Consider the following 127308-nt stretch of genomic DNA (forward strand, 5'->3'; position numbering starts at 1 on the left):
GCAGCTTATTCTCCAGCACATCCCGAGCATCTGTGCCCTCATCCATCAGATCCAACTTGGTGATGACCCCAATGGTGCGTTGACCTGGAGAGTGGCCATGGAGGACTGTCACACCCGCCGCAGTCCTCACTAGGAAGACTTCATGCATTCTCAAACCCTCCACACCATTCCTCTCCCCCTCTCTCCACTCCCCTACCCACTGATCCAAAGTGGCCAAAATGATTTTTTGCTGATGCAATTTCTCTTTTTTAATTATTTGTTTTATGTGTATGTGAGTTTTGTCTACATATATGTTTGTGTGCCATGTGTGTGCCTGGTGCCTGCAGAGGCCAGAAGAGGGTGTCATATCCTTTAGAACTGGAATCACAGATGGTTGTGAGCTGCCATGTGGGTGCTGGGAACTGAACTGAGGTCCTCTGGATGATCAGTCAGTGCTCTTAACCACTGAGCCATCTCTCCAGCCCTGTGTTGATGCCATTTCTTTGAGAGAGGATCTGACTATGAAACTCAAGCTGGCTTCAGACTTGATATATGCTGGGGCTGGAGAGATGGCTCAGTGGTTAAGAGCACTTGCTGATCTTCCAGAGGACTCTAGTTCAGTTCTCAGCACCCACAAGGCCGTTCACAACTGTCCATAACAGTTCCAAGGGATCTGAGGTCCTCTTCTGGCCTCTGTGGGCACTGCATGCAGGTGATGCACAGACATCATGCCAGCAAAACATTCATACTAATAAAATAATTTTAAATCTAATGTAGCCAGCAGTGGTGGCACAGCCTTCAAGCCCAGCACTCCATTCAGGTGGTAAAGGCGGGAGGATCTCTGTGAGTTCAATACCAGCCTGGTCTACAGAGCTAGTTCTAGGACAGGACAAACAACACTACACAAAGAAACCCTGCCTTGAAAAACAAACAAAACAATTTTTTTATCTATATAATCTCCCCTTACGCTGCCCTATAAGATCTCTATGCAGTGGCTTTTCGTCATCTTTCTAGCCATCCGCCATGGTGGATGGATGAAAGGCCCTAGCCAGAACTCACAGCCTTCATGCCCCCACCTCTAGAGAGATGGGAGCCTGATTGTTCACTGCCGCACTGAGTGCCAAATCATGATTTAGTTTTTATTTGTTTGTTTTTGTTTTTTTGAGACAGGTTTCTCTGTGTAGTCCTGGCTGTTCTACAACTCGTCTGTAGATCAGGCTGGCTTTGAACTCAGAGATCCACCTGTCTCTGCCTCCTGAGTGCTGGGATTAAAGGTGTGTGCTGCCACTGCCTGGATAAAATGATGTTTTAACTACACTATGTCCCCTAGACACTCCCCTTACGCTGCCCTATAAGATCTCTATGCAGTGGCTTTTCGTCATCTTTCTAGCCATCCGCCATGGTGGATGGATGAAAGGCCCGAACTAACATGGGGTTAGCTCATTAAACAACTGCAATAAAACCTCTTGCTATTTCCTTAAAACAAAACAAAACAAACAAAAAAAAAAAACCACTGCACCATGCTAGGTAAGAACCTTATATCCCCAACCTGGCAAAAAATGTTTCTATGGGGTGGAGCTTTTAAAATTCACTTGTGTTTATTTACTTATGTATATGTGTGGGTGTGCCACCACACACATGTGGAGGTCAGACGACAACATGCAGGGATCAGTTCTTCCCTTCCTCTACATGGGTTCCTGGGACAGAACTCAGGTGCAGCAAGCACCTTTCCCCCACGGAGCCACCTTGAAGGCCCTTTTCTTTTAGCTTTTTGAGACTGAATCTCATGTAACCCAGGCTGTCCTCAAACTAGTCCTGTAGCTAGTGCTAGCCTCTCTTCCTGGGCCTTCCACGAGCTAGGCCTGAGAGGAGCTCCACTCAGAACCACCCGTTAGTTCTGATCCCGACACTTTTCTACTTAGACCATTCTGAGATACTCTTAAACTAACCCTATATTACTGCCGAGAGTCAGCCGCCAGGTAGGAACCTACCCTGGGGGTCCACCTCCTTGGCGATCTTGAGGGCATCGGAGTTGGCCAGGTCCGAGTTGGCAGGAGACACAGCCAGGATAAGACAGTTCTCCTTGGTGACGAACTGCATAAGCATGTCGCGGATCTGGAACTCGATGTCAGGAGGTTGGTCCCCCACTGGGACCTTGGTCATTCCAGGCAGGTCCACCAGAGTCAGGTTCAGCACTGGACAGAGAGGCAAAAGGGACGGGCCCACGGTGGGGGCGTGGTCAGATGGGCGGAGTTAAATAACAGGGGTCCAGCTTGAAAAGTAACTATGGTGAGCGGGGTCCGAAGTGGAAGGGGTTAAGCAGGTAGGGCTTGGGGTAAGTGAACTTGGAGGAACCGTCCCCCACCTCCCAGCGCGCAACTGTGGGGCCCAGGGAATTGACCCAGGGGGCGTGGCTAGGCAAAGAAGCCAGAAGGAGGGGGGCAGGGCCAGGTTCCTCACCGTGGGGCGAGTAGACTCGCAGGTTGATGGGCACGGGTGAAATGCCCTTGTTGGTGCCGGTGACCCGGTCGGTCTCAGCCTCGATCTCCAGGCGTACCTCCTCGAAGTCGGTGAATTTCTTTCCCTTGCAGTGCAGAAACTCGGCATATTCTGCTCCAGAAACGGGCAGGGGAAGGAGAGGAGGAATCAGACCTGGGAAACCCACCTGGGTGGCATTGGTCTTCCTTAATCTACCCTTTACCTCCAAATACAGTGATCCTTGCTTCCATTTTACAGTGTTTTTTTTTTAAACAAAATATTTAATTTAATGTGCACTGGTGTTTCGTCTGCATGAGGGTGTTGAATCCCTTGGAACTGTAGTTACAGAGTGGGTGCTGGGAATTGAACCCGGGACCTCTGGAAGAGCAGCCACTGTTCTTAACCGCTGAGCCTAGTGCCTCCATTTTACAGTTTTATACCCACTGTCTAGATTGGGATCGGCCCAAGAAAGGGAGGATGATCTTGTCTAAAGTCATTCCACAAATACTTCAGTAGCTAGGGCTGGACTTCATCTTAGGGAGGGGCCACACCTGACTGCTGATGAGGGATACCCACCTGTGGTGGAATTAACCAGTTGCAGAACCAGGGGACGTCGGGTGACGATGCCAGATCCTCGGGGCAAGAAGTCTCTGCAATGAGTTGGGGATTAGAAGAGGGTCAAGATCTGTGGGCAGCTGCCTTCCCCCAGGGAGTACTTGTTCTGCTATTAGGAGACACAAATCCCCTCAAAGGGCTGGCCCCACAGTATCTTACTGACAGCATTGTCACTAAAAGGTGTGGGCTCCCCCAAGTCATTGCTTCAAGTAGACAAGAGGCTAGACCAGCAACTCCCCAGATGTCCCTCAAATATATACTATGTTGGATCCGAGCCAATAGGAAGTCCCTGCTCCCATCCCAGCCACTGTTAGTCTGCTCAGGGAAAAAATGAAGCACAGGGTAGCCCAAATGACTGGTGACCAGTCGGACTGATCTCAGCAAAACCAGAGCAGAGCCGCTCTCTTCCCTGCCCCTCTGGGGCAAACAGTGGCTCAGTTCCTCTTCCCCAGGCCCCATCTGGCTAGAGTTGAAGACAAGGCAGGTGCAGCCTGGAGGAGGCAAGGAACAGAACTTGGACTTCTTCGGTGCCTATTGCATGCCAGCTGCTTTGTGGGCAGAAGCTCATGAGCTCCAGAAAATGGCCCTGGGAGGAGGACGCAGTTACTGTTCCCACTTTATGGATGGAAAAACAGCCTCAGAGATGTTCCGGTATCATGATACAGGAGAGGAGAGCCTGGGCTCAACTCTGTGAAAGCTCTCCATCTCTGTGAAAGCCCCATGGACTCAGCCCCCTTTGAAGGACATCACACAGGGCCCCCAAAGTGTCATTTGTGTCCCGGGACCTGACAGTTTATACCCAACATCTGCTACCACTGGTGCTTACTTCAGCTGTCCTTCTGGCTAATTCTGTCTGTCAGCTAGTCTCGATTCCCCGACCCATGACTCTTCCACAGGCTGGCTGGAGGGTGGAGTTCTCTCCAGGAACCAGGCCACCAGAAGTAGCAGCTCTCAAGTCCCAGAACCCAGGAAATGGGAAGCAAATCAAAACCTGGGGGCCGTACTCATCCAGCCAGTCACTCCGTGGAAGAGATCCAGCCCAGTGCTGACCCAGGCTCAGGGGCAAAGGGTCAGGGAGAACAAGCAGGCCCCAGGGGCCTCAGGTTCAAGCCTCCCTCTTAGGGTCCTCTCCTGTACCATCTCTAGAAAAGGAGAGGCTGCTCAGGTCAGTGACCTGGGGGAGGAGGGGGAACTTGGCATACATTAATCCTTTTAGGCAGCAAGCAAATGTGCTTCCTTCTCACCATGCTACTCTGCAGGAGGACAGGGCTGGTGCTTCCTGTGTGCCCTTGTACACTGTGCCGAGCCCAGGGCTCAGGACTCACGAGGTGCTCAATGCATTCTAAGAGAATCCCCAAGTCATCAAACAAGATTCTCACAGAGATTCTCATTTTTATAGATGAAGCAGCTGTGGCTCAGAGAGGGGAAGTGACTCACTCAAGGTCACACAGCAGAACTGTGTTTTACATGAGTTGTGTTTTATTCATTTGGGTTTTGTTGTGGTTTGGGTTTTATTGTTGTTCCTTTGTTTTTCAGTGCTGGACTTCAAAACCAGGTCCTCATACAAGCTAGGAAAGTACTCCATTATTGAGCCATACACTCCAGTTCCATGTCTGGAATTCAAACCCAAGTGTATGTTGTACCCCAGAGGCTAGAAACGCCCCCATACCACTGTGCCACCCCCTAAGCCCAAGGAGACAGACTTAGCTCTTTATATAATTGACTTGACTCTGATCTGTACCAGGTTCTGTGTTGGGCCGTGGGGACGAGAGATGAGTCACCCAGCTCCCCACCCAAAGCGCTCACTGCGGTGGAGACAAGTAAACAGATCATACATCGTGGTAGGACAGAGCTGGACAGGCAGGCCAGGGAGGGAGAGGGTCCTGGGCCTAGGGAACTTCCTGCTTCATCCCCCCAGCCTTCACTCAGTGACTCCTTGCGGGGGGTACCCATCCATTTGGGGGTCCCCAGGACTGTGGAGGTAGCACACTTGTTTTTGCAGGCTTTGGTGGGTGTAGGGGCCTCCAGTCCACCCTCTTCCTCACCAGCTGCTTGCCAAGCAAAACCATGGCAACAGCAGTTGCTGTGGAAACTGCAGGAGGGGCTGGAAGGATGGGACTCCCCACTGAAAGTCCTCCCCATGCAGAGATGTGGACCTTCCCTGGAGTTATTCCTTGAGAGGCCTCCCTGTGAGCAGATGCGCCCACCCAGCCCTGTATGCCTGAGGGTGGAGGGCTCTGGAAAGCCACAGAGAGTGTGGGAATCTATGGCCTACCTGAGGAGGTTGATGGCAGCTTAGGGTCTGACCCAAGTCACTGCCACCTCAAGTCCAAGCTATCAGAGGGCCAGGCTCTCCACTCAGCCTTCGTCAGAATCCACGGGGCTGCTTACTAAAAGTGCTGATTCTGGACAATGGTGGCGCATGTCTTTAATACCAGCATGTGGGAAGCAGAGGCAGGCAGATCTCTGATTTTGAGGCTAGCCTGGTCTACACAGAGAAACCTTGTCTTTATATTTTTTTATATTGTATATAAATTGCTGGTTCCTCAATGTGTTGGGTTCAAATCTCCAAGGACAGGTCACTAATCAACAAGACCCTGTGTGAATGTCATGTTTTCTTTCACTATCTGAGTGGTTAAGAGACAGTGCCAGGTAGAGGCCCTGGGTTCAAATCCCACCCATGCCTTTACCTTGCTTGGTGCCCTTGGACTCACTCCTTCACTCAGAGTCTGTACATGCTCATCTGTGGCAGGATGGCATACACTGTTGTTAAAGGGTTTGTGGGGCCTCTCGGTAGAAAGACTGAATCCATGCCAAGAATGGAGACCACAGGGGTTACCAAGAAGGGTCCCTCATTTTTAGACTCCTCTAGGAGGACTCCCAAATCCCAGCGAGAATTCTGAAACATCGCAGAAACCTCTGCCTCACCTCCTCTGGCCACTGAATCCTGACAGTGACACCAAAGTCCAGAGAGGTCAAGGATGTGTGAGGGTGCACAGCAGTGCAGAGCGGCTGAATGAGACCTTGGACACACAGCAGACAGGACCAGTAGATCCTCACATGAAGGCACAGAACCTGACACATAGTAGGTGCTCCAGAGACACTAGAAGGAATGGCTCTTTCCTGCTACTGGACACATTGTCCCACTACCTGTGAAGGGTCAGCATCTTTGACCCAACCTCCCGTCAGAGCCACCATTGCATCTTCTGTTTAGCCTAGAGACGGCAGAGCAGGTGTCTATGGAATTGTGTGGGCTCTTGAGCACCAGAGGCCAGTGTTGAGCCCAGCATGGGAGGGCAGCTGGTGGCCTGCCAGCTCTCCCACTCATTTTGAGCAGATGGTGGTTTCACAGGGAGGCCTTGCCTTGCCATCTGCAGAGACACCTTCAAACCTGAAGCACAGAAGGGACGAAACAAACGCCTCTTAAGACCTCCAGCACCACCTACTTCCTAACTAAATTGACACTGTCATCCCCTCCCGGGAGAGTCTAGAAACACCACACCAATGTGCCAAAGTGACTCCCGACTCCTACTCCAGATCCTGAGGCTTGGGGCCAGATTGCCCTGATATCCATTCCCTGCTTGTGTGTAAATGATGACAAGAAATAGCACGTCTGGTTTGACAAGTGACCATTCTGTCTTCTTGGGCTCTGACAGCAGACAGGTATGGCACTTATGGAGCTCCCACTTTGGAGCTGTGGATGGGTGGACATCCCTCTCTTGTGTTGTTTTCAGACCAGTGCAATGGATGGCTCTGGGTTTACTGCAGTTAAGGGATGGACAAGCCACAGCTCTTATGGCACATGAATTATCTGGTGTGGAGAGGTGGAAGGTGCGTTTCCAGCTGGCCAGACGAATAAGGGTGGCTTGGGAGGGCAAGAGGGATTCAAGGACAAATGCAGCTCCTGAAAGTGGCAGGCAGGGCTGGTCATGCTCCGAGGTGGCCTCCGAAGCAACCACCTGGAGTGATGGACAGAGATTTTGCCAGCCAAGAAACACATAGGGGGTAGGTGAAGCTGCCACAGGCAACAAGTCCTTCTCTGTTCCCAGGGCCCCAGGAGACCCAGGAGGCCTGAAGCAGCCCACATGTTGCAGCGTGTAAATATCAAGCTGATGTTTGAACATTTCAGGGCAGTCTAGCCGTGGACTCCCTTCCAGTGTTAATGGTCCCCGAGCAGGGGCTGGGTGGGACCTGCCTGCATATCCATTGTCCAGGCTGAGCAGACAAGGGGCAGGCCCTCAGACACCCTGTAGAGAAAATTGAGGGTGGACAAGGAGCTCTTCCAGTCCCCACTTACAGCTCACTGGACAGCAGGGGACACCGAATCACAAAAAGAAGGCTGTTGTCCAAGGCAAGTTGGTGATGGGGTGGGACCCCACATGGCAATGTCCACTCTTCCTAGTCCCCCTTCCATTCCTGCCCTTTGTCTTTCCATCCATGCTTCCTCCCTTCCTCTCTTCCCTTTTCCTCCTCCCTTACTTAATCCTTTTCTCCCTTCTTCCATTCCTTCCTTCTTGTGTTGATTTTTAACATGAGGAAATTATGTTTTTGTTGTTGTTTTGGTTTTTCAAGACAGAGTTTCTCTTTGTGTAGCTCCGGCTATCCTGGAACTCACTTTGTTGACCAGGCTGGCCTCAACCTCAGAGATCCACTTGGCTCTGCCTCCCAAGTGCTAGGACTGAAGATATGTGCCACCACCCAGTGGAAGTTATGTTTTCAAAATGGAAATAGTTCCTTTTTCCATCTAATTAAAAAATTAAGATTTTGGGCTGGAGAGATAGCTCATCAGTTAAAAACACTGGCTGTTCTTCCAGAAGACCTGGGTTCAATTCCCAGCATCCACATGGCAGCTCATAACTATCTGTAGTTCCAGTTCCAGGAAATCTGACCTCCTCTGGGAGGCAGAGGCAGGTGGATCTCTGTGAATCTAAGGCTGGCCTAGCCTACAGCATGAGTTCTAGGACAGCCAGGGCTGTGCAAAGAGTCCCTGTCTTGTGTAACAGTTCTGGCTGTCCTGGAAATCTCTCTGTAGACCAGGCTGGCCTGGAACTCACAGAGATACGCCTGCCTCTGCTTTCCAAGTGCTGGGATTAAAGGCATGAGCCACCAACGCCCTGGTCCCGAAGAAGAAGAAGAAGAAGAAGAAGAAGAAGAAGAAGAAGAAGAAGAAGAAGAAGAAGAAGAAGAAGAAGAAGAAGAAGAAGAAGCAGCTTTTTTTCTCCATTTGAAAAATAAACTATTTTACAAAATAAAGTACAACAGTTGTCCCAGCCCCTGGGGGACAACCACTGGAACCATTTTGCTAGCACCGGTGGCTGCTGACTGCTGTCCAGACTCTGCTGGAGCCTTGAAAATCTGCGGCATTCTGAGATTTCTTTTTGGGGTGATGGGAATATTCTAAAATTAGTTTATGATGATGGTTGCAGAACTCTGTAAATACCTAAAAATCATTGAACTGTGCATTTAAAACGAGTTGGTTTTATTGTGCATAAATCTCACAGCAGCAAGGCTGTTTAAGGCTCTGTCATCTTGAGTGGCTGCTCCTATGGTTGGCTAAGGTGGCTGTGATCAGTTTCCACGTCTCACAGGGGAAGGAAAATTTGAGGCTCAGAGGGCAGAAGTCACATGACACTCATCTGGACTCCCACTTAGGCTCCTACAGGCCCTCGGGGACATCTCCCAAGACACCTGATACAGATGCCCCTGCGTTGATATTTCCTGACTCAGCAGCATGAGAAGAAAGCTCCATCTTCACCTCCAGGAGTGTGTCCCTGCTCAGAGCTTCAGTTTCCTCATCAGTGAAATGGGACTCCGTGCAGCAGCTCTAGGGTTCTTGAGATGATGCCCTGAGAGCCTGACTGTGGAAGACCTAACTGAGGGAGCCCACGGGGGCGCTCAAAACCTGGCTCTCCGTCTGGCTATGTGCTCTGCAGAGGTGCTGGAGGCTCAGGCAGGTGAGAACTACTCACCTATGATTTCCCTCCCCGTTCAAGCTATTGGTCTCCTCGGCTGCTAAGACCAGGTGCATGGGAGCCAGAGGAGAAAAGAATAGCAAGGCTCTAAATAGATGCTGTAACTGCTGTCTACCAGGCTCAGCCACCTCCTTTCTTCTGTACTTTGAGGGGAAACAGCCCCACCCCACACATGGAACAGGGCTAGCACAGGGAGCGAGGGCACCAGGGAAGGCATCTGGAAGGGGTTGGCTGAAGGGACTTGGAGGTTGGAACCAGTGAGGGACATGGGGACAGGAGAGCAGAGAAGGCAAACCATGTCAGAGAGACTCCAACCATTTCCTCCACAAACTGCCATGCAAGTCGGGACCAGTGTGGACTGGCTGAAGATAATCAGGCCACTACGGCTCAACTGGGGATCTGGGGCTTAGTTTTGAGGGGACAGGATCCAAAGAAGGATTCAGCTAGAGGCAATTAGGAGAGGGAGCTGTATAGAGTTCCCTGCTGGTAGACTAAGAACAGACTCAGGGCAGTAAGAGGTCACCACTCTGGTGCCTGGCTTTGCAGGGCTTGGGGACCAAACTCTGGATGTGTTGGCTGGAGAGGTTGGTTCTGGGGTCTCTGTCCAGGCTACTGGGCATCTACCACTCAGGGATCTGCCCTAAGCACCTTCCAAGTCTAACTGCCTCTCCTTGTTGCCTGTAGGAATTCCGAGTCTCTAGAATGATCTTCTATGAGGCTTCTATCTCAGAAGGTGTAAGAATCAGAGACACCCAGAGGGAGAAGGACAGAGATGGGGCTGTACAAATGGGTGGGGTGTGGAGTGTGGACAGGCACATGGGAATGTCTGGCCTAGAAGCAGGAGACCTGTTGGTTCCTCTCCTGTCTTTGATTGCTGTGTGACTTCAGGCAAGACCTCCACCTTCTCTGAGCCATTCTGAAAGCCTTAGATGATAGCTCCCTTTTCCTGCCACTGGCTATGGATCTCACAAAGACAATAAGTAAACAGTGCTGTCCTTTGGTGTGGTAAACAGGGGCCCCAGCCCTGGATATCATCACACCTATGGATAAAGGTCTCTGAGGTCCTGGGGAAATGGCCCTCATTTTAGGGGTTGCCAAGAGAGAGGTCCTTTCTGGAGCCATAGATAATATGACAGTTATGGAGTTTACAGTGACTGTGGGGGGGCACTTTGTGGTGCAAGGTGGGATGAGAAGGGACAGGGCAGTCTGACAGAGGGGCCACCTGCCCCCACGAAGGGTGGGTTTGCCAAGGGCAGAATGTACTGCCTTCAGCAGCCTGGCCCTGATTTATAATAGCAATCCTAGACACATGGCCCGTGGGCCCGTGGTTCTGTTCCCGCCCACGCCTGACAACACTGTGCCCACACCTGGCTTCCCACACCGGTGTTCTACCTGAATACTCACTATCTGATGAGCTAGGGTTCCCACCCTCTGACCCCCAACCAAGCCCTGGGAAACTCTACTCTCCTGGCGCCGAGATCAGATGCTGTCTGCCAGGGTCACCTTTCATCATTAACTCCTCTGACCACTGGGATGACAAGGGTGGGGCAAGGTGTCCCTTGGCTGAGACCAGCCACAGCTGTGAGCCCACAGGCAGTGAGTGCTCTGTGTGTCAAGGGTGTGCTCCGAGGAGACCATGTGGGGAGGGGGCCTTGGTGACTGTCCCACACCAAGAATGGCTCATTCTTGCTGCGGATTCTCAGGCTATTTAGTTTTACTCAGGTCAGCCTTAATGCCATTTTCTAAGGGCAAGGCCAGGACATGTCTGTTCTCTCTGCCCACCCCAGGCCAGGGACCCCAGGGACCCCTTGTCTCAGATGGCTGTTACATCCCCTCACTTTCTTCAACTTCAGTCTCCAACTCTGAGAAATGGGCCCTCTAGGAAAGTGGTGGGGGGAGAATACAATCTGAACACTGAGGGGTGGCCAGGCTCCTGTGGGAAAATGGAGCCCAATGCAGAGAAGGGCAATGGAGGCCCAGGCTGTGGAGTAGGGAGAATCACCTATGTCTCCTCCCTGCTGACTGTTGGGTTCAGGACAGGAGCTCATGTACCACCCATGCCCTACCAGGATGGGGAGACACAGCCCTGCTACACCTGTGTTCTTTCAACCCTCCATAAAGTCTCGCAGGGATCATGTTACTGTCCCCATTTTATAGACAGGAAAATAGTAGATAGCCGGGGATAGAGCAAGATGCCTGGGGCTGTTGTGGTTGCCACATTCCCACTGTTCTCCCTACCCCCTGGCTGGGGGCAAAAGGTAAGTGCTTACCTGCCATGCTACTCTGGAAGAATGCTGGGAGAGAAGGCATGGAGGTGGCATCACAGTCACAGGGCCACAGACACTCCTCCAGCACTACCCTGTATGATTCCAGCTCTCTCTCGGGTTTAAATCCCATGTCTACACTGACAGCTTCCAAATTTACATTTCTCTCGTGTCCTCTCCCCAGTTTCCCATTCCCCAACACCTCTGACTTAATACGCTCAAGACTGAATCCTCACTGCCTAGAACCTATCTACTACCACCCCACTGTCCCCTGAGGTTGGTGCTCCCGGACTCTCCTGATCATCAACCTTGACCCCAGAGTCACTCTTGATCCCCTCTCAGCGGCTCCCACTCCCTCTCCTGTCTGTGAATCAGTGGGACCTGCCCCAGACAGATCTGCTCCCACATTCTTCCATACCCCTGTAGGAGCCACCTTAGTCCTCCCTCCTGCCTCCTCCCTGGCACACATTTTTCAGAATCATATCAAGTCATCCCACCACTTACGAGCCTCCAGGGATGAGGAAAATAAACCCAACCTCCTGACAGTGGCCTAAGGCCTCACAGAAGCAGGACCTGCCTATGCCAGTCACATAGTTCCTGCCAGGGCAAATGCCAGCCATGGTGGTGCCTGTTTGTGTTTCAAGCTGATTCTTTCCTGCCCCAATCCCTTTGTGTTTACTGTTCCCTGGCCAGGAATCTTCCCCCAGCTTCTCCCACAGCTTGGCCCTGTTTGGTTCTCCTAGGTGAGCCCTTCCTCTAAGACCTTCTGAGCTCTCCGCGTGGAAATAAGCTCTGCTCCCTCCAGGACACTGTCCACATCCTTCAGTTGCCTCAGCTTCCCTTATGGAATACACAGCTTCATCCTCACCAAAGACTATCTAGTGTGACTACCATGGGCCCTCCAAGGACTGCTGGATGACTGAATGAACCGGCCTCAGTTTCTCCCATCTGGAAAGGGAAGTGAAAGAAGTAGCATGGACTCAAACAAATCCCGGCAGTGTCCTGGACAGCTGCTGGGTCACCTCCATTGCAGGCTGACACTGCCTGCAACTCCTAGGTGCCTGGGAGCCTGGCTGGCCTGGATTAGCTTGTTTCCTCCAGGGAGTTTCCACTTCCTCTCCATGGGGGTTGGTGCTCTGGAAGCCCCAGGAGAAAGAGCTCTTGTTTCCATGCTCACGGGTCTGGGGACCCAGAGCTAGGTAGAGAGGTCAGGAACCCAAGCAGGCACAGGTAGGGCTGGTTGGAACCCAACCCTACCCCTAGCCTCAATTTTGCCACTCATGTCCCAGTCCTGGCCTCTTTACTAGCTTTAGGGGTCAACACTGCTTCTCACTTGCTCCTCCAATCTGGATCAGTCCTCCTCTGCCCCACCCCCACCCCCACCGACTGCATCTGGACACTCCTTTACATCCTCCTCCTGGAGCCATGGCCAAGGGCAGTGGGTACAAAGGGCAGAGTCCAGGCCTCATTCTGCCACTTGGCAGGTAAACAGCTCTGTATCTGCCATGGTCTGGGCCATCGTGCTGTATTCCCAGAGGGCAGGAGCACCATGGATAGGTCCCCAGGTTACTAGACTCCAGTGTCTCAATGACTCTCTTCCATGGATTTAGTGAATGGCTTTCATACCCTTTTATGAGGTCAAGGTAAGTTTCCAGGGTCTCCATCCTACACCTAGGGAAACCAGGTATCTACACTCCAGTGAGTCCCCATGACCAATGTAGGGTTCAGATGGAGTTTGACAGGAATTACCTTTCTGGAATAAGTGACCTTGAGTAAAGAAAGCATCTAAGTTCGGCTGACCCTCTATAGGGTGGCTGTTTGCAAGGTGTCTGCTTCACTGGGGCTATGGCAGGAGCTCTGTGGAGTCCACACCCCCCCCCCCCCCGCCCGCCGCCGTCTGCAGCCCCTTACCAGAGCCCAGTCTGGCTCACAGCAGTTCAGAAAGCTCAGTGGGTGAGATGGGACTATGGTTTATATACAGTAAAGTGCTGGACATCCTTGCTTTCCACTGTCTCCAAGGGCTCACTTAACAGCCCTGGGAAGGGGCTCATCTGTATGGTTTCTCAATGGTGTCTGCAGCTCTGGGGTCACATGATCCAGAGACAGCTGCTTCCCTCTGCTGACAAGACTGACACAGCTACTTCCACTGTGCCGTGCCCAATACATGGCTCTACTCGGGTCCCCTCCCTGCCTTCAGGGTGGGCTTGCAGTGGGGCTTCTGGGGACCTGTGAGGGGTGGCATCAACCATCCAGACTGTTCATATCACACAGATGTTTGGTAAAGGCAAGTGACTTGCCCAAGGTTTGCCAACAGAACCTGGCTTAGACCCAGATGTCACCCCACAGAATTCCTGTTCCTCTGGAAGGAGGGGCCCCTGCTTCTCTCTCCCTCATGCCAATCATCTCCTTAGCCATGAAGGTCATTGCAAGAAAGCAACATTTTCTAGAAAGATGAGAGAGGGAGCCATGCAGGGGATGGGTGGAAGTCAATGCCCCTGCCCCTCCCTCTGTCCGGCAGCCCCTCCCCACCCTGTTCTGAACTCAGAATTGTCTACTCTAACAACTGGAAATGCCATCTCTGTCTTCCCTGGCTCAAAGGGAGCCTGGGGGGTCACGACCCCGCCTGTCCCCCTAAGTTCAAGACCCTTTGTCTCTAAGGCTGCCCTCCTCCCCTCTGCCACCTGGCTTTCCCAGCGCCTTGTGGGATCAGAGGCCAGAGGAGGATTAGGTTCTGCAATGGCTCACCACCCTCCACCTCCCCGCCATCCTGCATCCCGGACTTAGTCATCTCTGCCCTCTGCCGCCTTCTCTCTCCATCACAACCTTTCTACCAGGCCAGGGGAGGAGGACGCTGACAGGAGGCCCCCACCCAGGGGGCGGCGAAGCCAGGGGCCCTCTGTTCTCCTCCCTTCCCCTTCCCTTCTTCACCCCGCAGCCCGCGCCTCCCCCTCCGCGGCTCTGCGCACCGATGGCGGCGGGAGCCGCAGAGGTGTGTGTGTGTGCGCGCGCGCGCGCGTGTGTGTGTGTGTGTGTGTGTGAGCGCGCGCGAGTGTGTGTGTGTGTGTGTGTGCGCGCGCGCGTGTGCGCGTGTGCGGAGGGGGAGGCTGTGCCTGGTCCCTGATGCCCACGGGGCTGTGTCCTTTTCTAGGGACTGAAGGAGGGGGCTGTCCCTTGTCACGACCAGAAATTCCCACGGGGGCAGAGCGGGCTCCATGGATCCTAGGGTGGGAAGGGGACACTGCCCTCCGGGTGCTGTCCGCTCCCAGCTAGGCGCTGAGTAATGCGGGCCCCCAGGGTGCGGGTATTGGCGATCAAGGACAACCCTCTGCTGGGGGTCGCCCTGCGGAGTGAAGGGGTGAAGAAGGCGGCGTGAGTGGGGTACTCCACCGATGTCCGTGGTCTGACGGGGTCGCTGCGGACCCCAGGGATGGGGGGGCGGGGGCGCTCGATCCTCAGGAGCAGCGACCAGACCGTCGGAGCCCGGGGAGGGGACCCTGGGCGCCAGAGCGCGGGAGTCCGCGCCGCTCCTACCTGCCCACGAAATTCTCCAGCACCGAGCTCTTGCCGGCGCTCTGGCCGCCCACCACGGCTATCTGCGGCAGGTCGAGGTCCGCGTTCTGGCCGATGGCGGAGAAGGCGTCTTGTAGTCGGTTGACCAGAGGGATAAGGTCTTCCATGCCGCGGTTGCCCATGGCTGCGGCGGGCCCGGCGGGCTGCGATCCCGGCCGCCGCTCCTGCTCCGGCTCCTGGCCCCCGGCTTCGCGGCTGCAGCCGAATATCCCGACTGCGTGCGCCGCGGGTCCCCCGCCCCACGGGGATCCGAGCGGAGCGCTTCTCCATACTACCGCTAGATGGCGCACAAGGTCTCGCGGGCTGGTCACCATGCGCAGGCGCTGCGCGGAGCGACATGGGTGTTGTAGTTTTCTCCTTCTGCGGCTTTTGGGGCGATTTACCTGTGTCTCTGGGGTACGGATGCTACATCGAAGACATTATTTCTGGAGACGAGAGGGGTGCTAACTCTAGAAATAGGTTATTAAATGGTGGTCATGATTACTTCATTTCAGCATTCATTTCCAGTAGAGAAACTGAGGCCTAGATCTGGCACCCTGAAGGTTGTATGTAGTCAGCTGACCAAAATCAGCCCTAGTCCACTTAACCTTGGATGCTTTCTATTCTAGGTTCCGGCACTGATTAATAATCTCTAGCATATTTCTTTCTATCTTTGGGTATGATAAGCCAGGCCCCATCCGAAACTCGCAGATACAACACTAAGCAGAACACAGCTGGGGTCTCCACGCTCAGATTTTACAGGTGGTGGGACAGACAAGACCCAAAAGGCAGAGGCTGGAACGGGAAAAACAGAAATCATCTGTACTAGAAGAAATGGAAGAAATCAGCAGGGAGTATAAAGCCAGGTTAGCAGGGAGGAGTTAAAGGTATTCTGAGGAAGTGACCTTTGAAAAGGAACCTAGATGATAAGAAGGGGCCAGCCACGAGCAGATAAGGGAAAAGCACCTGGGTGGAAGAAAGCCCTTCCAGGGAGAGGTGAAAGTTCTTGTCTTAAACTCTAGTGATCTAAGAGGATGGTAGCCAGGCCCAGTGCATGGAGAGTGGTAAATACTGAGATTCAAACAAGGACTCTTCCAACTGTACTTGCTTGTCTCTTTCACACAGAGAGGCCATGAAGCACTGTGCCCAGCTACCCGTTTTGCACCAAGAGGGAACTAATTAGGATTCCCCACTAGGAAGCCAATAAAGGAATGGTCGGCCAGCAGGTCCCTTCCGTGTGCCGAGACTAGAGAAGTGTCCTGAAAATTGGAGACTATTAGTTTTTCACCCACTATATCATGGTTCCTGAGTCAGGCACCATGCTAGACCCCAAAGAAAAAGCAATGAGAAGGATGGTCCTTACCTACACGTGGCTTATAGTTGAGTGGGAAAAGGAGGGCTAGATGCCACTCAGCCAATAAACATGGCTGTCCAAGTTGATGAGCAGGGAGCGTGGCTGGGGCAGATTTTGTGCTGTTAATGTATACAGGGTGATCAGAGACTGTAATACAAGGTAAGACTGGAACAAAGACTAAAAGCAAGTGGACAATGAGCCAAGTGAGAAGGGATTTTCATTTAGGTGGAGAACCCCCTGGGCCTTACCTACAAATGTTATCTGGATTCTTCCACATTTCTGGATCTCAGTTATCTAATCAGGAGAGTGGGCAGATGACAGAACAGAATGCTGTATAGGGCCCAGCCCGGGGCCTGGTGCTCACTGGCGCTCTCCAACCATGCCAACCACACTAGAAGTCCAGGTAGCTGAAGCACAAGTCCCAGCATCCTCCAACCAGAGCAGCTGTCCTTAGCCAACCTGTTATGCTCCAAGGACCAAAGAAGGTAGGGATGCAAACCAAGATGATAGGCACCATCAATCTAGGCTGGTTGTACAGCCTAAACATGTCTGTCTGGACCATTGCAACTGGGATTTTGTTATTTTTTTCTTAGTCTTTCTTTTCTTTTTTCAGAGGAAATTGTGAATGTAGCCCTCCACTACTACAAAATTTGCAGCCAGTGTTTCGTGTTTGGGAAAATCATGGGGTCAGCATGAAATGGATGAGCCTCATCCTGCAAAAAACACTTTCATGATCATGGCATCTCTCCTGCCAGCTACGTATTATAATTCATTTTCTGAAACACAATAGTGAAACTTACCATAAAAAAACAGACATTCAGAAGTATTTGAAAGCCTTTGGCTATTTTTTCACCTATGGCTCAACACTATAGCTGAGGGTCTATTCTGCAGTGTATCATTTTGTTTGTTGTTGCTGTTTTGTTTTTTGTTTTTTCCAAGACAGAGCTTCTCTGTGTAGCCCTGGTTGTCCTGGAACTCACTCTGTAGACCAGGCTGACCTCAAACTCACAGAGATCCACCTGCCTCTGCCTCTCGAGGGCTGGAATTAAAGGCGTGCGCCACCACTGCCCAGCTTCGACAGGTCTTTTATCTTTACAAAATGGGATCATGCTAAATGCCCTGCAATAATTGGTCCCTGAGCCACTGGGACCTGGTGGGAAGTTGGTTAGTCCCAGGCCTCATCCAGGACATTTCTGTGTCACAGCTGGAGTGCAACAAGGATCAAGTCCTCTAGGAAATTTCTGTGTGAACTGAAATGGGAGTGTGGAGAGGGTGATGCTGTGGATGAAGGAAGATGCACACATGTGTGAATTCAGAAAGTACACACTCTCTGACATACACTCTGCCCTCATGCTTTCTGGGTAGCTTTTCAGAGGTGAAAGAGGGCTTCTGCAGAGAGGTCCCTAGGCTCAAAGAAGCTGGGCATTCTGAGGGACAATACACCCATCAAATCAGATCCCCCAAAACACCAAATATTTTGGCCCTCTGCTTTAAACACTGGGAAGAGAGGATGCTATGCTGAGCTCCTGAATTTTGACCACCACGGAGGCCAGTTTTTGTTTTTGTTTTTTGGTTTTGTTTTGGGTTTTTTGTTGTTGTTGTTTTGTTTTGTTTTGTTTTTTGAGACAGGGTTTCTCTGTGTAGCTTTGGAGCCTATCCTGGAACTTGCTCTGAAGACCAGGCTGGCCTCGAACTCACAGAGATCTGCCTGCCTCTGCCTCCCGAGTGCTGGGATTAAATGTATGTGCCACCAACGCCCAGCCCAGAGCCCAGTTATTAATAGAAACATTCCATAAGTGATTCCTCCCAGCAGTGACTATGCTTGGTGACTCCATTGGCACTGTCTCAGAACTTTTAGTAGCTTTCTGTGATAGATGAGAGAAATGAGGTGCAGAGACACTACTGAGAAACCTGTCTGAGGTCACAAGGCAAGGAAGTGATGGAGTCAAGCTGTCAATAGAGGTGGGTATGACTCACACGTGCGGGCGCGCGCACACACACACAGAGGTTAGAGGAGAAATTCAAATGGTGTCCTCATCTGCCATCCACCTTGTTTTTGAGAAAGGATTCCTCATTGGCCTGGGACTCATCAAGCAGGTAAGTGACTGACCAACCTGCCCAGGGTCCTCTCTTCTTTTGCACTGGAGTCACAAGCACACATTTCCATGACTGGCTTTTTACATGTTGTGGGATTCCAATTCTGGTCTTTATGCTTAGTAGGCAAGCACTTTACAGACTGCACTATCTCCCTAGCTAAATATATGTATTTTGAGTGCACAAAAGACCACACACTATCCTCTTGTAATTTGTGCACAGCAGATGCTAAAAAAATATCACTTAAGGGCCAGTGAGATGGCTGAGCACATGAAGGCACTTTCCACCCATCCTGCCTATCTGTGTTTGATACCAGGAACCACATGGTAGAGCAGGAGAGATGGCTCCCTCAAGTTGTCCTCTGACCTCCACACAAACTCATGGAAACACACACACACACACACACGTACACAAATAAATAAAAATGAAAGAAGCCACGATAGGTGATTGGAACAGTGGTCTTCAGATAAAAGCCCCTAGAGAAAGCCTCTGTATTTAGCCATTCAGTCTTCTCTGGGTCTGGCCTTTCGGATCATTATGTTTTCTTCAACACACAGGGATCAGTGTTTACTTGGTGGCAGAACTCATGCAAGACACAGGTCCATGAAGACGTTAGTAAGATGCAAGGCTCATCCTATTGCAGCAGGGATTCACAGGGGAGAACCAGATGTACCCAGCAGATCAGGAACATGGAGCAAGAGCACTGTGATAGTTTGAATATGTATGGCCCTCATAGGCTCACATATTTAGATACTTGCTCATTAGGAAGTGGCATTACATGGCAGGGATGAAAAGATGTGGCCATGTTAGAGTAGGTGTGGCCTTGTTGACTAGGTAGGCTTTGGGGTTTCAAATGCTCAAGTCAGGTCCAGTGTCTCTCTCTTTCTGCAATCTGCGGATCCATATGTAGAGCTCTTAGCTCCCTCTCCAGCACCTCTGCTTGTACACCCCTATGCTTCCCACCGTGACAACAATGGATGGCCCCGATTAAATATTTTCTTTTATAAGAGTTGCTGTGGTCATGGTGTCTCTTCACAGCAATAGAAACCCTAAGACAGGCACCCAGGGCAGGGGCACTGTAAGGGCACTGTAGGGGAAGCCCCTGAGTCAGGCTGGGGCTTGCACAGTACCCTATTCTTTAAGGCTGGGAGGCTGGGCACAAAGGCGTTCTCGGAGTTTGGAGGAGCTGCTGGGCTAGGTGTCTGCATTTGTCCCATCCCATCCCATGGAGAGTTACTCCCCAAGAGCCTGGGAGAGGGCCTGGCATCATTGCTGATTCTGCCCTGGGGAGGGATGAAGCCAATAGTCTGGTGTTCATGTCCATTCTCTACACACTGCTTGGTGGCCTGACGATGTGGAGCAATCAGCTCTGGGAAAATCAGCTTCTCTAACTGTAAAAGAGGATGGATAATAAAACCCCTGAACTGCAGAACCCTGAAGTGATGAAGCAAATTTGGGTAGAGAACCAATTTAACAGGATTAGTTAGCTTAGCTGTAAGCAGTACCTCTCCACACACTGCACCCTCTAGAGGGACCCTTGAGTCTTAGGAAGCTAGAAGAGGGTATGGCTGGGCTGGGCATTGGTGGCGCACGACTTTAATCCCAGCACTCAGGAGGCAGAGGCAGGCGGATCTCTGTGAGTTTGAGACCAGCCTATTCTACAAGAGCTAGTTCCAGGACGGCCTCCAAAGCCACAGAGAAACCCTGTCTCGAAAAAAACAAAAACAAAAAACAAAAACAAAAAAGGGGGAGGAAAATGAAAATCTCCTCGAGCGCACTATCCACTGTTATCCCCAGCCCCCACAAAGCTCAGCTCATAATGTATATGGAATCTGAGAATCTGCTGAGTTCACACTATGTGGTATTGTGAATGTTTAATATCTTTTGAAAATCTAATTTCTGATGGCTGTGTGCTTCCTATTTAAGAAGCAGACACTATGGCTTAGCTTTTCCCGCCGAAGCTGTTTTTCCAGCCTGCTATTATAAATAACGTTTCCAGGGACAAACCTGCTGGCTTTTAAAGTCCCTTTTCTGGTCGTTTTCCTAGCTATATTCCTACAAGGGGGTTAGTAGGTCAAAGGGCAAAGGGTGATCAAGAGCCTTGATAAACACTTGACAAGTGCGTGCATGAGAGATGCGCGTGCGCATTCAGCTCCAGCTGGCTTCTGGTCTTCGCTAGCACCAGCATTATTTTTAGTGTTTTCACTTTAGCAACTAGCTAAGCTCGCCCGCCGTGTGCCAGCGTCAGTGCTAAGCATTATGTAATGCCATCTTCACACACACACCTACAGGAGGGGACACTTATTTTGCAGATCAACAAACCAGCGGAGAGGCCTCCTCCAGTCCTTCAGGGTCGTTGAACCAGAAGGCAAAGGAGACCCTGACTCCTTCACTACCTGCACCTGGGTTCCCACCGGGCTGCAGCATTTGTTTGTTTGTCACAGAGTCCCACTAGCTGGCTCTGAATTCGCGATCATTCGGCCTCCGTCCCTCTTGCATGAAGATTATAGGCTGGAGCCAGTATGCCCGGCCAGGCCCGAGTGTGTTTTCTTTTACTTTAAAATAATAGTGTTATTTTGACCCAAGATCTTGCTGTGCAGCCCCGGCTAGTCTGGAACCAGCGATCCTCCAGCTTCTGCCTCCCATATGCTGGGTTTACAAGCGCTTTCTGACTTGCCCCTGTCACCGCTCCCTTCCCAAATACCCCTGTCCTTCAAGGATGAAGCCCACCCATCCAAACACGCATGCCCCAGCCGTGGCCATCCTCCTGCCAGGGTGAGCCACTTTAGCGCAGTTAGCCCCAACTACTGCTCAACAGGTAGGTCCAGGTGATGTGTGAACCCCCAGTCCAGAGCCTACTGATCAGCGCAGTCACCTGACTGCAGCAAAGGTGATTTGGTGTCTGAGGTACCTAGCGCCACCGTGCGGCCGGTCCTCGAAGTCTGAGCTGCGGCAGTGTGGGGGTGATCCTGGGAGGGGTAACAGACAAGGTAAAGGAGACTGTCAAAACTACTTGGGATGAGGGAGTCCTCGGTATCTAGACCCTTGTAGGGGCAGGGTGAGAGCCAGTAAAGAGGATTATAACTGGGCCAGAGCTGGTAGCAGAGGCAGGATGATCTCTGTGAGTTCTAAGCCCGTCTGGTCTACAAAGTGAGTTCCAGGCCAACCACGGCTATGTAATGAAACAGAAAAGAAAATCAGGGACTGGAGAGTTTGCTCAGTGGTTAAGAACATTTGTTGCAAGCCGGGCGTTGGTGGCGCACGCCTTTAATCCCAGCTCTCGGGAGGCAGAGGCAGGTGGATCTCTGTGAGTTCGAGGCCAGCCTGGTCTCCAGAGCGAGTGTCAGGATAGGCTCCAAAGCTCCACAGAGAAACCCTGTCTCGAAAAAACCAAAAAAAAAAAAAAAAAAAAAAAAAGAACATTTGTTGCACAGGGAAGGTGGTGGCGCACGCCTTTAATCCCAGCACTCGGGAGTCATCGCGGCCAGCCTGGTCTACAGAGCGCAGAGGATCTGGGTTCAATTCCTAGTACCCACAACACGGTTCACAAATGCTCTAGTTTCAGGATGCACATTATATATATATAATAAATCTTTGAAAAGACTATAAAAAAAAACTGAATTCACACACACACTCCGCTCCCGTCACGCCCGCATTCTAAATTAGCATTTTCGCTCGGCTCCCAGCCCCACACGGGCTCAGGATCGCCGGGCAGTGGCGGCCTCGGGAAGTCAGTTGGGAACTGACCCTCCTAGAAGTCCTCGCCATGCCCCTGCCGGATAAACAGTCGGCCCTGGGAGCTCGGAATCACCCTTCCCGATGCCGAGGCCTGGGGACCCGGAGCATGCGCTGCCCTGGCCTCCGAGCGCCTGGGAGCCACCGCGGCTCTCGCTACTGATGAGCGGCGGCAGTCCCCGCGGCGTGACCCGCGCGCCAAGTCGGGTTTCCCACGGCTGCGGAGGCCGTGGCGAGGCCTCCGGGCCTGCAGAGGGCGCTGTGCGCAGGAGTGGCCAGCTGCCGGGCCTTCCGAGTGTCCAAGACACAGCCGGGTTCCGAGGAGCCCGCGAGCCCGCGCTGCTAAGTCCGCGCGTGGCTTTCCCGTTTTCCGCCTTCGTGGAGCTGAGAGGTTAGGGGAGCCTGCGTGGCGCTCGCCCTGGCAGCCTCTGTGGAGGGTTGGGCCCCCGGGGAGGGAGGGTGGGTGGACTGCAGGGGTAGCGGCTGCTTACTTGCTTGGAGGCTTCAGGCTTTGCGGACAGGAGAGGCCACGGGATCGGATGCCCGGTGTGGGATGTTTCTGCGCGGGAAGGGGGTGGAGGAATGAGGGGCGGTGGAGGGACGTAGGGTTGTATTGTAGCGGAAGGAAGATTTTCCTGTCCAGGGTTCACGGATTTACGTGGAAAGCTGGGCGTGGGTGCTGATGTCATTGACACAACATAGGGAGAGGGCAGCGGAATCCAAAACCGGGAGGTGTGAGTGGGGAGGTGCTGGCGCCAGGAAGTGATGAGTGGGGAGAGAGGCGGGAGTGGGGGGTGTAGGAGGTTGGAAGGGTGGAACCACCAGAGTTGAAGAGATGGGAGTGAAGATAGAGGTCTAAAAGCAAGAGCACTTGTGTGTATTCTGTTCTTGGCAGCTGACCAGAGCTGGAAGCACCCCGGTACAAAAGTGGCATGCTCTTGGCAGGGAGTGTAGCCGAGCAGTCTAGCCTACAGTATGCATCTGTGGGCTAGAGTGGGTGCTTTGGGAGGGGTGTCCCAGGGAGCTGTACTGACCCAGAGTGGTGACCTGACCTTACCTTCCTTCCCTCAGCTACCATGTTCAACCAGCAACTCCAGCAGCAACAGTTGCAGCAGCTGCAGCAGCAGCAGCTCCAGCAGCAGCAGTTGCAGCAACAGCAGCAATTACTGCAGCTCCAACAGCTGCTGCAGCAGTCCCCACCACAGGCCCCCTTGCCCATGCCTGTCAGCCGGTGAGTTTCCCACTTAGGAGAATGGAGGCTAAAGTCTGACACTCTGACCTGTGTTTTACAGACCAGCTCCCAGTAGCTGTTTTCTCTCCCAGGGGCATCCTTGTTTGACTATTAAATGCCATCAGTTCCCATCTTGAAGGGGATCCTTCACCTGCCATAGAGAGGGAGAGAATGGAGGTGAGGGGTCTCCAAGTGGATGGCTTTCCCAACAACCGTCTGATCCCCCTGCTCCCATCACACAGGGGCCTCCCCCAGCAGTCATCCCCGCAACCGCTTCTGAATCTCCAGGCCGCCCATACGGCCTCTCTGCTCAATGGCTCCATGCTGCAAAGAGCTTTGCTACTGCAGCAGTTGCAAGGTATGGCAATTCCCAGCAGTCTGCAGTTTGCTCCACGTCCCACTCAAACTTCCCCACTCACACACAGACTCTGAGAGCATTCATATGGATGGGCCACCAGGGCTCTATGAGTTGAAAGTTCACAAGCTACTCTGCTGAGAACAGTTACCAAGCTACAGCACTGGCTTTTCTGGCTGTGCTCAGCATAGGCCACTGTCATGAAGATCACATGGTATTTGTCCCGAGTCACTCGTCACTCGGCATCCTGCCAGACCTGAGCCTGGGCCTCCATGAATCCCTGTCTTTGGCTTCCAGTGTGAAGCCTATGCCCTTGCCTCAGTTTCCCTGTGTCAGGAGGAATCTCAGCCCTTCTTCAAAGTCCTTCCTGACCACTGATAACCCTAAGGGGAAGTACACCCATAACCCCCCTCTACAAATGAAAACAATGGCAACCTGAGGCCCGGAAGAGGGATCCTGTGCCTGTCGTACAGCACAGGTAGAAGCTAGTTAGATGGCCCTCACTTGACAGCCCTACCAGGACAGCCCTCCAAGCTGACTTTCAGATGATGCTTGGATAATTGGAGAGAGAAAAATCCCATAGTGGGTCACCATGTATGCATATATATGCCACCTTTTCTTTTTCCATTTTAAAAGTCATGCTTGTCATAGTGGAAATAATGTGTTAAAATAGGAAAACAACAGCAACAACAACAAAAAAAACCCAAAGGGGATGGAAAGATAGCTCAGTGGTTGGGAGTTCTTGCTGTTCTTCCAGAGGACCCAAGTTAGGGTGCAGTACTCACACAAGGCAACTCACAATGCCTATAACTCCAGCTCCAGGGGATCTGTCACTTATCTGGCCCCGGAGGCCATCCTCCTATATATGACCTACACACACACATACACATGAATTAAAATTTAAAATAAATACTGAAATAGTCATTGAAAACAAACAAAAAAACCCAGTGGTAGGAAAACGTTCACTCATTTCTGGGAGAGTCACCAACCAGTATTTTGGTATACTTTTAGTTTTTTTTTTTTTTTTTCTCTAGGAAGGAGCTTGGGAAGTTGGATGTGATTACTATGATTAATACAAGAGAGGGTCTAAGTCATGTTTTATTTAATTTTTATTTTGCAGTGCTAGAATTTTTTTGGTTTGTTTGTGTGAGACAGGGTCTTACTCTGTAACCCTGGATGGCCTCGAACTCACTCTGTAGACCAGGCTGGCCTCAAATTTACAGAGATCCACCTGCCACTGCTGTGCTACTTCTGGGATTAAAAGTATATGCTGCTCTATTTGGCCTTGCTTTGAGACAAGATCTCACTCTGTAGCCCAGGCTATCCTGGAACTTAGTGTGGTAGTCAGGGTGGTCTTGAACTCACAGTAGTCTTCCTACCTTGTCCTGCAAGGGCTCAGATTATAAGTGTGAGCTGCCACACCCAGCCAGTATTCTGGTTCAATCAGGATATTTATGATAGTTTTAATTTTTCACTAGAGAGATATGCCCTTATGGAAACCTCAATTATATGTCCTTTCCCCTCCTTCCTCTTTTTCTCTTTCCTATCCTGAATACCATTGGGAGGAACATGACATTTGGGACTGTTTTCTCATATTAGATTCCCAACATAGAATAACTGAGTTGGGGGATGGATGTTTGATGGCTTTTGATAAGTATTGCCAAATTACTTTCCTAAGGACTGGACCAGTTTGCAGTGCCACCAGCCACGTATGACAGTGCCGGCCTCACCATGCCCACGGCAGCATTGGGTATTCTGTGCTTTTTTATATATTCCTATATAAATGTATCTGAACATGTAATTTACTGAGTTGGTTTGCAAAGGCTAAAGCTGTGTCTTGAATGTCTTAATTCACATTTCCACATGCTAGTGCAGCTAAAATATTTTTACACTTATCTATTAAACATTTGCTTTTCATTTTGTGACCTGTCCATGTCCTTTGTCCATTTCTGTTTGAGAGCACTCTGTCTTTCATCTTGTTGTTTATGGGAGCTGGGTGGCTCTCTGCAACCCTGTATATGTCTTTGTTGTACCTGTCTATCAGATGCACTAGTTCATAACTTTGAGTCCTGGGAAACCAGTCTACTCAAGGTCCCAGAGCTAGTGCTGTAGTCTGGGCTTGATCTCAGCTCTCAGCACAACTGACCTGTGCCTTTAAGCCTGTGTTGCCCTGCATTGCCCCTGAATCTCAGCATGGATGCCAGCTACGCTCAGGGCCTTCCCTGGATAAAAGGAGCTGAGACGGAGGGGATGTAGCAGGAAATAAGATGGCTGGTCCTAGGATAGAGGTCTCTATGGACACAGATATCACCGAAGGCCTCCTGAAGTGGAAATAGGAAAGACTTAAAGGGAGGTCTGAAGTTTTCTGGGAACTGGTGGAGTACAACAGCTTCCACAGAGGGGGCAGTATGTACAAAGGCCCAGAGGCAGGGAGATCGAAGGACTGCACAAGGACATGTCCCTAGAGCTCAATGTGAGGCATATAAGGAGGTGGCGGGGCCAGACCTTGCTCTAGAAGGAACTGGCTTCCTTACTGAATGGGGAACTGTAGGAAATTTTGGACAGGGGATGAAGTCAGTTAGCTCTAGAAAGATCCTGGGGAGGGTGAAGTGTCTTCAGGAGAGGGAAAGCCTGGTCTTGGATGTGGAGGGTATGGTTAGGAGGGGTGACAGAGCTAGCGGGTATCCCTCAGAAATCCTGGGCAAGCTACTGCTCTGCTTTGTGTCTGTGTTTTGTCATCTGTATAAACAGCCACATCTGCCCTGGTACTTGGCAGGCTAGAGGGCTGATGCAGTGACAGGAGAGTCTCACACGGGGCTTCCCTCTCATTGATAAAGAGAAGCTTATCGGGGACAAAGTACTGAACAACAGCTTGCTGGTTGTCCTATGGTCCTATGCTGGGTCCCTTGAAGGGCCTTACAGTATGTTTGAGGGCTAGTTGGGGCAGTTCACACACACACAGCTGGAACAGAACCCCCTCATGCCCCTGAGTCCTTTCTCTCTAGAGTCCTTTCTCTCTAGTGCCCACAGCAGGCCCCAACTTGGCTTTACCTTCCCTCTGCTTGGAAATTATCTCTAATATTCCCATGATGCTTTGAGGGACCATGGTGTGACCTCTCTTCTCACCTTTTCTTCCCCACAGGCAACCTCCGTGCTTACAACATGGCAGCCCCAAGTCTAGCAGCGCCCAGCCTTACACCCACCCAGATGGTCACTCCAAATCTACAACAGTTCTTTCCCCAGGCCACCCGCCAGTCCCTGCTGGGCCCTCCTCCTGTTGGGGTCCCAATGAACCCTTCTCAGCTCAGCCACTCAGGGAGGAACTCCCAGAAACAGGCAAGAACCCCCACTTCCACCACCCCCAATCTCAAGGTGAGTAGTGCTTTGGGTGGAGCAGCAGGGGTAGGAGTTAGTGAAGAAGTACCTCAGTGTCACCCTGGCTCTATGTGCCTGGGCTCACCTGGCCTTTGGGCAGGTCATGCTCCCTCTGTTTTGTGCCTCAGTGTCCTTGTCTGTAAAATTAAGGTGGAGGTATCTAGCATCTCCCAAACTTCAAATGCCTCTGTGCCCTTGATGGGACTTTAGCCATACCCAAATACCACTTTGTTATTATTTATGTACTGTTTCTCTCTTAAACAATTTTTTGGGTTTTTTGTTTTGTTTTGTTTTGTTTTTTCAAGAGAAGGTTTCTTTGTGTAGCCTTGTCTGTCCTGGAACTAGCTCTATAGACTAGGCTAGCCTCAAACCCAGAGATCTGCTTGCTTCTGCCTCCCAAGGGCTGGGATTAAAGGTGTGCGCCACCACTGCCTGGCTAAGCAACTTCTTTATTACTTCTTCATTATTATTTATTTTTACATCTGCCTAGGTGGGCATGTGGAGGTCAAAGGACAACTTGTGTGGGTCTGTTTTCTCCTTCCAGCATATGGTCCTACAGACAGAACTCAGGTTATTAATTTTGATGTCAAACGCCTTTACCTGCTGAGACATCTCACTGCTCCTTATTGCTATTTCTCTTTACATCAGCAATGGCTAGTAGAAATAAAATATGAATCATGGATATGAGTTAAAATTTTGATAACCACATTAAAAAGATGACATCCATACCCCAACATTGAGAGGTTGGAGGTGGAAGATTGCTGGGCATTCCAGACCATCCTGAGCTATGTAGACAGACCTTAAAATTTAAAAAGAAGTTAAAGGAACAGATAAAGTTAATTTTACTGCCAGGGGTAGTAATGTACATCTAAAAAATCCCTGCACTCTGGAGATGTGTAGAAGGTTCAGAAATCATCTCTAGCTACATTGTGAGTTCTAGGCCAGCTGTCCAGAACAGGCAAACAAAAATGAGTAAAATAAAGAAAAAATTTACTAACATTTTAATTAATCTAGTATTTTAAAAAGTTACCAGTTTGACCTGTATTGAAAGTAAATAAATAAATGAGCTGAGTGGTGGTGGTACTCACCTTTAATCCCACCACTCAGGAGAAAGAGGCAGGCGGATCTCTGTGAGTTCAAGGCCAGCCTGGTCTACAGATTGAGCTGCAGGACAGCCATGGATACACAGAGAAACCTGGTCTCAAAAAAACCCAAAAATAAATAAGTAAGGTCTCTTGATGATTGTTTGTTTGTTCTTTAAGAGACCAGATCTTACCTTCCAAACTTTAAATACCTCTATGCACCCTATGCTTCCCACCCGATCTCAGATGTCTTGGCTTAAGCGATCCTTTTGCCTCAGCCTCCCAAGTTCCTAAAACTGCCAGTATATTTCACCATGTCCCTTTTTGTTCTTAAACAAACAAACAAACAAACAAAAACCCCACAAAACCCACTAAATATTCAATATCTGTTGTGTCATTAAGCTTCCCACCTTAATTAAAACTCCGAGTTTCAAGTGTTTACCTGAACCTGGCACAGGAAGCTCTGAATGTTACTTTTAAGGTGTGAGGGTGTGGCTCAATGGTAACACACAGGCTTGGGGTGTTAAGAGGCTCTGGATTCTGCAAAAAATAAAGAAGAATTGTATCACTGTCTAAAAGTTTCAAAATTGTGTAATCCTCATACATAGAATAAAAGTAGGGTCCCTGGAGGGCATGGTATTCACACAGCTGCATCTAAAGGGGCCAGCAGCTGCCTGGTGGGTGCAATGGGTCCAGTGGTTCAGAAGACTCTGAGATTTACAGAGGAAAACATGGACATACTTTTGCTTGCACACATGTAGGAGCGCCAGTATGCATGCATACTGCTCTTTCCCTGCATGTCCTTGCAGCTCTTGGCACAAGGTCCACTCCCAGGTGTGTTCTTAGGGCACGAACAACACTCCTTACTTAATTGCTTTGGTCGTTCCACATCTGTAGGAAGGTATTTCCCTCCGGAGAAGGGCTCAGCCTCTACCTTGGGGTTAGGCCTGGCAGGCACACCAGGGTCTTGGCATACCTGTGCTACTGTTTTACATATAGGAAAACTACAACTGACAGACTGGGCAGTTGAGGTGGGCACAGATTCCAGGCTTCCTGGGCAATAGCTGGCAAGTTTCTATGTGGGTAGGTATATGTTTTCACCAGAGGCCTCAGCAGGAGGGAGGGAGGCTATGAGTGGCACCTAGGGGTTCTGTCTTATCTGTGGGTCTTGGGTGTAGGTTGAAGAGATACTAATGCAGCTACACAAAAGCAATTAATTAGGGAATAAGTGAGACCCTGTCTCAATAAACAACAATAACAAAAAACTGGGAAACTCCATTAAAAGGGTCTGGACCTAACCTGTATTTTGGAGCTTCCTGCAAGAAACTCTCAGGCTCCATTTGAAGGCTGGGGGCTTGGCCAGTGAGGATGCATGGAGATAGGCTCTGTGTAGGAGGAAGGCTGGTGGGGGCGTCTAGAAGGGGAAAAGAGAGACAGAGATCCAGGGTATGAAAGTGGGCAGGGGTGGACAGTTCCAGGTTTGGGATTAGGGGAATCCCAAGGCTATGAGGCCCTGGAAGGGTTTAGGCCAAAGGCTTGCTCTGGCTCCTTAGGGAACAGGGAGTGGGAAGTCTAGATGACCAGTGGATCCAAGAGATTTTGTGTGTCACAGCCCAGATTCATATGGCAGTCAGGCAGCTAGATGGGCACCTCAGACAATGACTCTTGAGGTGTTTCGGGTCATCTGTTCTTCAGCTCCTTGAGCAGGAGGGTGTTTGCAAGTGAGGTAGAGGTTACAAAATTCTAAAAAGAAGCAGGACTCTTCTTCCCAGACAGTTCCTCTGGGAGACAGGGAGGACCCCACAGAGGGGTCTGAAGAAGCACAGGAGCTCCAGATGGACACACCTGAAGGTGAGAGACGGATGCTGCTGTCCTGCAAAAGGGACACTGGGACAGGGGAGGTCTTGGTGGCAGGTGAGCCAGGGCTGGCCGTCTCCTGGAACTTGGTTCCCTCACTTGTCTCTACTGCAGACCAAGATTTGCTAGTCTGCCCAAATGGCATGGCGAATGAGACCCCAGTGCCTGAGCCTGAGACCTTTGAGGCGTCGGAACCACCAGCCAAGAGGTCAAAAAGGTGAGTGATACTGGCCACATACTGGGGCTCAGGCCTGGAGCTTACTCCTGTAAAGTTAGGCCTTGGCCTCTCACTTTGGGTGTGTGTGTGTGTGTGTGTGTGTGTGTGTGAGAGAGAGAGAGAGAGAGACAGAGAAAGACAGAGAGAGACAGAGAGAGACAGAGAGAGAGAGAGAGACCAGGGTCGGCAGCTACGAGGGAACAGGGCTTTGTAGAGTCCATGGGTGACCTGGTTTATAGAGTTAATTCAAAACATGTTACAAGGTGGAAAGTCAATGCCTCTGAGTTTATTTAGGTGAAAGAGGCCTGGATAGCTTTCAAACGTCCCTGATCCCCCATTGTAAGTAGAGCTGGGGTTAGGAACTGGGGTCATAGAGCTCTTGAAAGATGCAGCTTTGATCTTTTTTGATTTGCCTGTTTATTTTTTTGAGACAGCCTTAGCTGACCCAGAACTCCCTATGTAGACTAGGTTGCCCTCCAATTCTTAAGAAATCCCCTCTGTCTCTGCCTCCCTAGGGCTAGGATCAAAAGCGTGAACCACCACCACCATGCCTGTTGTTTTCATTATCTTTGGATCTTTCCTAGCTCAGAGGAGTCCACAGAGAAAGGGCCTACAGGGCAGCCACAAGCAAAAGTCCAGCCCCAGATCCAGATGACAGCACCAAAGCAAACACAGACCCCAGATCAGCTGCCTGAGCCACCAGAAGCCCAAGTCCTGCCACATTTCCAGCCACAAGTTCTGCAGATCCAGGCCCAGGTGCAGCCAAGGCTGCAGAAGCAGGCACAGACACAGACCTCTCCAGAGCACTTAGCATCACAGCAGAGTCAGGTACAGCCACAGGTGCATCCACAGCCGCAGAAGCAGGCCCAACCACAGACACAGCCACAGGTACCCGCCCAAGCACAGCCACAGGAGCAGCCTTCAGGACAGATGCAGGAACAGACATCAGAGAAGACCCAGGACCAGCCTCAGACCTGGCCACAGGGGTCAGCTCCCCCACCAGAGCAAGCGTCAGTTCTGGCCTGTGCCACAGAACCGCAACCGTCACCTGGTGCTGCAGAAGCTGGGGGAGGTGAGTGAGTGTGTGGGCTCCTGGCCAGATCCAGCCCTGCCCAACCCTTCTTTCTCCACCTGGCACTGTCTGGCCTTGACTGGGGACAGGGTTGGGCCCAGAGTTCAGATCTGGGACCATCCATCTTGGACTTCGGGGTCATAGCTGTGGATAGAGAAGCCAGCTCTCATAGATCTAGATCTTGGACCCCAATTTGTAGACACACTCTGGGAAAGGAACACGTCTCTTGTTTCAGAACCAGAGGAGGTCTTGCCAGAGCCAGCAGGTGCCCAAAGCAATGAAGACAAGAGCCAGGAGGCATCCACTGATGGCCTGGACGTGGGAGAGTGTGAAAAGAGAGCAAGAGAGATGCTTGGGGTACGTAGAAGCCTGCACGTGGTGGTGGCCTAAGGATTCCTGTGTCCCCTTTGTGAGGAGGACAGCAGCCTTGTGCCTGGCTGCATGGATGAGCCACATAGTAGTTCCTCTGCTCTTGTGTCCTTTTTTCTTAAGATCTGGATGTGCTTTTGGTGATAAGAATCTTTTCTGGTCTGGCCACTCCACGCTAGAGCTCCCAATCCCAAATGTGGTGATGTCATTTTAGTGCAAAGAGTATCTTAGCAAAAGCCTCGTTGTGGACCTCAGGTCCCAACTCTACCTTATAACTAAACTTTCAGCCAGTCTCTTTTCTTCCTTGGGTCTCAGTTTCACATCCATTATGTGAGGGGTGGCATGGAGTGGACTTTAGAATTAGGCAGAGCTGGGTTAGGAGTGGTGGTGCACATCTAAAACCAGCCCTTGGGAGGCGGAGGCAGAGGCAGGATGATCTGTGGGAGTTTCGGGCCAGCTTGGTTTACACAGTGACAGGCACTGACTCGCATGCACAAGCGTGCACGTGCACGCACACACACACACACACACACACACACACACACACACACAGGCTCGTATGCTCACTTTCACACGGGCGTGCACACATTCCATCTAGGTTCAAATCCTGGCTACCGTAGTTTCTGTGTGGTTTGGGCAGTCAGTTTCTTGTCAGGGCTAGCACACCATCGACACCCAGATGGTAGACTCTTGCCTCTGAATCTACTGTAGACATGGGGGGCCGGGGGCTCCCTGAAGGTCACCATCCTGCAGAGCAGCGACAGCCGGGCTTTCAACACCACACCCCTCACGTCTGGTCCTCGCCCTGGGGACTCCACCTCTGCTGCCGCTGCCCTCGCCAGCACACACTCCAAGCAGACCCTTCAGTTCTTCTGCTACATCTGCAAGGCCGGCTGCAGCAGCCAGCAGGTACTCAGGGCTGGGGAGCAGGGGCGGGCTTGCCTTCTCTACACTTCCCAGTGACTGTCCATCTGTTTAGACATATTTCCTAATCAGCTGACAGAGCAGGTTTTTAGGGCCAAGGAAAACTTGGTTCAAATCTGACTGACCATCGAGGTCTCCAGAAGTAAATTCAACTCTTGTGTCCTTCCCTCTTGTGTTCAGTGCATATAGCCAAGAACTTACCTCACTGCGTCTTAGGGCTCAGCACTTGACATTGAAGCTCTGGGCCCAGGTCTGGCCCAAGCAAGTGCATCATTAAAAACAATAGTCTTAGCTGGGCTGATTCTAGTCACTTGGGAAGCTGAGGCAGGAATGTAGGAGAAGCTGTAGCCACGCCTTCTTAGGGGCTGGCTACAAGAGTACCTGAGGGCTTGTGAGGGCGTGGTCAGAGTGAGTAGGGGGACTGCGTTTTCGGTTTCGGTTTCTCTTTTGCTTCTTGCTGTACAGACTACCACCGGCTGGCTGGTTCGCTCTGTAAGTAAGGCTTTTCCCTATTAAATACCCTTATATTTCTACCTGACTCCGTATTGGTAATTTCTTACTATACAGGAAGATCATGAGTTTAAGGGCAACTTGGTCAACTTGGCAAGAGAGCCTGTCTCAAAATAAAAAAAATAAAGTATAATTAGGATATAGTTCTGCCTTGCTTAACATGTGAGGAGAAAAAGAAATAAATGAATAGTAGTGTTGGCTGGGACTGTCAGGGCTCCCTGCAGCTGCTCCTACCTGCCTGGGAGGTTGAAATGGGACATGTAAGCACATGCTCGACCTGGGCAATATAGCTAGAACTCAATATCTATCTTTAAATTAACAAAACAAAACTTTTTAATGTTTATTTTTATTTATGTGTATGAGTATTGTGCCCATATGTCAATCTCTGCATCACATGAGTCCAGTGCCCTCAGAAGAGGACATCGGATCCCCTGCAACTTGAGTTACACATGGTTGTGAACTACCATGTGGTTTCTGGGGACCAAACCCAGGTCCTCAGGAAGAGCAGCCAGTACTCTTCACCTCTGAGCCATTTCTCCACCCCACCCCACCCCCCAGTTTTTTTTTAATGCTTTTACTTATTTCCAATAGCCATTGTTACTTGTGACAGTGGTCCTTATCTGAGCATGACCATTTAGAGCCATGTCTCTTATTATTGAAGCACTCCTGGAAATGGATGTGTATTCCCATCCCTGCCATGGCCCACACTGAGCTTTGTAAAACAAAGCCTGTTATGGTGGCACATGCTGGCAGGACCTTCGGGAGAAACAGTCAGGAGGATCAGAGATGCAGGGCAGCTGTGATGCTTGGAGTTGTCCTCCCTATGGCTGTGGCTCATGGCCACCTCTGGTTCCTTCATGCTGCAGGAGTTTCAGGACCACATGTCAGACGCTCAGCACCAACAGCGGCTTGGGGAAATGCAGCACTCGAGCCAGACCTGCCTGCTGTCCCTGCTGCCCATGCCTCGAGACATCCTGGAGAGAGAGACAGAGTAAGGAGAGGCTGGCAGAGGCTCATGTTGTAGGGCAGGAAGCCTCACAGGCCAGGCCCTTAGTATACTGTCTTTGAGGTCTGCCCAGGGATTAAGCATTGCTCTGCATGCCATTGATTCTGTAAGCTTGGGCCCCAGTTTCCCCTATCCATAAAGCGGCCTGATTAGGGGTGTAGTGACAGCATCCCAAGGGTCCTTCCAGGTAAGACTAGTGTGACCCCCCTGTGGTCAGGGGGGTTATGGCACAGAGCCCTGCTCCTTTGGTCTGTGTGCTGGCCCCAACCACAGAATCACAATGGCAAGGATCAGGTCATCTTGTGCCCTGGGGTTAGACCTTGAATCTTGAATGCTCCTTCCATTTTCCTTCCGTTGTCACAGGGGATGTGGTTGGTCTGAAATGTCCACCCTGGAGTCTGGAACTAGCACTTGGAGTGACAAGGCTGGGTGGGAAGCTATAGGAGCTGCCTGGCCCCAGTGGGGTGTCACAAGCCTGCAGGGCTGGGAAATGTTGTTGGAGAAAGTGAACCATATAGACTTGGGACCTGGAAGATAAGGGCTGTATCTCCTGGGACGGCTGCCTCTGTGGTTGCCAGAGTGCCCAGCTTTTCAGGAGAATCCAGGAACCTGGCTAACTTAGGAGTGTCAACAACAAAGCCAGCTGTGGTGACCCGCACCTGTGATCCCAGCACTTGGGAGGCTGAGGCAGTAGGATCAAGAGGTTTTTATTGTTGGTGGTGGTTTTTCAAGACAAGGTTTCTCTGTGTAGACCAGGCTCTCCTGGAACTCACAGAGATCCGCCTGCCTCTGCCTCCCAAGTGCTGGGATTAAAGGTGTGAGCCACCATGGCCAGCTAAGATCAAGAGTTTAAAGCCAGCTGCGTAGTGAGATCTCAGAGTTGACTTACTTAGAATTACAGTAAACGCTGTTGAAGACAAATGAAAGCCTTTCTCAGGCTGGACAGTGTCTGAGTCAATGGTTGGGGGGTTCCACTGAGGATGAGGAGACAGCAGAGACTCACAGTTGCTCAGCTTTTTGCCTGTTGGACAGAGAGCACATGTCTGTTAGCTCTCATTCAGAGGAGTCAGGAATCGCTGTTCTTTCCTTCATCTTTTTGATGCTGTGACTAGAAGCCTGGCCCCTCAAGAAGGCACCGTAGGCTGGCCCATACCCTCGCTTCCAAACTGCATTACATCTCGGGGGCACTCTAGGAGAGTATAGCATCATGCCCTGCTTGTTTTTATTGTCATCATTCAGAGAGCCTCCTCCAAAACGCTGGTGCAACACCTGCCAGGTGTACTACATGGGAGACCTGATCCAGCACCGCAGGACACAGGAACACAAGGTGCGAGAGCCACTCACATGCTGAAAAGGCACCCATGAGTGCCACAGCCAAGCCAGATGGGGGAGGTGGTCCAGGGTGGGAGTGCGAGGTAAAGTCTCTTTGTCTCCATGTGACTGTCATTCATTCGGCTTCTGGTGAGTCAGTCATGTTCCTCTTTGGGCTTTACTTTGCCCATCTGTTGAGTGTAGGTACTAGCTCACCCTGCTATTCAGCCACTAGCCTACTGGGATGTCTTTAGTGGCTATCATCCCTCCTATCCTGTGTTGCCGCCTACCATCCCACATACTGAAGAAAAGTGATTTTGTATGTCCCGTTGCGGGGGCGGAGCTGAGCTGGGCCCGCAGGTTTGACAGGTGAGGTCTCATTGGGCCACTATAGGTAGCTTGTATCTGGGGGGGAATGCTACAATGTACCTCATAGCCTGCCTTCCTTTCCCCAGATCGCCAAACAATCCCTGAGACCCTTCTGCACCATATGCAACCGTTATTTCAAGACCCCTCGAAAGTTTGTGGAGCATGTGAAGTCCCAGGGACACAAAGATAAGGCCAAGGAGGTAACTCCCCACCGCCACCCCTGCACCTGAGTATAGCATGAAGCTTCCCCCCCCCCCATCATAGAGCAGGTAGAGGACCTAGAACCCTCAGCAGTGTGGTACCTCAGCTGCCCATAGCTGACCTAGGCCCCTTGCCCGTGCCTTGGGCAGCTGAAGACACTTGAAAAGGAAACAACCAGCCCAGAGGAGGACCACTTCATCACAGTGGATGCTGTTGGTTGCTTTGAGAGTGATCAAGAAGAAGATGAAGAGGATGAGGAAGAGGAAGAGATTGAGGCTGAGGAGGAATTCTGCAAGCAGGTATGTGGGGTGGGCTGTTCGAGGCTGCTGGAGCCAGAGGGGCTTTCCTGCTCCTTGAGGGATGCAGACACTGCTGGCATTTATAGGCACTAAATGCATGACACAGTTATGGGCTGTGTCACATGGCCATGGAAATAGGCACAGGGGTGGCTATTAAGTGACAGGTGAAGTTTGCAAGGGCTTTAGGGCTGGCTGAGATACTGACTGTGTTGGGAAGGGAGGGCAGAGGGAACGGTGTTTAGCCAGACGCAGAAGGCATGCTATAGCAGACTGTCTGCAGTCCTGTGAGGCTTTGTATAAGATTTTCATGCTTTTTCTGGACAAAGTAAAAGAAATGCAGGTGGATTAGGGGTAGGGAGGGGAAGGCAGAGGACTAGGAACTATAGCCCAGTGGTAGAGTGCTTGCCTAGCATGTGCAAAACCCTAGATTCACTCTCCAGTAGAAGGGGGAGGGGGCAATAGAGGCTCCAGCACGAAGGAGGCTTAAGCAGGAAAATTGAGAGCTCTATCATGGACTATATACCAAGACCCTGACTGGGGGGAGGGGGGCAGGAAGGACAGTGGTGAAAAGCTATGCTGTTCTCCCAGGGGACCTGGGCTCAATTCCCCACACCCATGTCAGGTTGCTCATAAATGCCTTTGTCTCCAGTTCTGGAGATTTGACAAGTACTAGCCTTGGGTACACACACCCCCACACACTCAAATGCATTAAAAAAGCAGCCTAAGAAAGGAAGGGGTATTTTGGCTCGGAAGAAGGAGCTAACTGAAACCCACAACATAGTCAGGGCCCGCGTGTACCACAGCTTAGAGAAGGCCACCCTCAACGAGCTGTAAGCCAAGGGGATGGCTTATGCTCTGGAGACTTAAGGGCACACTGCAGGCCCCTGACATGTGTTTGGGTGGGGCCTGAGGCACCATATCTGAGCCTTCATTCCCTCTCCAGGTGAGATCAAGAGATACATCTTTAGAGGAATGGAAGGGCCCAGAGACTTACAGCCCCAACACGGCATATGGTAAGACCCCAAGCTAAGCCCTCCAATCTCAGTCACAGCTCTCCAGTCAGGCAGCCCAACCCTGGTGCTTTTCTCTTCTCCCACCTAGAGAAGGTGTGTCACCCAGCTGTTTAGGGGGACCTGAGTATGCAGCCCCTGCTGTCTGTCCCTCAGGTGTGGACTTCCTGGTGCCCGTGATGGGCTATGTCTGCCGTGTCTGTCACAAGTTCTATGACAGTAACTCAGGATTACGGCTCTCTCACTGCAAGTCCCTGGCCCACTTTGAGAACCTGCAGGTGAGTGTCCATCTGACTGTCCTGCCCAGGGACACAACCTCTGTTCAAACTGGCATACTCCCACAGCAGGGAGAGATCTAGGCTTGGCTCTTTGGTTATGTCCTTTGTGTGTGTGTGCGCGTGTGTGTGTTGGGGGTCTGGGTGGGGGTGACTCCAGAGCCTAGAGAGGCTAAGAGCTTCACATAGGGTCACACAACAGATGATTACTGTTTTGGCCCAAGTTGGGAAGCTGCCAGCCAGGAGTGCCTGTAGGCTGCACCTAACTTGAAAACTTTTGTATCCAGAAATACAAAGCAGCCAAGAACCCCAGCCCTGCCACCAGGCCCATGAGCCGCAGGTGTGCGATCAACGCCCGAAATGCTTTGACTGCGCTGTTCACCTCTAGCAGCGGCAGTGGCCGCCCACTCAGCCAGCCCAGTACCCAGGACACAGCGAAAATACCGAGCAAGGTGAAGCCTGGATTCCCCAGCCCCCCTCTTCCCCTTCGGCGCTCAACTCGCCTCAAAACCTGATAGAGGGCGCTGTGGCCACCTAGCCTGACTGGGTCCCAATCTGTTGATGCTTCCTAGGTGTCTCTGTGGAAAAGTTCACATGGTTGGTGTTTTTACCCAAAATTCAATAAAGTGTTGTCTGGCTTTGCAGTCCCCACCAGCACTGTGTCGGGGTGGGTATGGGGAGGGCACCTAGTCTCTCTGGACACAGTGTGGTGGAGGACCAGGGAAGCCAAAATCAGGCTCCCTGAGATGCAGGGTCTCTGGGATAGGACTACAAGGCACTGATCTTCTCTGAGCCTCAGTTTTCCTCTTAGTGTATCGTGGTTAGAAAGGCAACTTGAGAGAAAATCCTTATGGCTGGTGACCCTAGCAGATGGCCTTGTTCCTATTCCCAAGTTGCAGATAAACTGAGGCCTTAGCAGGGTCATGTGACTTGCCAAAAGTCAGACTGGCAAACAGAAAGGACTTCACCCTAGGTGTAAAATCTTGGTCCTTGTGTTGGTCTCTGTACAGCTGCACCTTACAAAAGCCAGTCAGACGTGGAGTTAGGATTGAGGGGGCGGTGGTCCTTGCTGCTGAGGGTTAGCTCTTGGTTTGCCAAGAGAGCACAGCCTCCTAATCTGGAGTCAGATGAGTAGGTGAAGGAGCCCAGCCTTAGCCCTGTTGTTCTCTCATTTAAAGAAATGACCCTTAGAGGTAAGACAGCCTGGCTTTTAGTGCCAGCTGGGAAGACTATAGCTAGAGTGGAAGCTGCCAAGGTTTGCCATCAGATCCTAGGGGTGTTTATCATGGTGAAAGGCCCTAGTGCCCAAAGAGACTGAATGTATCCAATAGTCACACAGTGTGTCTGTCTCAGCCAGGCGGGGAAGCAGCTGCTACATACCAGGTAGGGAGGAAGCTCTGGCCTTGCCTGTATCCCCTGGATCAGAAATGAACTGTGACTAAGAACCCCAGCCCTGTCACATAGCCCTCCAGTGGCTAATGGTGTCCTTTTCCTGGCACAAAGAGATGAGAGAGGGGCAATGGTGTGGGAGGCCTCTTTAATATGGACACTATATCCTGGGTGGAGGGGAAAGAGACTGGAGCTGGGCAGGCAGACAAGTGAATGAGTTGTAGGACCACGCCTGGCTCCAGAAGGGATGATGGGCAGTGGGGCCTGGTCCAGGCTGGTAGACCCACTGGGGGATCTGAAGGCCAGTACCTGAGATGGAGTCTAAGCCAGGTAGCATCTACCCAGGCCAGAACATGGCCTAGAGAGGCAAGGGTGGGGCCCGGTTGGGGGCTCCTGGCACCTAGGGGCTGGCATCACTGGGGGCCTCCCCAAGCTGTTGCTGGAATTCCAGTCGTGTCTGTCGGTTGGACTCCAGCAATTCCTGGAGGCGGGCATGGAGGTGGTCGTTCTTCTCCTCCAGGTGGTCCAGACAAGAATTGATCTGATCCAACATGGAGTTGATGGCAGCATACTCTGGGAGGAGGGAAAAGACAAAGGAAAGGTCCAGTGTCTCCTTAGGGCTGACAGACACAGTGCACCCAGTGTCCCAGCTCACCCTTGAGAGGAAAGGTCCAGTGTCTCCTTAGGGCTGACAGACAAGTGCACCCAATGTCCCAGCTCACAACTTTCTTATTCTCAGTGTCATCATGCAGGAAATTAACAGGTACTACAAGAGGCAAAGTGTCAAATCATCTTTAGCACATCTTTTTTGTAGGGTTAGTGTGGTGCTGGGGCAATCTGCCAGTGTCCTGGCTGGTGGCCCTATCATATGCCAAGCTTCCTCTGTGTTTCCTTCCACAGCTACCTAGAAGTCAGAACCCAGGTTCCAGAGCTGGGCAGTCAAAGGCTCTGTGCTAGGCATGTGACCTCCAGCCCTTTTGTGGCTCTCTCTGCCTTCCCAATAGTGCCCCGCAGCTTCTGGGCCCTGAAGCAGACCCAGCCCCTACTTCCCTCTTGATCCCCATCTCCCCTCCTACCTGCTCAGCCTATCTCGGGTCCTCTGAATACACTGGGTGCCCTGCTTGTCTTTCCCTCTGGGATGAATTCCACTTATTTCAAGTTTTGGTATGGATATCACCAAGGCCGTCCCACCCTGGATCAGGCCTTTGTCCTGGTCCTCTAGACACCACCTTCCACAGTTTTCCCATCAGGAGTCACTACTGTGACTATCTGGGTGCTGGCCTGTACTCAACCTCACACTCAACTAGAAAGATCTGGGAGAGGTGACGGGTCTTGTGTTCTCTGCTGTTTCCCCAGTGCCCTCGACAACACAGATAAGTACTTACTGAATGAATGAGTGAATGGATGAATGAATGAAGCTCTGACTTTCCAGTCCCTGCTCTTGCTCAACTGTCTACCATCTAGAATTCATCGACAACAGCCCTTCAAGGACCAGCTCAAAATACCTCCTCCTTGGAGTCTTCCCCCCTCTGAGAAGTCTTTCCTATTTTCCTCTACATCAGCTTCTGACATGCCTCTTGGCAATGCTATGTCCTTTAGGACCCAAGGTCTGGGTCTGTGCCCACTGCGGGACACAGTTCTGAGCCAGCCCATGACTCAGAAACACTTAGCTGCCAGCTTGGGACCAGTGGGGAAGTAGCTGGTGGATTTAAGAAAAAGGCCCAGGGAGGGTGTCTGGGATATGATTGCAAACGTGCCTGCCTTTGGGGGATGGTTCCCAGAGAAGGCATCCCTCAAGGAGGATAGAGCCTCTGAAGACTGCTGGGTCTTAAAGTCCATCCCTCATGGCACAGATTGAGAAACTGAAGCCTAAGAAAGAAGGAACCAGAACAGCTTCTCATAGCTACTTGGTGACAGGGCCAAAACTCAGACCTGAAGGTCAGAGACCCTTAGGTTTTAGTTCCAGATCTGCTGTACCCCAGCAACTCCTTATTGCAGTAGGGAACACCGAGGTAGGGTTCCAGTGCACCAAGAGCTCAGTTGGGGTCTGGCCACAGCAAGAATTTAATGCATAGCTGTTATGATCCATCCTTCCACGTCTTGCAGGCTAGCAGAGCGGTGAGGTGAGAAGCGGTGTCTCCAGACTAGGCTTCATCTATGTCAAGAGTACCTCCCAACCATTGCTCCTGTCCTGGGTCAGATAGCCTCCTCCCTCTGTCTACTCAGTGTTACACTGCCCCCTCACCAGGTCCCCTCATGATGTCCCCACCATGGCTGCCCACTGTAAGCCTAATGACCCAACCTGCCTCCAGTTGGAAGGCAGCCTTCATTAAGAGCAGAACCTGGGTGATGAAAATATTCTAAAACTGTTGTGATAATGGATATGCTGTGAATATATGAAAGTCTGCAGAACTGTACTGTTTAAATGGTAAACTCTATTGTGTGACATACAGCTCAATAAAGCTTTTATAACAGAACAAAAGCATACTCCATTCTTACTGCACAAGTCCTGCCCACTGGGTAAGGACCAGACTTGAAATGTGTGTGTGTGTGTGTGTGTGTGTGTGTGTGTGTGTGTGTGTGTGTGTGACTATCTATCCACTTTCAGAAGGAACTTGTATGCTGGAACAAATGGGAACAGTCATCCCATTTTCCCTTTAATCCAGACACATCTCCAAACAGTAGACACCAATGTACCCGATATTGCAGATGGGAAAACTGAGGCTCCAAAACGTGCAAAGGGAGTCTGTGGACTGACCCTTCCCCTGAAGTCCTTCCGCAGTGCTGTGCGCCCAACACAGTCCTTGGTAAGCGGGTCACACCAGCAAAGCCAGGTGGCTGGGTGCTGACTCAGCATATGGGGCGCCCACCAGGCCAACACCTGCAGGGCCAAGCAGAACCTGCTCCCCTTCAGCGAAGAAAGTGGCTGAAACAAATCCCAAACCGATAAAGCGTGTCTGAAGCCGCCTCAGTTTCCCCATATGTAACCTGGGCTGCTTAGCGACAGTTCCCCAGTATTGCGGCGTCCAGGGATGCGTTCACTAGTGCTCGCCATTGCCTCCGAGGTGGCTGTGGGGACAACTCCAGAACCACCCAGGGGAGGGGTGGGACGGCTCTTCAGTCCCTTACACAGCCTCCATCCCGGCCCCATTCCAGGACAGCACCCCGAGCAAAGCAGAGGTCACTTCAGCAGCACCCTCCCTCGCCCAGGTCACCTGCTTCCCCGAAGCTGTCATTCTCGCCTTCCGCGCCCGCATCCGCCGGCATGCCTAGGTCCCCGTTGGGGCCCGACATTGCGGGCTCGGGCGCCGCAGAGGCCACGGAAAGATGAAACTCAGCGACCGCCGCGCGGAAAGCGGGAGCTAGGCGGAAGGTGCAAGCAGCTGATGGAACGCCGTGCCGGAAGGGTGGAACGCAGCGGCGCACCGGGGCCGCCCAGAGCCCCGCCCAGAACCCCGCCCCGAATCCTCTCAAACCACGCCCTCAAGCAGGGCTCCGCTCCCGTCCGCTCTCGGGCTCCTCCTCTCGCTTCCGAACGGCGTCCCTCTCCGCTCCTGTCCCCCACCCGGCGATCAACGGAGCGAGCCAGGCAGTAAAGACCCTGGCCCGCTAGAGCTTGAGACTTCTATTTGATTCCGTCCTGCTGTTTCCGCTCCTCTGCGTGGTCAGAATCAGACAGGCGGTTTCAAAGGCTGCCTAGAGAACTCTGTTCTCAGCACCGCTCCTCCCCAGTCCCCGGGAATCCGCATTCTTCCCATCTCCCTGAGGTGCAGCCTAGATTACCCACGACCTCGTCCTATCTTGGCCAGTCTTGTTCCCATCACTTCTCTTAAGGCTCTCAAAGGCTACACTTAACGGGTGGAGATCAGACCAAATTCCAGCCTGGATAGTAGATATAGACCCAATGTGTTTGACCCGTGCCAACAAACAGGGAGGACATGCATTGGAGAGGAGTGTGAGGTCCTTCTCAAGGACTATGTCACTTTCCCAGTATGGAAAGGGTTTGCTGTATCCTGCTGTAGGTGCCCTCGGGGCCACGGAAAGTCTGTGCTAAGTGGCCCTGCTTGACACTGTCCATCAGAGAAGGCTTCATGATAAAGCCCTGCTTGGGGCATTCCCCACTCCACGCACTGGGTGGGAAAAGGCGGCCCATACAAAGTCACCAGCCAAAATCACTTGTAGATTGCACTCAGAAGTGTAATCCTGAGTCCAGCTCAGAGTCAGGGTGGTGTCTCAGGGAAGCTCACTTACCAGGACTCCTCTATCTGTAATAGCCAGGAGACCCCTTGGCACCAGCAGCTTGTTCCTGGTGTCACCTGGCTAGTCCTGAGTGCAGGCTATTCTCAGCATAGGGGCTTAATCTGGGAAAGGCAGGAAAGTGGATTCTTCCCCAGAACCCCAGAGGGAGCACAACCCCATGGACACCACAAAGCTAATTCAAACTAATTCAATCTGGAACTGGAAGAGAGTACATGCATACCGCTGTAACTGGCCATGTATTGCAACCTGTTCAATGCCAATGGGAAACTCATATCTGCATTAGCAGGAAGAGGAAACAAAGCCCTATTTGTGCCATAGAGTTTGATTTGAAGAGACCAACAGCAGCAAAGGTTATGGGAAACTGACTTCTTTAGTCCAACACAAGAAACTAGATCTAGGCTAGAGAGAGGGAACATACAGTGCACTTGCAGAGGACCCCAGTTCAATTCCCAGTATCCACATCAGCAGTTGACACCCACCTGTAGCACCATCTCCAAGGAAATCCAATGCCTCTGACCTCCTCAAGCACCTGCACTCATGTGCACATATCTATACACAGACAGACAGACAGACACACAGACACACAGACACACACATACCACACCACACACATTAAAAGAAAAAAATAAGAGAACTGGAGAGTTGGCTCAGAGTTTAAGAACACTGTTCTGAAGGACCTAGGTTCAATTCCCAGCATCTACATGGTAGCTCAATACTCTGTAACTTTAGCTCCTCCTTCTGGCCTCTAAGGGAACTGCATGTATGTGGTTCACATACACATAGGCAGGCAAAACATCCACTTAAATAAACTGGACATGGTGGTACACACTTTTAATCCCAGCTCTTCGAAGCAGAAGCAGGCAGAGCTCTATGAGTTCAAGGCCAGTCTTCTCTATATAAAGATCCAGACCAGCCAGGGATACATAGTAAGATTCTAACTCAAAGGAAAGAAACTAGATCTGGACTCAGACTGGAGCTCAGGAGTGAAGTGTGTGGGGTGTAGCTTCCTTTCATGGCTAGCCATTGAGGCTTTAACCAGGACATCTCATTCTGGAACCTTTCTGGGCTTGAACATAGCCTCTGTTCCTCCCTTCCTGAAGTCCAGCCTAGATTTCAACACCATCTGCTGAGCTGTCCCCCCCCACCCTTGCAGGGCTGAGGTTAGGGCTAGTCACCATCTAGACACACTCTTCCTCTCAGCCAAAGTGAAAGGGGCAGTATATATGTGTGATGGGAAAGAGGGGTTCATTTGGAACCTCATGCATTCTGGCAAGCGGGGAGAGAAATGGCCGCAGACTCCTGGCAATCACAAGATCCAGATGAGAGTGTGGTGACTGTACCTCATAACCCCTCCAGGCTCTTCCAACTTCCCAGTTCCAGAGGGGGTGCCCATTTGGGACCTGGCCAGGTGACCAAGTATAAGATACCCCTTGGAGGTGAGGCATGGAGAAGTTCATACTGCCCTCAAGGTGAGCCCTGGGCTTGACTAGGGGTACCAGCCAAAACAGCAGTAAGCACAGTATTGTTCTGATAGGAGGGACTTGGGATGGTGGAGGCTGGGGAGAGGCTGGAGTTCTGGAGCCTTCTTTCCCCTGAGCCTTCTCTCTACAGCTCTACCATCATGCTGGAATTATATTGGTGTGAACCCACCCTTTGCCCTTCCCCCTCATTATATGGGGTTAAGCAGCACAAACTCAGAGAACTGGGGACATGCATTTATTCAGCAGACAGGGCGGGGGGGCTGTCACTGGGATGGATGTCTGGGCAGTGCTGCCCAGATAAATGATTCATCTGGTGCTCATTGGTATTGTGGCTGGTGGAGTAACCATTTGGCTCTCTGGCAACAAGACAGATGGGTTTGGGGACAGACAGGAGGCACCTGAGAGACTGTAGAAGAATCAAGACACCACTGTAAAGGAAAGGAACAAAGACAAGCTGGAGACCCCAATCCACTGTGCTCTGGCCTCCCACCCAGTCCCTGCCCATTGCAGTCAGCCACACTCACCGCCTGTTCAGTTGTCAATGCATTGGTCTGTAGGTGAGAAAAGTCCGTCAGAACAGAGCACAGGGACATGTATGTCTGGCGAGGCACTACGCGCCTATGCTTCACCAGCTCCAGACTAGCCTGACTACAAAGGATCTGGGGCTTCTTCCAGGGTTGGGGCAGCAAAGGGACCCATGTGGAACAGACAGCACAAGAGAAAGGCCCTGTAGGGCAGGGGTGGGAGGGACGTAGTGGATCATTTAACCAGGCTTTCTGCCTGTTTACCTGCTGGGCCTTGGTAGCCTTTCATCTGGTGGCCTGGCTGGAGCCTCCTGCCCAGGCTACTTGAAAACAAAGTGTCTCCCAAGTCATGGGATGGGGAGAGGTGCCGGACAGCAAGGTTCAGGGTTTAGAGAGGAAATAGCCTTCAGCTGTAGGCAGAAGTGGCTTGGGGCAGCAAAGACTAAGGATGTTTGGACTGTCTTCTCAGAATGCCCTGGGTCAATGGCCAGAAGAAAAACTTAGGGCTGGGATCCCTGAGGGACCCATAGACCCCAGGGTGTTGTCACAGGGTCTTCCAGACCTCAAAGTGGATCCCTTTCTTTGGTGGGGTAGGTATCAGCCTGGACAGTCCCCACATCCCCACATCCCTATCCCTTCTCCCCAACTGGCCATTACCGGTGGTGACAGAGAAGATGATGTGGTCATCTGTAAGGCCCAGAGACTTGGCAAAATGGACAAAACGCTGCTTTAGTTCAGTGGGCAGTTCCTTGGCTCTTCCTGCAACCAAGATTGGCAGTGAGTGTCACTGCCATAAGTGTCACTGAACTAGCAAATGAGGTCTCACATTTGTTTTCTCTGGAGGTCTGTAGAAAGACCACTCCCTGGGCTGAGACTGTGGGATCCCAACCTTGAGTGTAAGCAGAAATTGAATCCCTAAGAGTTAGTCAAAAACTCACCATACAGGGTGATTTTGAAGTATTGCTTGTTTCCAGAAGTCTTCTTGAAAAATACCATGGCAAACTGCTCATAGTCAGTAGAGGCCACTTGTACATGGTAGCTCTGTATCTGAGGATAACCTGTGGACGTGAAGGACAAAGGATGGGTTCTGCCCTGGTGCAGGAAAAAGGGGTGCACTTTCCCCTAACTTTCAGAATGGTTCTTCCCATAATAAAATCTGGGTGGAGGGACAAGGGCCCCACTTCACTCAGGACTCACTGTGAATGTTTCCCAGGGTGAATCGGCCAGCCCTGGAGCTTGGAACAAAAGTTCTGATCCAGTAGACACAGCGCTGGTTCCTGTGGGAGAGATAAGCATGAGCAGGGATGTGACACAGGCCAGACTGCCCCTTGGATTGGGGCAGGCAGGGCTAGAATTCTAGTGTTCCCACCCCCATCCATTCAACTATAACAGCCAGGTCCCAAACCTGGCAGGATGCTCCACCCACCCACGTAGGTGCACCTGGACCTCCCCCCACCAGTCTGTCCTGCCTGACCCTGATGAGACCCTTTCCCCAGCACCACTGACAGTCCCTCCTCCCAGTGCCTTTCCTAGATGGCCTCCCCCTCGCACACAATCCAGGTCCCATGCAAAAAGCCCTACTCTCTCTCCCTGCTTGTTCTCTGCCACCTCCCTTGGCAGTTAAGGCAGTTATTTCTGAGCTGCTCCAAGCTAAGTACTACACTCCTAGCCCTTAGGCCAAATATGACTTTTCCTCAAGTCCCACTCAATCCCCTGTCCTCCGTAGCCAAGCTCACCAAACCTGCCTTTTATCTACCCTTTGCTCCGGCCCCAGCCTATCTAGCTGGCAGAGTCAGAATCACCCCACAGTGAGCCTGACTGTCCTCTCATGCCCTGGCCCCACCACTGTCATCTCCCAAACTGACTACCCAACGTCACCACCTTCCTTGTTCTTCCCACAGTGCCGGCACCCTCCCCCATTCTCCCTTGTTCCAGCCGAGCTGAGATTGTCCTTGCAGGAGCCCCAGACCAAGCCCTGGCATAGAGTAAGTGCCCCAGAGACTATCCCACTTCTAGTTGCCCATCAGTTCTTGCTCTGGTGGCCATGCCAATGATTCACCCTATCGTTTTGTTTGTTTTGTTTTTTGAGACAAGGTTTCTCCGTGGCTTTGGAGGCTGTCCTGGAACTCACTGTATAGACCAGGCTGGCCTTGAACTCACAGAGCTCCGCCTGCCTCTGTCTCCCGAGTACTGGGATTAAAGGCGTGAGCCACCACTGCCCGACTGATGCACCCCATTTTGAAGGCACAGCATCTGACATAGTGCCCACCAGCTCCTGCTGGGCGCACTTCTGCCTCCTTCTGAGGCATAGTGGCTCCTCTAAGGCCACCTCCCAGGAGGCCCTTAGTAGAGGCTATAGGCAGGGTTGAAGGCTGAATTCAATGTCCCTCCTCCCTCTCATTCTTTCTTTCTGGTGTGTGTCTGTGTCCATGTCCGTGTGTGTTTGTGTGTGTGTGTGTGTGTGTGTGTGTGTCCGTGTGTGTGTGTCCGTGTGTGTGTGTGTGTGGGGGGGTGACAGGACTTCACCTGAGCAGGATGGAGGTGACATTGTAGCTGTTGTCCTTTTGCAGCTCATAGATGGTGCTGTACATTGTAAAGTGGCCTTGTTCTTCTTTCTGGACCGCATTGCCTGCCAGGCCCACAACGTACCACCTCCCCTGAAACTGCAAGGGGCTGATGACAGATGGAACCAGGGATGGCCTCACTGGCTGCTTGTCCTACGCTGGACCTCTTGGTTCCTCCAGGCCCCGCAACTGGAGGGCACCAGGGCCCCAGGCTCAGTCAGTCTGCAGATACTGACAGGAGTTGGGCTCCTCTAAGGTTAGACAAGCCCCTAGGTGGAGTCAGCCCTGAGTTGGCAGGATGGTCCTAGGAAAGGAGCTGTTGGGCTCTGTTTCCTTTTCAATGCAGAGTGACTGAAGGAATTCCTACCTTACATGGACAATGGAGATTACAGGAGGTACAGTCCTGTGAAGCTCTGTCAGAGTGACAGAATGAGGTGTGGCTTCCACTGGGAGGCAGGGTGAGGGAAGCCTGAACCCTGGACTCCCAGAATTCCACTCACCCTACCCAGTGCTGCCTAAAGCCATTGGGTTCTCCTCCCATCTGCTCCCCGTTTCCCCTACTCCCTCCTGCAGCTGCCCTTCCAGTCCCTACCTGATCCTTCTGGAAGCCTAGCTGCAGGGGGACCCTGAACAGGGATGGAGCAGGGATCAACTTCTGAGTGGAGTCCTGGGCCTGGCTCTGCAGGACCCCAAGTAGGGTAAGGCCCAGATACAGGACACCCAGGGTCATGGTTGCAGCCATTAGTGGACTGGGTCTAGTAGGTAGGAGGAGGAAGAAGAGAATGAGGAGGACTCCCCAGGGAGACTCTTTATGAACAGCCACCTGGCTGCCAGCCCCGATACTGGGGGGTAGGGGGAGGTCCGTCTTTTACCAAGTCCAGGAAGTGAAGCAATTGCCAGCATGTCCTGTTGAAATTCTTGGCAAGATTTCTGTCCCTTCTCCCCCAGGTCAGGATTGTGCAAGGTTGAGTGCCAGGAAGGGTTGCAGGAGAGGGGGACAGGAGGGACATTGGCCGAGCTCTGGAGTCTGGCAGGCAAGAGGGCACTGTCTGTACCCCTTTGTCTAGTTGGCTCTGACTGAGTCAGCAACTCAGATCTGAACAGTTCCTGACCCCCATGACCCCCTAGGAGCCCTGGCTCGTCAGAAACTCAAGATGTTGTGTGTGGTGAAGGCCCCTCCCTGGGCCCACACCTGCTGATAACCAAAAATGTCCTATTCTACCAGACCCTGTGCAGTGTCCTTGTTTGGGGAGGGGTGGGGCATCTGACAGTGAACATTCTAGACAGGGAAGAATGGGACACCCTGTTCTGAGCCTGTTAAGCTCAGACTTCGTCTTGGCCCAGGGTGTGAGGTGTCTACAAGACTGGCCTGGGAGGGTCCATACCTTGAACCCCTTCACTTTCTCATGACCCCACTGTCATTTACAGGAGCTAACAGGGTGGCAGCTGAACTCTCCGGGGCTGTCCCTCTTCTGTGTCACTGCTTTCAAAGCCAAGGGCTGTCACTACAGTGCCAACTTACCTCAGAGGACAAGGGGATCACTTGAGTGAACCTGGTAAACTATGGCTCCACACTGTCCTATGTACTCGTTTCTTTGGATAAGAAGGCAAGATTGCCATCTAGAAGTCACTGAGAAGATCTCTCTGAGTAGGGGAACCAGGTGGCCCAGCATCCGGGGTCTCAGCCTCTCCCAAGCTGATTCGAGCCTATTCCTGAGGGAAGCCATTTCCTCACAGGGGGTCTGTCCAGCATCCATGGAAAGCAGTGATGGATCTCAGGTGCTACACTGTGTCCCTGCTGAGGTGGCTCACTTAAGAGCTGCATCTGAACATTTGACCTGAGGCTGAAGTCCCCTGGCCTTGCATAGGACTGAAAGGGCCCACTTGCTGCTCCTGTCCTCCCACCCCCACCGCCACCCCTGAGCTCAGGGGTGGTTAGCCCTGAGGGAAGGGATGACCTAAACAGATGAGTAGGATGAAGCCTCACCCCTACAGAATTCAAGAGAAACTACACCACTAGAATCTGTCCCCTCTGGTCCCTGGATGATGAAAGAGCAGGAAGTAAAGCTGAGCCAATCTGTGGGGTCTATGTGGCCACCAGATCCTGTTGCTCTCGAGGTGCCAGTGGCCTTACAGCCCCTTCAATCTCAGCCCTAGGGGACCCACACCTTCTACCTTCTGTGACCTTAAAAGGGTATCCATGAACTGGGGATGTAGCTCAGTGGTGATGAGTTTGCCTAACACGTGGGAGGTCCCAGGTTCTATCTCCAACAGCACAAAACAACTTTGCAATTTACTAAACATTTTAGTTTAAAAGGATCCTTTGTACCTTAAGAGGTGGGTCACACCTTTAAGCCCAACACTTGGGGGCAGAGGCAGGGGGATCTATGGGCCAGCCTGATCTACAAGGGAGTTTGAGGCAAGGCAAGGCTACCTTTCAAGAACTTTGTCTTTTTTTTTTTTTTTTGGTTTTTCCAGACAGGGTTTCCCTGTGGCTTTTGAGGCTGTCCTGGAACTAGCTCTTGTAGACCAGGCTGGTCTCGAACTCACAGAGATCCGCCTGCCTCTGCCTCCCGAGTGCTGGGATTAAAGGCATGCGCCACCAACACCCGGCTAAGATCTTTGTCTTAAAACAAACAAACAAAAAAAAAACCAACATGTAAATAAAAGGCACTCTTGAGTCTTTGTTGATGAATGGGGATCAGGAAGACTGATCTGGACAGAGAAAAGACAGACCCCAGAATCTCAAAGGAGCTAGGAGGGTAGAATATTCTAGACTCTGAAAATCAGGGGCTAAGTGACCAGTGGAACGCTATAGAGTATGAACTGTGGCAGAGCTCTGGGTATGCAAAACAAAAAGGTCAAAATTAAGAGTAGGAGGGAGATGGCCTAGCGCAGGACCCTGGACCAGTTTCAAAGGCTAGCTCTTTCAGGCGCAAGATGCACAACCACCTCCTGCCTAACTGTTGATTCCTGGTGTGTGTGTGCTCTTCCCCAAGGACTCTGCTAGGGATCCACAACCCCCTTTTCTCTGAAACAGGATCCCATATAGCACAGGCTATGTAGCCAAAGGTGACTTTGAACTTCTTACCCTCCTGCCTCCACCTGTCATCTAGTCTGTCATTTTTCTTTCTTTTCTCTCCCACCTCTACCCCTGGAATATTGGCATGTTCACTAACCACACCAGCTATTTATTTAGTTAATTTGATACCAGGTCTCAATGTGTAATTCAAGCTGACACTCAATTTAGTAGGTAGCCCAGACTAGCTTCAAACTTGTGCCCATCCCCCTGCCTTAGCTCACCAAGTGCACTGCGTGTGCACTTGGGTTTTTTGTAGTCATAAAGCCAGAGAACCCTAGCTGCTCCGAAACTCCACCTGGGTCTAATCTACTTGAGATGTTCCTAGATTATTGTATCTCAGGAATCCAGTCTGACACTGTGATCTGGTGTCCGGAAGCTAGTGAATCTGGCCATGGGAGGCTGGAACTAATGCAGCCCCATTCCCCAGCCCTTACCAAAGGCCTGCTTGAAGAGTACAGGACTACCACGTCAGCTTCTCAGAGCCAGAGCTGCCTGGGAGGAGACCTGAGGCAAGAGAGCCAGAGAGGGCCTAGGGACCCAGTTCAGTGGCAGAGCACTTGCCTAGTGAGCCCAGGCCCCTGGGCTCCATCCTCAGCTCTGCTAAATAATGTGTCACCCAGGCACAGCCCCAGGAAATCTTGATGTCCACAGATAGGTCCAGTGCCCTCTGCTCCCAGTCACTCACGTGGGAAGGAGTGTCCAGTGGGAGATGTATACTTCTCCAGGGCCTTGACTTGAGTCTCTGTCTCCAGAGTGTTTCAGATCAAAGTGCTCCTGTGACCTAGAGGGTCTCTTGGCCCCTGCCTCTTCCACATGACAGGATCCTGCTTTGGAAAAGCTCCGAAAGTCAGTCCTTCCCAACACTCCCCATGCACCCACTGGACCCCCCACACACATGGGGAGGGGTCTGACAGATAGGAAGGCGCAGGTCTTGTTGCTTGAGGTCTGTGCCCAGGGCCACCCCCGGCTCTGAAGTGTTTCTCTTAGCTTATTGTAACTATTCACAATATTGGGTTTCGTTATGGTGTCCATGCATATAGGGCATTTTGACCATATTCACCCAATCCTATTAACCCTCTCTTGACCCCTTCCTGCCCCTGCTGGTCTCCTCTTCCCACTGAGTCCTCCTCCTAACATTCATGTGTGGTTGTTGTTTTTTTGTGTGTGTGACCCGATGAATTTCCTTACAATTGCTTACAGGATCTTGGGGAATGGGTGAAGGGTCATTTACAGGGGCATAGTCAATTTGCCATCTCTGTTTTTCTCTCTTTTGTGTTTTGTTTTTTTGAGGCAAGGTGTTTTTGTGTAGCCCTGGCTGTCCTGGAACTCTCTCTGTAGACCAGGCTGGCCTCAAATCCCTCCCAAGTACTGGGATTAAAGGTGTGTGCTACCACCACCTGGCAAGAAAATATCTCTTAAGCTGGGTATAATAGTGCACACCTTTGAACCCAGTACTTAGGAGACAGAAGCAAGCTAATCTCATGGGTTTAAGGCCAGCCTGGTCTATATTGCAAGCTCCTATTTCAAAAAAAGAAAAAAAAAAAAGAAAAAGAACAGAAAGAAAAGAAAACCACTTACTGCCCTTAGATCCTTGGGGAGGAGTGGAGCATCGAGCCTGCCCCTCTGTACCTGTTTTTTTTTGTCCCACAGCATGAGTGCCTGTGCAGGTGACAGGGCCAACATGACCACAGGAGTAGGGAACTGGAGGCCACAGTTCTGGGTAGGGTCTGCAGCAGGCACCAGGCATCCAGGAGGCAGTTCATGGCTATTGGGCTCAACTGTGAAGGGTGATTCTGCCTGGCATGATGCTGGTACTAGACAAGACACCTGCCCTGCCGCCCCAAGTTGCACAAGAAAGGAGCATGTCCAGGGCAGCCATTCCTTGGCCACTTGTTCCAGTTCCCTGATTCCCAGGCCTTAGCTGGACAGAGGATGCTTATGTGGGAGGACAGGCTGTTCCTCCTAAAAGGCTGCTGCTTTCTTGTGCCCTGAGAGCCCAGGACAGTTAGGAAAGTGCACAGCCCAGGAGGCCGGCAGGAGAGTGGTGCTGGGATGGTTAAATTAGGTGTCTGAAAGCATGTCTCTAACTCCAGAGCTTTGGCAACCTTCCCGGGAGACCCCTGGATTCTCTGAGATGAACGACATCATTCTGTTTCACCTCGTCCTTCCCTGTTTTTTCAGTGGCTGAGCCCTGCCCTCAAAGATGAGGGGTAGGTGAGGATATGACAGGCAGCAAGGATAGGGCAGGCTCCACAGGGCCAGTGTGTCTGCTTTACTAGGGGATGGGACTGACCTGAGCCAATGGAGATGGCAATGGACAGGGAAGATGGCACTAAGAACAGAGAAGAGCCATGCTGAGCTTGCCCGCTGAGATCTTGTCCTTGGCACAGCTGCTGTCCTTCTTGTAGTTCTCAGGAAGCCATACCAGGGAGTGAGTTCCTGGGGCCAGGGCTTAGGCCAGAGTGACTACTATCCCCCATGGCTCTCAGGGTGTAACTTTTTTTTTTTTTTTTTTTTTTTTTTTTTTTTTTTTTTGTCAAGACAGGGTTTCTCAGTTAGCTATGGAGCCAATTCTGGAACTTGCTCTGTAGACCAGGGTGTAACTTTCTGTATTGGTGTGATAGACAGACAGAGGACACAGGACCCAGAGGTCTCTCAGGCCATGGGGTGGGTGGGACCTACAGCCCCAGGTGCCCTTAGAGCTGAGTCTTAGTCAGCCTGAGACAGCCCATGAGTCCTGTGTTTCTACCTCATCCCTAGGTCCCCCTCCAGACACCACTGGGTCTCTCTGTTCCATGCTACCTCCCCTGTACTGTGGGTTCTGTGGACTGAGTCTACTCCCTCCCCACTTCTTGTGGCCCCCCCATGTTGGCTCACCTCTTCCTCCATGGGTCTATTGCCAGCCACATTCAGCCTTCTCTCAAGAGTAAACTTTTCTAACAGTGCATTTCCTGCCAATGGCTTCCGAGATTGGGAAATCCCTAGAGTTTCCCAAATCATCAAATTACAACAGCTTACTTAGTTTGTTGTCTTAGAATCACATCTTCCAAAATCAGAAAAGCATTGTGTGTAGGGGCAGGGAGATGGTCTAGGGAATAAAGTTCTGGCTGAGTAATTGTGAAGATCCAAGTTTGAAACCCTAGAGATCACAGAAAAGCCAGGTGTGGTATCATATGCCTGCAGTCCCAGTGTTCCTGTGGCGAGATGGGAGTCAGAGAGAGGATAAACCACAGACACTCATGGAGCAGCTAGCCTGGCATACATAACTTCTCAAACAAGCTGGTAGGTGAGCACTGACCCCGGGGTGTCCCCCGACCTCCACAAGTGAGCATATGCTGACATTTTCACATACATACCTCTCAAATACACACACATTCATATACAAACAAAAATAAAATAAAACTAACAATCCACACTATAGCCAAGTATTAGTGGTTCACACCTTTAATCTCAGCATTTGGCAGGCTGAGGCAAGAATTGGAGGTCAACCTGGACTATACAGAAAATTCCAACACAGTGTGGGTTATAGTGTGAGGCTTTTTAAAAAAAAAAAAAAGAAAGAGAAGGCTGGCAAGGTGGGTCACTGCTTGCCACCACACCTGATATCCTGAGTTACCTTTACGGTAGAGAACTCCCAAAAGTTACACACACACTAATTAATTTTTAATTAGTTTAAAAGTTTTAAGATTTATTTATTATGTATATAGTTCTGTCGGCATATATGCCTGCAGGTCAGAAGAAGGCACCAGATCTCATTATAGATGGTTGTGAGATGGGAATTGAACTCAGGTCCTCTGGAAGAGCAGCCAGTGCTCTTAACCTCTGATCCATCTCTCTAGCCCCATAAATAAATATTTTTAAAATATTTTTAAATTTAGCCAGGCGTTGGTGGTGCATGCCTTTAATCCCAGCACTCGGGAGGCAGAGGCAGGCAGATCTCTTTGAGTTCGAGGCCAGTCGGGTCTACAGAGTGAGTGCCAGGATAGACTCCAAAGCTACACATAGAAACCCTGTCTCGGAAAAAAAAAATTAATACTCTGTGTGGACTCAAGGTGTTTCTCCTTCCATGGTTCCCAAGAATCAAGCATCTTCCAGCTTCATCTGCCTGGGCCCCCACCATCATCTTCTCTAAGTGTAGTCTTTTCTAATCTCCCTGGATCAGTTACATTCATTTCTATCACCACAATATCTGACAGTTTAAGGAAAGGAAGGCTCATTGTGTCCCTCATGGCAGGGAAGGTGTGATTGTAGAGCTCCAATCAGCCAGAGGCTGTTCACAGCAGTCCAAGGCAGAGAGCACAGTGGGAACCAGGGGCTCCTGCCTCAGACCTGAGACCTGCCCGAGACCTGCCTCAGACTTTTTCTGAGCAACTTTCTGACTCTAGTCACAGCTTCAAGGTCACAGTTCAGTCTCCTCTCGAGTGCACATCATGCCCCACCCTATACACAGTGTGCTGAGCACATTAGTCACCCAGAGGGCTTTGCCTGCTATTTGGGGCTCCGAGGGTCCTTCCTTTCCTCACTTGAGTTGCTGTCCCTCCCAGGAGCTAGGGCAGGTCTGGAGGAAGTCCTTCCCCACCTATCTCTGAACTTGTCTTGTGCTTTAGAGCTGCAGGCCAGAGTCAGACAATGACCCCTAGTTGGGTTGGAGTGTCCATCTCCTGGGCCAGTGGGCCTTGATGAGGACCCATTTGAAAAGCAGTCCATACTGAACAGCACACTGCACTTTGAGGATTGTTGAGTCCCACAGGGATATTTTTGGATATGTATATATCCAAAAATATCCATACACATATCAAAGGCTGGAGAGATGGCTGCACTTGCAAAGGACTGGGTTTGGCTCCCAGCACCCACACAGCAGCTGGCAACTAACTGTCTTGTATGTTAGTTCCAAGAGATCTGACGGGCTCTTCGGCCTCCTCAGGCATGTGGTACACATAAACACACTCAGGCACACACATACTTATGATGAAGAATAAAAATAAGGGCCAGAGAGGTGGCTCTGCAGTTAAGGACATGCTTACAGAGGATCCAGATTTGATTCCTAGCACCAGCATGGTGGCTACAACAATTGGTAACTTAGTTTCCCAGAATCAGGTTCCCTCTTCTGGCCTCTGCCCATACTGCATGTACATGGTACACAAACTTAAATGCCTGCAAAACTACCCATATAATATAAAAAATATAGTTCTTTAACCAAATGGGAGCATGCAGTGTCTCTAAAACCTGGCTTCTTTCTTTTATTTGTATTTGTATTTTTTGAGCCTTGGCTGCCCTGGAACTCACTATATAGACCAAGCTAAACCCAAATTTACAGATCTATTTGTCTCTGCCTCCTGAGCGATGAGATAGCATGGCTTATTCCAGTCAGCCTAATTCTTTTGCAAACCAGCTGTTAAGTAGGTTCTATGTAGGAGGAAGTCAGTTAAACCCTAGGGAGTCTTAGGGTGGCAGGCTCAGGAGGCATACAGAGTCGGGGTAGAGAGAATGTCATGAGTAACAGGACTTGTGGGCTCCTACTTGGCCACCAAGGCAGAAGCACAAGGTGAGAATGTGGCCAGGAAGAAGGGTGGCACCTTAGTGTGTGTGCTTTGAGGTGGATGAGAGGCTCTGGGCAATGTTACAGTGGTGGGAAAGGCAAATACAAACCCAGGCTTGGAATCAGGATGGGGCTGACCTGAAGCCACAACTTCATGCATTCTGGCTGCCTACCAAAATGGCATGGACAGAGTGCTAGATAAGTGACAAGAGATTTGTCTCTTACCACTCTGGAGGCTGGAAAGTTTGAACTTGGTCAAGCTACCAACAGGCTTGGTGTCTGTCCAGTCCCATACAATTGGCACCCTCCTGTTGTCCTTGTGTGTGGGAAGACAGAGAAGGGCAGAACAGTGTAGCTTGTTCCCTGTGGCCCTTTGGTAAAATTACTAATCCACCCCTGACAGCTGATTAATCACCCCTAAACGGCTTGATAGTTGACTACACTGGTCTTGAACTTCAGCTCATAAACTTTGGAGGGGTTCAAACATCCAAACCACATCTGGGATGGGTTTCACATGGCCATGGGGGAAGAGGCCGTGCTCATTTGCCGAGTCCTGATGAGGGATGAGGCACACTAGGGCCAGAAGTCGGGGAGAGAGAGAAAGGGGAGGGCTGGGCTCTTATCAGAGATATTTGGGGCCTAGAGGTGGACAGGGAAGAGGATCTAGGCTGAGCACCCCTTTTCCATATTATACCCTGAAATTTCATCAGTTTGGGGCTTCTAAGGCTCCATTTGGTTGAATGAGTGAGGCCACAGTTGGTTCCTCAGCCTAAGGTACTCTGGGGATGGAGCAGGGCTGTGCCTGGTGCTGGCTACAGCTTAAAGGTCTGTAGCTAGAATGAAGAGGCAGCGCAGAGGTAGTATGGCAAGATGAGAACTGGACAATATGCCATGAGAAGAAAAGAACTTTCCTAAATGTCTCCACGGAGAGTGCAGACCCAGTATGGGTTTTCTTGGCAAAGGCTGGCTCATGTCATGCTAAGATGGTACAGTTAGGGGCCTCTATTTATTTGTTTATGAGGAGGAGATAGTGTCTCACTACATAGCCTTGGCTGGCCTGGAGCTTGCTTTGTAGACCAGGCTGACCTCTTACACCTAGCTCAGCCTCCTGAGTGGTGGGATAGATAAGGCTCTCATTTAACATCAAGGATCTTCTCCCAGCACAAGTTACAGTGTGGTGGGTGGTGGAGTCTTCGGGAGATGCAGTCGTTAACTTTTCTATCACAGGTGGGCAAACTGGTTCCTCAAAGTAACGAAGAAGCCTATGGTTGTTGGTTGTCCAGCAGCTTCCCACGGGCAATTTGCTTTGTAAACATGTCACATGTTACACCAGGGCAGTAGCAGCAGTAGAGGTGTTGGTGGTAATGGTTGTTGAGGCAGTTTCTCCTCAGCAGTGGGCAGGTTTCAGTCCCTGCTCTTCAAGTAAACCCGCCAAACTCCCCTCCAGCTTTCCTAAATTGTCCTTCCGGGATTAAAGAAGTTGCTAAAATAAATGCAACATGGGCAGCTATCCTTGAAGGTGCTTCATCTTCCCCAACTGTAAAACAAAACGGGTAACCACAGTTAACTAGTGCAGTTTCCAGGGGTTTGTTCCGGGATGCTCTCCCGTTCTGGTCTCCGGGACAACTCCTGCCCCAGTCAGAGGCGGGTTTGAGCCAGGGTCCCGTGCTTTTTAAGTTCATTATTCTCTTCCTAGCTAGGTAGTCGCAGGAAAGCAAAGCACGTTGGGGCCCCTGGGCCTTTCGTTCGCCTGGCCTCCTGGTGCGGCTGGACATTGTGAGCTCCGGCGCTCCCAGGTGCAAGAAAAGGTGGAGGAAGAGGATGGAACTCAGACGGTACCCGGGACCCCCACCCCACGCCATCTCCATTACCCCGCCCACCAACGAACCCCGCCTCTAGATAACGCACCCATTTGTAGAGCCCCGCCTTCTTTGGGCCTCGGGGCGGGGCCGTGCCGGGGCTGCCCGCGGAGAAGCCCAAGCGGTGGAGATCGGGCGCGCGATTCGAACCAGCGAGCTCTGCAAAGGCCTGGGGCGTCCTGGGGCCTTCACTCTGTCCCCTTCCGCCCTCGCAGGTCTTCAGGTTGGCGAGCCAGCCCCTCAGCGTGGGCCCTTACCGAGGCACGTGATTCCCAAGGCCCCCGCCGGGTTTGAGAAAAGTTTATGGTTTGGATATTAACAGAAGGGCTTAGCGTTGCGGGAGGGCAGAAAGAATCGGAGATGCTGTGGCCGCCCACTGGAGACAGCATCGGGCCCCCTCCGGAGCGAGCATGGGTCTGAAGACCGCCGTTTCCCCCGAGATTCCTTCGAAGAGATGCACGATGTGGCAACAGCCGACCGCAAATCACAGGTCACCGTTGCACTCCCAAAAGACAGAGATGTCAAGCCACTTCTAAAGCTCCTGGGGTGCGTGCGCTCCCAGTCCTCACACAACCTCTAGTCCCTGCTTGGCGTCACCGTCACCCTCGGCGTCATGGTCACCCTCGGCAACCAGGCACCCGGCCGGGAGTCCTGTCTCTTTAAGGGCCCCTAGAGCCTTGGTCGTTTTGGTTTCGCGCGCCCGCCCGCAGCGCCGGCAGAGCAAACATGGCCCGGGCGGCGCGCGTTGCGTGGGTTCTGGGCTTGAGCCGGTGCGCCTTGGCCGAGGGGCCGCGCACACGACCCTGGCCGCCAATCTCGGCGCAGAGTTGGGCCGGCTTCACCAGGGCGGCGGCAGGAAGCCCGGGCCCCGCGGTCCGCAAGGGGAGCCCGCGGTTGCTGGGGGCGGCGGCGCTGGCCCTGGGCGGCGCGCTCGGGCTGTACCACACCGTGCGGTGGCACCTGCGCGCCCAGGACCTCCGCGCCGAGCGCTCGGCTGCGCAGGTAAGGCTTGGCTGGCGTGGGCTGCGGACGTGGAGCTGGGATCAGCCCCGAACTCGGGACTCTTGAGAAGCCGCGGGGTCAGGAGTGGTCTCCTTCGCCCGCTCGTGACCTTGGGCGGGTGTCTGGGCCGAAGGAGTCCGAGGAGGTTGGTACTGACACCTAGAGCAGTTGCCTCTCATGCCGTGGGCTCTCCCGTGTTCTAAGGGCGCGCACGGTGCCGCGAGTAGCCTCTTTGGAATGAGTGAGCCTGACTCCAGACCCAGCACTGGAGGTGTGCCCCAGCCTGCCGTGGCTCGGCCGCCCTGTGGACATTTCATGAGCTGCAGAGTCTCCACCTTCCCTCCCATGGCCTTTTCCTGGACGCAGGAACTGGAAAGGGAGCTGAGTCCCTGTGTCTCGCAGATCTCTTCCCTGTCTATCCGATTACCATTTGAAAATTGAGGGGGGTCGGCTGCAGCTGTAGCAAGCATGTCTGAGGGCTTTACTGTAGAGGAGCCACGTTCAGCCTCCCACTTTTGGATATCTCGGGGTAGACCTCACTTCTGGCCAGTGCTACTGCCCTTGCTTAGGGAGGACTGGAGGGGTCAGGGTGAACCTTAAGGACGAATGCAGCTGAAGAGAGACACAGCCTGCGATTGGGACAGGAGGAAGATGAATACATACATACATACATACATACATACATACATACATACATACGGAAGATGAATACATAATACATACATACATACATACATACATACGGAAGATGAATACATACATACATACATACATACACACACACACACACACACACACACACACACACACACTCGGGGCGGGGTGGGGGGCAGAAGGAGTGGGAGGGGGGGAAGTGTTACCAGTCTCTTTTTCTCTCCCCCAGCTGTCTCCATCCAGCCACCTGCAGCTGACCCTGTACCAGTACAAGACATGTCCCTTCTGCAGCAAAGTCCGTGCCTTCCTCGACTTCCACTCCCTGCCCTATCAGGTAGTGGAGGTGAACCCTGTCAGAAGGGCTGAGATCAAATTCTCCTCCTACAGGAAGGTGCCCATCCTGGTGGCCCAGGAAGGAGACAGCTTGGTGAGCCTTGGGGATCCCATGCCTCTCTTCTGTCCCAGGATGTCTAGTGGTGGGAGCCTGTAGTCATGGCTGCTCTGATGGTTCCCTGAGCCCTTGATGCTACTTGGGTAACATAGCAGGATGTAGGAAATGCCCTTTCTTTCCCTGTTGGTCCAGTCTTGGGGGGCAAGGTGGGGATGCACTTACAGATGAACAGACTGGGTTTGCAGCTGGGGTGATCTGGGTCTGAGGTGTGGCTCTGCCACTCACTCGCTGTCTTAGGGTTCTATTGCTTCGATGGGACACCATGACCAAAAAGCAAGTTGGAGAGGAAAGGGTTTATTTCACTCACCATCCATATCATCAGGAGCAGTGAAGGCAGGGACTCAAATAAGGCAGGAACCTGGAGTCAGGAGCTGATGCAGAAGCCATGGAAGGTGCTGCTTACTGGCTTGCTCCTCATGGCTTGCTCAGCCTGCTTCAATCCAGGGATGGCCCTACCCACAATGGGCTGCCCCCCACCCCATCAATCACTAATTAAGAAAATCCCTTACAGCTGGATCTTATGGAGGCATTTTCTCAATTGAGGCGCCCTCCTTTCAGATAACTCTAGTTTGTGTCAGGATGACATAGACTGGCCAGCACACTTGCCTGTGACTTCATGACTTTCACTTCTATGGGCTGGCCTTTTGTTTTGTTTTGGATATAATCTTTTTTTTTTTAAGATTTTATTTATTTATTATGTATACAACATTGTGCTTCCACACCAGAAGAGGGAACCAGATCTCATAATGGATGGTTCTGAGCCACCATGTGGTTGCTGGGAATTGAACTCAGGACCTCTGGAAGAGCAGTCGGCGCTCTTAACCTCTGAGCCATCTCTCCAGCCCCTTGGATATAATCTTGTTATGTTGCCTGAGTTGGCCCAGAGCTCAGTACCCTTCTGTCTTTTGTTTTTGTTTTTTGTTTTTTTTGTTTGTTTGTTTGTTTGTTTTTTCGAGACAGGGTTTCTCTGTGTAGTTTTGGAGCCTGTCCTGGCACTGGCTCTAGAGACCAGGCTGGCCTCAAACTCACAGAGATCAGAGATCCACCTGCCTCTGCCTTCCGAGTGCTGGGATTAAAGGCGTGTGCCACCAACGCCCGGCTCCCTTCTGTCTTTTGAGTGATAGCATTATAGACATGTGCCACCATGCCCAGATGTGGGGTCTGCTTATCTTATTTGTACATTTATTTTGTTTTTAGGGGGCAGGGTCTCACTGTTCTGGAACTAGCTGTGTAGAGCAGAGTGGTCTTGAACTCACACAGTTCCACCTGCCTCCCTAGTGCTGGATCAAAAGTGTGTGTCACTGTGCCAGGCTTGTTTGTTTTTTAAAATTTCTACTTAAGGGCCTATGAGATGGCTTTAGGTAAAGGTGCTCACTGCCAAACCTGATAACCCCGAGTTCGGTCCCTAGCCTCACATGTTAGAGAGAACAATTTCTTGCAAGCTGTGTCACTCACAAACACAATAAAATGTAATCTGAAAAACAAAATAGGCAGCTGGGCGTGGTTGCATAGCCTTTAAATATCTTCCACCCCTGCTTTGGGGAAGCAGAGGCTCATGGATCTCTGTGAGTTCAAGGCCAGCTTGGTCTATTGAGTGAGAACCAGGGCTGCTGCTATACAAAGAAACTCTGTCTCACCCCCCCCACACACACACACAACAAAAAAAAAAAAAAAAAAAAGGAAAGAAAGAAAAATAATAACAATAAAACCCCTGCCAGACATGGTGGTGTATACCTTTACTCTCTGCTTCATGGGAGGCAGAAATAGGCAGCTCTCTTTGAGTTCAGGCCAGCCGGGCCTACATAATGAGACCCTACCCCCCCCCCATTTTTGTCTTTAAATTACATTTTTTAAATTTATTTAGTGCATGTGTGCAGGTATACATGCATACCATAGTTCAAGAGGTTTTTTGTTTTTGTTGTTGTTTGATTGCTTGGTTTTTGTTGTTTGTTTTTTGAGACAAGGTCTTATTCTGTACCTCTGGTTGGCCTAGAACTGGCCATCTTTCCATGTGCAGGGTTACAGATGTGAACTAGCATGTGCGGCTTTGGGCTAGCTTCTTATTAGTTCATAGGAGTGCAGACACTGGGCTATAGGGACAGTAGGGAAAAAACCCTGGCACTGGGCTTGGTACCCTGTATATAGCCTCTAGGTCCTGCCCTGCCCTTGGTGCCAAGAGGCCAAGGCTTTCCCAGTCATATGTCCCCAATAGCCATACTTGGTCACCCTTACTCAGAAAGAGGACCCAAGGGTGGGGAGCAATGAGCTCAGGGTGTGGGTTCTGGGGTGAGTTGTGGTGGATCAGCAGAGCCCAGCTTCGAGGACGGATACCTTGTGTGCTGTTGTTTTGTTGTTTGTTTTTGACACTGCTGGTGTTTAAAGAGCCTGATCCTTCTAGCTGCCAGCCCGATCCTCTGAGCAAACCTTTCTCAGGGCAAGGGGTGTGACTCAGGAACACAGTGCTTGCCCCTCATGCCCCAAGCCCTGTGTTCTGTCCCCAGCAACACAAGACAGTTGTTTCTTCTCTTCCAGCAACAGCTGAATGACTCCTCAGTCATTATCAGCGCCCTCAAGACCTCCCTGGTTTCAGGGTAAGTTGCTCCTGGGAGGCAGATCACAGCCTCATCTAAGAGTGGGGCTGCTATAGATATTTCTAGAATAGACCAAGGATGTCCTACTCCAAGGCCTGCCTTCCTCCTCCTATCAGTAAAGTGTTTCTCGTGTCTAACCTAATCCCTTTTGCTGCAAGTGAGTGACTCTTCATAGGCTGGGTCACTGAGTAGCTGAGTCAGGCTGGGTTGGTAGGCCAGGGGGGCAGGAGGATGGAGTCAGGCTGAAGCTCTAGCCTTCCCCTGAAGGCAGCCCCTGGAAGAGGTCATCACCTATTACCCACCCATGAAGGCCATGAATGACCAGGGCAAGGAGGTGACCGAATTCTGCAACAAGTACTGGCTCATGCTGGATGAGAAGGAGGCCCAGCGGATGTATGGTGGGAAGGAAGCCAGGACGTGAGTGGAGCTGTGGCTGCAAGGGGGTGGGGTGATAATAAGGACCAAAATAAGCGGGATGCTCTGGGCAGTGGTTCTCCACCTGTGGGTCGTGACCCTTTCAGGAGTCAAACATCCTGCATGCCAGATATTCACATTGTGATTCATAACAGGAGCAAAACTTCAGATATGAAGTATCAATGAAATAATTGCGGTCGAGGTCACCACAACATGAGGACTGTATTAAAGGGTCACAGCATTAGGAGTGTTGAGAACCACTGCTCTGGGTGTCGTGGGGGAAACTGGGTGGTGGGGCAGAGCCCTGCCCTGGCTCAGTGCCACACCCTCTATGTCGTATATCTACAGGGAAGAGATGAAGTGGCGCCAGTGGGCCGATGACTGGCTGGTGCACCTCATCTCCCCCAATGTGTACCGAACACCTGCCGAGGCCTTGGCTTCCTTTGACTACATTGTCCGTGAGGGAAAGTTTGGAGCTGTAGAGGCCACCATGGCCAAGTATGTGGGTGCAGCTGCCATGTACCTCATCAGCAAGCGCCTCAAAAGCAGGTAATGGCTCATACAAGGATATGCATGCGTGAGAACAGGTCTGCTGTCCTCCAGTCCCCACATGGAGGTCTGTGTAGCATCCTTCAAAGCCCTCAGGAGGGATGAGAGAAACTGAGGCCTAGAGAAGACAAGCCGGGCCTGGGACCCAGCATTTCTGATCAGCCCCTGTTTCAGGCTTTGGGGTCAAAAGTCATGCCCCTCCCTGTGCCCTCTACTTCTGCCTCCTCGTCAGGGTCCCTTCCTCATTTCAAGCCACACACCGTCACTCACTGGGGGCAGGTGTTCTGCAGTGTGGGTACCATCCCCTCACCTAGGGCTATGCAGGTTTGCAGCCTTTCTGCTTTATGCAAAGGGAGCTGTGTTCACATGGGCTGGGGCAGAAGTTCCCTGACCAACCTTCCTGTCTCTTCCCCAGGCACCACCTGCAGGATGATGTCCGTGCAGACCTCTATGAAGCAGCCAACAAATGGGTGACAGCCGTGGGCAAAGACCGGCCATTCATGGGGGGTCAAAAGCCTAACCTTGCTGACCTGGTGGGTATGATGGGGAAAGAGAATGGCCTGCTCCCCGGGGAACTGTCTGGTTTTTCTGTATGTGTTGTTGGGGAAAACAAACAGCTTTCATGGTTCTTGTGCCTGAAAGGCTGGAAGGAGCTTGTTTCAGGCTGGGCAGAATCCAGGTTCTTGAGTGACAGTGGCAGGGCCTCAGCTCTCCTCTGATTTCCTGGCTCAGTTGTGGCATGCATGGGCTCCAGGCTTCTATCCGGTAGTCTCACTGCCCCGGCTTTCAGCAGTCCTGTAACCAGGTAGCCTGGGTCTGACCAGGTGCTGAGATACCCCTCAAATCTTTTTTTTTTGTTTGCTTTTTGTTTTTTTTTGTTTTTTTTGTTTTTTTTTTTTTTTGAGACAGGGTTTCTCTGTATTGCTTTGGCGGTTGTCCTGGCACTCCCTCTGTAGACCAGGCTGGTCTCGAACTCACAGAGATCCGCCTGCCTCTGCCTCCCAAGTGCTGGGATTAAAGGCATGCACTACCACTGCCTGGCAGATATCTCCTCAAGTCTTACACAGCATACAGGCAGTTTGGGTGCGCCATCTGAAGTCTTGGTGTCCTGTGGGCCCAATGCAGTGACTGTCCTTGATCCTTCCCTAGGCAGTGTATGGTGTGCTGAGAGTGATGGAGGGTCTGGAAGCCTTCGATGACCTGATGCGACACTCACGAATCCAACCTTGGTACCTTCGGATGGAGCGGGCCATTGAGGAAGCCCCCTCAGTGCACTGTGTCCCCCCTAACTGCTGAGGGCCAAGACCTGTCCATGCTGGTAGGAGGTAGTCATTTTGTCTCTGGTCCACCCAGCCCCTCCTGGCCCTCTATTGGACATTTCTAGGGATGTTGACACTGGGGACAAGGCCCAGGCTCATAGCTATCTGAGGGCAAAGGGTCAGGAGATTACAGAGGACTATCCTCCAACCCCAATTTCAGGGGCCTGCTCTCCCAACAGGGATTCCTTTTCAACTCTCCCAGGGCTCAGTGACTCCTTGTTGGCAAGGATCAGACTGGGCTCCTACCCTGGACAAGGGGAGGCAGTCTGCATTAGGGAAAGCCCTGTCCACATGTCTACTGGTTCCAGCTCTTCCCAGGTACCCCTGGACTACTGTATTTGCAATAAAGGAGAGGTCTGCTGCTCCCCTCTGGCAGCCACTGTTTTGAGGTCTGGTTCATGTGGGAGGGGCTGCAGTGGCTGTCAGTCAAGGAAAGCCAAGGCAGGTTGCATTAACCTGGTGCCCACTGAATGTCACCAGAGTCTTGGACATGGAGATTAGTCTGGTTATGTCCCTCATTGACCATGGAGCTTAGGGCAATGACATTCCTACTCCGAGAAGTTGTGGGGAAATTGGGTATAATAGCGCACACCTGTAATCCCAGCAAACCAAAGGCTGAGGAAGGAGTACCAAGAGTTTAGCCTGGGCTGCATGGTGAGACCCTGTATCCAAAGAGAAAGAATGGATGTGGAGACACAGCTCTGTTGATAGAGAGAATACTTACTCAACACACAGAGTCCTGGGTTCCGTCTGTGTAATCACACAGGAGGGTATGGCAGTGCACACTAGTAATCCCAGCAGGAGACAGTAAGATCAAAGTCACCTTCAACACAGTGAGTTTGAGGCCAGCCTGGATCATATGAGATAGCTTCAAAACAAACCCAAAACCCAACAAAGTTGCCATGGGATGAGGAGGTGGGGGAATTGGTTTGGTGTTGGTCAAGTGTACACCAGGACACTGAGCTCAGCAAGGCTGGGTGAGGCTGGGACAGTCTATACTCTTGAGGACTGCACCCAGGCCCTTGTGCTTGCTAGGCAAGCAACTCTACCATCGAGCTAAATCACCAACCCCTTTAATGTATTTTGTAATATGTATGAATGTTTTGCTTGCATGCCTGTCTGTGCACCATATGCATGCCTGGTGCCTGCAGAGGATAGAAGACGGCACTGCATCCCCTGGAACTGAAGCTACAGATGGTTGTGAGCTGCCCTGTGTGGGTGCTGGGAACCTGGGTCCTCTGAAAGGCAGCCATTGGAGTCATCTGTAATCCCCTCCAGTACATGCTCTTAATAGCATCACGTAAGTACATGAGGTGTGAGACCCGGCCCGCAGAGCTGTGTGGAAGAGCTTCTCCCCAGGCTGTGCCTCTAGCCCTGGAACGTTGTCCTTGTTAGCATGTGCCACACTGGTTCCTCTATGCAGGGCACCTGTTCACATATGCCATGGCCCACTTACTGGGGCTTGCCCTTTGGGGTATCAGATGCCAGTGTTAGGGGCTGTGGGAGGAAGTGAAGACTTGGGCTTGAGGCAGTGTGCCTGGCACAAGACGACACGAGGGTCATCTCCAAATGTGGTGGAGGCCCCAGAATCATAGCTGTTTCCAGTGTCTGGTCACACCTGAAATCTGAGGGATCCTGAGCACCCACAGTAAACAGAAACTTGGCCAATATTGTTATGGGTGACAGGAAGGTGAAGATCCTTCATCCCTCTGTCCTGTGTTTTTTGGGTGCTGCATCTCTCCATCCCATCGTCTACGCCTTCATCCCTCCATCCCCTTATCCCTGTATCCCTCTTACCTCTTCATGCCTTCATCTCTCCATCCTTGCATCCCTGCTTCTAACCTCCCCCGTGGCCTTCTCAAGACTGCCCACTGTTGTTCCTTAGTCCCTCCTGAGGAGGCTGACTCACTTCTCAGTCCCTGTTCCCCCAAAGGAAGCCACTGATATACTGATATGTGGTGAGATGTCTACCTTCTCACTAGGACACCATAACCTGGAGATTCCCACTGCCTGTAGCCTGTGCTCTCGCTAGCCCCGCACTGCCCATCAGTTGGGTCTAGCCCCCTTGAGGTCATCTGACTTAGGAGGTGGGACAGGCAGGTTGCATCTCAGCTGTCAGACATATCCTCCTTCCCCTTCACAGAGTTCATGTTTTCTTCTGTCTCTGCATTCTACAGAAAGCGGTAGGCATTAGGGACTCCAGAGTGAACCTGAAGGTTTTTCCCAGGGGTTACTGCAGGTAGGGAGAAGCCTGCACTGGCTGGGCAGGTGATGAGAACTCCAAGGGCTGTGCTAGCCAGGCTGGCTTCCTGTGACTGTCCTGGAGAATGACTGAAGCTGCCACAAACCACCTAGGCCCAGTTTCTTCCTAGAGTATGTCTTCCAGTGTGCTTCCACAGCCATCAGGAGGCACTAGAGAGCATACAAAGCCTTCAACAATGCTTCCCAATACCACCAGGAGGCACTATAGAGCCTCCTCCAAAGCCTACAGGAGATGGAAATAGCATGGGACTGCCACATTGCAGCCAATTGTGGGCTTAGGTGGCCTTCATTGTCCAAACAGCCCATCTAAGGTTTAGTATTTAACAGTCTGGATGAATGAGTAGGGAAAAAAAAAATCACATTTAAGTCTCCTGCAGTCTGTTTTTGAGATAGGCCTCTGTAGCCCAGGCTGGACTGGAACCTGATCTCAAGCTTGTGGCCTCCTACAGCTTCCTAAATGCTGGGATTACAGATGTGCACCAGGTTGCCCAGTGCACCAGGTTGCCCAGCTTCACCTATAGTCTTGGCAGAGGCAGAGACTAGAGTTGGGGCCTCTGTCCACTCTTGGCTGTGACCTTGGGCAAACCTCAACTGTCCTGTGAACTGGCATCAGTGGCCATGTGTGAAGTTGGTGAGGTTGGGAGCCAGAGGTGTTTGGCAGATGGTACAGGCTTGGTATTCAAGGGCTGATTGTGTAATCCATGTAATCCATCAGCTGGCTACCTCAAAACGAAATCCCTGTGGCTTCCAGTATTGTCACCAGTATTGAGTCAAGGACACTAGGAAGTAGAACTAGAGAACCCTGAGACCATGGTAGCTAGGGAGAGAGCCCACAGGGAGGATTCTGGTTTTCTTGCTTTTGTTAGTTAAATTTTCATTTAAAAATATTCTTAGAAACTATTTTAAAGTATTGTGCATGTGTGCATGTGCATATATATGTGTGAGCATGAGAGGAGGCAAGAAGCATCCGTTGCCCCTGGAGCTGGAGTTAGAGGCCTTTTGAGCTGCCTTGACATGGGTGCTGAGAACTGAACCTGGGCCCTCTGCAGGAGCAGTTTTGTGTTTTGTTTTGTTTTTGGAGACAGGGTTTCTCTGTCTAGCTTTGGAGCCTATCCTGGCACTGGCTCTGGAGACCAGGCTGGCCTCGAACTCACAGAGATCCATCTGCCTCTGCCTCCCAAGTGCTGGGATTAAAGGCATGTGCCACCAACGCCTGGCCAGTTTTGTGTTCTTAATTTCTAAGCCGTCTCCCCCAACCCCTTTCATTTTCTTTGGGATCATGTGAACAATGAATGCTTATTCTCCATAGAAACTATCCTAGGTTAAAGCTCTTTGTTCTTACCAGTTCCAAAAATTGCCTGATTTTCCAGTGTGCTGCATTCCTTGGGCATCACTTCTGCTATATTTAACTGATGGTAAGGATTTTTGATGGGTGGGGGTGTTTGATAGTACTGGAGAATGAGTACCCTTTCGCTTTTCAGACAGGCTCTATCTGTATTCCAGGCAACTCTAGAGTGCAATGTATATATAGTTCAGCTGGCCTCAGACCCATGTTAACCCTGCTGTTATAGCCTCCTGAATGCTAGGGCTATTGATGTATGGTCACACCCATCAGGGAACTGTGTGTAGGGCAACCAGCTGACTGGAAGCCCTCCATCCCCAGAACCTGTTGCACTTGATGTGGTAAAAGGAATTTATAGGTGTGATCAAACTGTTGATTTTGAGATGGGGAGATTGTCCAGGCAGGCACTGAAGGCACTCAAGAGAGGCAAGTAGCCAGGTGGGTGTCACAAGCCTGTGATCCCAGAACACCAGGAAGTAGAGGCAGAAAGATCAGGAGTTCAAGGTCATCCTTTTCCTTTACAAGACAAGCTTGAGGCCAGCCTGGACCACATTTAAAAAGTACAGCAAACAGAGGGAGATATGACCAGAGTTGAGATGTCTTTGTGTGTGGAAGCACAGCAGCTGGAGGAATCAGAAAGGGTCACAAGCCACAGGCTGCAGAAGCCTCCAGAAGCTAGGCATCTGTCCCGAAGCCTGCAGGAGGAGCCAGACCTGCTGACACCTGGACTCGTCAGCAGAACTGACTTTGGACTTCAGGCCTCCAGAAACTGGCATGTTCTGAGTCACTGACTGTGTAGTTGTTGGTAACAGCGGTCCTGGGATGCTAATACAGATGCTGCATGTTGAGGGACGTTAGGAAAGAGAAATGAGTGAGGGAAGTGAGTGTCAAAGAACAAGTCCAGTGTCTACTGTGTCCTCATCTGTAAAGTTTAGCGAGAGAGGCACCCGCCACCTGCCAGTGAGACCAGCTTCCTCCCTCTCCCAGAAGCCTCAGCAAGAGCTATCAGAAATAAAGAACCCTCCAGGACCATAGGGTGGGCTCACAGTGACAGAAAGGATAAGAGTCATTCACTGGGCTGCTCTCCTGTTTAGCCCTGTGCCCAAGGACTCTGTCCAGCAGGCCCAGGTTGATGGCCCCTGCAGAACCTGGACGCTCACCGGCTGTCTCTGGATTCAAGTTTCCTTCTGCTCCACCTCCTTCATTTCTTTCCATCCAGCCCAGACCAACTGTGGCCACACTGAGCTGGCTGGCCCTTTGGGGCAAGGACCAAGGTCCACCTGGGCAGTTGGGCCAGCATGAGGCTCCACCCTCCCACCTTTTCCCTACATTCCAATCCACTCAGACTGGTGAAATCTGGATTGGGGACCGCAGAGCACAGGTCACTATGGTGGATAAGGACAATTTCGTCTTTGTATGAACTGGGACGTGTCTCTTCAGGGCTGTGAGAAAGGTCCCATGCAAACCTTGCCCAAGATCATTCTGAAGTACTCTAACTTACCTTAAAAGCCAATTAGAAGGCCACACAGGGACAATATAATCCAAAACCACATGTTGAGTGTTCACAGTTCTGGGCTCCAGGCATGCACAGTGGCAGGGAACAAGCCCCCAGCATGGATTGGGTGGTTAAGAGCCTCAGGAATGAAAATAGTCTGGTGATGTGCCAGGCAACATGGCAGGATGAAGAGGCCAGCTTAGGCAGGAACAGTCTTCTAACGGAGGCAGGCAGTGGAGGTCTCACGAAGATCAAACCCAAATGCACAGGACAGAGGGGCAGAGAACGATGCTACCCCTAGGGAGGTTGGCTTGGTGAGCGCTGCACTGTGCCCACCTCACAGATCCTGAAAGCTGTTTCAGCTGCTGGTAAGGCTTCTCCTTTCAGCTGGCTTGGAGGACAAGGCTTGAACAGGTGGAAGAGCAGGCTGGGGGGTTGGGGGGGGAGAGACGCTAGCCAATCAGCCAGGGCCTGTTACTCTGCTAAAAAATTCCTGAAATTAGTGGTGTACAGGTGTCCTAGCCAATTCCTAGAGCCTTAGATGGCAAAACGCAGACATTAATTCTCATACAGATCTAGGTATGGGTGGGGCCAGTTCCCAGTCTCTAATGGTGACTGCCAGCAGGATCTTTGGTGTTTCTTAGCTTGCAGACATAGCCCCCTAGCCTCTGCCTCTTCATGTAGACTCCTCCTTTATAGAGGATAAAGGCCAACAAGATGGCTTAGCAGGTAAAGGTGCCTGCCACTAATCCTGAGGGCCTGAGTTTAATCCCCAGGACCCTAGTGACAAAAGGACAGAACAGCCTCCTATAGTTGTCCTTTGACCGCCCACATGCACCTAAATACACACACCACACATACCACACACACACACACATCACTCACATACCATGCATCTCACACAAACACACACACACACACACAAATATGTAATGAAATTTAAAGCAGGATATCATATTATATACCTGGCTTACCTTGAACTTGGCCTCTTTTTGGAGACAGGATTTCTCTGTATAGCTTTGGAGCCTATCCTGGCACTCGCTCTGGAGACCAGGCTGGCCTTGAACTCACAGAGATCCACCTGCCTCTGCCTCCCGAGTGCTGGGATTAAAGGCGTGCACCACCAACGCCCGGCTCATGCCACTTTTTATTCTTGCAAGGATAATCTCTGATCTCTGGATTTGGTCCCCCTCCTGATCTTATAGAATAGACTCAACACTCTGGGAACCACCAGAGGACAAAAGGCAAGCAAGCCCTTAGCTTGCTGAAGCTGAGGCAGCTTGGGCAGCTGAAGTCCTTCTGAACAAGATGAGGAGCTAGGGACCAGGTTAACCCGCCTACAGCAAGCCATTATGTCTGCTCCTCCCTTCCCCGCCAAGCAGCCAGGTCTGTGGTAAGGCAATGCCCTTCTTAGGAACCCAAGTGCCATTAAACTCTTGTCGGAATTCACCCACACACTTGACTAATTTGTTTCTATAGTTTCCATGGAGAAAGGTCTCCAAACTGTAGTGATAACTTCATCCTATTTGATTCCACAAAGATCCTATTCCTAAATAAGGTGGCATTCTGAGGTTCTATGTGGACACAAAGTTAAAGGATGCTACATACAGGTGGTACATCCCAATTCCACTCCTGGGAATACCCCACAGCATGTGCCAGAGCCCGTGAGCTGCTTCCTGCCATTGCCATAGCAGCCTGGCCTGGCACTGGGTGCCCAGGACCATCAAGGACATTGGAGGAGGATCCAGCACCAGAGAGACAAGTGCAAAGGTTTTCCCTGCCACAAGGCTGAAGCTTTCCTAGGGACAGAATTTAAAACACTGGGGAAGCCCAGGTGCTGGAGGCTGAGCAGAGAGCTCCAGATCGGTGTGTGCTGAAGCCCTGTGCAGCCAATGGGGCTGCAGGGGGACCAGAAAGGGGCCCGTTAGGTTTTACGGGGGCTGAAACAGTATTTCAGAGGCTTTTGTTAAGAAGGTAAAAGAATCAGGAGGCAGAGGCAGGTGGATTTCTGTGAGTTCGAGACCTGCCTGGTCTACAGAGTGAGTGCCAGGACAGCCAGGGGTACACAGAGAAACTCTGTCTGGAAAAACAAAACAACAAAAAACAAGAAAAAGAAAAAGCTGAGGTATAAGCCTACAATGCCAGCAGTTGGGAGGTGGTGGAAGGACTGAGTTCAAGGCAGAAGCAAGTGGACTAAATCCAAGGCCAGCTCCATGTTATTTATATAGCAAGACTGTCTCAAAAGAAAAAAACAAAACACACATAACAAACAAACCAAAAACTGGGCACTACTCCAACACATAGGAGCCTTGGAGTCAGGACACTTTGTGTGTCTCCTCCCTAACATAGAGGCCCAGCACTGGTTGAATGAGGGGACCCTGCCTGTGGGGCCAGTGCTCTTAACCAAAGAGCTGCCTCTTGAGTTCCTTGTGTTTTTTTGTTTGTTTGTTTGTTTTTTCTGAAATACTGTTTCTCTGTGTAGCCCTGGCTGTCCTGGAACTTGCTCTGTAGACCATTGCCTCTGCCTCCCCAGTATGCCACTATGCACCCCCCTAACGCCCCCCCCCCCAGTCAGAGTTTCTCTGTGGCTCTTGGAGGCTGTCCTGGAACTAGCTCTTGTAGACCAGGCTGGTCTCGAACTCACAGAGATCCCGAGTGCTGGGGTCAAAGGCATGCACTACCACTGCCCGGCTCCACCCTAAATTTTTTTAACTTTTTTTAAGTTTTATTTTATGTGTATGAGTGTTTTGCCTGCCTGTATATCTTGCATGTCTGGTACCTGTGGAGGACAGAACAGGATGTCAGATGCCCTGAACCCACATGATTGTGAGCTGCCATAAGGGTCTGTGGAAAATGGTCAGTGTTGTAACCACTGAACCATCTCTCTAGCCCTATAGTTTTAAATTTTGATAGTCTTCCTACAGACTGGCCTTCAACTCACCACCCCTTCAATCCCCTCCCCCCAATGCTGGGATTACAGTACTAAACCACCACACCCAGCACAAACAACTTACTTGTTTTTCGATAAGGTCTCACTATACAGTCCTGGCTGGCAGGAAACTCAACTCTGTAGACCAGGCTGGCCTTAAACTTAGATCCACCTGTCTCTGCCTCCTGAGTGCTGGGACTAAAGACATGCACCACCATGCCCAGCTTTTTTTTTTTTTTTTAAGTTAATATTTATATAGCATGTGTTTGTGGGTATATGCCACGGGTGTGCAGGGTCCACAGAAAGTCTGGCGTTCTGGGAGCGGTGATGCCTGGCATAGGTGCTGGTACGTGCTCTTAGCCCCTGGGCCATCTCAATAGGCTAACACTTTTGTTTATTAATTATTTCTTGGGTTTATGTGTATGCGTGCAGAGGACAACTTGTGGGAGTTAGTTCCCTCCACCATGTGGGTGATAGGGATAAAAACCAGGTCGTCAGGCTTGACAGCCGGCAAGTCTGTCTGCTGAGCCTACCATCTGAGCCATTTCTCCAATCACTAAGGGTGTGTCCCCCCCCCCCCCCCCCGAGACAGGGTTTCTCTGTGTAGCTTTGGAGCCTATCCTGGCACTCGCTCTGGAGACCAGGCTGGCCTCGAACTCACAAAGATCCGCCTGCCTCTGCCTCCCGAGTGCTGGGACTAAAGGCGTGCGCCACCAACGCCCGGCCCACTAAGTGTTATTTTTAAATGGTTCTTCATCTTGAGTTACAGGATTTAATCCACTGGTTCCTCCCAGCCTGTGGCTTGTTGCCTTCATGGAAGGTTTTGGGTGACAGGGACCAAAGTTAAAGGGTTTAGGTGAATCACCCAGTAAAAAACTGGAGGGAAATGGGGGGGGGGCTGTCTGAGCAGTGGGGTCCCAGATGTACCTGGTTCTCTGATGGACTAGACTGAAATGAGGGGATAGGAAGTAGGTGCTGTTGACAACCCAAGTCATTAAAAGAATGGAGCCACCCTTTGCTGGGGTAACAAAGACAGAGATGCTGATCTGGGAGTTAAGCCAGGACCTGGCCTTTGACATGTGACACTTCATGCCTGTCAGCTGTTCCAGTGTAAAGGGTGAGCTTGTGGTTGCAGAGGCTCAAGCACTAAGTGAGAGCCCTCTAACAAAGCTCTGAGGAGACAGGCTGAGTAGGTATGACAGAAAAAGGTCTGAGCTGACTGGCCTTTAGCACCTGGAAGGCCTGGGCAAAAGCAGCCTGTAGTATGTGCCTGGAGACCATGTGAAGAACAAGCTCCCAGCAGGAAGAGGAGGCTCATGCCACAGATGGAGAAACCCCAGATCTAACCAATACCCACTAAAGGCAAAGTGCTTCTGAGATGTTAAGGTGTAAATATGTAAGCAGTGGATGAGGAAAATGTAAATGTCCCCTAACACCCATGCCCAGAGCAGAAAAATCCCAGCTCCATTGTCACTTTTGAAGCAACTTTATTAGAAGGCTGCTTGCCTTTGACAAAGTCCAGTTACAGCGATAGACTATGCAGAACGGTAATTTTTGCATTGATCTTTGCATCCTATTTGGATTTCCCTCATCAGGTTGTTCTGGGACCGAGGAGGCACAATTGCCAAGTGGCCAGCTGACCACTCATTGAGCAAGGGCAGCCATGGGCCAGGAGGGAGCCCAGGTCACAGGTTAGGGAGGGCAGGCCACCCAGTCCTCCAGTCCTCACCCTCATACCAAATTCCCAGTGAAGCACCCACTGCCTTGTCATTCCAAAAGGGCAAAATAAAGAAATTCTTCCCTCCTCTCCGCCTTTCCCACGACCCTTCCTGGACTGCCAGGGGATGCTTCCCACAGCAAGGTCCTGGTGCCTTTTCCTGTTTCCAGCTGGGAGAGGAATTTCTTTGGACAGTGTAGGCAGCAGGTAAGGTCACTCTGTGGCCACTCTTCCATCTGTCTCCCCACCCCCCACCAGGTGGTGATGGGAAGGTACAATAAACCATGAACATAAAATACGAATAAAAAATGAACTTGACAATGACAGGCTATTAATTAAACAAATCTATAAAAATAGTTAGGACATAACTCTGTTCAAATAAATACAAAATAAATAGGCTCCAAGCAGTGTGATACGCCGTGTGGAATGTGAGGCTGGTCCCACTCGGCCCACAGGACCTTGGAACAGACTTCAAAGCAGCCAAACCACTTCCCTCTGCACCCCCTCCTGCTCTCTCTGTAAGTGCGGCCCATGAGCAGTGTCCAGTTTGCCCTTCTGAACCAAATCCTTTATCCAGTGAGACATGATTAAGGCCTTCAGCATCTTTTCCTTCTCATCATGGCAGCACGCATGGGGCAGATACTCTGCCTCACCCTCATACCACAAAATGGAACAATAAGTATGGTCATGAGCTGATGCCAGTCCTGACAGGGCTTAGGGACAGCTCACAGGACATTAGGCCCATGCAGGCAGCACAAATCCTCTGGGATCCAGGTCCTAGAGTAGCTTTCAGCAAAGCCATGCACCATGGTGCCAGGCAGCCAGTGCCTGAGTACCTGGGCACATCCAGGTAGCCTTGCTGGTGAGCTCAGAAGAGGCAAGGACGTATGGGGTACTCCTTCAGCTTCCCGTACCACAGGTCCCCATGGATGCTGCAGCCTGGGAAACAGGTTTGGAGGACCAGCACTGAGGCAAGAGGGACAAGAAGAAGTGGGGATTTGCCCACTTCCTACCACAGCACATCAATGAGAAAGATGAGAGGGGACACAGGAATGCTCTTTGGACCAGAGGGAGGTTATGGCTGAGGTCTGGCTGCGTGAACGAGATGGAAGAACTAAGCTGGCCTCCAAGCTCACTGTCGGGCAGGCACTGCAGAAAACATCCTGGTTCTAGGTGCAGGAGCCCACATCCTACTGACCTCTGGACCCCAAGAAATGTCCACAGGCCTTCCTTGGAAGGGACACGGGGTCTGCCAGGTCAGCAGGACCAGCCTAGAGCTTGCCAGTCCCTGCCCCTCCCCTGCGGCATCCTGGGTTTCACAGCCTGGGTAAGTCAGCTTAGTGTTGGCACATTCACAGAATGAGATGGCTACACGTCCCGGGCAGCAACCCAGGATCACCAAGTCCACCACCCTCCCGTCACCGAGATTGCACGCCCAGTGTGATCTTCAGGTTCTCGTATACCACGTAGCTAATGCTCACAGCTGGAATCACCTTCATGAAGTTGGGGGCCAGCCCCCTGTATAGCCCAAAGGCCCCCTCAGTCCGCAGAATCTGTTTGAAGAGGCTGCTCATGGTTACCTCGGGCGCACCCTCAATGGAAGCTGTGGGAGAGAGGTCACTGATCAGATGCCACCTGTCAGCCGTCCCAGCTACTAGGGACATAAGTCAGTGCAGCACCAATCTTACCTTGTGCCTGCATCCGGGTCCTGACCAAGGCTAGTGGGTAGCTGGCCAGCTGGCCACAGGTACTGGAGATAGTGCCACAGGCCAAGAGAACAAACACACCAGGGTCTGCACTGTTCACTGCATAGCGCTGTAGCCAGGTATTTTTCAGTGTCTAGAGGCAAACAGGATCAGATGTGAGCCTTAAAGAGCCAGCGTGGGAGAGACATGCTGGGGGTGGGGCAGTTCTGAAATCCACAGGAAAGCTATTTCCTATTACATGAGACCTGAGAAGCCAATGTAAAAGAATTCGCTTGGCCTGGGCCTTGCTGAACTCCTGACTAGCCTACCTTTTGAATCCACTGTCACTTAGGTTCATGGCTAGGACAGGGAGCAAGATGAGGGTGGAAGGAACACTATGTTCCCATACAGAGCACCTGGCCTCTGTGGTCTGGAATCTGAGGAGATCTGTGAGTCCCCAATGGTCACTGTGTTCTGGGGTCATCTGCTGAACCAGTAGACCATAAGAGGACACAGAACCTGGGACAGAGTTTGTACCTGCTGTGCCAGAGGGGCAGGATAACAGGGGCCACTGTAGTGAACAGCTGACTGCTATCTCTCCTCTAAGTATCTCTATCAGGGAGGATGTGGGTACTGGGCAGGCGCTGAATTTCCCTCTGTGGCCCCAGGGTCTATGCCCAATAGGGCCTCACCTCATAGACAGCTAGATCGATGCCAGCATAGGGGATGATCCCCAGCATGTTGGGGATGTAACCTTTGTAGAAAGCAGCTACACCCTCTTTAGCCAAGATCCTCCTGGCACAGTCCAACATGCCCGAGTACTGGCCTGTCTTCCGCAGGGCCATTCGGGTCTTCAAAACCTACAAGGAGAGTGACGAGAATCATGAGTATAACCAATTCCTCCCTGTGTTCCATGTGTGCCACTCACTCCAGGACCCAGTGGCCCTTACCTCCATTGGGTAGATACTACTCTGGGCAATGGCCCCAGCCAAGGAGCCAGCCACAAGCCTTTCATGGATCCTCAGTGTCTCCTGATCACTACCAACAAGGCGCTTCATCTGAAACAGGAAAAACAAAGGGGATATACCTGGGGGCTACAGCATTTCTCCTGGCCCTGTCCTTCCTCTCACAGCCATCAGCTTTAGATGAAACCTGTGATCCTGAAGCTACTTTATGCTGTCCCCAAATGGAAGGAAGTGGTAGGAGAGTTGGTGTCATCACCAAGCCTCCTACCTACCTTGCTGTCCTTTGGGTACAAGTAGTGGCTCTAGTTTCAGGGACCTCAGTCCTGCAGATACCACATAAACAGCTACTATATGGAAAATCTCTTCCAGGTCCTCACCTGCTCATATGCCATGAATTTGATGGCCGACTCGGGGGCAATTTTGATGACATTGATGCCATTGCCCCGCCAGAGAGACTTGGCTCCCCCTTCCCGAATCATCTGTGTAAATCCGCCGACGATGCACATATTGTTGCTGCGGGAGGCATGGACCTGACGGGGAGAAGAAGTCAGAGGAACTCAGTAGGACTGAGGGCTGCCACTGTCCCCCTTGGGAGGAACACCAGGAAGGCTCCTCCCTATGAATAATCTGAAGAATAACTTAGCATCCCAAGGATTCACCAGGCATGGCTGGATTATTATTACTATTATATTATTATTATACTATGTAGTGCAGGCTGGCCTTGAATTTTCCATCTTCCCAAGTACTAGCATTAGCCGTATGCCCCACCAACCCAGACAGGACAGCTCTTGATCTCTATATATACATCCCTGGAATTCTGTTAAAAACAAAAGTGAGAGGGAACTGTTCAAGTTTCTGCTTTTCACAGAGGCTGTAGAAGGAGAAATGGCTACTTAGGGCCACAGAGCTGGGATGAGGGGCCAACCCAAGCTAGATTAAGCCTAAAGCTCTTCTAAGTCTTTTGCCTCTGTTTCTGGAAGATAGGGAGAGATCCCACTTACTTATGCCCAGGGGTATGGGGTGGCGCCCACAAACCATTAACCCAACTCCATTAGCTGGAGTGGAGAGTTTGAGCTTTTAAAGCAGGGCCCTAGCTGAGAGAGGGAGGGGAACCTGAGCCACCAATGAACCATGGGTAAAATCGATTTCCTGCTCATCTGCATGAGCACCTTTAGTTGGTCCAGGGGACTTCTGGGGAATGTGCTGTTTCTGGGCAGCCCTCCTGGCACAAAAAGTGCCAGAGAGAAGCAAAATGAGGTAACTGGTTACTGTTCAGACAGACACCAAAGTCCATGAGTGTCCACATGTGGGTCACTTCCCAATGCTTCCTCTGACATCAGACAAGCTGATCTCTGCCCTGTGGACGTGGAGTCCCATGCCCTTCAAGCAAGGTAGAGGCACAGCTTCCTGATGGCCTCTAGGTCATGAAAGGATCTGCTTACCCTACCTTCCACAAGGTACCCTATCCATCCTGAGATGTGCTTAAGGAACTCAGGTCCTGCCACACCCCAAGTAACAAGCCCATGTAAGATGATGCATAGCTTATGTTTCTCAGAATAAATTAGACCATCTAAATACAAAGGCCACCTAGGCAGGATCCACTGGTGCCTGCAAAGCATTAACGCCATTAGCTGGGGTGGAAATGTGGGTTTTTAAAGCATAGTCCCTTCCAGTGGGGGTGGGGACCTGAGCTGCCAGCGAAGCCTAGGTAGAGACCTGCCCGCTGCCCTCTCACCTGCATGAGCACCTTCAGTCTGTCCAGGGGAGCAGTGCATGTTCTGGAAACTGCCCCTGCCCCACCTCCGGCCACCAGGTGCCTCCACCACATCCCTGTCTGCCTCTCTTCCACTGTGAACTCATCTGGGACTGTCAGGTTCTCACCAACATCGAAGATCTATGGAGGAAGACAAGCAGAGACATAGCCAACTTTACTCAGGACATCTGTGGCCAAGCTGCTAGCCACCTGGTGACAGTCACTGCCTTCCACCCTCTCAAGTGACCACATAAATGGTGAGGATGGCAAGCACTGAAAACTCACTGGAACTCTTTCTTTTGCTCTGACAGTGGCTGCAGCTCTTGACCTTGTAAGTCGTCTAGAGAGAAGCAGGTAATGATTGGAGGGGAGAGCGTTACAAAGCTGCTGGTTGCTCCTGTAGCTTCCAGCAAGGACTGCAGGAATAGACCACAAGGATCAGGGAAGATGGATATAAGCCTTGCAACCTGATGCAGAACCAGACTGCCGGCAGGACAGAGTGTTATGCAAGGCCTCAGCAAGCATAGTGCTGTGCTGCGTAACACCCTCTCTCTGGAACTGGTCCCAGTCAGCTTTGCTGACCTGTGGGCTGCAGGCCAGAGACAGGCCAGCTGTTCTGAACCCTAGAATCAGCCACTTACTTTCACCCAAGAAGCCCTGACCTAGCTCTTTGGGAGCATGGTGGATAAAGCAGGGGCAGCCCAGCCAAGAACAGCAGAAGTCTTGGGCAGGGGCTTAAGTCAGAATGACATTTCTAACTGTGGAATCACATCTGCATTCCTGAGTTTGCAACCACGTTAACAGTGAAAACAGTATGTAGGCCCCTATAGGGCATGCTTATTAAAAACAAAAACCAAAAAGCCAGAGCCTAACTCTGTAGCCCAGGCTGGCCTTTAACTCATGATGCTCCTCTGTCTCAGCAAGGACATGCTATTTTTGCCATAGAGAGAAACGATACTAAACAAGAAACCCAGGGAAGGCGAAGACATCTGTAGCAAAGTTTCTTCCCCATCCCAAGGACAAAATGTATGCTTCTGGGAGAATGGACCGTGAAGGACAGTGGGGATAGGAAGGTACTCCCAGCAAAGGGCCAAGGGAACAGTCATGCTGTTCAGGCTGGTCAGTGTGTGGAAAAAGGAAGATATGGCTGGCAAAGGGGGGAAACCACATCTTGCTGGCTCAGGCCTGGATGGGGAAGGAATGATTGATGCAGTCAAAGAAGGCTGCCCAAGTGGACAGTGGGTATGTGGCCTCACCGTTGAGTGCTTCCAGTACAGGATGATCTCAGGGATATTCTCCACAGGGTGCAAGAGGTGGTAGTCCCTCCACTCATTCCAGTCGATGGTCATCGTGCCATTCTTATCCATGCTGTAAGGCAGAAGCGTGGTTACTCCTGTGTGTCACACCCCATCTGCCAGCTGTTCACCCCACCACCTGGATGGGACGAAGGTAGGTGCCATGGCCACCAAGGAAACCACAGGCACCTATGTGCCCTTAAGGGTAAGGTGGCTCAATAACCCATTTTCCACAAAATGGAGATATGCTGGCCCACAAGAACCCCACTCTGATCAGGGAGGGAGGCAGTCATGGGGTGAGGTGACATAGATACTTACTAGGTGACAGGGCCCCAGAAGTGGCCCGTTCGTATTCTGACAGACAGACAAAGGAGGATGCAGAGGAGAGAGGAGAAACAACACAAATAAATGCTTTGAGCAGGTTAGTAAAGCAAGCAAACATCCAAGGACACTAGGGGTCAGCACAACAAGAGGACAAAACCTGGGCTCCAGGGGCTGGCTCTCAGTATAGCCAGGGACAAACTGTTCTACTGGCAGAGCTTCCCAAAAGCCCTCTGCCCAGGAGTGAGCCATCTTTCTGGCTAGCATATGTAGCTAGAGAGTGAAGAACAAGCCACTAGCAGCAACACAAGTCAAGGAGCACACATGGTATAAGTCCCTCTCCATCAGGCAGAGAAAGTGTTCCAGGGACACTTCTCACCAACATGAAATGCCCACAACTCATCTTGTCATTTTAAGGGTCACTGGCAAATGGACTAATTACAGATCTGTGAGTCTTAGAATAGGGCTGCAAACTTTGGGAGAAGCCTGCTTTGGGAAGGGGCTTCTTATTCATCCTTCCAAACCACAGGACCAGTTTCAGGGCAGGCAGCAGGTCAACATGAACAGCAGGCGGATTAGTCCAAAAGCCATTAAAACATCCCACAGAACAGAGCAACACAACCACACTCACCTCTTAAGAATCTTCTCTGCTTGCTGTTCAGAGATCTTGACGCCCAAGTCCCGCAGGGACTGCATGATCTCTTGAGCGTCGATTCGTCCTGTGACGACAAGGGCGGTGAGCAGGGTCTGGCAATTGGTAAGCCTGGGCCCTGCCCAGCAGGGAGCTATAAGCCAAACTCACCATCATTCTTTTTGTCCAGACTCTTGAACACCAGCCTCAGTTTTTTCTCATGATCTTGGAGGTAATGTACAAACTCTTCAAAGTCCAGTTGCCCATCAAGGTCCTTGTCACCTGCTTGCACAATTTTCTAGAAAACCAAAGTAAGAACTTGAGGTTTGTCTCACTAGCCTCTTGTCACAATGGGGAAATAACTGCTCTCCACCCAAGATGTCCTATCTGTAAGTGAAGAGAGGCACTCCCTTGAGGAAGCCTTCAGAGAGGCCAGCAGGGCAGTATGGTGCTTGCCCTTTCCAAGCATCCCCAAGTCCAGCTTGGCTCCCCCTGCAGGGCTGTCCCTGGAACCAGACTTTAGCCCCGGGTTCCTTGCTGAGATGTGGGGATAGTGTTAGAATCCAGATTCCCTTTGGAACTCTGCTACTTCCTCCATCTCCTGTGGTGGCACTAGCCCAATAATAATTTGGTGACCCGAGTGAAGGCACAGATAATGCCTACTTGGCAGATATGTTGCCAGGAACACTCTGGAGGCTGCAGAAGATCCAAGGGCAACTATTCTTGGGCTCATGAAGGCACTGCAAGTCCGGCCCCTGGTCTCAGAGACGTCAAATATAACCAACTGCAGATTCCCAACCAGGTGCTGAAGGCCAGGCCTCTTTACTAGTTAAGTGACCTAAAGGCTTTAAGTGACTCTGTCCCTTGGCAGCACCTGTCTTAGGTTAGCTTTGCTTGGCAGCTGCAACAGCAGCTGGATACAAGGCAGTAGGGGATATGCAAAAGGCTTTACTGAGGCCTCTTCAGCAGCTTGCTCTAGGAAGTACAGCTTATGCTTTCCCACATATTACAAAGCAAGAAACAGCACTTAGATGATGTTCACAGGAGGTCATGGGCAGGACTGTCACATGCATTCCAAATTGCCTTCAGATCTTACTGTCACCCTAAAAGTTCATCTCAAGAACTTGAGAACTCATGGGAAAATATGGATCATTCCAACTCAGTAGCACTTTTAAAAAAATTACATTTAGCCAGGTGTGGTGGTGAGTGCCCAACACTGCAGAGGCAGAGGCAGGTGGACATCTGTGAATTCAAGGCCAGGATGGTCTACACAAATAGTTTCAGGCCAGCCAGAGCTACAGAGTGAGATCCTGTCACAGGGGTGAGGGGTGGGAGGAAAGGCTTTTAAATTACACTATGTATTTGGAGGAGGCATTTTGAATCCAAAACAAGAGAATCTCCTAAGTCAAACATCCCTTGGTTTCCTTATGGACAAATCTACTCACTAGTCAAAAATCAACATGCTAAATCCAAGTGTTTTGAGCTGGCTAGGGTTTAAAAACTGATGGATGACTGGCTGGCTCACACTCCCAAAAGTGGCCATCATGGTTTCCCTCTTACTTAGCACTCTAGCTATTATTTGGGGGCTGAGGGGGGCAGACATAGATTCCCTAGGACCCAACAGTGTGAGGGGTAAGCTGGTATGTGGGACAGATGGAGCAAGCATATGTCTTATCTACTAGCTGGGATTATGTTAACTTCTTGCTAACATCTGTGCTCTTAGTCAAGGATCACTATCCCAGATTTCAGGTAGGAAGGAAAAAGTATATGCCATTTAGAGAAGAGGCATATAGAACACTCTCTAGTCCCCAGGTAGCCTGCCACCAAAGTAATCTGTCCTGGGGTGATGCCCTGTGACACAGACCACCCACAACTGTGCTAACTGTACCCTATTTTTAAAACATTCTCAAAGAACTTGCTCTATACCTGTGGGCAGGGTGGTGCTCCCCTATAATCCTAGCACTAGAGGGGCTGAGGCAGAAGGAATGCTGCAAGTTTGAGGCCATTCTAACTACACACCAAGACCCTATGCGAAGAAAGAAATGCCAAGTGTGGTGGCACATGGCTTTGATTTCAGTACTAGGGAGCCAGAGACAGATCTCCATGAGTACCAGGTCAGCTAGGATAACAAAGACTTTGTCTAAAAAAAAAAAAAAAAAAAAAAAAAGTAGGGAGGATGGACAGACAGACTTCCTCCCCCTTTACAACTACTCAGACCCACTGTGTCTCCATTCTGCAATCCACAAATCAACACAGTACTGGGGGACAGCATGGATTTTAGTGAATCAAAGTAAACTCCCAAGTCATGGTTCAGTTTCCCATCATACAGGGGCTAGGATCACTGCTACTATCCTGTTTCCTGGGGGCACCTAAACATTTAAAAGTCCAGGAGGGAATGCTGCCCTCTATATCCTGCCTTTTTCCTACTCCGGTGTTTTAGCCCGGGCCCCAGAGTCATAGGAACTGCCCAAGCAGTGAGACAGGCCAGGCTTTGCCGAAACCCTGTACATTTTAGGAGACCCCACCTCAGCCAAAGAGAAGGGCTCCTACCAGAGATTCTACCTCCTACAAGTGCCTTCACTCCCAGGTCCAGCCTTTCTTGGAAAGTACACAAAGACCAGTCATTCCCATGATATGACACAGACAGACACAGAGGGCTGGGCAAACACCTACATTTCAGACATTCTTTCCTCTAGGCAGGGAAGTCATGCCTAGGTACCATTCATCTTTTCACTCAAAACCGATCCCTGTCTGCTGCCCCTCACCACACTGGCTCAGCATACAGACCTGCTTCCATTGTCGGTAGGTGGAGAACTCCTGCGAGGGGATAAAGACACTGAGTTTGAAGATGGATTTCAGCTCTGCGGGAAGCCCCTTGGATTCAAAGTACTGGAATTCAGTTTGGGCCTCCCCAATGATCGGCACATACAGGCACAGGCAGAGCATGCTGGTGAGACTGGGTGCTCAGGCACCAATGGGAGCAAGTGCTGGCAGAAGTCAAGAGTGGGAAATGCTGGAGTTCCCAGGAAAGTGGCACAAGATATACCTTGCTTCAGCTGTCACTAGCTGCTTAAGTCCTGCCCTTTTACTTAATTGAAAAAAAAAAAAAATCCGCCCACTGTAAGTGAAACCAGCAGCCAATGAGCACAGGTCCCAGCAGCTGGCAGTATCAGGTTGCTCAAGAGCAGAGGAGCAAAGATCAGTACTAACGTCACTGCTTACAGATGTTAACTCTTGGAGCCCAGGCAGCAGGCACTACCTAGGGTTGTAGTCCCATGCCCAAACAAACCTTCACCCCTGGCTGTCAACCCCTGAAAATAAACAAACAGCCAACAGTCTGTTTTCATACAAGGTCCCCAAATGCGTCACATGTGCAGCTTTCTCCTCTTAGTAAATAATTCCCACTGAAAATTCAGTTGAAATAGAGGCTGAATCACAGCCCATTAAGAACTGACCCAGGCTACTGAGAGAGGAATCTGAGAGCCACATCCCCAGCTTTCCTGGAACACACACCCTACAACCCACAAGCACACAGTACCTGGGAACCACTTCTATCAATCACTGGGGTTAGCGAAGAGTGAGACTCACAGTCCTCAAAGCCCATGCCCACTCAGAGCACTTGAAAACCTGGTCTGATCATAACTTTAAGAATTCTGCTGTGCCACCCTGAAGCCTTTTAAAATCAACTACAATTAAATGAGCCAAGCATAATGGCTCAAACTACAGTCCCAGCATTTTGGGGACTGAAGGAGGATCTCCTCTTTGAGGCTCTAAACTACATATTAAGACCTTGTCTCAAAAAATGGGGTGGGATGGAGGCTTAGAGGTAGAATGCTTGTGAGCCACACTGAAGGCTCTGGGAAGTGCCTGAGAGATGAGTAAAGCACACCTCTGGGTGTGTCCATGTAATTCCAGAGAAGACTAGCTAAGCGGAGAGGGAGAGAGGTCCTACCCGGGACAGGATGGGGCTCCAGATGGAGTAAAGGGTGAAAGGGTGAAAGGGTGAAAGCTTGTTCTCTCCTCTCTCTGCCTCCTGGCCATCATGATGGGTTAAAAACAGGAGCCAAAACAAGTCCTTCCTCCAGAAACTGCTTTCACAGCAACACAAATCTGATTGGTTGCTGGGCATGGTAACTCAGGCTTGTGCTTGGGAGACTGATGCAGGCAGAAGGACTGTTGAGAGTTCAAAGCCAACCTGGGCTACAGTGTAAGACTCAAACACTAATCTCAAAAGCTAATAAAATGACTAGCACAAGGCTTACTCACCAGCAAGAAGAGAGGGGGAGAATGGAATTAAACTGGACCCCTCACCTACACAAATACTTGTCATGTGGTTGTATTTGTAATGTATCCCATTATTGCCAAATCCATTGACAGCCCAGGTCTAGAGCCACACTTTCAGAAGACAGAAGACCTCTGGAAGGAGGATCTGATTTCTGATTTTATTTTTAAATTGCATTATTTTTAACTGCATTTGGGTGTGTGTGGTGTGCTGTGCACAAGCCATTTGCATGCAGATGTCCTGAAGGCCAGAGGCACTGGATTCTTTGGAGCTAGATGGTAGGAAGAAGCCTGGTGTGGGTGCTCTGAAAAAGCAGCAGCACGTGCTCTTGCTGCTGAGGTGTCTCTCCAGCCCCCAGACACATCATTCCCTACATGCCAGCCTGCGCTCTCTACCCATTCCTTCCTTCCCTACAGATGAGAGTTGCTGAGGGTGAGATTACATCACTATGACAGGCAGGATCAGTCCCACCCCCATTCCTTCTAAGGCATATCCTTTATCCCTTCATCCCTTCCTAATATAGACTAAGCCTTGTCACTTCTGGGAGGGATTAAAATGGATAGTTACCATTTGGTGATCAGCAAAAGTTAAAGGCTTTCAACTCCAAAGTGTTTTGTTAAGAATTTGTGAAGATATGTGCCTTTAATCTCAGCACTCAGGACATAGAATAAAGCTGCTAAGATTCTAGACTAAGATACTGTTGTATCATTGTGTATAACACTGAAACAGAATCTAACAAAGGAGAAGGCATTTTGGGTTTCCTGAGACTTAAGATTGTAAGTCCAGACCTTGGTGTGAACTGGATCTGATGAGGAGGCAATATCCAGGCAGATTCCTGCTCAGATTCAGCCATCTCTGAAACTGTCCAATCTAGAACATTCTGCTTTGGAGCTATTTTAACACACATCTTAACTCTACTGTTGGGGTCCTAAAGACAGAAGCCTATAGCTTCAGACCCTGCATGCCCTGGCCCTCACCTCTTGCTTGACTCACAAATGGGGTTTTGCCAGAAGTTTTTGGGTGAGGGCTGATGAAATAACTCAGCAGGTAAAGCTGCTTGCCACCAAGCCTACCACTTAGTTTGATACCTGGGACACATGGTAGAGAGAACAGATGCCTGTCAGTCATCCTCCAACCTACACACATACACATACACACACACACACACACACACACACACACTAATAATAATAATAATAATAATAATAATAATCATAATCATAATAATCATAATAAAGGCCAGGTGGTAGTGGTGAAACACTTTAATCCCAGCACTTGAGAGGCAGAGGCAGGCGGATCTCTGTGAGTTCTAGCACAATCAGAGCTACACACAGAGAAATCCTGTCCCCCCCTCAAAAAAAACCCCAGATAGATAGATAGACAGACAGACAGACAGACGGGCTAGTGAGATAGCTCAGTGGTTAGAGTATTTGCTGTTCTTCTAGAGGACCTGGGTTCAATTCCCAGCACTCACATGGTGGCTCATCTGTAACTGTAGTTCTAGGGGACCTAATAGCCTCTTGAAGCCTCCAAGGGCACCAGGCATGCCCATGCATAAACATACATACATATGAAATGCTCATATATACATATGCATATAGTAGAAATTAACTAAAGAGAAACTTCCTTTACTATAACAAAGGTCATTATCTTGTACAGACCAATAGTTTTGAAGAGGCAAGGAATGTTCTCTGAAATGTTCTGCAAGTGGCTGTCAACATACCTTTTTACAATGATGTATCAATTCTATTCCAACATTAGTTAGGGACTGAATCCAGGGCCTTGAGTGCTAGGCAAGTGCTCTACAATTGAGACACACCTACAGGTCCAACGTAAGTTGGTTTTGGTTTTGAGACAGTTTCTGTATGTAGCCCCGGCTGGTCCTGGACTCAGAATCTTCTACCTTGGCCTTCCAAGTGCTAGCATTACAGAACTGAAACACCATCATTATTTAGCTTAAGAAACCTTGGAACATTTTTCTTTTGAACATGGACTGTTCAGCAGAGGCCAAGCATGGTGGCACTTATCTGACTCTATATCCCCAGGAGACTAAGTTGGAGACTAGCCTGGGCTACACAAGCAGACAGACTTTGTTGTTATGCCCACACCTTATTCCCAGAAAGAAAGCAAAGTTAAGCAGAGGTCTTCACACAATAAGCCTGGTGCTTAACTAAACACCCACCTTATAATTCAGAACTCCATCTTCAACACAGAAATGGACTCTTCCAGAAAGAGTCTATCTCTAGGTGCCTGATGTTTGAGGCAAATGCTGTGTCCTGGAACTTCAGACTGTAGGCCACTAGGTGCTGCAGACAGCCATCTCAGTCCTCTCTGCCTAGAGGAAACCTCCCTGCTGAATCACCTGGCTTGCCCAAGTCCCCAAGCCTATGGGTGACAGAACTCAGGCTTACAACCAGGGCCAAGTTTCTGTTACAACAGCCACTTACAACAGTACACAAAGCCAATTCCACAGGAGGAAGATTTGAAAGCCCAGTTTCCAGGAAAGACCTGGAAGCCCACTTAAACTCCATGAGCAACATCACATTGCAAATGTGAGCCACACATGAGGCACAGGCAGCAGACTCGGGCCCTACTTGTTATTCCAAGGCAGCTCATGGCCCTTGGGACCAGACGACAGCACACCGTGCACTTGTCTGCTGTTCCCTCACTCTATCTAGTTCAGCGACCCAGATCTGTTTCCTGTGCTCTGATGCCCATTCCTATGACTAATGTATGAAAACAATGGCAGCAGCACTAGTGGCATCAAATTTCACTTAATAGGTAAAGAAGCAGTTCTTTTCATGAGCATCTTGCCACTTTGATCTACCACGACCACCGTCAGCTTTCCTCATCCTGCCACTCCATCACATGCCCAATCCCCCAAGCAGGAACTTCCAAAAGGACAGGGACACACTAAGAGGGCAGGTACAGTGTGCCTCTGGGAGTGTAGCACTGGGTCTGAAAGTAACTCACTGCTCCTCTGCAATGACTCAGACCAAGCCAGGAGTATTGTGTGAAGGAGCCTGGTAAGCTCCACCCTCAAGGCTCTCAAAATCTCATTGGCTGCTCTGTCGTTTTTATGATCAGGTTGCCATGACAGCCCAGCGTAGCAGGTTTCCAATGAAACTTGCCTACACTTGGTAATTACACACACAATGAGAACAATCCTGAAGGGCCCCTCAGGATCTAAGCTCTACTGTGCAAGGGCACCTCCCACTCCAGACAAATGGCTTTCTTTCCCAACTTTCGGATTAACTGTGAGACAAAGATAAAGAGGAAACTGGAGCAGTTCCTATAATAAGAGCCTGCAGGAACCCGACTCACAAACACATATTTACGTGTGAGAATGAAACAGTAGTGCAGTGGACGACCGAGAACTAAAGGTTCTCCAGACTGCTTCCCAAGCTTGCAGGGGGCTTCCTGCTGAGCAAGGTGGAGGCGGATCCATCTGCACTTGGTGCAGTGTAAACGCTGTTTCCAGTCTTCATTACACTGCTCAGAGGTGCTCTCTTGCTCTGACCTCCCTTTTGCCCTCCCCATGAAGCCTACCAACCCATTTCCCCTCCAGAAACAGAGCCACTAGACGACTTGCGTCTCTGCAGGCCAGGCTAGAAAGTCATACCCAAGGCAATCCCTCGAGGCAAACCTGGCAAGGGTATCCACAGGAAGCTAGGAAGTAGAACAGTTGATTACTAAAGTTTAAACAGTGCAGGACAGAAGATGTGCAGGGCTCAGCATGGTTTCTTACAAAATAAGCACACCACTACTCCTGATCTGAGGTAGAAAGTGGCACCCTCTTGTAGCAACAGTAAGCTCAAATGCCTCAGGTGGGACACAGTTTCTGTAAGACCCTGACAACGGTGAACTCATCATCACATTCTAAGGACTCCCCTTGATGTCAATGCTCAACTAATGCAAAATTTGTCACAGTAAAGTCCTGTCTATTGGTGCAAGCTAGACAAACACACTGACATTCAATGTGACATCTTGGGCACATCTATTATATGCCAAGCACTAGGACTCTTGTTGCCCTCTGACTGAGAAGAAAATTCAGGAACAAACCTCATGGGTTGAATAAGGCTGTACCTGCTGCAGACAGTCCCAGTCTATTCTAAGTGAGAGTTCAGACAGTCCCATTAAACAGTTTTCTGAAGGGAAGCAAACAAGGTTCCAGAAAGATTGGGGTCAAGTTCCTCCCCTTAAGTAATTTGGGCAAATTACTTAACTTTTCTGCTCCAACCTCTAATTGGGGAGTGCTGTCACTTACCTTGGCTCCTGTGAGGACTGGATGCAAGTACAAAGGGCCCTGACACTTGGCTGACCCTGGTGGCTGTGGTCAACTCAAGAGTCACCAGCCTCTACTCTTCCATGACTTCAGGCTCTCCCGGGACTCAGCCCCATCCCTGAACTTCTTCTGGGACCTCAGGTAAACTAATCATGACCCATCAGGCAAGGGGAATATGACCTTCATACAGCTCACAAGATGTAAAGATCTGCCCCCTTTAGCCTGGTTTAGTGCACGCCTTCAATCCCAGCATCAAGGAGGCAGGGACAGGCAGATCTCTACAAGCTGAGGCCAGCCTGGTCTACAGAGTGAGTAGCCAAGGGCTACATAGTGAGACTGTCTTGAAGAAAAAAAAAAAAAAAACCTGTCCCCTTTCAAGGAATCTTCTCTTTCAACTGTCCTCTCAACACCCTGGATAAATGAAGACAATGGACTTTAGTTCACCCTTTCAAATGGCTTGTTTAGTGAAACAGACAAACCTGGAGGCTAATCTACTGAAATAAACCTTTCAATGACCAGGCAGGGACAATCACAGTGGATAAAGAAGTTTACAGTGGTGACAGACATTTTGAACCAAATCTTATGGCCGTCTTCATCACCCAACATTTCTCCAATACCAAACTTTTTTTTTTACGTTCTCCCTCCCACACTCCTTTTTCTCCCCTTCCAGGAAAATGATCCCAGCTCAGCCCCTAAGCTAGAAGGTCCTTTTGAAGGTACTGTTACCTTAGGAAACTGTTCTGCAGGTCCGACCACCAGCAAGATGGTGGGTCTCTTTTCCGTGGCCTCAGCCCTTCCGTTTTGTTTCCCCAAAAAGGTGGACATCTGGTCTCCCCGAGCAGGGGTCTGGATGCCTTTGACTCCATGATCGGTGCCCTCTCTGGAGTCTTGGCACCCAGCTCTAGGGAAAAAGCTAGACAGAAAATGCCACAGCATCTGTAGCGTCCCGGCTTCCTCCAAATGCCACTGCTGACGGCTGTTCACTTCTTAGGGATGTGACCGCAGTACCAAGGTCTCTAGCTACACAGCTGTCTGGAAAGCAGCCTGGGAGTTCCCAGGCTGAAGCTCTACATGCAGGGGCTGTTTCCTGCTTTTTCAAATTCGCTCGTGCCTAGCCTGAGAAGTAGCTCACTTAGGGAGCCTCCCTGGCTGCTAGCAATAAGGAGAGCAGCTGGGCTACTTCAATCAAAACTCACTTCGTCAGGTGGCGGATGATCAGAGGCTTGGTTCTTTTTTTTTATGCAAAAAAAATGATATCCAGACAGACCTCTCTTGGAGACGGAAACAACTTGGGGCTCCCAGTCATTCAGTCGTCCTCGCTCATTCCGCAACCCAGGACACAGCATCTAGTCTGCATTCTCACTGCAGCAGGACCTGGCCAATCACCTCTGCCGACACTACCGGGTTCATTATCCGACCACCAACCCTCCAATCACAGGCGGAGTATTTCCTGCCTGCAGCCTAGCTAGTCCGCTGGGAGGTACAGACAAGGTTCATTTTGCAGATTCAGAGCAGGCTCATCTTTGGAGACAACTTCCCGCTCTCCCCAGGGTAGCTTCCTGAATGCCACTCACCACAATTAACGTGATCCAGGGTCCTTGGCAACGCCTCCTAAGTCACCTAGCATCACTCTCCCCTCCCATGATCAAACCTAGCAGAAAGCAATCCTACATGGTAGTTGTTTCCTGAGATTACATCTACCTACCCCACCCCAGTCCCTCGAACCAGGCCCTGGATTTACATCTGTCCACTAGCTGGGCAAATGACCATGATTAATCTTCAGTTGTTTTTAGTTTAATAGCAGACAAACACAAGTGACCAACTATCATCCCTCACAAAGGTGACTCATCATTCTATTTTAAAGATACAAGTCCAAGGCTGGGGAGATGGCTGGGCTGGTAAAGGCACTAGCCAAGGCCCACTGATGTGAGTATCATCTCGGATCCATAGAGCTGAGAACCTACCCCCTCAAGTTGTCCTCTGACCTTCACATGTGTGCCCACAAATATATACATGCACATATATACAGACATAAAAATCACATTAAAAGATGCAAACCCCCCCCCCAAAGTTCATTAAATTCTTGGGAAAGGATGGGGAACCTAAGCTTCTCTCACTGCCACAACCCCTAGAAAAGAAATCTAGTTACAGATAACAGCTTTCCTAAAGCTCCTGCCCTCTGAAATGCAGTTCCACTTTCAGCTTATTGTGTAAACTTGGATATGTAAGAAGTACTCATACACATAAACCCACATACAAACACATACACACATCTCTGCTGTATATATTTTTTTAACTTAGTTTGTAAATTGTCCTTTATTTTTGAGAATTCCATAAATGTATCCAAAGAAATATCTTAATTCCCCAAACTTATGCCCCCCCTCAACACACCCTATCTTTTTTTTTTTTTTTTTTTTTTTTTAACAACCCACTAACTCCAGTTAGTGGTGCTCAGAGATACACAGCTCTGGGGTCATCCAACTGGAACACGGAAAACCTATAAAAAGTGACTGCCCCTTCCCAGCAATTCTCCACGGCCAGCAAAGCTTCAATGTGGGGTGGGGCCTGAAGACTATCTATACCAGGGTTTTGGCAGGCTTGACCTTGTTTGGTCTTGAGAGGTAACCTGAGCTGCTAGGAGATCCTGATCCTCACTGCCAGGTATAAGCAGAAGCCCCCTGTCCCAGCACCCCATCCTCTAGCTCTTTCTACCTACGCTCCTAAGATATCCCCTGAGCACCGGTGACTATCATGTTTAGGGGTGGGCACTCAGTCTCTTTTTATCAGCACCCTGGGGGTCCAAATCTCCAAATCTCCCTGCTGACCGCTGTCCACTACGAAAAGAAGCTCTCCAACCAAGGGTGAGAGTAGCCAGGTCTGTTGGTGTCCCAAATAGGGTGAAGCGCTTTTTTTTTTTTTTTTTTTTTTTAAAGGCAGGGTTTCTCTGTGTAGCCCTGACTGTCCTGGAACTCACTCTGTAGTCCAGGATGGCCTTGAACTCTGAGATCCATCTGCCTCAGCCTCCTAAATGTGGGATTAAAGGCATGTGCCACTACCCCGAACCCTACTCTGGGCTAAGGACTTTTTTTTTAAGCATTCTGGGAACTGAATCCAAGGCCTTATAAACACTAGGCAAACCCCAACGATGAGCTACAAACACCACAACCAAAGCAACCTGGGTTTGAGGAAAGGCTTCATTTCAGCTAACATATCCCAATCACCATCCATCTAAGGAAGTCAGAACAGGAACCTGGAGACACGAGCTGGTGCAAAGGCCATGGAGTGCTACTTACTGGCTTGCTCCTCATTGTTTGCTCAGTTGGCTTTCTCATAGTACCCAAGACCATCAGCCCATGAGTGACACTGCCTACAGTGAGCAGGCCCCATTGATCATCTATCAAGAAAATGTACTACAGGCCCACAGGCCAATTTAGTGGGGGTATTTTCTCAATTGAGCTTCAAGTGAGGTTCCCTCTTCCAAAATGTCTCTAGCCTATGGTCAAGGTGACATAAAAGCTAGCCAGTACAGGGGGTCTTGAGCTTTTTAAAATTTGTATGGGTGTTTTGCCTGCACTATGTCTGTGTACCACATACATGCCTATTGCTCACAGATGCTAGAAAGGGGTGTCAGATCCCCAAAAGTTTCAGATGGCTGAGACCCACTATGTGGGTGGTGGGAATTGAATCCAGGTCCAAGAGTAGCCAGTGCTTTTAACTGCTCAGCCATCTCTCCAGCCTTTTTTGTTTTTTATTTTGAGACAGAGTCTTATTATGACACACTGACTAGCCTGGATCTCTCTAATGTAGACCACGCTGGCCTCAAATAACAGTGATCCACTGGCCTCTGCTTTCTGAGTACTGGGACTAAAGGCATTCACCACCATACACAGCTAAATTTTTTCATTTTTTGTTTTATGCATAAAGTATATGTACATGTGTGGGCAGGCATGTGCCAGGGCATATACATCGAGGTCCACAGGACAACCTGTAGGAATTGGTTCTCTTCTTCCACCTTGTGAGTCCTAAGGAATCAAATGCAGGTTACCAAGCCTGATAGCTTCTGAGCCATCTTGCCAGCTCAACAGCTGACTTTCTCTGCCAGACAGGTTTCTCTGCAGCCCTGGCTGTCCTTGAACTAGTTCTGTAGACCAGGCTGGCCTTGAACTCAAGAGATCCACCTGCCTCTGCCTACTGAGTGCTGGGATTAAAGACATGCGCCACCACACCACCACCACTACTCATTCCCTTAAAAGATGGAGCTGTGGCCAGACAGTGGTGGCACATGCCTTTAGTCCCAGCATCTGGGAGGCAGAGGCAGGCAGATCTCTGAGTCTAAGGCCAGCCAGGTCTACAGAGTGAGTTCCAGGACAGTCAGGGACACACATAGGAAGCCCGTTTCAAAAAAACAAAGAAATAAAAATCATCAATAATATTTATTACTGATTCAGGTTTTTTTTTTTTTTTTTGGTCCTTTTTTGTCCCAACACACACACACACACACACACACACACACACACACACACACACACACACAGACACACACACACACACACACACACACACACAAACACACCGCCCCAAACTAAGAACTGAATCTAGAGTCTCTGCCAGCAAGGACTCTATCAATGAATTATATTGCAGTACTTTTTAAAGAAAACTTCATTTTTAGATGGGGTCTCTAATTTGTTCAGACTGCCCTCAAACCCAATCTATACCCAGATAGGCCTTAAACTATTGATTCTCCTGCTGTACCCCCCAAGAAGATGGATTTATAGGCCTTTGCCACCAGGCCCATCTCTGATTCAATATTCTTATGTGCAAAATGGGGACAGTTAATAGAACTGTTTTTGTTACTTTGGGCCAGTCTAGAGCCAAGACCCCTAAATAAACATATGATTATATGTATATATATTTGGTATTGAGCATTGAATTTAGGGCCTTGTCTATGGAAGGCAAGTGCTCTATCTACCAAAGCACATCCCTAGCTTAACAAGTTAATCCTTTCATAAACTTGAACCCTGTTTAGGCACAGAAAGGCAGAAGAAATGAAGGAGAAAGTGATGCTTGGGGTTCCCACCTACAAAATTCCCTTATGCGGTAGGTATTGGCTTTTAATTGAATGGACTTCTCCATATCATGGAGCTTACACACCAGAGCTTCCAGGCAGGAAGAGGTATCAGGAACTGATTCACACCTTCCTGCCTATAACAAGAAAAAAAAACTAAGAATACATGAAGCAATGTTTTCAAGCCATTGAACAGGTTCAAAGGACAACGCTTCCTGAGAAATGTGTAGAGATGAGGCAATTGTTGCACTGCCATAGCTTCCTGCCTGGAGTTTCCAGGCTCTCATGCAGAGGAAGAGCTTGCTTGAATGGAGCTGGGCAATCTCCCAACATTAAAGGGATGAGGCTGCTACCAGAGCAGTCTGAATTTTTTTCAGGGGCAGGGTACCAAAGAGGAGACAGCTGTAGAGCTAGAGAGGGTCCCCTGGGAGTCACAACACACCATTAGGTTCACAGAAATGATTCCTGATCTACCAATCAGAATGAAAACCTCACAATTCGGGTTTAAGGAAGAACACTCAAGAGGGTTTAGCTTCCAACACAGGCAAAGCCATTAGAAGGCACCTATCAAGGCAAGCCCTCCAGTGTTCACTCTGTTTCAAATAACCACACACAGATTAAAGCTGAAGGGTATTTTATCACACACTTTCTCTTCACCTGCACAGACCAGGACCAACTGTGGTTTAATGTGTGCTTCACACATTATTTGGTTAAAATACTTCCATCTTTGTTGCCTATCTCCTTTCCCAGTGGTTAATACAGTCCATTTCTAACGCCGAAGCACCTAAATCAGAGCACTGAGGAGATGACTGGTCTCTTTGGATTACCTGTCAATTACCACAACCCTAATTCTACTTCACTCAGCTCCTGAGTTTGAGGCCCACCCAGCTCCAAAGCAGGGCTGGTACAGGCAGCTTCCTACACCTCAGCCTGTACATGTCAGCAGCTCAGTAAAATGACAGTTATCATATGCAAGAGTAATCCACACTTCAAGAGCCTAGCAAACAGACTAGAATGGATGAAAGTCTGTCTTAGGAAAAAGATTCCAAGGGAATGGATGGATCTAGTGGCAGGCAGTCAAATGGCTTATTTCAAATCACCCAAGGAATTATCCAGGGTAGAACGCCCTCACACAGTACACAGGACAACTGCAGAAGCCCGTGGAAGACTCATAACAAAACTGAAAGGAGTGCCTGTGCTCATGCTGACAGTGCCCACCTCAATCAAAGGCTTGTCTACCTATTTAACCACCTACTACTCATCATTGCATTGCTTTCATCTTTGCATAATATTCAGAACATGTGTTGTCAGAGAGAAACCTGTTTTTTAAATGAAAAAAAAAAGAAAGAAAGAAAGAAATAAACCAGACTCTGTTTGACAGAAAGCCAGGTTGATTTGGCTGACTGATTTCATAATGAGGACTGATTATGCCAATGAGGTCACAGGAAGGTCCCTGCCCATTAGCTAAATGGGTCAAATCTCAGCCTTCCTAATGCTGTGACCCTTAAATACAGTTCATGTTGTGATGACCCCAACCATAAAATTATTTTCATTGCTCCCTCATAACTGTAACTCTGCTACTGTTATGAATCATAATGTAAATATCCGATATGCAGGATATGGAATAATGACCCCTGTGAAAGGGTAGTCTGACCCCTAAAAGATTGAGACCCACAGGTAGAGAATCACTGTTCTAAGGTTTTTGTTGTTTTTTTTTTTTTACCAAAACCAGAACACTGAAAACAACAAACAAAAGATACAAAATGTGCAAGGAGAAAGACACAGGAGTTCAAAGCCACATGGTCACAATTTACTATTTTAGAGGCACAACTGTAGCAGGTGAAGCTGTCTAGGCTGAAATGAATCAACCAGCTAATTCAATTGTGTTCCTAACAAAGCTACCCTATGGGAGTCAGAGTTTCAGGATGTAAGGCAGGGTGAACAGACCAGAACCTCCTGCCAGTGACTCAGCCCTCAATTAGAGAACGAGGAAGAACCTTCCCTTGTCCCCCTGGCACTACTCAGGCGGTAAAGGTGGTAGTGATGAAAAGCACGGAATCCCCTATCTGCATCTTAGGAAGGAAATGGAGAAAGCCCCTGACTATGGCAGAGAACAGGCTCCTGAATGGCTTGTTCCTTCTGGGGAAAGCCAGTCCCCATCACTCAAGGTGAATGCCTGTTTAACAAAGATGTCTTTTTCTCATTTCTAAAAGAAAAAAAAAAGTGTACAAAATTAAGCAATCTTAAGCACAGAACTCTTGAGCCTTAGAACAAGAATGAGGCCAGTCATCATTGAAACATGTCATAATCTATGTTCTTCCAAAAACATGGTCCTCGATCCAATTAGATTATCTATCAAGTTTCTAAAGAGAATGTGGATACAAACTGAGGCCAGCATGTAAAATTCACATGCCTAAAATGAGCAAAACCTTCCTATCCATACCCTTCCTCTCTCTCTCTCTCTCTCTCTCTCTCTCTTCTCTCTCTCTCTCTCTCTCTCTCTCTCTCTCTCTCTCTCTCTGTTGAGAGGCAAACCTGCAGACTCAGTGTTTGCTTGCCAGTTTGCACAAGGCCCTGGGATTTGATCTGATCCCCAGAGCTGCCATTAACAGTGTTTTTTGTTTCTCAAAAACTGACTTAAAGATCAAAGCTTGGGATCAGGCTAGATCAGGTAGCACCACTTGAAGCCCTGCACTTGGAAACCAGAGGTAGGATTATTTGAGCCCAGGAATTCCAGCCAACCGGGAAAACCCAGCAGAGTCAAACAAAACAGAGCAGTGGTGCAGTACCACTGTAACTTCCCAAGACCACTTACTGGGCACAGTTCAGGACTGCAGGCTCAAGAGCAAGAGCAAGAAGAGCCCAGAATGTTGACACAACACTGGAAGACAAAGGCAGAGAGAGATCTGTGTACTCAAGGCCAGGCAGGGTAAATCGTGAGAGTCTGTCTCAGCAATAAATAAGCAAATAGCAGAAGAGGAATCTACTCAGAGACTGCCTTCTGCAGACAGCAGAGCTGTTAAGGATAGTTGAAAGAATTCTAACAAAGAATGACTGGTTTGAACCAGACCCCCTCTTGGAAACAAATCAGAGATAAATTTAATTATGGACCTATTTACTTCTCTGGTCCTATTTTCCTTTTCCTATAGGTTAGAGATAAAGAAACTCTAGTAAACAAAAAAGACCTACAATGGGAAAGAAAAATGGAAAAAAGTGAGCTTTATTCCAGTGTGTTCTATGGGGTGCTACAGGAATGTCTCTCTCCAATGTCTCTGCAGAGTCCTGGATAAGCCATTTAACCTCCTTGGAAGCAGAGTATGGAGGCTAAACTGTACAACTAAATGTATTCCTGATCTAATATCCTATGGGTTCAAAGTCCACCTGAAGATAATATTGCTGGCCAGCACAGATGGCTGTGAACAACTAACTATAATCCCAATGCTTGGTGGAGGTGAAGACAGGAGGATCCTGAGTTCCATCCAGCCTGGGCCGCATAATAGGTATAGTGAGACCATATCAAATTAAAAAATAAAAATCTAAATACTCTAAATACCTACCTACAAAGCAAGAGTAATGCTTCAGAACGTCGAGATGAGCAAAGGGACAACAGAATTGGCTAAGGTGGCCACTGTCCCTAGTTTTACCCAATAGGATGGATGATTCAACTATGTCACGAAACTGAAAGGGAAGGTTTAACTAGCACACAGTTTCTTCAATTCTTGGTAACCTAAACTACTCTCCCAGGCTAGGAGTGTGGCTCAGTATAAAGAACACTTGCCTGGCATATACAAGACCCAAAGTTTGATCCCCAGCAAGACACAAAATCCAAAACTAGCCGGGCGTTGGTGGCGCACGCCTTTAATCCCAGCACTCGGGAGGCAGAGGCAGGCGGATCTCTGTGAGTTCAAGACCAGCCTGGTCTACAAGAGCTAGTTCCAGGACAGCCTCCAAAGCCACAAAGAAACCTTGTCTAAAAAACAAAACAAAACAAAACAAACAAAAAAACCAACAATAACAACAACAACAACAAAAAACCCAAACTAACCTCCTCTACTATTTTTCACCACTGGCATTTCAGTGGTTTTAGATAGAATTTTCTCAGCCAGAAAGGTGTTTGGGTTTCAGTAAAATTCTAACTCTGGGGGTGGAGAGAAGCTGGAAGAAGTTAAGCCAAGGAGTGGATAGAATAATGAGGAACCCTTAGGGAACAGCAGGAACAACAAGGACAGCAGCCACCTCCTTCTCTATTGCTCCAGTGGAGAATGAGCCAGGACTCACCTCCTGCTTCCTGGAAACCCAGACAAAAGGGAGAAGGCCTGCCTGCCTTACTCATTTATTTATTTGCTTTAAAGGAAAATGCATCTTTAGAACAACTTTTGTTCCTCATTGTCTTGTCTTTACTGTTCAGCTCTTTCCAGTTGCACATATTAGAGCAGTACTTACCTTTTGAGGTGCTTCCTTAACATGGTCAAGGACCTTAACATGCTGACCTGGATTATGCACAAATGTGTCAATGTCATAAGCTGAACGAGGACACTGTAAAGTTTTTCATCTGTTTTCATACATAGTGGCCTTGAACTTGCACTTCTGCATCTTCCTGAGTGCTGGGGTCATTAGAATGTGCCATTGTACCTAGTCCAATATATAAAAGTTTTAAGGGCAAGTTCCTTTCCCACAGGAGGAAGGAGACTGTAACTGAACTAAACTGGGCAGAATCAAAATAGTGGGTTCTGCTACTGACTTAGCCCATGAGCGTAAAGCAGCACTGGTTAAGCTGGGCAGTGGTGGTGCACGCCTTTAGTCCCAGCACTCAGGAGGCAGAGGCAGGTAGATCTCTGTGAGTTCACAACCAGCCGGGTCTACAGAACAAGTTCCAGGACTGGCTCCATAACTACCGGGAAACCCTGTCTTGAAAAACAAAAACAAAACAAAATTAAAAAAAAAAAAAAAAAAAAAAAAAAAAAAAAAAAAAAGAACTAGCACTAGCTGGTTGGTAAAATCTTCAGAGGTTTAAACTAAGCTCTGTTGAAACTTGTCTTCTCAACCTCAAGTCATCTCTAGAACTGAACCAAGACTACCCCAAGGCTAATGAGAGAGCAAAAGACTTGTAAGTCAGTGCAGTGAGTGTGTCCCAAGAAACATTTGGACGGTCTACAAGAGCTAGTTCCAGGACAGCCTCCAAAGCCACAGAGAAACCCTGTCTTGAACCCCCCCATCCCAAAAATGAAATATTTGGATGGACACCCACATTTATAAACAGTAACTCTAGTCCTTCAGGGTTTCTTCATTTTAATCTTCCCAAAGTTCACAAGCTCAGACTTCTTTCTCAGAACCCACACCTGCTTCCAAACTGCTTTAGCTTGTAGATGAGTCTATTCTCTACAGCAACAACCCCTTTACTACTGATTACCCAAACTGCACCTTTCACTCACTCTTCACCTAAGCAAACTGGAGGCATTATGTTTTTAAACAATCCACAGGAGGAAAGTTACTGGTATGCATCAGACCCAGTATGGTGTGGCTCACACCTGCAGACCCTGCTACTTGGAAGGCAGAGGACAATTGCCTTAACTACAGAGTAAATTCAAGGCCAGTTTGGGCAACTTAGTTGAACCCAATCTGATACCCTCTTCTGGCATCCACCGGCACCAGCAAGCACATGGTACATGCACATACATACATACATATGTACATGCAAGTAAGCAAACACTCATACACATAAAATAAAAATAAACCTGAAGAAGATTTTAATTCTTAACATAAAAAAAAAGTTGAAGGCTAGCCAGATATTGGTGGGACACATCTTTAATCCTAACACTCTGGAGGCAGGATCTCTGAGTTTGAGGCCACCCTGGTCTACAGGGTGAGTTCCAGGACAGCCAGGGCTACACAGAGAATACCTGTCTCAAAAAAAAACAGGCTAAGAGAGGATATGGTAGAGTCAGGATTTAATATCTGTTGCCATGCGCATACGCCAGCTCTTCCACCACACCATGCAGCACTAAACTGTTCATGAAGTGGAACACTTGGGGTAGGACAGGAACAAAGGTGCTGCTGCTCAAGAACTTGAAACCTGCTGGGATAAGGCGGGACATTTCTTTGATCTCTTGGACTTCTTATCATGGAAGGCAGCAGGTGTCACAGCATGACTCATGGCAAGTCTGGGTGAAGAGAAAAAACCTGACTGCTGCTTGGAATATTGGAACTTTTGACACAAACTAGAGTCACCTGGGAAGAGGGAACCTCAACTGAGGAATTGTCTCTGTCTGATTGTCCCATAAGTTTTTTCCTAATTGCTAATTTATATAGGCAAGGACAGTGCCAGCCCTAGGCAGATGGGCCTGGGCTGTATAAAAAAGTACCTGAAGCTGAGGAAGCAAGGCAGAGGAAGAAGGCCAGTAAGCCTCTGTGGTCTCTGCTCCAGGGCTCCACGTTCCTGATTTGACTTCCCTCAATGATGGTCTGTACCAAAGAAGCATAAACCAAATAAATCCTCCCACCCCCCTACCCAGTTGGTTTTAGAAAGTTTTCACAGCAACAGAAAGCAACTACAAAAGAAAAATCTAAAAGAAATAAAATTCCACATTTTTAAAAGTGGACAAAATCTGGAAAAACACACACACACACACACACACACACACAGAGCCACACAACCAGCATCTGAAATGCGATATTCAAACTGATTCTTGGAAAGGTCAGACCTCCTGGCCATGGTCCTGCAGCTAGCAAACAAGCTAGAGAAACATCTGAGTCCAGGTCATATGCCACACAGATCAACTATTTGAAGTGCACAATTCAGAGCTAGAGATTTGGCACAGCTGTTTGAGTGCTTACCAATGATGCACAAAGCCCTGGTTTAATCCCCAGCACTGAATTAACTGGGTGTGGTGGCCTACTTCTGCCCTCCTAGCATAGTGGAGGCAGGAAATTCAGGAGGGTCATCACGAGCTATAGACTTAAAATCAAGGCCAACCTGGGATATACAAGAGAACCCTTTGAAATAAAGTAGTTTTTGGTATCTCCGTAGGTGTGTTCATCTTTCCTCCCAGATTAGAACACCAGTCTCTGGATAATCCTACTTGGAATTTTATATAGACAAGCCATAAAATGCATGCTCTTCCCTTGCCTGGCTTCTTTGCCTTGGCTGAGTTATTACTATTTATTAACTCCCAGGAAGCCACAAATTGTATGTAAGGTGTATTATGTGAGATGTTCTTTGAACACCTACAGCTTTTAGCAGGAGGAGAGGACATCATGAGAAGTTAATACATGTTTTCCAATGTTTTATGTGTGTTAGGGCAGAGGTCAACAAGGTCTCATACTATGTACCCCAGGCTTGTTTCAGACTCCTAAGCTCTGTGATTACAGGTGTACACCACCATAACTGGCAGTTTTCAACTCCCGCCCCCCCCACCCCACCCCCCCACCCCCGAGACAGGGTTTCTCTGTGGCTTTGGAGGCTGTCCTGGAACTTGCTCTTGTAGGCCAGGCTGGTCTCTTTGAACTCACAGAGATCCGTCTGCCTCTGCCTCTCTAGTGCTGGGAACTAAAGGCATGCGCCACCACTGCCCGGCTGTTTTCAACATTTTTATTACATTTTTTTAGTCAGTATACAAAATGGGTTTCATTTTGACATTTTCATATAAAGATATTAGTTTCTGGATTCCAAAAGGGCTCCTGCATGACTGCTCTTTTGTTCTTGAAGGCAGTTTTCAGCATGTGAATAGCTGATGTAAGACTATAGGTCTCAGTTAACAAAAAACTAACAGGATCCAAGTTACAGGTTACATGACCATCCTTGAAGGATGCCACAAGGAAGATACTACTTCAATTGGAAAGCTGAAGACTAACTGCATGACTTTGATGCATGACTTTTCAAATTCCGAAGTACTAAACCAGGTGCGGTGGCAGACACCTTTAATCCCAACACTCAGGAGGCAGAGGCAGGTGTATTTCTGTGAGTTCAAAGCCAGCCTGGTCTACATAGTGAGTTCCAGCACAGCCAGGGCTACAGAGAGTAACCACATCCTGAAAGAAAAACAAAACAAAACAAAACAAAAACAATTCTAATAGAAAATGGGTAAATTTTATGCACTTAGTGTAATGACATCAGCTTTATACCAATAGTTTCGTCCACTCATTTTAGCCCACAGCTATATTTAGCTGGCCTACTATAAATGAATTCCAGCACAGGTTCTGTCATTTCCATGTGACTCTCTGAAAAAGGAATGCATCTGTGAAGCTCTACTTTTCCAGACAGAAAATAGGAAAATATAGGGGGTGTTCCCACTCATTACTATGGTCCATCTTTCCAAGTATCACCTTTAGGGATATTATTTTGCAGGCAAGGACTCACTATGCACCTCAGGCTAGTCTTGAACTCTCAACCCTTTTCAATTAGCTTCCCCAGTACCTCTATGCTCAATTTCAAATATATACCCACTTTTCAAATTGGCCCCATCATCATATATTTGAGCCAATAATCAATTTGACAAAAATATAGCACAATCAACTTAATAAATACACTCAGTCTAATCTTTTACTAATGGGCTATTACATTATTCACAATGATGTTTGTTCCCTTCCCAAGGCAAAGGCTCTTCCTTAGATGGGCATAAAGCTCACACCTGGAACTATAGCACTCTGAGACTGAGTCAGAGCCAGTGAAGGCCACAAAAGATCCTGTCTGTCTCCTCCACCCAAAGCAGGTCGGGGGAGACTAGGAATGTATCTTATTTGGTAGAGTGCTTGCCTAATGTGCACAAAGCCCTGGACCAGGCATGATGGCACATACCTGTGATCCCAACACTCAAGGATCAGAAGTTTTAAAGTTAGTCTCAGCAACATAGCAAGTTCAAGACTAGCCTGGGTGAAGTGAGATCCTTTTTTTTCTTTGATAGGCAAGTCTATCTTATCTAAATCTGTCTAGCTTTAGCAATGTGAAGAAGGTAGGAAGTTTAGGGATGCTGGCTGGTTAAACAACAGCAGCTCAACAATAACAATCCTTCATTTGATGATTTTGAGTCAACAGAGATTACCTCCTGTGTATACTACAAGTCAGAGAAAGATACAGGGCAGAAGGGGCTCTTGCTCTCTGACAGGGATGCTTGGTATAACCTTGGGAGCTGTACTTTAGAAGCACCATAGTTGGTTCTGAATGGGCATTTGGGGCTGTGGATGAGGCTCAAGGCATATCACTTGTTTAGGTTGCACAAGACCCTGGGTTTGACCTCCTCAGCACTGGGGAGCTCTCATCTTTCTCAAGTTCTCCCCAAAGTCCAGGTTTGAATCTCCCTTCATTAAAGATGAGAGAAATGTGTCTTGGACTTAAGTATCGTCCAGCCACTCTCCTAACCTGAAGCCATGCTACCACTACTAAAGGCATCATCATTTTGGATGGCTTTTTCTTCCCTTGTAAAATTATGTTACTGTCATGTTTGTTTTTGTAGAACTCAAACTGTGCATACAAATCTCTAGATCAGCAAACAACATAGCATCTAAAATGTTCTGAATGAAACCCTTGACCCATGAGAGCTCACAAGTCTTTTTTTTAAGTGTTCGTTGGGTCCCCTGGAACTGCAGTTAGACAGTTGTGAGGTGCCATGTGGGTGCTGGAAATTGAACCTAGGTGCTCTGGAAGAGCAGCCAGTGCTCTTAACTGGTGAGACATCTCTCCAGCCAGAGCTCTCACAAGTCTTATCTAGAGAGAAACACAACTGTTCACAAGTAAAACAAACTGCTTTCTTTTTCTACTTGACTGCCAAGTCCTAACCTATGTTTTAAACTTGTTTTAAGACATACATTTTGTTTGGTCACATGAAAATGCCTGAAATAGTCAAAGCTATAATTAGCCCAGGCTGAGTGTCATCTCCCAAAGTCACTACCAGTGACATCATTTAATTCTTCTTTAATAAACCCTTCTCTTCCTTTCGTACCAAGACGGCTTCTTCCTTGCATGTCCCTTACAAAGAAAATTTCCTTGGCAGACTGCCATGAATTTTTCCGCCCATTTCCATTTTAAGTAATTTTTCTGTCTCAGTCTCTTCTGGAACAAAGGCAGAAGGCAAAACTTGCTGGTTTATTTTTAAAAGAGAACTTCACTTCAAGCTGTTATAAGCTAGCAAGAGGCTTTGTGGAGTCACATGACCCCAGTTCACTGCATCTGCTGATAAGAGCTCACAGCTGATCCCTGTAAAAACCTCTACCTCAGAGCAGTTTCCCAGGGGCCACAGGAAGCAGCTTCCAACTGCACCATGTTTGTCAAGACTTATCCCACAGCAGGCACCCATTTCTAGGGCTCTTACCAGTTCTGTAAAAACAACAATGCTGCCTTTTCCTTTAGACAGCTAATAGTAATGAATTCAACAGGAAGTGGTGGTGGGGTTTGCATAAGGTGAGATGTCTTGCTACGGCATAGTTATTTATAGAAAGGAATGTTTTTCTTTCTAATGTTTACATGTTTCCCCAAGAACAATTAACTAATAAAGTGGACCATTTCTTTTTTGTTGTTGGTTTTTTTTTCTTTTTTTTTTCTTTTTCGAGACAGGGTTTCTCTGTGTAGCTTTGGAGCCTATCCTGGCACTCGCTCTGAAGACCAGGCTGGTCTTGAACTCACAGAGATCCACCTGCCTCTGCCTCCCGAGTTCTCGGATTAAAGGCATGCGCCACCAATGCCCCGCAAGCGGACCATTTCTAATCTTTCTCAAAGCTGTATAACAATTAAGTTGTTCAAAGCTGGAAGAGAGAGAGGGAGATGAATAAAAAAAAAGTATTAATGAAATACATGTGCTGCAATGACTCATATTACTTGGTATGCCAACTTAAAATATTTTTTAAGGCTAGAAGAGATCAGAGTTAATATTAAATCCATACCTCAAATTAATACACACACACACACACACACACACACACACACACACACACACACACACACGTTGTTTTTTTTTAAAATTCAGCTGGTAGTGTCATATGCCTTTAATTCCAGTACTCAGGAGACAGAGGCAGGTTTGAAACCAGCCTACTCTACATAGTGAGTTGAATTCCAGGACTGCCATGGCTACAGAGAGAAACCCTGTCTCAAAAAACAAACAAGCTGGGCGTTGGTGGTGCGCGCCTTTAATCCCAGCACTCGGGAGGCAGAGGCAGGTGGATCTCTGTGAGTTCAAGACCAGCCTGGTCTCCAGAGCGAGTGCCAGGATAGGCTCCAAAGCTACACAGAGAAACCCTGTCTCGAAAAACCAAAAAATAAATAAATAAATAAATAAACAAACAAACCAACAAAAAAAACTTTTAGGATATTCCTCTCCTTCCCACTCTTGAGAGTTCTGACTTCTTAATAAATCTATATTAAATCTGCTTTAAAAAAAAGTTTCAGCCGGGCATTGGTGGCACACCCTTTAATCCCAGCACTCAGGAAGCAGAGGTAGGCGGATCTCTGTGAGTTCAAGACCAGCCTGGTCTACAAGAGCTAGTTCCAGGACAGCCTCCAAAGCCACAGAGAAACCCTATCTCGAAAAACCAAAAGTTTCATGTCATAGAACTTAGGTCAGTCACAGAGTCAAATATTGTGGAGTCAAAGTAACCACAGAGAGCTAACCTCCCTTAGGTTAACCAAAAGGTTCCCTTTTACCTGGGCAGTGGCTCATAGATACAATCCAGCATGAAGGGGTGGGGCAGACAGACAGGGACATTAAGGTAAGAAGATGTATGTACATTTGAGGCCAGTCTGTGCTACATACTGAGTTCTGAGCCTGATCTACCAGAGTTAGAAAAATGTCTCAAACAAACTGGCTTTCTCTTAGCACTGAAAAATAGTCACTTTCTCCTTATTTGCCTTTAGTCAAAAATCACTGCCAAAAAATGGATTAGGATCAATATCAGATGTGCTATGAATGCCAGAACATTATGACTCCTGTAGAGTCATAAAGCTTGGTGTAAACATGGAACACACTCCCATTGCCAGCCATCCTCAATGTGCCTGGTACCAGAGACAACTGTGTAGGTTCTTAAGAGCAAGAAGGTTCACTTGGACTCCAGGCTGCACTGACCCCTCAGGCTTTGAACTTCTGAGTTTACTATCCCATCTTCAAAAAATGACCTTTAATCCCAGCACTTGGGAGGCGGAAGCAGTAAGATCTCTGTGAGTTCAAGGCCAGCCTGGTCTATCTAAATAGTGAGTTCCCAGACAGCCACATAGTAAGATCCTATCTCATAAAAACCAAAACAAACAAAATGATTTATTCATTAGATGTATATGGGGAAATATCAAGCTGATAACACTAGTTTGTATAAAACTAACTTTTTTAGAAGTTGGTTTTTTTTTTTTAAGATTTACTTATGCATATTTGCATGCATGCCTGCATGACAGAAGAGGGCATCAGATCCAATTATAGATAGTTGTGAGCCACCAGGTGGTTGCTGGGAATTGAACTCAGGACCTCTGGAAGAGCAGCTAGTGCTCTTAACTGACAAGCCATCTTTTTTTAAAAAAAGATTTTGTTTTTAAAGCTAGGAGTATTGTGAGTTCAAGGCCAACCTGGTTACATGGAGAAACCTATCTTTAAATCTCTTGGGTGTAACCCAAGGTTTCTACATTACACTGTGTCATCCTTGGGCTTCCTACGTTGATCCTAAGTAGGTTAAATATCTTGGATATTGATCCAATATTATCTTGGACATGACACCTTCTGAGTGGCCACCCACGCAACCAACTGTTATGATTCACTGACACCTTACCAGGTTTTCTTCATACGTGGCTATGAGATTGAATTACTGTGCCTACAAATGAACCAATCAAGAACTTTGGAAAGGAACAGGTTACTAGGCAAACTGCTCAGTAGAACCTAGCAGGCTACACACCAGGCTAGGCCACAATAATGATGGTAAAGGGCAGCCACAGCTAATAGTCAAACTGGAAAACCAACTATGAAACAGGGAAGAAAAGGCCACTGCTCAGGCAGGGTTCCTTGTGCAGAAAGGACATTTCAGCTTCTTGCAGACCCATTGATGGCCCTGACTCCTGGATTTGGCCCACCCCACTCCAGTCAACTATACCCTTAGATGTACCACACTTTCACTTTCTGAAGAAAATGTTCCAGCCCAACATTCGGGAGGCAGAGACAGGCAGATCTCTGTCGGTTCAAGGCCAGCCTGGTCTACCAGAGCAAGTTCCAGGGCAGCCAGGGATACACAGAGAAAGAAACCCTCTCTCAAAAAACACAAAACAAAAAAAGAATCTTCCTTCAGATTCTTTAACCTATCTACACTCCAACTCCGCAAAGGGATCATGACCCAGTGAGTGTTCTGGAACAGCACTGGGGGGGCTGGGCCTAAGCCACAAGATAGAACTGTTCAGTCCTCACCACCCACGCCCACATAGATCTGCCTAGAACCCCAGTTCCCATTTTTTCTTCCCCACAACACCCACAAGTTTCTGCGACCAACCAGATCAGGGGCCCCGGTGGCATGGAAACAACAGGGAGAAGAAAAGTGGGTGGGGTGCCATTAAGAATGGATGGATAGGAACCTGGGTGTGGGGGCAGGGCTGGCACCAACTTGGCCTTGAGGTCCGGAAGGCATTCTTGAGATTTGTCCTTCTGCCCTAATGAAAGTAGGAGCAAGAAGGGGCTTTCTGCCCATCAAAGACACCCAAGGGTGGCCACCTGTACCCACGACGAGCTAGCTTTTCTCACGGCCTGAGCCCCCACCTGAGGAGCCCCACGCTCGGCACCGGGTGAGCGTCCTTTCCATCTGTCAGTCAAGACTCACTATCTCCCAATACCAGGGGTTCCGCTTAACTCCCGCAGAGTCCACCCAAACCTGACGAACTCCAGAGGACTGCCTGAGAGGCCCTGGAGTCCTGGCCCGTCCCCCGCGGCACGGGTCTCTCTCCAGGACCTCCCGGATCCTCCCCGCCCGCGCGGACGGCGCACGCAAACTTACCCGGAGCTCGCCCTCCGTGCGGTGCAGCCCCAGGCGCCGCAGTCCCACCGCCAGGTCGTTGACACAGAGGCCGCCGTCGCGGTTGACGTCGAGTTTTTGGAAGAGGCTCCACAGACGCAGCCGGTGGTCGGGGCCTCCACAGACGGTGCCACCGCACGGGTCCCCTACAGAAGCCGGCGAGGAGGCGGACGACGAGGCGGCGGCGGCGGCGTCCGGCGGCGGGGAGGCCACGCAGCGGCACAACACACTGCTCACCATCGGGCGCGAGGCGGGGGGCTGAGGGCGTCAGGCAGGCGACCGACCGGAGCGCGGAAACACGCCGGCTTCCCTCAGACGGCGAGCGCGGGCTTCGAGAAGCCGGCAGGCTGGAGGGAGGGGCCGCTTCCGGGAGCCCCGCCCCGCCGCGCGCCGAGGCGCTGACCGCGCCCCCTGGCACACTGCCAGCCAATCACAGGCCGGAAGGGCGACTCCGGAATCAATGAGGAGGCGGGGCCACCACGATGGCTCTGAGTCGATTCAAACTGAGAGAGGCGGGGATTGGCTGAATCTGGGTAATAGGCGAGCAGAAGGCCCTGTGTCCAATTCCCATTCAGAAACACTATTTAGACTGCGGAATGGTGAGGCTGGGAGGAGCGGCTGTGTACGGAGAGATCGTAGCTCTCAGTGGAAATGAGATTTGTATGAGGGCAACTGTGATGTTAGAAGACACACTTAGCACCATTGAATAAAATGAAAATGTAATGGACTGACGACTCAAGACCGAAAACACGAATCAAAATCAGGAGGCTGGTTTCTAGTAGTCTCCTAAACTACCAATAAAATAGCAGAATTTAACAACGTAATAGTCGCGATACCAACAATTGAACGACAGACTGATTTCCCAATGGAAGTGAATAAAGAACTTGTGGGCGGACGCCTTGAAGCGACAGACTCGCCTTTAGACCAATGACCAAGCTAGTTCCAGCAAATAGGTGTGTCCTTGAGAGGAATGGCAGGCCTACGGAGCCAGTGATCGGCCGAGTATTTGAGCCACGCCAACCTGGAGGGCGGGGCTTCCCAGGAATGTGTCGAGGGGCGGGAAGAAGGGAAGTGGGCGGATCTCCGCACACCCCAGCGGAAGAGGCAGATTCAGGAAGCCATTACGCAGCTGGCTGGCGGCGGTCGGGCCGGTCAGGGCTGGGCCCTACGCATTTTGCGTAGCGAGGGGGATTACTTAAGGCCTCGTGCTTGGCCTCGAGCGAGCACTGCCTGTCCCCCTTTGGGGAGGGGGAGGAGGTTGGAAAGTGGGCGAGAAGTGAGGCTGAAAAAGAGGAGGGAAATTGGGGTTGTTAAGGACATAATTTCTTTAAAAAGAGGAAAGGGGAGGCCATGGCTGTCCCAGCCAAGAAGAGGAAGATGAACTTTTCAGAGCGGGAGGTAGAGATCATCGTGGAAGAACTAGAGCTGAAGAAGCACCTGCTGGTGAACCACTTCAATGCTGGGGTCCCTCTGGCTGCCAAGAGTGCAGCCTGGCATGGCATCCTGAGAAGAGTCAACGCTGTGGCCACCTGCCGCAGGGAGCTGCCCGAAGTCAAGAAGAAGTGGTCCGACCTCAAGACCGAGGTCCGTCGCAAGGTTGCCCAAGTCCGAGCAGCAGTAGAAGGTGGAGATGCCCCAGGGACCACAGAAGAGGATGGAGCTGGTGGACCTGGGACAGGTGGTGGCAGTGGTGGCACAGCCATAGCTCCTGTACTGCTGACCCCTATGCAACAGCGCATCTGCAACTTGCTGGGTGAAGCAACCATCATCAGCCTGCCCAGTACCACAGAGATCCATCCCGTGGCCCTCGGACCCACGGCCACAGCAGCTGCAACCACGGTCACCCTGACACAGAGTGAGTGACCTCTCCTGATCAGTTCAGCTGCATAAATGGGAAGGGCCAGCAAGTACTGGGGCAGCCCAGGGCATATTGGCTGCCAAGGGTCAAAAGTGAGATGGCGATCTTGAAAGATCATGAGGCCTTCCAAGAACTCCCCAGACAGAAGTGATCTTGTTCTTCTGGGGACTTCCTCTGCATGTGGATAGCTGGATGTCCATGACTTCCACTTGCTGACCTATGTAGTCTTGAAGACCAGACTATATCTGTAGCCCCATGGGACTTAGGATCTGCTGTATTAGTAGGCAGCCAGGATATACTTGTTGAATGACTGGCTAGGAATAATACTGCCTAAGGGAGACATCCATTCTGCACAAAGATATTCTGTGTTTTCAATACACAAACATTCACCAGGCACTTCTCAGAATCTTCATGGTTCCTGTCTAGTCACCCATTCATCAAGAAATTTATGCTGGGCACCAAAAATACCAAAGCATTTAACATTCCCTGGAGACTTGGGAGATAGCTCAGTGGTAGAGTACTTGCTTGGCACCGCAGAAATTAAATATATAGGCCAGTTATATACTACTAGGGCAGATGAGGTATATATATGAATAGCTTTACTATGAGATGGGAAAACCCAAGGTCTCACAAGAGGAAAGGGATTTCCTGGTGTGAGGGAAACACAGGGTTGATGGCATTCAAAGGTAAGAAAAATAGGAGGTGGAGTTAGACACTTGTAACCCTACCATTCAAGAGATCAATAGGGCTCAATAGCCAGCCAGCCTAGCCTATTTGGAGAGTCCTAGCCCAGTGAAGGGACTCTGTCTCAAAAAGGAAAAAGGAAAAGATGTTGGCAGCACCTGAGGAATGACACTTGAGGTTGTCTTCTGACCCCCTCCATGTGTACGCAGACACGCATGTGTACCTACGGATGTATGAGCATATAGACACAGTCTGTGGAAAGGCAAACAAGATTGACATCCCCCATGTACATGAAGGTCCAAACACCTAATGTCCCTACGGAGTTTCGTCAATAAGTAATAACAGAGCTAACTTTAGTTAGATTTTATGTTTGAGATAAGGATGTGTGCCCACAACTGTGAACTGGCTCGGTCACAATAGGCTTTGAACTGTATCCACCAGACTCTCAGTGGTGTGTGGGAGTGTGGTCTCCCCTGCGAGGTGGGAAGAGGAGGAAAAGCACAGGTCCAAGTCAGGTACTGTTTTGGAACAGCATCTTCAAGGATATTTTAGGTTTTTTGTTTTTTGGGTTTTTTATTTTATTGTTGTTTTGTTTTTTGAGTCAGTGTTTCTCTGTGTAGCCCTGGCTGTCCTGGAACTCACTCAGTAGACCAGGCTGACCTTGAATTAAGAGATTCACATGCTTTTGCCTCTGCCTTCTGAGTGCTGGGATTAAAGATGTGCACCACTACCAGGCTAGATGTTTAGGTATCTTAAAGACCAAAGTGATTAAAGAGACAGAGAGGCATTTTCTGGACATGTGAACTGCTATGGCCCTTCATTCTTTGATTGGCATACAGAAGGGATAGACATAGCTCATAGCCACCCAAAGAAGTGGTTCTATTTCATTGTCTCTGGAATTGAAGACGTGGTTTCTAACTCTTGTCATTTGGAGGGTTCCTTGAGCTAATGAATACAGAGTGGTACATAAGTATCCTAAGGTTTTGCTGGCATTATTGTTTGCATCTCTGTGTTTGTCAGATCTGGGAGCTTCTCTTTGGCTACCAATAGAGTAAAATTCTGAAACCTGGTTGGAGAAGTATCTTGGTGGTACAGCACATGCTTAACATATACAAGGTCCTGGGTTTTATCCCAGCCTTGAGGAACAAAGAGAGCTGAGCCTCTCAGATACTGTGTTTTTATGTCAATACAGCAAGGGGAGGCCTGAATTCCCCTTTGCCTCCCTGCTATACAGGGTTTAATGGCCTCCTACCTATGTTGCAGAGCCATTACCATTCCTTCCAAAAGATGATCTGCTTCTGCTTTTACTCTTTCTTCTCGACAGTCCCCACTGAGGCCACCTATCACACACTGGAGGAGGGAGTGGTGGAGTACTGCACAGCCGAGGCTCCTCAACCCCTGCCGACCGAGGCCCCGGTGGAGATGATAGCCCAGCATGCAGACACATCTGTCAAACCGCAGGCACTTAAGAGCCGCATTGCCCTCAATTCTGCCAAGCTGATCCAGGAGCAGCGGGTCACCAACCTACACATAAAGGAGATCGCCCAGCACCTGGAACAGCAGAATGACCTGCTACAGATGATCCGGCGTTCCCAGGAGGTGCAGGCCTGTGCCCAGGAGCGGCAGGCCCAGGCCATGGAGGGCACCCAGGCAGCCCTGAGTGTCCTCATCCAGGTCCTCCGGCCCATGATTAAAGATTTCCGACGCTACCTACAGAGTAACACACCCACCCCAGCCCCAGCCCCAGTCCCTGACCCTGGACAGGTGGCTCAGAATGGACAGCCAGACAACATCATCCAGTGAGGGCAGGGGTCAAGGCTAAGCTCTGCCATGATTGAAGGAAACTTCTGTGAGTGGCTTTAAGTGGACCATGTGGATAGCTCCCTCTTGGATGGATATTTGGGGCTTGTTAGTCTGAGAGAAATGAAGGAGGCTGGGGAAAGGAGATTTCTAGTCTCTTGGATCCCAATCTCTCTTAGTTCAACCTCTGGAGCTGCCTTGCTGAAATCTGGAAGATTTGGCTGGGATGGGACGTATGTTGTCATGATCTAAGTCTTGAGACATCACCAGACTCAGTCCAGGACAACTTTAAAGACAGACTGGTTCTCACTGGGGCTGTGTCGAAGCACGGGATCTTTAAAGACAGACTGGTTCTCACTGGGGCTGTGTCACAGCACGGGATCTTCAGTGGGCTGTCCCACCTCAGGTGTGCCATCATTTTTGGCGCCATCCTGCAGTGTCGCTGGCAGAAATGCAATAACACCCACATATGAATGTCTCCCTTCGCCACTGGGAAACCCAGCCCTTTTTTCCTCTCACTGTGCCTCCATCCTCAGGGGATTCTCCTTACTGCTGTGTGCCACAACCACCCTGGCACAACCCAGCTCTTGGAAATGCCCTGAGACAGATGCAGCCGGCCTGGCTCAGGAATGCTGTGTGTGGTGGGAATGGGTTGGCCACGCTCTAGTCTTCCATGACACCTCTAGGTAGCTGTTATGTGGTTGCCCCACCCCCGGACTTTGACATGGGTGGGCTTCAGGTGCTGTTGGTATTAGAAGGCAAACCCTGTGGAGTCTTGTTTCCTGCTGCAGTGCACTTGAGGTGAACCTCTAATTCTTATTTTATTTTATTAGATTTTTTTAGAAAACTCACTTCTAGCTAGTTGTATTTATTCTATAGCTGAACCCTTTCTGGGAGGGCTCTAGGCTCTGCGGCCACACTCGCTCCTCTCTGCTGGACCACATATCTGAAAGGCAGTGCCCATTCAAGCCCTGCTCAACATTCCACCTTAACACTCCCCTCCCCTGCTCTGTTCCTCAGTGCCTGGTGCACTGTAGATGTCCCCCTGCCCTCAGTCTGGCTAAATGAATCCAAATCAAGTATTGTCCTTGAATGTAAGAGGTGGGGTGGATGGGACAGGAAGTGGGGCCTGTTTAGTTCTGTGCTCTAGCAGCGCACAACCTCAGAGGGCTGAAGGACTTGTCTCTCTCTCTCTCTCTCTCTCTCTGAAACATTTACAAAAACCTTAGCCAGGCAAGATTTATCTGAATCACTTTCAAACTTGCAGTTGAGTGCTAAACCCTCATTCTCCGCACATCACCATCCCATTTGCCATTTTGCTGCCATAACTGGGCCAATTATGACCAGTGGCTACAATGTAGTTCCGGGTATTAGTCAAGCTGCCCTTCCCGGCATGCACACACTGAGATGTGGCACCATTCTTGTGGTGCCAGGAAGAGAACTCCTGGAGACAGTTAGGAGGTGACTACCTGCTGTCCCCTTCTCCAAGGAGGCATCTATAATGCCAGCTACAGAGAGGAGAGTGAAGTGGGGCCCCAACGCCCTGTGGAGCCTGTTGGCCCCAGCAGGGTTGCTAAAGATTTGTGACCCAGTTTGGTTCTTCTCTGAAGTTAGAAATCTGAGCCAACGTTGTATCTGTTCCATTTGTGTATAAAGAGGAAGCCTAGATTAACTTAAGCGAACTTGTTCTTTCCAGGTCACAACTTTAAATTAAATATCACTTTTTTGTACACACTTCTCTGTGTCTTAATTGGTCACACATAGAAATAAACTATGGCTTCCAGGCTAAATCTGGTCCACCACCTACTTTTGTTTTGTTTTGTTTTTGTGTTTTTGATACAGGGTCTGTATGTCTCCCCGACTGGCCTTGTTGTAGCTAAAGTTATATTTTAAGTTTAAATTACTGTGCTTAAGAGATCTATAAAACAAAAATGTCTCTCACCCAAATGCCCCACCTGCCTAAGAACAGATGACTTCCTGGAATGCTGGGGGCTGTTGTTCATGTACGATAGCAAGCCACATATTTTTGCCTCTGTAAACAAGCTTGGTGGCCCCAACAGCACAGGATGCGTTTGATCACACATAGGTAGGAAGTATGTAGGCAGGAAGTACATCAGGATATGTGCTTGCCCCTGATTGGACGAAGGTGGGAAGTATGTAGCCTTGTGTGTTTTGCCTTTATAAGCTCCTATCTAATGAAATTTGATGCCATACTCTGGGAATCCCGGGTATGGAGCTGGCCAGTGTCCATCATCCTGGCCAGTATTCAATAAAGCTCTCTTTAAATTTGACTCAAAAATTGTAGTGGTCTTATTTTTAATGGTGGGATTAATATTTTCTGGAGACTCCATCGAGATCAGACCACCCACCAGAATCTAAAGCTGGACCTTCACTCTGGCACATTCCAAGGCTCTGAGGTGAGCTTTCATTTTGTGGACTATTAGAGTGAACTGCCCTGCTGAGAGAAGCAGCAAGCATCTCCAGAGACCTCCCCTGGTAAGTCATAGTCATTTTCTGAGACCTTTGTTTCTGTTGGAATCCAGACAGAACTCAACTCTCTCCTATCCAGGGCAAAAAAGTGAGATGTTGTGGGGCTCACCTGAGGTTCTTGTTCTGGTTTGGTGTCTCATTGGTCTTATCTTTGTAGAAGTTTTGCTACAGACATGAGAGCTGAGATGAGAATGGATCAGGCTCAGATGGAGGCGTGAATGATGGTGGCCACCACATGCTTGTTTCTGAATGGTTTCCTTCCAATGTGAACTGTCTGTGTTCTGTATTTATTGGTTTTGTTTTTGCTGTCTCTGCTGCTGCCAGCCATCACAGCTATTATCACTGGCCATTGCTGCTTGAATGGCCAAGGCTCAGAATTTCTCTCTGAGCTTTCTGGTCACTGGATTCAATTTAGCAATAATTCAAAAGCCCGTTTGGGTGTGGGTAATATTAAAGTTGTTTTATGCAGTTCTACTTTATTGAAAAGCTGGCTCTGGGTTTGGGTTGTGGCTCTTCTTTCTCTAGACCCAAAGCAGGCTTATTTAAAAGTTTCCTGTCTGTCCTGTGTCAAATGATCCACCTGACTCTGTGACAGGGAAAAGAGAAAAAACAAAACAGACAGACAGACAGATAATAAAAAAAAAAAAAATTAGACTATTGGCTTTACAGAGAAACCCTGTCTTTGGGGGGGGGGGACGGGGACGGGGCAGTGGTGGTACACACCATTAATCCCAGCACTTGGGAGACAGAGATAGGTGGATCTCTGAGTTGGAAGCCAGCCTGGTGTAGAGTGAGTTCCAGAACAGCCAGGGTTACACAGAGAAACCTTGTCTCAAAAAAAAAAAAAAAAAAAAAAAAGTCACCCAGGTGGTATTGGTTTTAAAGGCATGAAGGGGTCACAAAGAGCAGCTGAGGCTTGGCACTGTGTGGCAGGGCTAGAGTTCCTAAAGAGAACCCAGGAAAGGGACCCCAGCAGTTTTGGAAATGCCAGTGCCAAGTGATGGCTACTAGGAATAACAGTCACAATGAAATGGAACCTGATGAAGCTAAGAAGACAGGCCCCAAGGGTGTGGCCAGAGAGGTGACCTGAGCCCCCTGGGGAAACTCAGAGGATTGTGGGTGAATCTCAGATGTTGAGCATTGATCTGTTTGCACAGTTGGACTTTGGCTGTGCCCTGCTTCTTCCCTCTTGAAGTAAAAACAAGTACTTTAGTTTTAATATTACAGGAGCCCACAGTTTAGAGATTTTTGAATCTTTAAAGGGAAATCTTGGAGTTTTTTTTTTTTCTGTTTTTGTTTTTGTTTTTCGAGACAGGGTTTCTCTGTGTAGCTTTGGAGCCTATCCTGGCACTCCTTCTGTAGACCAGGCTGGCCTTGAATTTAGAAATATGCCTGCCTCTGCCTTCCAAGTGCTGGGATTAAAGGTGGGTGCCACCACCACCAGGCAAAAATGCCAATTCTAATGTTATAAAAGCTACAAAACTTATGGTAAACTGTTAAAGATGCTTGAGATATGCAAATTGTCAGTCACCTAGTTTCAGTCACCTTACAAGTGATTTATAAGGTGGCTAACAATTAATATGTATATCTTAATCATAAATGATCAAATTCTTTAGTGTGCTCAGAACAATACTTGTAGCCATGCTAAGTACTAATGTAAATAATTATAAAAATAAGTTTTATTTTGCTTCCCTAAAGCAAATAACTAATAACAAGTGAAGCTTAGCTGGGCAGTGGTGGCGCATGCCTTTGATCCCAGCACTCAGGAGGCAGAGGCAGGTGGATCTCTGTAAGTTCGAGACCGGCTTGGTCTACAAAAGCTAGTTCCAGGATAGGCTCCAAAGCCACAGAGAAACCCTGTCTCAAACCTCCCCACCTCCACCCACCCCCCCAAAAAACAAGTGAAGTTTACTTAAAAATCAGGTATACTTAATAGGTGGCTCTCAAAACTTTTTGGAAATCTACCTAATATAACATTAAAATGTTTAATAGAAGAAGCTTCCTGTGACAGACATGCCAGCTTCTGGAGATGAGACACAGATGGGGCACAGACCTGGATTTTGCTGGCACAAACCACTGTGGAATACTGCCTTGACTGCTGTCAGGGCTCTGCAAAAAAAAAAAAAAAAAAAAAAAACCTGTGAGGATAGGCCATTTTTCCTAAGTTCCTCATCCACAGGAAAATCTCTCAGACATTCTGGGTCTGTTAGCGGAAGGCATATACTGTCCAATACAGCAGCTGAAGATGTGACTGCCAAAGATCACCTCTGCTCCAAAATGAAGCCATTGAGACCACAGAGCCTACTAGGATTATTGTCCAGTAAGCTGGCAAATCTCTGTCATTTTAATCAATACAGAGGCCATTAGGTTTATATTTCCTGCTATAATTTATCCTTCTCAGATCTCTGATGAGTGTTGATGGCTAGACTAACTATATAGCTTTGTCCATTTGGCAGCAGCAGGAAACCAAGGCTACAGCTACCTTTCTTAGTTCATTTCATAAGTAAAAATCAGATCTTTTTCTAGAGCTACTGTGTCTCCTGATGAGAAAGGCAGACATGTTTGCTTTGCTAACAGGCTTCATGTTAAAGGATAAACAGGTTTCAGATGTAATTTTTTAATATTCTTTTATTTAAAGGAACTTGCTTTGCAATGGCTGGGCTCAGTAATTAACCACCTGTGTTTCATGGTAAATTATTAGATTTATTTTAAAAAGGGGGTGGGGCAGGTGTTGTTTTGTTTTTTAAGGCTGGGTCTCTCTGTGTCACAGCCCTAGCTGTCCTGGAACTCACTTTGTAGACCAAGCTGGTCTTGAATTCACAGAGATTTGCCTGCCTCTGTCTCCCAGGTGCTGGGATTAAAGACGTGTGCCACCATACCCATTTAAAAAATAAATAAATAAAGGTTTTAAACTTGTGTAAATTCTGAGGGTCTAAGAAAGTATTTTAAAGTGTGTAAATGCAAGTTGTAAAGGTATAATAAAGTGACTTAAGGTAATAAAAAAGTTTCAGATTTCTTTCCCTTTCTATGCTATTTTTATACTAAGATTTCAAATTTTGGAGTTTTAACAATCAATGGAATTTTGATAAGCTATTAATCTAGCTCTGATAAAGCACTGACCAAATCAAAGTCACAAGTTCAAGATTTTAAATTTCCTTATCTAAGTATAAGACTTAAATGAGCTAAAATCATGGGGCTAAAATCATCTCTGTCCAACCTATATATCCAACCCTCTGAAGAGAGGAAAAAATTTCCATGCCTTTTAACCCAAAGCCATAGCTTCTGCTATGATTCAAAGGCTTGTGTCTACTCCAGCTGTGTTACAGACACCTGTTAGCTACTTTTTCTACAATGTGGATTTTAGTACAGATTACAAACAGTGGTAATGTTAATTCAGTTAAAACTTGTATCCTCTTTTGTAAACTAAAACATCACAGAAGCTTGAGTTAGACTTGGATCCACCTCTCACAGGTCAAAGGACTCCAGGTAAATACAGCCCAAGTCCCCCCGCACCCCTCCCCTTGGGACTCCTCTCCTCCCCTGACTACCAGGACCATGATCTCTGAATGTAAGGTTTCTTTTAAGTTCCTAAAATTTAATTTCTGTCCTTGGTGTGTGTATGTATCTGCCCCAACAGATTTCCATTAGACTGACAGGCACCATCAAGGAATCAGTTGCTGACTATGAACTACAAACTGTTCCAAACAGCTGTGACCCCTGAACTTGTTGAAAACTGAAGTGAACTAATCCAACCGATGTGATAGCTCCCTATCTCTTCAGCTAGGTCAGTGAACCAGATGGTTCTGGTTCTGAATCCCCTTCTGGCTTTTGACTGACATTCCAGCCTTCCTGGGCCCTGACAATGCCCCAATTTTAGCAGGAAGTAGTTATGGAAGAGAGCATGTCACCCCTTATTCTCAACAAATAGCTGAAGGGTAGGTCAAAAGGAAACTCCAAGGCATAGTGCCTATTGGCATAAAAGGAAAAGTGCCTGTTAAAACCAAATAGAACAAGATCCATTCACAGGTAGATTCTTTAGCTAAAGTAGTTCTACAATGTGATAGGGCACTCAACATGCCCTATATGGAACAAGGAGGTTATTGTATGGCTTTAAGAGAAAAGTGTTGTTTCTACACAAACCATTTGGGTATTATTAGAGATAATATGGCTATGTTAAAAAAAATTTCAGAGGGCAGTGGTGGCACATGCCTTTAATCCCAGCACTCAGGAGGCAGAGGCAAACAGATCTCTGTGGGTTCAAGGACAGGCTGGTCTACAAAGCTACACAGAGAAATCCTGTCCCAAAAACAAACAAACAAAAAAAAATTGTGGTAGTGGTCTTATTCTCACCCAATGAGATTAACAACCTGGAACTCACTATGTGGACCTTTGAACTCACAGAGATCTACCTTCAACTGCCTCTTGAGTGTTGGAATTAAAAGTGTGTTCCACCATGCCTGGCCTGCCACCTATTTTTGTAAATAAAGTTTTACTGGAACACAGGCATGCATTCATTTAAGAAACTAGCTGATTTATACCATGATAGCAGAGTTGAGTAGCTATAACCAGAAACAGCTGGAGCACAAAGCCTGAAGTATATACCTAGATTAGTACAGGCCTTCTGATGTGGGGACAATTATCCAGGTCTTACCCAGAACCTAGAATAGCCTCCAGAGAGAAAGTGCTTGAGCTTTGTATGGTATGTCATAACACACCCTGCTTTTAGAATGATTCTCGTGGTTTCCCCGAAGGCTGAGAGCTTTGGCTGGATTCCAGATCTTGCCCCAGAGTATAAGCCTCTCAGGAGTCTGTTTGGCAGACTGGTCTTTGGAAGGATCTGGGTTTCCCAGGGCAGGCTGTGTTCTTACTTGTCATTGTTTAAAGATACATGTAGCTGACAGCCTTCAGGCCCTGCCTTAGAAGCTGTAGTCACTGAGTCCTTACAACAGCAGCAGGAAATGGGTGCTGATATGGTTCTCACTGTGCAGTTGAGGACACTGAAGGGTCAGAGGTCAAACAGCCTGTGTAAAGCCACCGAGCAACCTTGTTCTCCACAGAAGTCTGTGCCTTTAGCTACATTTTTTTCTAGTACTTTTACCATTGTTCTGTATCCTTAGTCCTTTTGTTGTTTAGCCTTATATTCTGAGTGAGCTAAATCACCCTAGCTGGACTTGAACTCACTCTGTCACCCAGAAAAACTTTGAATTTCACATCTTGCTGTTTTGACCTTTCAAGTAGTTGGGTTCACAGGCCTGTACTACCAAGCCAGATTTAATTACTGCTTTTAGCTCCTAACTTACCTTGACCTTTGGGCCTGTGAGACTTGAAGTCACTTGGAAATGAGTTAAGCCTGTGTTGTAATTTAAGAAAAGCAGCTAGAGAGAGAAAGACACCATGTGACAGTGTTCAAGCAGAGGGTTTTTTTTTTTTTTTTGTATTTTTGTTTGTTTGTTTTTTTAATTAGGGGAAGGGATCATAAGAAAAGGGAAAGGGGAGGGGGGAGACTGGCCTCTGGGGACAGGAGCATCCAGAGAGAAGAAAGAGACGGGAGAACGGGGGGGGGGGGGGGGATGGGAAGAAAGGGAGGAGGGAAGGAAGGGGGAGAAGAGAGAAGGGAAAGAGAGATGAAGAGAGGGTGGAGGGGGGAGAAGGAGAGAGGGAGGGAGGGAGGGAGGGAGGAAGGGGGAGGAAGAGAGAGAGAGGGGAAGAAGAATGGGAGGTGGGCAGGGCCCTTTTAAAGGGAACGTAGTGAATGTGCACAGGTGGTGCTCTTAGCCGCTGCAGCTGAGGGAGTATCCTGTCAGAACCCTAAGAACAGGCCAGTACAGTTGCCTGAATACTAACAGACTGCCCTTGGGGGAGCTTCTAGGTCAAGGAGGCTCCCCTGCTCATGACTACATTATCTTCTATTAAGAGAAAAGGTTTAGTTGGTGATGGTGGTGCATGCCTTTACACCTTTAATCTCAGCACTTGAGAGGCAGAGGCAGAGGCAGGCAGAGTCTACAGAGCGAGTTCTAGGACAGCCAGGGCTACACAGAGAAATCCTGTCTTGAAAATGAAACAAACGAACAAACAAACAAAAACAAAAACAAAAAAAAGGAAGAAATGAGATAATGGTTTATTTAGATTAAACCCGAAGTACCATGATGGATCTGATGCAGGCAGAACTCTCCTTTGTTTCGAGGTTATTTAGAGTGAGGACAATGATAGAGCACTTGCTAGAACATGCAAAAGCTGTGGGTTCTATCCCCAGCACTGTGCGCATACAAAAATAAGGGTGATCTAGAGGCATTATTTGGGGAGTTATCCCCTGAAAATATGAAATGCTTTGATTGTTTGTTTGTTTGTTTTGGAACAGGGTCTCATTGTTTGGAACTTGCTATGTAGACCAGGCTGCCCTCTGACTCACAGAGATCACCTGCCTCTGTTTCCAGAGTCCAGGCCTGACTTGTTTGTGTTTGAAACAGAGTCTCAGTCTGTAGCCCTGACTTGCCTGGGACTTGTCATATAGATCAGGCTGGTGTCAAATTTATGGTGGTCCTCCTGCCCCTGGTTACAGGTGTGTTCCACCGCACCTGTTATATAAATTTTATATAACGGAATTTTCCCAGTCACTGACAGGTGTGGTGGCACACCCTCGTGATCTCAGCCCTTGGGATGCTGAGATAGGAGGTTGGCAGGTTCAGGGTATCCAGTCATCACAGCCAGACTCCCCCAGAAAACCCAAACATGCTTGGAGTCAGATGTAGTGGTCCTCGACAGAATATGAGAGGCCAAGGTGGGAGGAGCTTGGATTTAAAGTCAGGGTAGGTTACATAGAAAAACTGCCTAAAAGAAAAGGAAAATCCTTAAGTGCAATGGCTGGAGAGACGCTCAGTGGTTAAGAAAGCACACTGCTCTAGAGTCCAGAGGACCTAGTTTGGTTCCCAGCACCCATATTGGGCAGCTCACAAATACCTATAACTCCAGCTCCAGGGGATCCAAACCCTCTTCTGGCTTCTGTAGACAACTGCACTCATGTGCACATACACATAATTTCTTTTAAAAAAGGAAAAAAAAAAACTTTGCTAATTTTCTCACATGCCATTGGCCTAGATGACCTAAGAAGTATGTGTAGAAAGGAGGTAGACTGACAGGTGGGGCTTTAGGACTTGCTGTGTCTCACACCTATTAGGGTCAGGTTTCACTAATCTAGGCATGACAGATAATAGTATCCACTTCTAAGGCATGATCTGAGGATGGAATGGAAATGACAGCTAGCATGTATTGAGCACTTACTGTGTGAAAACTGCCCTGAGCACACCTGTGAAGTCATTTCTCAAGATTATGTATGTAGAACACTTAGCATGAGCCTCAGACACAGCATATGCTCAATAAACACTAACTTCACCATGACAACCTTCAATGCCCAAAGTGGGAAGTGGTGGGTATGGTCTTGACATCAAAATGAGAAATTATGTGGTTCCAGTAAGGTGACAGGAGAACTAAAGAGTGGTGGGATCCTAGACAAAGGAAGGACATGAAGCAGGCTGGGACAGAAGACGGAGGCCAGTGTAGGAAGGAGCTCTGCACTGGGAGGCTCTGCTCCCTAGGGCCTTGAAAGGGGAGGGTGGCCAGATGCCTGGTGCTTTCTGCATGAGGGGCCTGCTGAGCAACCAAGCATACAAGCAGACCCTTAGGCCCACCAGTCAAATGGGAAGTGTAAAGGGTGTAGAAAATGCCAATCCCCTGCCTAAAGCATCTTCAAGCATTTCTGGAGCCTGTTATCCTGGTACTCAGCAGGCAGAGACAGGAAGTTCACAAGTTCTCAGCCCATCAGGGCTAGATACCAAGGCCCTACCTCAAACAAACAAAATAATCATTTGGCCCCTCGTGAATGAGTCTTCAGGACACCCCCTCTCCCAGTTCTGGCTGTGAGGTCCTGGTAGAGACATGTGGGAAGACTCCGGCTTTGGTTAAAGAGCCAAGAATGTAATTCAGTGCTACAGTGCTTGCTTAGAACGCCCGAAGCCCTTAGCTTGATTCCCAACAGATGTTAACTGGACATGGTGACTGATGCATGTTTGTAACCTAGGCACTTGGGAGATGAAGTCTATCGGACCAAAAGTTCAACATTATCCTTAGATACATATTGAGTTCAAGGTCATTTTGAGATATATGAAACCCTATCTTTAAAAAGAAAAGACGGGGGGGCTGGAGAGATGGCTCAGAGGTTAAGAGCACCGACTGCTCTTCCAGAGGTCCTGAGTTCAGTTCCCAGCAACCACATGGTGGCTCACAACCATCCCTTATGAGATCTGGTGCCCTCTTCTGGTGTTCAGATATACATGGAAGCAGAATGTTGTATACATAATAAATAAATAAAATCTTTAAAAAAAAAAAAAAAAAAAAAAAGAAAAGACGGGCTGGGTGGCGGTGGCACCCTTTAATCCCAACTGGAGGCAGAGTGGAATTTGAGGCCCTGGTCTACAGATCAGTTCCAGGTCAGACTACACAGAGAAACCTGTCTCAAAAAAAAAAAAAAAAAAAAAAAAAAAAAGCTTTGCTTGATTGACTGAGTGTGCCTAGTAAAGAGGTCTGTGGCGGAGACATCCCAGTCAAGAACACAGGTTTGCAAAAGTATATGGAGGGTCAGAAAGGCTGGTTGGCTATAGCAAGTCTGGGAATGGCAAGGGCAGCTCTCACCACCCCAGAAGGCTTGCCTGTCTGAACCTCTGTAGCTGCCTACCTGCATGGTCACATGGAGTTTTGTAGCCAAGAACTAGTCTTCAAAGTCAGCCTGTCCTTTACAGAGGCTGTGGCCTGGGAGAGGACCATCCAATTTCTCCAGGCCTCCATTTCCTCAACGAAATACCTTCGCTAAACGAGGCTGATGTGGAAGTTAGCAAGCTGCTGGCAGACCATTTCACAGGGTTCCTGGAAGCTGGTACACATTTAAAGTAGGTTCTTGTTTCAGTGAACGTTTGCAATGTAGCAAACTACCTTAAGACAGGGCTTTAAAACCAGCACCATTTATTCACTTGGAATTTAATTTTTTTGTAGATTTACTTGCTTTATGTATATGAGTGTTTTGGCTGTGTGTATTATTGCACAATGTGTGTACCTGGTACTCTTAGAGAAGACAGCATTGGGTCCCCTGGTTGTGAGCCACCATGTGGGTGCAGAGAACCAACTCTTGTCTTCTGCAAGAACAATACCCACTGAGCCATCTCTCCAGCCCCATGAAGATATTTTATTATGTATTTATTTCTTTTTAGCCAGGGCCTTTCTATACAGCCCAGGCTGGCCTCAAACTCATAGAAATGTACCTACTTTTTCCTCCTGAGTCCTGGAAGATCACCACACCTGGATTTCTTTCTTTCTTTTTTTAAGACAGGGTCTCCGCTCTGGCTGGAACTCACTATGTACATCATACTGCCCCCTGAACTCACAGAGATCCCCTGCTATCACCATCCGGGGGCCAGCCTCCTGGTGGGCTGACACTATGAAGTCAATTGCTATCTGTTCCTCCTCTGATATGGCCACCTGCACCCTGCCTCTGCCTCCTGAATGCTGAGATTAAAGGTATGCACCACCATAGCTGGCCCTTGCTCAAGATTTTGCAATTTGAATGGCCTTTCCAGTGCTGGAAAATACACTTTTAAGATGACTGACATATCTTGCTTGGAAATCTCCCTAGAAAGATTTCTTGACCCTGGGGACTTCTACTCATTGCTTCAGACTTTCAGAAGAGCAGACTAGGTCAAACCCAACTATTAGGTTGAAGATGATGAAATCAACCTGGCATGGATGTTTGCCAAACCCCCATTGTGGCTCTCAAACTGGCCTGTCCCAGGATGGAGGCTCAGAGGCTGGACAGGATTTTTCTGCCTCTTTACTGCCACAAAGCTGCTTCTGTTCCATTTAGTTCTCTGGCTCTGCTTGGTTTTTGCCTTTTTTGTATTTTTGTTTTTGGTTTCTTTTTCTTTCTTTCTTTTTTTTTTTTTTTTTTTTGGTTTTTTTGGTTTTTCAAGATAGTGTTCTCTGTTTGTCCTAGCCCTGGCTGTCCTAGAACTCCCTCTGTAGACCAGACTGACCACGAACTCACAGAGATCTGCCTGTCTCTGCCTCCCAAGTGCTGGGATTGAAGGTGTGTGCCACCACTGGCTGGCTGTTTTACTTTTTTAAGGGAACTTTCCAAGCCTCAAGCAGCATTGGCCACTGTCCCTTGCTGCCCTTCACATGGCCTCAATTATCTCTGTCAACCTTTGTGGGGTTTCCTGTTCCCTATTTGGTTCTCTTTTCCAGAGGTCTATGGCTCCAGGTTGTAAGACCTCCGGAAAGCTCAGGCTTCCAGGATCTTAGTCCAGGACCTCGGCCACTCCAATCACCAGGCTGAGTCGAAAGCTTGATGCAAACTGCATGAGGCTTTAATGTTTGTTTAACGAGCTAACCCCATGTTAGCTCGGGTCTTTCATCCAACCGCCATGGCAGATGGCTACAAAAGACAGTTTGAAGCGGCTGCAAACAGATCTTATAGGGCAGCGTAAGGGGAGTGTCTAGGGGTACGCACAGGCTCAGGATTGGTGTGCCTCCAGGCTTGTAGGGCTTGCCCTGTGTTGATTGGTCAACTGGTTGTTATGGCCCATAGGCCCTCCCAGGGTGGTTGCTATGCTCTGCACGTCATTGTTGTGCGCTTGTCCATAAAGCACACCCAGAGCCGTAAAGCATACCACCACCAGCTAACTTCGAGGCAGGCACCTAACCTCCTAGTGACCAAGGCAAGTTCAGACAAGCACGTGTTCAGCTGTAATGGCTGCCGAAATGGGGAGCTGGTCCCTTCAAGGTCACCTTCTTCAGGGACAGCATCAGTCCCAGCTGTCAGAGATGATCACCAGGGTTCCAGCCTTTATCCTTCACGGTTGTCAGCCCTCAAATCCAATAGTTGGCAAGGGGCTGACAAGATGGCTCAACAGCTTAAGACACATGCTGCCAAGCCTGATGACCTGAGTTTGATGCCAAAGACCCACATGGTAAAAGGAGAGAACTCCCAAAGTTATCCTGTACCCCGCCTTGCTTGTCCTCCACCTCCACACTAAATATATTTAAGACATTTAAAAATACATTGTTGATAAGACCTCAGGCCACCCACTGGTTCTCTCTGCACTGGTTCTCAGCAGCCTCCTCATTGTCCTCCCTGCTTCCAGGCCCTTCTAAGGAGCTACTTCAGAACACAATCCAGCCAGGTGCTTCCCTTCAGTCACTCCCATCCTGACTCTGGATGAAATCTAGGCTCTCCATGTGACTTTGGAAGACCTTTCAGCTCTGCT

At 49.3% G+C, this 127308-nt stretch overlaps 7 protein-coding genes and 1 pseudogene across 26 annotated transcripts in view; 3 read left to right on the forward strand and 5 right to left on the reverse strand.

The window, feature by feature from the left end:
* Dnm1 (dynamin 1) overlaps positions 1–15126 on the reverse strand; it is a 44535-nt gene extending 29409 nt beyond the window's left edge. For 8 of the 10 annotated variants that reach the window (XM_027423844.2, XM_035446206.1, XM_027423837.2 and 5 more), the window contains exons 1-5: positions 14840–15126; positions 3034–3107; positions 2440–2589; positions 1971–2174; positions 1–84 (exon numbers count right to left, since the gene is read on the reverse strand). The exon at positions 1–84 is cut by the window's left edge and continues 15 nt beyond it. In XM_027423844.2, coding sequence (XP_027279645.1) covers positions 1–84; positions 1971–2174; positions 2440–2589; positions 3034–3107; positions 14840–15000 — 673 coding nt within the window. In that variant the 5' untranslated portion in view covers positions 15001–15126. Of the gene's footprint in view, positions 85–1970; positions 2175–2439; positions 2590–3033; positions 3108–3898; positions 4024–4316; positions 4407–14839 lie in introns of those variants that run through there. The other 2 variants (XM_035446205.1, XM_035446204.1) reach the window with 2 other exon arrangements.
* Positions 15127–16821: 1695 nt separating this feature from the next.
* LOC113830961 lies at positions 16822–16974 on the reverse strand (annotated as a pseudogene).
* Positions 16975–22312: 5338 nt separating this feature from the next.
* Ciz1 (CDKN1A interacting zinc finger protein 1) lies at positions 22313–41353 on the forward strand. 9 transcript variants are annotated; one of them, XM_035446410.1, is made up of 18 exons: positions 22313–22431; positions 23112–23271; positions 23514–23629; positions 25305–25376; positions 26769–26998; positions 29841–29934; positions 30055–30157; positions 30742–31229; positions 31465–31586; positions 32310–32507; positions 33899–34023; positions 35278–35365; positions 35805–35918; positions 36069–36218; positions 37162–37231; positions 37385–37506; positions 37791–37955; positions 40999–41353. In XM_035446410.1, exons 2-18 carry the CDS (start codon positions 23117–23119, stop codon positions 41017–41019), a joined length of 2433 nt encoding a protein of 810 aa, XP_035302301.1. In that variant the 5' UTR covers positions 22313–22431; positions 23112–23116; the 3' UTR covers positions 41020–41353. The 9 variants fall into 9 exon arrangements, with proteins under 9 accessions (XP_035302301.1, XP_027279614.1, XP_027279615.1 ...); XM_027423813.2 differs by lacking the exon at positions 40999–41353 and having other exon boundaries at positions 37791–38157; XM_027423814.2 differs by lacking the exon at positions 40999–41353 and having other exon boundaries at positions 29856–29934; positions 37791–38157.
* CUNH9orf16 (chromosome unknown C9orf16 homolog) lies at positions 39022–42297 on the reverse strand. 2 transcript variants are annotated; one of them, XM_027423816.2, is made up of 3 exons: positions 42108–42297; positions 39548–39658; positions 39022–39465 (listed from the first exon to the last, which is right to left on the reverse strand). In XM_027423816.2, the coding sequence occupies exons 1-3, from the start codon at positions 42184–42186 to the stop codon at positions 39293–39295; spliced, it is 363 nt and encodes a 120-aa protein (XP_027279617.1). In that variant the 5' UTR covers positions 42187–42297; the 3' UTR covers positions 39022–39292. The 2 variants fall into 2 exon arrangements, with proteins under 2 accessions (XP_027279617.1, XP_027279618.1); XM_027423817.2 differs by lacking the exon at positions 39548–39658 and having other exon boundaries at positions 42108–42295.
* A 2555-nt stretch (positions 42298–44852) lies between these two features.
* Lcn2 (lipocalin 2) lies at positions 44853–54155 on the reverse strand. Its single transcript, XM_027423811.2, has 9 exons — positions 53681–54155; positions 51489–51627; positions 48314–48476; positions 47684–47820; positions 46355–46434; positions 46096–46215; positions 45815–45916; positions 45158–45184; positions 44853–45061 (listed from the first exon to the last, which is right to left on the reverse strand). The coding sequence occupies exons 3-8, from the start codon at positions 48461–48463 to the stop codon at positions 45165–45167; spliced, it is 609 nt and encodes a 202-aa protein (XP_027279612.1). The 5' UTR covers positions 48464–48476; positions 51489–51627; positions 53681–54155; the 3' UTR covers positions 44853–45061; positions 45158–45164.
* Positions 54156–58889: 4734 nt separating this feature from the next.
* On the forward strand, positions 58890–65558 carry Ptges2 (prostaglandin E synthase 2). Its single transcript, XM_027423809.2, has 7 exons — positions 58890–59203; positions 60087–60284; positions 62841–62899; positions 63167–63316; positions 63662–63862; positions 64278–64395; positions 65012–65558. The coding sequence occupies exons 1-7, from the start codon at positions 58928–58930 to the stop codon at positions 65156–65158; spliced, it is 1149 nt and encodes a 382-aa protein (XP_027279610.1). The 5' UTR covers positions 58890–58927; the 3' UTR covers positions 65159–65558.
* Positions 65559–74679: 9121 nt separating this feature from the next.
* Slc25a25 (solute carrier family 25 member 25) lies at positions 74680–109516 on the reverse strand. 2 transcript variants are annotated; one of them, XM_027423806.2, is made up of 10 exons: positions 109150–109516; positions 81748–81874; positions 81577–81664; positions 80586–80697; positions 79312–79470; positions 77954–78106; positions 77562–77669; positions 77304–77471; positions 76615–76765; positions 74680–76529 (listed from the first exon to the last, which is right to left on the reverse strand). In XM_027423806.2, the coding sequence occupies exons 1-10, from the start codon at positions 109405–109407 to the stop codon at positions 76345–76347; spliced, it is 1509 nt and encodes a 502-aa protein (XP_027279607.1). In that variant the 5' UTR covers positions 109408–109516; the 3' UTR covers positions 74680–76344. The 2 variants fall into 2 exon arrangements, with proteins under 2 accessions (XP_027279607.1, XP_027279609.1); XM_027423808.2 differs by lacking the exon at positions 109150–109516 and adding an exon at positions 84364–84570.
* A 754-nt stretch (positions 109517–110270) lies between these two features.
* Naif1 (nuclear apoptosis inducing factor 1) lies at positions 110271–115800 on the forward strand. Its single transcript, XM_027423805.2, has 2 exons — positions 110271–111022; positions 113034–115800. Exons 1-2 carry the CDS (start codon positions 110518–110520, stop codon positions 113510–113512), a joined length of 984 nt encoding a protein of 327 aa, XP_027279606.1. The 5' UTR covers positions 110271–110517; the 3' UTR covers positions 113513–115800.
* Positions 115801–127308: the final 11508 nt, after the last annotated feature.

Source organism: Cricetulus griseus, chromosome 6, assembly GCF_003668045.3.
Source record: "Cricetulus griseus strain 17A/GY chromosome 6, alternate assembly CriGri-PICRH-1.0, whole genome shotgun sequence".
NCBI classification, from domain to species: domain Eukaryota; kingdom Metazoa; phylum Chordata; class Mammalia; order Rodentia; family Cricetidae; genus Cricetulus; species Cricetulus griseus.

Excerpts from the sequence above, each read along its gene's own strand:
- Lcn2 (XM_027423811.2), bottom strand. The coding sequence starts at position 48,463 with ATGGCTGCAACCATGACCCTGGGTGTCCTGTATCTGGGCCTTACCCTA. Across the intron at positions 46,216-46,354 it reads CACCCTGGGAAACATTCACA|GTTATCCTCAGATACAGAGC; the intron begins GTGAGTCCTGAG and ends TCACGTCCACAG. Across the intron at positions 45,185-45,814 it reads CATCTTCTCTGTCACCACCG|ACCAATGCATTGACAACTGA; the intron begins GTAATGGCCAGT and ends TCTCACCTACAG.
- Naif1 (XM_027423805.2), top strand. The coding sequence starts at position 110,518 with ATGGCTGTCCCAGCCAAGAAGAGGAAGATGAACTTTTCAGAGCGGGAG. Across the intron at positions 111,023-113,033 it reads CACGGTCACCCTGACACAGA|TCCCCACTGAGGCCACCTAT; the intron begins GTGAGTGACCTC and ends TCTTCTCGACAG.
- Ciz1 (XM_027423813.2), top strand. The coding sequence starts at position 23,117 with ATGTTCAACCAGCAACTCCAGCAGCAACAGTTGCAGCAGCTGCAGCAG. Across the intron at positions 29,935-30,054 it reads CCAGATGGACACACCTGAAG|ACCAAGATTTGCTAGTCTGC; the intron begins GTGAGAGACGGA and ends TCTCTACTGCAG. Across the intron at positions 34,024-35,277 it reads ATCCTGGAGAGAGAGACAGA|AGAGCCTCCTCCAAAACGCT; the intron begins GTAAGGAGAGGC and ends GTCATCATTCAG.
- Slc25a25 (XM_027423806.2), bottom strand. The coding sequence starts at position 109,407 with ATGGTGAGCAGTGTGTTGTGCCGCTGCGTGGCCTCCCCGCCGCCGGAC. Across the intron at positions 81,665-81,747 it reads TCTGGACAAAAAGAATGATG|GACGAATCGACGCTCAAGAG; the intron begins GTGAGTTTGGCT and ends TTGTCGTCACAG. Across the intron at positions 77,472-77,561 it reads GTAGTATCTACCCAATGGAG|GTTTTGAAGACCCGAATGGC; the intron begins GTAAGGGCCACT and ends CTCTCCTTGTAG.
- Ptges2 (XM_027423809.2), top strand. The coding sequence starts at position 58,928 with ATGGCCCGGGCGGCGCGCGTTGCGTGGGTTCTGGGCTTGAGCCGGTGC. Across the intron at positions 62,900-63,166 it reads AAGACCTCCCTGGTTTCAGG|GCAGCCCCTGGAAGAGGTCA; the intron begins GTAAGTTGCTCC and ends CTTCCCCTGAAG. Across the intron at positions 63,863-64,277 it reads AGCAAGCGCCTCAAAAGCAG|GCACCACCTGCAGGATGATG; the intron begins GTAATGGCTCAT and ends TCTCTTCCCCAG.
- CUNH9orf16 (XM_027423816.2), bottom strand. The coding sequence starts at position 42,186 with ATGTCGGGCCCCAACGGGGACCTAGGCATGCCGGCGGATGCGGGCGCG. Across the intron at positions 39,659-42,107 it reads TGACAGCTTCGGGGAAGCAG|TACCTGTTAATTTCCTGCAT; the intron begins GTGACCTGGGCG and ends TGCCTCTTGTAG. Across the intron at positions 39,466-39,547 it reads CTGGACCTTTCCTCTCAAGG|AGTATGCTGCCATCAACTCC; the intron begins GTGAGCTGGGAC and ends CCCTCCTCCCAG.